The sequence below is a fragment of the Puma concolor genome, chromosome C1, assembly GCF_028749965.1.
Source record: "Puma concolor isolate L17-30 chromosome C1, mPumCon1.1.hap2, whole genome shotgun sequence".
NCBI lineage: Eukaryota > Metazoa > Chordata > Mammalia > Carnivora > Felidae > Puma > Puma concolor.
In genome coordinates, this window is record NC_141674.1 from 30,802,685 (window position 1) to 30,945,081 (window position 142,397).

Consider the following 142,397-nt stretch of genomic DNA (forward strand, 5'->3'; position numbering starts at 1 on the left):
TACTTGTATAACTAGTAAGTGGGGAGGGTTTTAACATTTTCTTAGAAGATCCAGAACTTACAGAAAAAAATTTTTTTTATTTTAATTTTTATTTATTTTGAGAGAGAGAGAGACAGCACAAGAAGGGGAGGGGCAGAAAGAGGGAAGGAGAGAGAGAATCTTAAGTAGGCTCTGCACTACCAACACAGAGCCTGATGCAGGACTTGAACTCACAAACTGAGATCATGACCTGAGCCAAAATCAAGAGTCAGGCATTTAACCGACTAAGGCACCCAGGCACCCCACAGAAAAATTTTAAAGATGAACATCCAGAAGAAAGAGACAGTGGTGTTTGGGTAAATGTTTCTTTTATTTATTTATTTTTTTAATGCTTATTTACTTATTTTTGAGAGAGAGAGAGAGAGCAGGGGAGGCGCAGAGAGAGAGAGGGAGACAGAGGATCCAAAGAGGGCTCTGTGCTGACAACAGAAAGCCTGATGTGGAGCTCGAACTCATGAACCATGAGATTGTGACCTGAGCTGAAGTCAGATGCTTAACTGACTGAGCCACCCAGGCGCACCAAGGGTAAATGTTTCTTTTAAATATCAGAAAGAAAAGTCTTCTGAATCTGAGGGAGAAATTTTTTAAACATATTAATAATTACTAGTAATATAAATGTTGAATTAAAAAGTACCCCAATTTTATTAGAAGCTAAAGGCACCCACCTTCTGTGGCCCTTGTACCATTCAGAATGGCAAGCATGTTCGGCCAAAGTTCATGGTTTGTATCAGTCAGGGTTGGAACAAATAAGCGGAAACAGTATGAATAATATAGAAAAAGGAATTCATCAAGGGATTAGAGTTTATGCAACTGTAGGGTTTCCTTAAGGTTGAGGAACCTCAACCTTAAGGTTGAGGGGGGTGGCTTCTCTCAGTTCCTCAATGTCTGGGAAAATCTGACACTGAGGGCTAACATCATCTGGAACCATCTTCACACATACATCAGGTGCTTGATCCTGGTGTCAGTGGGGACCTCAGCTGGGGCTGTTGTTGTGTAGACATGAGACTGAGATCTGGCCAACAAAATATGAGTGGAAGTGATACTATCTCTTCTAGGTCTGGCCCATACAAACTTCTCGTATGATCCTTTCTCTTTTCCATCTGTCAGCTGAATGCACAGGACTTCAAAGACCTAGAAGAAGGTAAACCCAAAGGTGAAAGAAGTCTGGGATTCTGAGGGACTGTGTAGAGCAAAGCCCTCAAAGCCCTGAACCGGACTGTGACATGAATGAGAGATTACTTCCTATTAAGCCATCTACAGTTAGGAGCTGTGTGTTACAGCAGCTAACATTCATTACCCTGACTAATAACCATCTCTGTTCATTTACTAGTTACAGACGACCAGAGGCTTTCATCTGGTGAGATCCGGTGAGCTGTAAACATCTCTAGTGGTTGAGGTCGGCGTCCCCACTATTTCAAGAGCCCTTGGCACGGTCACCGTGTCAAGGGATGGTCTCGTAACTCCTATCAGCTAACACGTGTTTGAAGGAATTTTGATGATCTCATATGCCTCTTTCGGACAATGGTCACAACTCATGAGTTTGTTTTGTTGGTGCTTTGTTAGGGAAAAGGGCAATCTCCATTGTCTTCCATCGCTAAGTTTATAAAAGAGCTGATATCTGGATCTCTTTTGCGCCCATGAACATGGAGAAGTGTTCACCTCCCATCTAAAGGCAGTCCAGGGTACAAATGTCTTCCCCCTTACCGAATCCAACAGTAATTCTATGGTGTTACCCCTCTTAATCCCCTCAATAAGGCAGTTGAACAAACTCCTCCTTGAAACACTTTCTTCATTTGCCTCCTATAACACACCTTTCCTATAACTTGCTGGCTTCACCACGGCTCCTTCTGCAGGCTCTTCAGTGGCATACTAATAGGCATCTGAAATCAAACAAGCCCAATTAGAAACTCTTGATTAACTCCTCCAGATCCAGGGCGCCCACACACATCCACATGTCAATCCATAGCACCACTCTGCACCTAGTGGTCAGGCTGGTCACCCAGGAATCATGCTTTTTGCCTCCGTCTCACACCCCCAAACTCTAATCAATCAACAAATCCTACCAACTCCAGCTTCAAAAGATATACACCAGGATCAATCGACTTCTCACCGTTTCTGCTTTTACTATTCTACTTCCAACCACCGTCATCTTTTGTCTGGAAGACAGAAAAGCCTTGGAATTGGTTTACCTCCTCCGCCCTTCTTTCCACATTGTTTATTCTCCACAAAGAAACCAGAAAGATCTTTAGAAGCAAAAACCATCCTTTCAATTCCTTAAACATACTAAATTCTTTCCTACCTCAGGGCCTTTGCACTTGTGGGTCTCTTTTCCAGGAGCATCCTTCTCATTGAATGGCTATTTCTCATGCTTCAGGTCCAAAACTGCATGTCATATCCCCAGAGAGCACTTATCACCCTGTATGAATTAAGTTCTCCCTCTTGCTGTGCTCTGTCACGGCACCCTGTTTATTTTTCAGTAGGACTCGTAACTATATTTCTGTTTACATGTTTATACTGTTGAATCGTCAACCTTCATGAGGTGATAATCTCCATAAGGGCATGTGCTACGGACTGAATTGTGTCCCCTCCCACCAAAATTCATAAGTTGCTCTAACCCCCAGTGTATTTGGAGATATATAGTCTTTAGGAGGTAATTAAGATTAAATGAAGGATGGGGTGCAAATCTAATAGGATTGATGGCGTTAGAAGGGAAAGATCTCTCTCTCTCTCAATCTCTGTCTCTCTCAGGACATCTGGATGGCTCAGTCGGCTAAACATCTGACTTCAGCTCAGGTCATGATCTCATGCCTTCTAAGTTCAAGCTCTGCATTGGGGTCTGTGCTGACAGCTTTCTCCCCGCTTCCTCCACACCAAGCATACCTACAGAGAAAAGGCCATGGAAGGACATAGTGAGAAGGTGACTGTCTACAAGCCAGGAAGAGGGCCATCGCTGGGAACTGAATCGGCTGGACCTTTAATCTTAGATTTCCAGGCTCCAGAACTGTGAGAAAATACATTTCTGTTGAAGCCACCCAGTCTGTGGTGTTTTGTTATGGCGGCCCCAGCTGAATAGGACAGGAGGGTTAAAGAACCTGTTTGTTTCCATTTTTTTTATCGCTCACACTGAGCTTAGTGACTGGTACATGGTAGGCACGGGAAAATTATTTCCTGAATAAATGAATGGACTCCACACAAGCTACTTGTACAACTGCTTCAGCTATATATACCACCCTTGTGCCGATCCTCAAACTCCCTAAATATTAGGCCCATGTTACGGGAATTTAAAGAACAGCTTTTCCTTTCCCCTGCCCCTTTACTGATTACTGGAAACATCACTGATAGCTTACTGCCCACTTCCCCCTCGTTAAGACACTCTACCCAGAACTTAACTAATCAAGACTGGCCCACAAGATGAAACCCGTGTGCCTCCCCTGGACTAACTGTAACCAGCTCTGGTGAGAAAACGAGGCCCGTCCACTTGGCCCTCGCTCAGGGCTGGGTTAATGGGTAACCGGGTTTGGGTTTTTCCGGGCTCCTTCCTGTTTTCTGTGGAAACGGTGATCTGCAGTGTGAGGACACGGCGCAGAGAACAGCCTGGAAGAGGTGTGGGTATTACCCGCCTGCCCCGGGTGGGACTGGCGTGGGGAGCTACAGCAGGCTCCAGGACATAGCCCACGGTGAGGTGCTGAGGGGAGCACACAGGCCCGAGTCCCAGGCAGAGCACTGCTGGCCTCCCTGTGTGGTCGAGGGCCAGGCGGCTCCAAGCTCTGAGCTTCTCAGCCCAAGCCCCCGAAGTCCAGAGGCAGGCGCCCAACAGCCAAATCTCTAAGAGGCACCTGTCCACTCTCTCCATTAGGTCCCCCAAGCTTTCACCTCCTCACCATCCCCCTGCTCTGCCCTTGCCCCGCAGCCCATTCTCCTTACAGCAGCCCCAGCAGCTTTGAACATGCAAGGATGAGGTCACCCTTTTGCTCAGCACCCTCTGTGACTTCCTCCCCCATGAAAGCCCACAGCCCTCCCCATGGCCACACGGCCCCACATCGTCAGCTCCCCACCCCACGCCTCACCCCAGGCCCATTGCACAGAACTCTCCCTGTCGCCGCCCTCTTGTGCTACCCTGGCCTGCATTAGTCTGATTATTTCAGAGAAACAGAACCAATAGGATGCACATTATGTATTTGGAGAGAGATTCGTTTTAAGGAATTGGCTCCGATCGCATGGGGGCAGGAAGTCTGAAATCTACAGGGCAGGCCAGCAGGATGGAAATTCAGGCAAGAGTTGATGTAGTCTAGAGTCCGAAGGCTGGAGCAGAATTTCTGTGTTACAGTGTGGGGGCAGAACGGCCTTCTCCCTCAGGAGGACCTCAGTCTTTGTTCTTAAGGCCTCTACTGATTGCATGAGGCCCACCCACATCATAGAGGGTAACCTGCTTTACTCAAAGTCCGCCGACTGAAATAGCGATCACATCCAGAAAGTGCCTTCACAGCAACAGCGAGAAGGTGTTTGACCAAAGAACTGGGCACCACGGCCTAGCCAAGTTGACACATAAAATTAACATCACGGCGACTCTGCCATTCTTTGAAGGCGGGCACCTTCCTGTCTCGGGACCTTCACCCTCACTCTTCTCTCTGCCCGAATGTTCTGCTCCAGGATATCCACCACGACTCCTGGATATCCAGAAGTTCCTCCCTCCTTTTCTATGGTTTTTGCTGGATGTCATTTAGTGACACCTCCTCTGACAGCCCAGTGCTCCCAGGCTCCTGTGCTGGCTTCCCTGTATGGAGGTCTCAGGTGAGGCTTGTCTCTAAGGCATAGCTTTCTACTAGCACAATCTCACTGTGAACAATTTTGTTGCTCTGGACTAGAAACTCCTTAATAAAAGGACCTTATCTAACTTGGACAGTGGCCAGTGCTTTGGCTGTAATCTCTCTGCTTCAAACCCCACCCCTCTTCTATACTGGGCTTTGTGAGGCTGGAGCTGGGACTCTGAGGCCCACGTTCTGCTTTGCTAGCTGGCTCCCTGTTGGGGTCTGCCAACGAGGCCACTACAGACTGCCCTAAGGGGACCTGGGGTTTGTTTAATCAGATGTGGTGGGACATGCACACACAGAAATGACTGTCATGAAGGAGGATGCTTAGTCACGGTCCCTAGAAACAGGAAGACAAGGCACACCATGCAGGGCCATGTGGGGGAAGCACCAGGGTGGGTCAGGAGGGAGAGGGAGTAAGGGGAAAATGTGGGAGGAGTATTGATTGATTGCAGTTTTCATTGGAAGGGATGGGCAAGGCAGGGTAAGTGGGTCTAGGATTGGCTAGTGTGAATAATTTCAGTGGGCTCTGGGGTATGGGGGCTGTCCTTAGTTGTCCTTCAGTTGGCCCTGAGGCAATTAGAGCAGGTGGATAGTAAATAGTGGCCCAGAGTGTGACAGCCCACTAGAGGACCTGGTTGGCGTTCAAGGCTCCAGACTCATGGTTGGTTTGCATATGAAAGGCATGGTCTAGGGCAAATTGTGTGCTATCTCTAAAGGCGGGTAAACTAGCCTGGAGAGGGGCAGTCCCTCCAGAGTCAGTAAGGCCCCAAGACACCAAAGCATCAAATAAAAGAAAATAAAAAGGCATGATTAATATAAGCATATCTCATTTTATTGTACTTCACTTTGTTGTGCTTCACAGATATTGTGGGGTTTTATTTTTGTTTTTTGTTTTTGTTTTGTTTGTTTTTTATTTTACAAATGTGGCAATTCTGCATCAACGAAATCTGCCCCATTTTTCCAACAGCATTTGCTCACTTCTCATCTCTGTGTCATATTTGGGTCATTCTCACAATATCTCAAAATTTTCATTATTATATTTGTGATGTATCTGTGATATATTATTATTATATTTGTGGTGGTGATCTGTGATCAGTGATTATGACTCCCTGAAAGGTAAATGATGGTTAGCATATTTTAGCAATGAGGTTTTTTTTTTTTCAGTTTATTTTGAGAGAGAGAAAGAGAGAGAGCATGCACACACACAAGCAGGGGAGGGGCAGAGAGAGAGGAGAGAGCGTGAGAATCCCAAGCAGGCTCCAAACTGTCAGTGCGGAGTCCGATGTGGAGCTTGAGCCCGTGAACTGTGAGATCATGACCTGAGCTGAAGTAGGACACAACCTACTGAGCAACTCCGGTGCCCCTAAACTAACTTTTATATACACTGGGAAGCCAAAAAAGTCCTTTCACTCGTTTTATTATGCTATTTGTTTTATTGCAGTGGTCTGGAACTGAGTCAGCACCGGGCCCAAGGTGTGCCTGTACAGGGAGGGAGTGTGCAAGGACAGGGGTGGAAGAAGAAACTCCCCTGCATTGTTGCCCTGTGAACTTCCCGTGGGCTCTCCTGATGGCTTCCACTCTCTGTATCACTCCAGCAACGCTTTGACTCCCTGGTAACAGCAGGGCCTCCCCGCAGCAGCAGCTGAGTCCAGTTTACAATTTCCTGTCACTTGCAGAGCCAGCCCCATTGTGCTGTCTCAGAGATACCAGCACCAGGGAGTCAGTGCCCTGTCCCCAAGAGGTCTGGGTCTCAGCCCCATGGAACCCTCTTCCGGATTCAGAGACACCAGCATCCTCCAAGTAGCGCCCAACCTTTTGAGGCCTGCGTTCCAGCTCTGCTGTGCTTTCCTCCAAACTTCCATGAGGTTCGATTACTCACACCTCTTCTCTGAGCTCCTTCAGCCCTGGGGGTGGTAGCTGCTTCCTGCAATTGCTACCTCTCGGTACCTTGATGGTTTTTTAACTGTTCCTTTAGTGACTTCATTAACAACTTTATAGTTAGCCATGATTTATATTCAGTTCTCTCTGTTCAAATAATTGGTGGGTTCTGTCTCCCGATTGGACTCCGGCTGACTGAGAAAATGTGCCAGAAGGGGATTTTTTTTTTTTTTTTGGCATTACTTTGGTTGTGTTTTTGGATAGAACTCAGTGCTAACCTTACCCACAGACAATGGCATGATAGCAATCTGTGGCATGCGAAGACTTCACAATTCAACAAACTATGACCCACAGTCAACTGACTATTGACTTTTGACTATTGACTATAGTCAAATGACTGTTGAAAATGCCAGTGGGGCACCTGGGTGGCTCCGTTGGTTAAGTGTCTGACTCCGGCTCAGGTCATGATTTCACGGTTCATGAGTTCAAGCCCAGCTTGGGCTCTGCGCTGACAGTGTGGAGCCTGCTTGGGATCCTCTCTCTGCCCCTCCCTCACCCTTTCTCTCTCTCTCAATAAACAAACAAACAAACTTTAAAAAAAGAGAAAATACCAGGGGATAAAGTGGCTGTTTCACTTGGTCATTACAGCAGTAATGACAACCACAAGGACCATGGTATAGGAAGAATATTTTTTTTTATGTTTATTCTTGAGAGAGAGAGACAGACAGATCATGAGCTGGGGAGGGGCAGAGAGAGAGAGACAGATCATGAGCTGGGGAGGGGCAGAGAGAGAGAGACAGATCATGAGCTGGGGAGGGGCAGAGAGAGAGAGAGACAGATCATGAGCTGGGGAGGGGCAGAGAGAGAGAGACAGATCATGAGCTGGGGAGGGGCAGAGAGAGAGAGAGACAGATCATGAGCTGGGGAGGGGCAGAGAGAGAGAGACAGATCATGAGCTGGGGAGGGGCAGAGAGAGAGAGACAGATCATGAGCTGGGGAGGGGCAGAGAGAGAGAGAGACAGATCATGAGCTGGGGAGGGGCAGAGAGAGAGAGACAGATCATGAGCTGGGGAGGGGCAGAGAGAGAGAGACAGATCATGAGCTGGGGAGGGGCAGAGAGAGAGAGACAGATCATGAGCTGGGGAGGGGCAGAGAGAGAGAGAGACAGATCATGAGCTGGGGAGGGGCAGAGAGAGAGAGACAGATCATGAGCTGGGGAGGGGCAGAGAGAGAGAGACAGATCATGAGCTGGGGAGGGGCAGAGAGAGAGAGACAGATCATGAGCTGGGGAGGGGCAGAGAGAGAGAGACAGATCATGAGCTGGGGAGGGGCAGAGAGAGAGAGAGACAGATCATGAGCTGGGGAGGGGCAGAGAGAGAGAGACAGATCATGAGCTGGGGAGGGGCAGAGAGAGAGGGAGAGACAGAATCTGAAGCAAGCTCCAGGCTCCAAGCTGTCAGCACAGAGCCTGACACCAGGCTCGAACTCATGAGCTGTGAGATCATGGCCCAAGCCTAAGTCAGATTCCCAACTAACTGAGTCACCCAGGCGTTGCAGAAGAATTCTTTTGAATGCACCAGAGTGCTTATAGAAAGAAGATGATGAGTTCACATGAATCTTCAGCTGGAATTATGACTGCATTTAAGGAGTAATTAACATATCTTAAAAATGGATGTGTGAATGTCTCAAAAATGGATACAACCATTACTGCAACTTTGCATCTCCTCATTTGGGGGAGAAGATTAGATGTCTCCATTTGTATGAAGGACAGTTTTATTTTGTTAGGTAGAAAGAGTTGTTTTCATTGTCTTATAGGAAGCTCAAATACATGAAGATGTGTGTGTAGGGATGCTGAATAGCCAAAGGGAGGGATGGCGCCATTCATTAAGCTGTTGTCTATTAACTCCAACTCACCCTTCCATACTCTGCCCTGCGATGCTGGGGCAGGGACCCTGCCAACCACATCTCTGCTTTGTCGAAAGCAGGCTCCCTATGGGCTTTGTCAGTAGGTGATACGAGGGATAGCAAGGTTGAAGGAAGAAGGAACTGGCTTCTTCTCCTGCGTAGCCCAACCTTTATTATCCAGCAAACTTCTTTACCACAGCCACAGCAGATCCCGTGGGGCTTGTGAATCCAGTTTTTGGTTTTCCCAACATTTGGACACTAGCCTTATTGTGTTTCACTCAGAAACCCCAACCACAGCTGACCGTACCCCTACTCAGAGATCTGAGTTTCAGCTCTGCCTGGCCTCTCCACTAAGCTTGAGTTTTAAACCTTCCCTTTGCTCTCCTGGTCCCGATGGTGGTATTGCTTCCAATAATTGCTTCCTCCCAGATACCTTCTTCTGTTCGTGCCCTGTCAGCTAAACGGTTAATAACTTCATACCTCGGTGACAGTCCTTTAGATGAAATTCTCTCTGCTCAAAGAGTGTGGTTTCTGTATCCTGATCAGACCCTTCCCAATATACATACCTTAGAATGTAGCACTGAAAAAAAATTTGTTGACTAGCAATAACACTTATTGGGTTCTTACGACCTCAGGCTTTGTTCTAAGTGCCCTACAGGCATTATCTCATTTCATCATCAAAGTAATCTTATAGATAGGAACTATTAGCGCTAATAAAAGGAAAAATCAATACTGTTACGTAGTGAGTATTAAATGTAATGTACTGCCAGGTAAAGCAGGGCCACTTGATCCAATACGGAAGTTAGGCCATGGGAGGGGCACCTGGGTGGCTCAGTTGGTGAAACGTCCAACTCTTAATTTTGGCTCAGGTCATGGTCTCACAGTTGGTAGGATCCAGCCCTGTGTTGGGCTCTGCACTGACAGTGTGGAGCCTGCTTGGGATTCTCTCTTCCCCTCTCTCTCTGCCCCTCCCCTGCTCGAGTGCACTCTCTCTCTCTCTCAAAACAAACAAACAAACAAACAAACAAACAAAAGAAGTTAGGCCATGTGAGATTGTATCTTCAGATGAAGTGTTAGCAAACAACTCAGGAAGCAGGAAAGGTTTACTTTGAGGTAGACAATGTACAAGGGCTAAACAGGCCCTGTGAAAACTGACTCCATTCAAAGGCAAAGGTGAGCTTCTAAGGGCAACAGCCCGTTTCAGAAGGAAAAGTGATTGGTTGGTTCAAGTAAGTCTTTAGCTTGTCAGCACAAGATTGTTTGGTGTGGAATGGACCTGAGCCCCCATTCCATTTGTGACTTGTTGGAACTTTACTGACCCAAAAAGTCATCGGGTTGAGTCCAAATAGGACAGTTGAGACACAGATCACACGTATGGCAGGCTCATCACCAGGCTCTTCGTTTTGCTGATTCTGATTACTTCTCCCAGAAGCAGTTGCTTTGAGCCCTGACCAACGCCTTCTTGCCTTTTACTAGCAATATAGTCTCAGAGACATGCAGCAGGTAAGCCTATCTGCAGACGCTCAAGACTTAGCAAACATTTCCTTATCATCTCATTTCTACCACGAGGAACCCGAGCTACAGAGCAGTTTAGTAGCCTCCCCTTGGTCACGCAGCTAGTCAGTGAGAGAGCCAGACATTGGTAGGTAAGTCAGTGGCTTATTTTTCACAGGAATCAATTTCCTGATGCCATTTTCCCCTGCAGGTGCTCATGTGGACCAAGCCTTCCTGGTCAGGCAGGTTGACCTCAGAATTGATACATTTAACCACTTTGTTCTACTGCTTCTAAGGAGGAGAGAGAGGGAAAGAGTGGGAGAGAGGAAGAAAGAAACCAAGAATATAGTATTGTTAAGAGCATGGACTCTAGTGCTAAATAGATCTACGTTAAAATCCCAGATTTGACTTACACCACTTACAACTTTCATGAACTAATTAAGTTACTTAGCTTTTCTAAGGCTCGGTTTTCTCATCTATAAAATGGGGAAAACAATACATACCTAAAATGGCACTCAGTTTAATCTCTTTCAGGTAATTTTTTTTAAGCATACCAATTTATGATCCATGACTGCCCCCTAGAGGTAAAATTAAAAATTTGCACTCTATAATTATGCTAAATACAATTCCTGGAAAGCTCTTTTCTTCCCAAACTGTCCAGCAAAAAAGCCAGTAGTGTCTGCAAATCAAATGGTCCAATAACCACTGGTTTGTGGTGTGTCTGATCTCCTTGAATTGCAATATCAGGCTTCTCCAAATGTAATCAGCAAGGCTTGTTGGGGCGCCTGGGGGGCTCAGTCGGTTAAGCGTCTGACTCTAGGTTTAGACTCAAGTCATGATCTTAGTTTCATGAGTTCAAACCCCGTGTCTGGCTCTGTGCTGGCAGCGTGGAGCCTGCTTGGGATTCTGTTTCTCCCTTCTCTCTGCCCCTCCCCTGCTCACGCTGCCTCTGTCTCTCTCAAAATAAATACATAAACAAAACAAAACGGAAGCAGCAAAGCTTGGCCAAGTTGGGTACTGCAGGGCACCAAGGCACCAGAGAAGTGTGACTCCCACGAAAAGTCAGTTACTCACTATCAACAGTAACAACAGCACACACAAGACATGAGGCAAACCCAGATATCTTTACAAATGAGTTTCTGACATTTCAAAGAAAAGGAAATTATCCCCACCATACACAAACTACTTCGAATAACAATAAAAGGAAGGAAGGAAAGGAGGAAAGCAGGGAGGGGCGAAGGGAAGGAGGAAGGAAGGAAAAGACACCTGGATGGCTCATTGTATTAAGTGGCAACTCTTGGTTTCGGCTCAGGTCATCATCTGGTGGTTCGTGAGTTCGAGCCCATCTCATGGTTTGTGAGTTGGGCTCCGTCCTAACAGTGCAGAGCCTGCTTGGGATTTTCTCTCTCTCTCTGCCCTTCCCACACACACTCGCTCACACTCTCTTTCAAAATAAATAAACTGAAAAAGAAAGAAAGAAAGAAAGAAAGAAAGAAAGAAAGAAAGAAAGAGAAGAAAGCTGACCAATTCATTTTATTAGGTTAAATTAAGTCCACAATCCTTTATCTTAAATTCTTTGGGGCTGGGGAGCTTAGAAAGATAGTGTAATATGTAAGTTGTGTATAACACCCCAGCAAAGTCTGAGCCAGCTCCCACAATCAAATATGTTAATATTTTTGCGGTATAACATACTAAGTGGGGTAAATAAATGCTATAAATCGGCTTGCATCAATTCAGATCCGGCTTTGCTGCCAACTGAGTTTGCTGAAAAAGTGCTCTCCCAAAAAAGACACCTATTGTTAGTTCTCAGAACTCTTTGAATTTTAGAATTGCAGGTAAAGATCATGGGCCTACTAAGGAATGAATGCCAAACAAACCTGGGATGCTAGTATGAGGAAAGAAAATTTAGCCCAAACTTGTTAATATATTTGCAAAACTCCTGAAGTAAAATGCTAGCATATAGAATCCAGCAGTGTATAAAACAAACAAACAAGCATATAGCATGAGTCTTTTCTCTCACATTCCTTGACATCTACTTTCAAAATATATCCAGAATCCCACCACTTTTCACCGCCTCCACGGCTATTCCCCCTGGTCCACGCCACCATCTCTCAACTGCATTTCTGTAACAGCCTGCTACCTGACCTCACTCGCCACAGAAGCCAGAACGGTGCCAGTGAAACATATCAGGTCTTGTCACTCCTCCAAGCAAACCGGGGGTGTCTTCCCATTTTATTCAGGATGAAAGTCAAGATTCTTACAATCACCTCCAAAGTGCCCACGTGATCTGACCTCCCGGCGGTCTTTCTGGCCTCACCTCCTGCTGCTCTCCCTCAGCTCACACCACTTGAGCCACAATGGCCTTGGAGTTCCTTGAATGGGAGGGGAGACAGGGAGATGTGAGAGCAAGCCACACGCTAAACACCACGGGCTCCCACTGCTCTTACCTGAAATTCACCAGTTTTTCACGAATAAACACTTCTCAATTTGTTATGTAGCTGAGACACAGGGGTGCAAGGCCAACTGTGCCAGGTATTAGAGACAAAGATCAAATATATATACATATATATGTGTGTGTGTGTATGTGTGTATATACATATAGTTTTTTTTTTTACATTTATTTATTTTTTGAGAGACATAGAGAGACAGAGCACAAGTTGGGGAGGGGCAGAGAGAGAAGGAGACGCAGAATCCGAAGCAGGCTCCAGGCTCTGAGCTGTCAGCACAGAGCCCGACATGGGGCTCAAACTCACAAACTGTGATATCATGACCTGAGCCGAAGTCGGATGCTCAACCGACTGAGCCACCCAGGCGCCCCTATATAGTTTTGTGGGTTTTTTTTCTAATTATACCACACCCACTTAAAGGATGCCTGGTCAGATTCTTCTTGAGAGTGACCTTGTTGGTCTGGAATAGTGACAGGTACCCGAGGAGATCCCATAATCAGATCTCACAGCCTCATTTCTACGATCACCTCCCTGGTTTGGCCTGAGACTGGTGAGGCCAATGGGCACAGGCCTTGGTGTCAAAGTGGGAGAGACAGACACACCTGACCACAGTTACAGGGTGTGGCCCAGTTGGCTTCTGGATTTGGCAGCTATGGCTTCTGTCTAAAGGGGCGGGGGCGGGTGTGAAGCTTAACAGGGACTGGTGGATGCCTCCAGATGGAGGAAAGAGAGAACCAGAAGAGCAGAGGCAGAGGCGGGGGAAAAGGGCATGTAGTAAGGGCCAGAACTGGTATGGAGGTTGGTGTTGACTTACGTCCAAGGCCCCTTGTCAAGGGCTCTAGGAGCCTTGTTAACTATCGGCAGCAGGGTTTAAGAAGGAGCTCTGGAGAGTTTAGATTTATTTTGAAGAAAGATCACCCTAGGAAAAAGCTGGAGGATGGAGTGGAGGTAAAAAGCCACCAACTCTGGGGCACCTGGGTGGTTCAATCGGTTAAGCAGTGGACTTCGGCTCAGGTCATGATCTCACCGTTAGTGAGTTCCAGCCCTGAGAGCCCCCCCCCCCCACCTGTGGACTCTGTGCTCGTGGCAGGGAGCCTTTCTCTCTCTCTCTCTCTCTCTCTCTCTCTCTCTCAATAAATAAATAAATAAATATTAAACAAAGATTTTTTAAAAATGGGTTTGTCTCGTGTCTATAGCAGGTTGTCCAAGGGCACGCAGGCGAGGGTGGCCCATCGTTTACTAGCGGTTTTTTATTCGCAGAGCCGGAGGATTCCGCCGAGCTCGGTTTGCCCCAGTACCGAACACCTACCGCGCCGGGGCGCTGCAGCTCACTCACGGCAGGGCACCTCCCACCGCCCCGGACGCCTGACTGACAGCCAGGGGCGAGGTCTGTGAGCGCCTAGAGGCGGGGGCGGGCCCGGAGGGGCGGGGCCTTGCGGAAGGGGGCGGGCTGAACTCCGGCTTCCGGTGGGTGCGCGCGGGAGCAAGATGGCCACCACCAAGCGTGTGCTGTACGTGGGTGAGCAGGCCCGGAGTTAGGTGGAATCGGGGCGAACCCGCAGGGAGTGGGTCCTGGCGTAGGGCAGGACGCGTCTACGAACGCGGAGGGCAGCGAGCAGCTGTCTAGGTGGGATCGATGGCCGTACTGCTTTGCTTCAGGGAGTTAGCCCGAGACGTAACAGTCTTTCCCGCTCTCTTCCGGGACGGCTGAGCTCTAACAGGAACCCCTTCACCCACTGGACCCGGAGGATTGGTAGAGGAATATTATGGGGCTCCAGATCCTCGCGCTCATTCATTTTATAGACACTTACTGCAGCTCTGGCTCAGTCCCGGCCCCTGCCCTAAAGGAAGGGGTTCCCTGACTAACCGGTAGCAGTGAGAATAACCTCAGTAGCAAAGTTTGATGATGAGCGCTTTGTAGCCCAAGTAGGGGCAGTTGTGTTTACCGAAAGGGAGCAGCAAGAGCAAAACCCCGAAGATGTGAAAGAGACTTATACGTGGGACAAAGGGGTCATCTTGGGAGAAACCCAGGGAATTGAGGAAGCAAAGGGAAAGTTGGCGGGGCTCAGGTTATCAAGAGCCTTTTGTGTACGCTGCTAAGGAGTTTGTATTTTATCCTGAGGACAGTGGGAAATCTTTGAAGGAGTTTAAGCAGTGAAGTAATGGGTTAAAATCTTCATGATCCCAGGATCGCTCCAGTTGGCTGTGTGGAGGAGAGGGAGGGCAGTTAAGAAGCTATTGCAGTAATCCTGGCGCTAAGATGGGCGTCTGTGAGAAGGGTAAAGAGGTGTGTTTCCTTAACGATGGATGAGGGAGCAAATGAGAAGGGTGGTACCCAAAGGACTGGATGGAACAACCCCTCTCCTTGGCTGTCGCATGCTAACTGGGCTGCAGGGACTTCTCAAGAGAATGGAAGACAGTGGTTCAGAAGGCACTTGGCTTCTTTGCAGGTGGGCTGGCAGAGGAAGTGGACGACAAAGTTCTTCATGCTGCTTTTATCCCATTTGGAGACATCACAGATATTCAGATTCCCCTGGATTATGAAACAGGTGAGTCCTTTTCATGTCTTTCATGTTCAGAATACTAAGAGGAAAAAATTCTAAATATGGTTGATATGTAGAAAAGTTCAAGAGGGTGCCTCAGTAGGGCAGCATGAGAGTGATCTTGATGGAGAAGGAATGTCCTGAGTCTTGTGGTTGTAAGCTGTAACATAACTTGCAGAGTCCCATCTGTTGAGTGTGAGATAACAAAATTTTCGATAGCCCAGTAGGAAGATAGATTTTGAGCTACAGGGCGATCAGACTTCTTTCAAACTACCTGCTGGGTACCCTACCTCCCCTGCTCCTTTCTTGGCAGCTGCACTGTTAATCAGGGCACCAGGGAAGCTCAGCCCCAACTGAGGGACTTTGGCCCCTGCTAACCTGGGGGAGTTTTCCTTCAATTGCTATCACAGGTACAGTGCAGTTTTTCTACTTTCCCTTTCTTGTCTTTTTTAAGATTGGAGTTTTATGCCTAGATCAGTCATCGACCCTGCACGATTATTAGCAAGGTCTTTAAACACTCTGGTCTGGGATCTTTATCTGTAAAAATCAATATGGGCATACTTTGGAGATATTGCAGGTTTGGTTCCAGACCACTACAGTCAAACCAGTATCGCAATAAGATGCGTCAAGTTAATTTTTTGCTTTTCCATATAAAAGTTACATTAATCTATACTATAGTTATTAAGTGTGCAATAACATGTCTAAAAAAGCAATGTACCACCTTAATTAAAACATACTTTATTGCTGAAAAATGCTAGCCATAACATGAACCTTCAGAGAGTTGTAATCACTAATCACAGATCACTATAACAAATATAATAATGATGAAAAAGCTTGAAGTACTGTGAGAATTACCAAAATGCGACACAGACACAAAATGAGCAAATACTGTTGGGAAACTGGTGCTGACAGAATTGCTTGGTGCAGGGTTCCCTTCTCAGTTTGTAAAAGATTGTATCTATGAGACACAACAAAGCAAAGTGTAATAAAACCAGGTATACCTGTAAGGTTATAGTGGTTCTCTAAAGTTAGTTGGTTTAATTAAGTTGGCACTGTTGTGCTTGGCCTTTTAAGTTAGGTCAACATTTTTCTGAGGGTAAAGAGTGAGCATGCTAATCCAGGTTTTAAGATTCATGCTTTATGCACAGCTGATGCTCAAAATGTGTATTTGGGACCAATAATTGATAAGTTAAGTAACTTAATTTTTCTACTTGCCTTGTATGCAGAGGTTAAGGCTTTAATTTGGCTTTGGTAAAAATTGAATGCCTTAAAGATTAAAAGTACAGTTCATTCTTTAGCCATGTTTTCTAAAAGACAGAGTTCAATATTACTGGAAATATTGTTCAAACCAGGAAGAATCAAAGAAGGAGATTCTTTCTTACAAAATAGTGATTGGGTAGAATTTCCAATGTTGGGATATGGCATGTGATTGACTTCCCTGTCCTTGTGACATTGCCCCCATTTCTTCCCATTGCCCCTAGTGCTAATTACTTGTTTTTGTTTTCCCTTTTTTTTTTTTTCCTTTCAGAAAAGCACCGAGGATTTGCTTTTGTTGAATTTGAGTTGGCAGAGGTGAGAAAATTCTGTGTTACTTCTGTTTATTAGTCTTTGTTTTGTGTTAATGTTGTTACTGATTACAAAGGGAACCAGTCTCCATTTGGTTAGGTGTCTAGGCCTCTTGCTGAGGCTTCCATAGAGACATGAAGTGCTGCTTAATGGAAAGCTTCCCATCCGTTAATAACATTTAGAGAGTTAACAACACAGACCTGCCCTTCTTGCTCTGCACAGCTCCTGCAGCCCTGCTCACTGAGCATTCCTGCCTGGCCACACTGGTGATCATTTCTTAGGTCTTCCTCTAGATGGCAAATTGCTGAAGTGCTCTTTGTTAGGCACACATACAACCAAGGCAGGAGGTATAAGATGTGACTTTTTCCTATTTTGTTTTAATTTTGTTTTTCTGCTGCCAAGTATGCGTTTAGACACCATAGGAAGCTAAACTTGTACCTTGTCTTTTCTCGGCAGGATGCCGCGGCAGCTATTGACAACATGGTATGGCTGAGAATCTTCATTCCTAACTGAAGTTGCTTTTTGGTGATACAGAGAGTCCTTATGCCTAGATTGGTTTGCCTAACCTCCAAAGTTATAGGGTTGCACGGGGAAGTAAAAATTGTCATCGTGTGCAAATATTCGCTGTGAACTGATCACTTGTAAGATTGGTCCTTACTCAAACGGCCTTCCCCATTTACCAGTGATATAAATTCTAATCATCCTTATTGGCCAGTCTCTCACTGACTGCCCCATGTCTAGGATAATCGCAAACACTATGTAAGTTGGTTGCACGGTGAAATCACACGTTTTGCAAAAGAGGCAGAATTTCATGAAACATCGGACCAGTGACAAGTAAGAAGAGAAGTTCAGTAAGGGTAATGGCAGGGTGTGTTACTGCTGTGGAAGATTTGAATACCCTGGAGAAGACTTTGGGAATAATGATGAATCTCTAGAGTATTTGTGGCGTCTTTGTGATTTTCATATCAGATATGATGTGCAATAATGTCATATACTGTTGACAGAATTTTGTTGGAAAACCACTGCAAACTCATCAGCACCCGTTACGTCTTTGCTCTGCAAATTAGTACATAGTTAAACCTGAAATTTATAAGAAATTTATTTCCCTTACTTTTAGTTTCACCACAACAAAGTCCTGGTCCTTTTTTTTTTTTTTTTTTTTACCCCCCTTCTCTTTTTACTCTGAATTTGTCTTCACTGCTCTAAATGGATTTATGATAAGTGACCTTTCCCAGTACTAGTTATCTTTGGATGATAAAGTTCTCCTTTACTCCTGTTCTGGTACCCACTCACAGAACATATTCCTTAGCCCTCAGAGATCATTTCTCACCATTTCAAAGCAGATCTTGACTTTTGAAGGTGAACCCAAGTACTTGGAAACTGCAATTACCCGTGTAATTCCAGAGCATTCTGGAGTTACTTTCAGGAGCACCCCCGGGGGGAGGGGGTGGAAATTGCAGCCCCTGGGCTGCTGTGTGGTAGGCACACAGCTTGTTGTTAGCGGTCAGGGATTCAGGGAGAATAAAGCATGAGCATGTCTCAGATGTATTAGAAGCAAATGCAAAGCTGTCTGATTCTCTTTTAACCTGACAAGAGTTTAAGCAGCTGGATTTTCGATCTTTTCAGAATGAATCTGAGCTCTTTGGACGGACAATTCGTGTCAATTTGGCAAAACCAATGAGGATCAAGGAAGGCTCTTCCAGACCAGGTGAGCGGGGACAACCACAGATTCCACATCACATCCTCCAGTGTGGCCTTAGTCACATTTTTATTCCTGTTTACTTGGAAGTAGGCACTGAATGCCGCTCCAGATGGATAGTAGAGGAGGGTTCACGTTGGCAAAGGGCATGCGCCGCCTTTGTGGGGAATGAAAAGAGTTTGAGCTTCTCAGAGTGATTGTCTGTATTATAAGAGAAACCCTGCCCGATCTCTTCTCTTCCCCAGTTTCTTGGCACTTCGCTCATCAAGGCTGGAACTGGCAAGGCTGTGCCTTCACCCTTGATGTCGTTTTTTTTACTTAATTCTTGATGTTTTTTTTTTTTACTTAGCCTCGTACGAGCTGGACTTCAGGGCGGACATTCCCATTGGGAACTTTCCTTACCCTTGGGAGTTCCTCAGCAGAAGTGTCTGGCTCCGAGGGCCATGGAGTATGTTCCACTTTGCCGACCAAAACAGCTAGTGAGCAGCTGGCCGTTAGCTTGAATTTCTTAGCATTTGTTCGATTCTTTCAGTGTGGTCAGATGATGACTGGTTGAAGAAGTTCTCCGGGAAGACTCTCGAAGAGAATAAAGAGGAAGAAGGGCCAGAGCCTCCCAAAGTGGAGACCCAGGAGGTGAGAGTGAAGGCGTGCGCTTCTATAGGAAACTTTTTTTTTTTTAAGTTTTTATGGAAATTTGCAGATATATACACAAAAGCAGAGAGAATGAAAAGCGGACCCTTAGTGTTGTGATGAAGGTGGTGTTGAGTGAGTGAGTGAGAGGCTCTAGTTCTTTTAGCCTTGTGCCCTGTGTCATAATGAGCTGCTCCGGTCTGCCTAGTCCCGTGTTGGGATTGTCTACTGACGAGGAGGAAGCCTGAGGTGAGGAAAGTGAATGAGTGGTCTTCTTCACCCCTCCTGCCCAGTCCCTCCTTCACTGAAGTGCTTTACAGAGGCTCACTGTCTCCCTGTCGCTGCCCTGATTCAGAGGAGGCAGGCCAGAGTGGTGCCACCTTCCCTCAGTCTGTACACAGGTTCGAGGCTCTCCCTTCCCAGGAGGAGCCTGCCAGCACTCCCTCCTGACTCTGAGCATCCCTCCCTGGCTGGCTCCCCGGGCTTCCCCTTTCTTCCTTGTGACTGTTGTTCTGTGGATTTCATTCTTGGCTCATGGTGTCTGTCTCCCTCTCTCCATCTCCCCTCCTCTCCTTGGTTGAAATTTTTTGTTTTTAATGTTTATTTTTTGAAAGAGAGAGAGAGACAGAGCACAAGCGGGGGAGGAGCAGAGAGAGGGGGAGACACAGAATCCGAAGCAGGCTCCAGGCTCTCAGCTGTCAACGCAAAGCCCAACGCAGGGCTCGAACTCATAGATCACGAGATCATGACCTGAGCTAAAGTCAGACGCTTAACTGACTGAGCCCCCCGGGCACCCCAGCAGTCACTGATTTTTTTTTTGCAGCCTCTCCCATGCTGTTACCTTTCCTGGCCTCTGTTTCTAGTGTCCAGCTTTCAGATCTTTCGGCTGCAAGTCTCACAGGCAGCTTAGAGTTGCCCAGCACGAGTGCCCTCCTCTCTCTAATCTTGCTCTCCATCTTGTCAATTTGCCACCATCCAGCCACACACACACCGACCCAAGCCAGAAATTTGGTTGCAAAGCAGAGCACACATGGCCTTCACAGTCCAAGGAGTAACCTTAGACCCCCCTCTTTAGAACGGCCAGCACATCATCAAATGCTGCCAAGTGTTCTCAGACTTTCCTGAGTCCCCCTCCTTGGTTTGTCCCATTGCCCCAGTTAGCCTCTCCTTGTGCAGATAATTGCAGAAGCTCCCTAACTAGTCTTCTGGCTGCTGACCTCTCTCTAGTCCTTCATTGAGACAGACGGAATGACCTGTTCAAAGCATAGACTGAGTCGGAATCTGTGACTCCCTCTCTGCCGCTCCCCCACTCATGCTCTGCCTCTCAAGAAACAAATAAACATTAAAAAAAAATTATAAAAAATCAATAAATAAAGCACAGACTGAGCCCCTGATTCCTGCTAAGAATTCTTCAGTGGCTCCCATTGCCTGTCCCGAGGAAGAAAGTTGGGGTGTGCTCCCCAGTTCCTGTCCTCCCACCTCACCATCTGTCTCCCTTCCACTCTCCCGCTCCGGTCCCCACTTCAAGCTCAGGAAAACCAGTCTCTGTTTCGCTGTACGTCTTTGCTTTTGTGCAGGCTACTCCGGTGTTTCTTGCCTGTCCCTTTCTAGGCAGTAATTCTGTGAGTGTAGGGGCCTTGTGTTAAGTATCTTATTAATTAAAAAGTGAGGTGGGTGAATGTGGTTAAGAGCGCGGGATCAGGGGTGGGGTGGGGTGGGATGATTTAGGCCTGAATTCCGGCTTCACCATTTAACCACTTCTCTGACCTTGGGCAAGTTACTGAACTTCATTGTACCTCAGTTTCCCCACCTCTAAAATGGGGATAAATAGCAGTACTGATTGATCTTTAGGGTGGTTGTAAAGACTTGATGAGCTAGTATATGTATCCTTCAGAGAATAGTAGCCCGTACTTGGCAAGTGCTGTGTGAACGTTTGCCGCTGTTGTTGCTAGTGGCAAATAATAGTAATAGTATCCTCAGTGCCAGCGGGCGACCTCAGTGCACTGCTTGACATTTCTCTTTGGAACACATGTGACCCCAGCAAATGTCTCCTTATCCTCTTCTTAGCCTTGTCTCCTTGGAGTGTAAATCAAGGCCCCTGCCTCCCCCATTGTCTTCTGAGCACACCAGAGGGCTGCCCTCCCGGCTTCCGTTGTAGCCAGCCTGTGGGTGCACAGGACTGAGCATAGAAGGGAGGAGGTGGCATCTTATTTAATTGGAGTGAGGTGGGTTTGAACGTGTTGAGAGCTACCTTCTGTGGGCCAAAAAAGTGTTCTGTGACCACAGGGCAGAGCTGGCGTGTCTGAGGGTAAGTGTGATAAGGTAATGAGCCTGAGGGGTGGGGCTCAGGTTAGCTGGTGCTGAGGTGTCCTGTCACTGGGTGTCCAGCCGGGGGCTGCGGCCGTGGCCTTCCCTTTCACGGCCCAGGGCCTTCCCTGCCAGCATCCTGCTGCAGTCCGCTCATGGCTGTTGGGTTCTTGGTGCATATTCAGAATACTTGCTCTCCTACTTGGGGGTTAGAGTTCTCCCCAACTTAATGATTTCTCCTGCACCCAGGGAGAGCCTGCTGCGAAAAAGGCCCGATCAAATCCTCAGGTGTACATGGACATCAAGATTGGGAACAAGCCAGCCGGTCGCATCCAGATGCTCCTACGTTCAGACGTTGTCCCCATGACGGCAGGTGAGTGGGACTTCGGGCAGGATGCCGGTGGCTGAGCAGTGGCCTTCCAAAGGTCCTCACTGCCACAGTTCTTGTGCCCTTGACACTGTCTCTGACCTGAGTTGACTTGAGGCATCTCAGATCCTGGGATCTAGGAACAAAAGAGTCGAAGCAGGCACTTTTGAAGCTTTATAGGTGCTGGTTTACTATTTTTTAACAATAATTGTTTTGTTTTGTTTTGTTTTGTTTTGTTTTTAACACAAGTAAACATGTATCCATGCTCAAAACAAAACAAAAAACAAGTACATACACACATACTGCAACAATACTGAAGGCAGTAAGTTGAAAACTTAAATCTTTTTCCCTCTCTCCACATCCAGTTTTACTCTCCAGAACGAACTACTGTTAACGAACAGTTTCTTGAGTTTCTCGTGTAAATATTGACTTCTATTTATTCTTTTTTTATATCTAGTTTCATTATGTAGGCGTCAGTTTCACAAAGTTTGTCATGAAAAACCTCACTCCCCTGGTACTGTGCCCCTGCCCTGGGCACCTCCCCCCACCCCACCCCCCCAACATCTGCTGCTCCCCAGAGGCAGCCAGTTTCAACTCTTAGCTGGTTCTTTTGGTTTTTGTATTAGTAGATGAGAGATTTTTTTTTTTTTTAATGTCTTTATTTATTTTTGAGACAGAGAAAGACAGAGCGTGAGCAGGGGAGGGGCAGAGAGAGGAGAGGGAGACACAGAATCTGAAGCAGGCTCCAGGCTCTGAGATGTCCGCACAGAGCCCGATGCGGGGCTTGAACTCACGGACTGGAGATCATGACCTGAGCCGAAGTCGGACGCTTACCCGGCTGAGCTACCCAGGTGCCCCAGTAGATGAGAGATTTGTATTGCTGCTCCTTGTTTTTTCATTTTAGACATCTGTTGGCTCTTCCACTTCAGGAGATAAGGAATCAGCTTTTTAAATCCCTTTCCCTGCCCCGTTATCTTCCTGACATATCTAGTTGCCATAAGCTTGGTTAAGTTGGAGGTTATTTTAACTATTTAACATCATACTATAGTAATTGCCATTCACACACAGCATTTTGTTTTCCTGGGATCTGTAATTGTCTTGTTTTCACGCAAGCTCAGTCTATACATTTATTCCTGATGCTCTCCCAAATTCTGCTGCCTGCGTAAATATCTCCTCATGTTCACACACACCAGATATTCTGTCGGTTTCCTCTCCTGTAGAAGTCCTCCTTAGAGCCTTCTAACTCTCTTTAGCCTGGACCATTGCTTTCCCAGCCTGCTGCACAGCTAGTGTCACGGGGTCTCCTGTGTTCTCTGCTGTCTTCTTTTTTGGTGTATTCCCTCATTTTAGTAGAAGACATGCTTCTGTAGCATCTGCAGGAAAGAGCTTGGGAGGTAAGTTTTTTGAGACTGAAATCTAAACATAAGTACCTTCTCACTTGACTGATAGGGTACAGAATTCTAGAGGAGTCTAAGGTCATTCTGATTCTTGGTCCTTTATATAAAGCCCTTTCTTTCTCTCTAGTGCTGAGCTTTCCAATACAGTAGCCACTAGGCACATGTCACTGTTTAAATTAAATAAGATTAAAATTAATTTCCTCAGTTACACTAGTCAAGTGCTTTTCTTTTTTCTTTCTTTTTTTTAATATTTGTTTTAATATTTGTTAATTTTTTTAAATATTTGTTAATATTTTTCTAATATTTGTTTATTTCTGAGAGAGAGGGAGACAGTGTCAGCTGAGGAGGTGGGCAGAGAGAGAGGGAGACACAGAATCAGAAGCAGGCTCCAGGCTGTCAGCACAGAGCCTGACGCGGGGCTTGAACCCACAAACCGTGAGATCTGAGCTGAAGTCGGACGCTTAACCAACTGAGCCACCCAGGTGCCCTCCAAGTGCTTTGTTTTTTTAATGTTTACTTGTTTTTGAGAAAGAGAGACAGAGTGTGAGCGAGGGAGGAGCAGAGAGAGCGGAGACACAGAATCCAAAGCAGGCTCCAGGTTCTGAGCTGTCAGCACAGAGCCCAACACGGGGCTCGAACTCACAAAACGAGAGATCATGACCTGAGCCAAAGTCAGATGCTTAACAGACTGAGCCACCCGAGTGCCCCTACACTAGCCAAGTGCTTAAGAGCTGTTAGATAGCCCTGGCCTAGAGGCCCTTAGGGTGTCTGTGCTGTTCTGAAACCATGTGCCTTTGGATAGATCTTACATCCATCATGCTAGATATTCAGTGGGGGACCTACGATATTAGTTTTCTATTGCTTTTGTCACTGATTACCACAAACTTAGTGGCTTTCAGCAACACAAATTTATTATCTCCCATCTGGAGGCCAGGTCACTCCCTTACTGGAAGCCCTACAGGAGTATGTTTCCAGGGGCATTCAGGTCAGCAGAATTCAGTTTCCTGCATGTGTAGGACTGAGGTATCCCATCCTTGCTGCTGTCAACTGAAAGCTATTCCCACTTCCCTTCCTCCATCTTCAGAGCCAACAGTGGTGATCCAGTCCCTCTCACATTTTGAATCTCTTAGCCAGGAAAAGTTCCCCTGTTACAAGTTCATGATTCTGTTAGGCCCCTCTGGATAATTGGGGCTGCTTTCCCCACTCGAGGTCCATCCATAACCCTAATCACATCTGCAAAGGCTCTGTTGCTATATCATGTTCTCAGGTTCCAGGGACTGGTATGGATGTCTTTAGAGAGATGTTTCTCCTGTGTACCACACCCACAGGACTGTGTTTTATCCTCTGGTTGGGGAAATTTCTTTCAATTACTTCTTCAATTTTGTCCCCTCTGATTTCTCTCTTCTCTCCTTTAGGAACCTTCCTAAGTGTCTTTTTTTTTTTTTTTTTTTTAATGGCGTTCTGTGCTTATTTCACAGAGGTGATAATTTATCTTTCTGGGGATATTACTAAAGTTTTGTCTTCCTGTGGCTTATGTTTCAAGTCCCTTTTTCCTGAGTTGTTATGTGTTGCTTTCTTTTTGGTCTGTTTGTTTTGGTCTTTGCTTTTCACGTTAGATGCCTTCCTCGTCTTTAAGAATGGGGCCCTAACAATCTGCCCGGAAACTTCCTAGGCATCAGTAAGGCTTGCTGGCTGAGGCTTTTCGCCTGTGGGATGAGTCGGTTGGGGTCTTTCTCTGTCAGACCCCGGATGTTCGTTCCCTGACTTCTGTTCTCTTTGACAGCACAGAGTCCTCTGAGAAGAGTCTAGTCTCTTGCTAGAGGCTCTTACATCCAGCTAGCTGTTTGCCATCTTGGTCGGGAGAGACGGGGGCAGTATGTAAACTTTCACTTAATCTCCATTTGTCATTACAGTACCTCTGCCCTCGGCTACATGTAGTATAGCCAGTCCAGAGACCCTCTGCCTTAACCTACCAGAGAGAGTAGACCTCCAGCCAGCTACTGGGGAGGAAGTGGTTAGCTACTTTCTTAACAGGCTTTCAGCCAGCTTTCCTGTTTTCAGAACCACCTTTACCCTGTACCTGAGCTTTTGGCATTTCTGCAACATAAAGCGAGTTGCTTCTTGGCTCTTCTGACTTAAGATCCAGCTTTCCTTTTTTTTTTTCTTTTTTTGAATGTTTCAAATTTTTATTTAAATTCTAGTTAATTAACATATAATATTAGTTTCAGGAGAACTTAGGGATTCATCGCTTAGGGTTTTCCTCACTCTTTTTTTTCCCCTTCCCCTGTGTTCATCTGTTTTGTTTATTTTTCTTTTCTTTTCTTTTCTTTTCTTTTTTTTTTTTTTTTTGAGAGAGAGAACGTGCAAGCAGGGGAGAGGGGCAGACAGAGAGAAGAGAGAGAATCTTAAGCAGGCCCCATGCTCAGCATCATGGTTTTCCCAATGCCGCCCACCAACTCCTGACCCCGCATTCCAATCCTGAGACAGGAGAAGGTGGCGCGGAGCTCCCCGGCCACCATGCCCACTGCACAGCCCATCACAGAGCACATCTTCATGTGGTCAAAGCAGCTCAGCTGGGACTGTCTATAGGGCTCTATGGCCACCTGCATTTCATTCTTGGCTTCGGTCACTCACTTCTGCATCTCACGTGGAATGCAAGGCGAGGTGTGCCCAAAGCCTGAGGAACTGCTCTAGTTTTTAACCTCAGCATCTTTTCCTTTCTCCCCACCAGAGAATTTCCGATGCCTGTGCACCCATGAGAAGGGCTTCGGCTTTAAGGGAAGTAGCTTTCACCGTATCATCCCCCAGTTCATGTGCCAGGGCGGCGATTTCACGAACCACAATGGCACTGGGGGCAAGTCCATCTACGGGAAGAAATTCGATGATGAGAACTTTATCCTCAAACACACGGGACCAGGTGGGACTCGATCGGGGCGTGGTGGCGTGTGGGGCCAGGCCAGTGGCTTTGTGGATGGAACAGCGGGCTGTGGTTCGGGCGGAGGGCTCAGGTCTGTAGGCGAACTGGTCGATGATCCAGCACCTGCATGTGGCCTGGCTGGTGTCGGGGAAGCGGCTTCCATTCACACACTGCCCATCCTCCCTGGGGCCCGCCATGTGAGCTCTCTTAGTCCCTGAGCCTGGCTGCCCTGTCTCTGTTAGGTGTTCCTCTCTCTCTTAGTGGTTGGTCCTCCAGCAACTGGAGAAAAACTACTATACTGAATGGTCATCTTGAAACTTACGACCACACTTCTTCAGGGGCCCCTGGCAGCGTTACTAGAGTCCCCTAGTTACTAATGCTCAGTCCCAGTCAGAGATGACGGTTCCTCCCTTCGCTCCCGAAACCTCCATGTCACCCTCCAAGCATGACCTCCTGCGTCTCCTGACACGGGCCCGCTCTGCCTTCCCTCAGGGCAGGGCACGAGCTGTGGTCCAGACCCCATCCTTGCTCCCCTACCTGGGAACCTGGCTCCTGTGGTTGTCCCTCTGCTGCCTTGTGTAACCCACACCCTCTGCCCCGCTGGATCAGCCCGTCTGTGTAAAAGCATATGGTATCTGTGTTTTAAAAAACTCCTTTGACTTGTGTCCCTGTTAGCTGTCTTCCATGCTTCTCAATCCCCTTGAGTAAAACTTCTTGAAAAAGTTGTGTAGACTCCCTGCCTTTTGTTCTATGCCCCTTCAGCCAGACTTCTAGCCCCACCTTTACTGAAACCACCCTTCCCACGATGCCAAGAGCATCCATCTTGCCAGGAGCCAGGGAAGAAGGAGCTCACGTGCTTGTTCTGTCTCCCCCAGGCCTGCTCTCCATGGCCAACTCCGGCCCAAACACCAACGGCTCCCAGTTCTTCCTGACGTGTGACAAGACGGATTGGCTGGATGGCAAGCACGTGGTGTTCGGGGAGGTCACAGAAGGCCTGGATGTCTTGCGGCAGATTGAGGTGGGTGGCTTCCCCGGGCCCTGGGTGCATAGCCCTGCGGGAGAGCTGGAGAGGGGCCACGGCTGCTCCCAAGGAGGGCTGCTTCTGCTCAGGCAGGGGTGGGTAGATGGGGAGGGTATCCCTAAGCCAGTCCTTACTCTCCACCCTCCCGTGTTTCTCCCCCTTTTCTGTCCCCACAAAGGCCCAGGGCAGCAAGGATGGGAAGCCAAAGCAGAAGGTAATCATTGCCGACTGTGGGGAGTACGTGTGAGTCCGCAAAGTCTCGGCACTGCCCCTGCATATCCAGGAGCTGTCAGCCTGGGAACCAGCACCTGAGGGTGTCTGTCCCCTTTGTGGCAAGCAGGGGTTTGTGTCGTGGCCCTTCTTGGACTCAGCTCGGAGCAACTCTTCTGCAGGTACGGCCTGGGCTCCCTCTGGCTCTTTCCCAGGCGTGGCCGTGGGCCTGGGAGCTGGCACAGGGGCCGCCTTCCCCACTGTGGACAGGCTGTGCGTGGTCTTTTCCGGCCTTTGCTGCCACGGCTTCTCCTTGGCCCGCCAGTGTGGCTCCTGGACGTTTCTTCTAGTAAAATAAATCCTAGTTCCTGTACTGCCGAGTCCAGCTAGTTCCTAGCAGTTGTCAGAGATTATGTCTGTGGCTAAGCTGTCCTGCTGAATTAGGCTGGCAAAGGGATGGGGCATAGCTTTTCTCTACTCCCTTGGATAGTTCCCTGAGATGCCAAGTAATAGATCTTCAAGCCAGGTTCCCTTGTCGGATCATTGTCAGGACGGTGGAAATCAAAGATAGTGGAGAAATTTGTCTTCTGCTGCCTGTGCTCCTAAACTCATGCTGGCTAGTCTTGTAGGCAGCAAGCGTAGTTACAACTCTCAGCGATTCATGTGTTTATTTCTTCATATTCACTCTACAGATATTAAGTAAGCTCTGTGCCCAGCGTAGGGCTTGAACTCACAACCCAGAGGTCAGGAGCCACATGCTGTACTGACTGAGCCAGCCAGGTGCTCCCATTCTACAGAATTTTTCACACAATATTTTATAACTCAAAATGCCTTCTCTGTGCCACGTACTATGCTTATTTGTCCGGAGACAAGATGTCACCCAGCTACCTGGGTCTAACCAACCTGCTGCCTTTTTTGTGAATAAAGTTATTGGAACACAGCCACATCCATTTGTTTACATATTCTCTATGGCTGCTTCCTTATCACAGTGACAGAGCGGAGTAGTTGGTGACAGATACTATATGGTCCCCATGTTAAAGCTCTCCAGAGAAACAACCAATAGGATGTGTGTGGACATGTGTATATATATAGAGAGAGATTTATTTTAAGGACTTGGCTCCGTGATCGTGGAGCTTGCAAGTCAGAACTCTGCCAGGCAGGCAAGCAGGCTGGGACCCAGGGAAGAGTTGATGTTGCAGGTCAAGTCTGAAGGGCTGTCTAGAGGCAGAATTCTTCCTCCCTCTGGCAAGCTCAGTCTTTTCTCTCTTAAAGGCCTTCGACTGATTGGATGAGGCCCACCCACATTTTGGAGAGTAATGTGCTCTACTTCCAGCCTGTTGTTTTAAATGTTAATCACATCTGAAAAGTACCTTCACAGCAGCATCTGGACTGGTGTTTGACCAAAAACTGGCCGTGGTGGCCCAGCCAGGTTGACACACAAAACTAACCAACACAGCCTCAAAGCCTAAAATATTTATGACATGAACCTTTGCAGAAAGTTTGCTGATGGCTTAAACAAATTGTCCCACCCCATGCTGAGCTCACAGTCTGGTCCTCCTAATGCAGCCACTGCTTGGAGCTCAAGCTTCTCTCTCTGTGCTCAGCCAGGTGGCTTTCAAGCATCCCTCACCTGCTGAAGGCCTGAGCAGAAACGAGCTCTGTGGCCACTAGGCACCTCTCTGGTTGGGTTGCTAGGACCATTCAGAATCCATGGGGCTGGGCTTTTTGATGTTAAGATCTGGACGAGCCTGGTGCCTCCTGGCCCTGGTGACCCCAGGATAGCTCCTGTGAGGGATGTTGGCTGAGCTCCTACTTGGGGTTTCTGTCTTCCTTGTGGTTAGGATGTACCACATGGTTACCCTTGACCCTACAGAGCTCCCAAAAGAGACCTTCCCTCGAAGCACAGGCCCCCACTCTGAGGGCAAACTATGGCCATCACAGGTCAGCCACCAGGAAAGGATGTGTATAAAAGGGTATAGCACAGCCACCTCCCAAGAGGGGACTGACTCCTATGATGACCTTGTTGCTTTCTCTTGTTCCTTGGTAGCACCCACTGGGTGCCAGTGCCCCTCCCAGTGTGCTACGGACCATTTGCAGGTGTTATCCCTGTATCCACAGCAGAACCCTATACAGAGGTAAACCAAGGCCTGGGTGACATGGCTACAAAGTTCCAGAACATGGTAGAGCAGGATAGGAAGCTCAGCCTGCCTCCCCCTAGTTAAGTGGGGTCCTGGGAGGTTTATTGGGCTCTAGCCTCGGCCTATGGCAGGGGGCCCAAGGCCCTCAGGGAGACACATAGTCCCTATAGTTGGCCTGGACCCTTTGGGGAGACCTAAGGAAACAGGGTTCTTCCCTGCCAGACAGGAGGTGCCCCAGAGCCTGGGGAGCAGTGGCCTGGCTACCTGATCAGCTCCTCACAGCATACTACCAAACCTGTTACTTGGGAAGGCTCTGGTCCTTCGGAAGTGTACCCAAGGGTGTCTGAGGTAGCTTCCTGGTCTGCATGTGCATTGCCTCAGCCCCAGCACCTCAAACAGGGCTGGGTTTTGCCAGTGCACGGACTCCTTCAGGTTGTGGCCCCAGGGTTGGTCCTGTGGCTGCTGGAGTTTCCTCTTTGACAGCACCTCAGCCCTCGGATGTGGCTGGCCGTGATGTCACAGTCCCAAAAGCCTGCAGCAGCACTCCAGGAAGGGATTTGGGACCTACTTTTTAGTTGTGAACACAGTCTCGTAGGCTGCGGGTGTTAAAAACCAAGAAAGCCATGTTTTCAAAAAATATTAACAGGAAAATTTCTACTACATAATAAAGTGGGAAAAGCAGATTTCAAAGCAATTTATATGATATGGTGTGATCCCAATTTTGTAAAAATACCTATCTGTAACATATAAACATCTAAACATGTGTATCCTAAGGAAAAAGCCTAGAAACAAATTCACTAAAATACTGTTTATGAATCATACAACTGTGACAATTTCAGATTTTTTTTTTCCAATTTGTCCTCCAAAACTGCATTACTTTTGTAATAAATGAAAAACCTGTTTTTTAAAAGGTGGGTTGAGTGCTTTGTACCTTTAAGCAGGCTGGTGGGATCCCCTTGCCCCTGGGAACATGGGAAAAAGGTTCACAGCCTTGGCCGTAACCAGGCACTTTCCTCAGGCCTTGAAAGCAAGTGGGAACACAAAGTCCTCCCTCCAGAGACTGCAGGGTGTAGATTTTCAGGAGAAAGCACAGCTCTGAAATAAGTACACCATCACCTGCAGAACACATTCTGGACAAGCACAGAAAGGGCTCAGCAGATCCTTTTGTAAGGTCAACAAGTACCAGTTGCTAAGTGTTTTTATGGCAGACATTGTCCTAAATGTGTATGTACATATCTGATCTTTCCAATAGCCTTGGAAGGAAAGAGCCAATATCCTACCCTACCATAGAAAAGGACGCAAGATTCACATCCATTTGGCTCCAAAATGCTGTACTCTTGCTATGCTGCCTCTGTTCCTTTGGGAATTTTCCAGGACAGGTTACCTCCCCACCTGAGAAAACCATGAACACAGATGTTGTAATAACTTGGCCTCCAGGCCAGCATTGCACTGCCAAAGCCAAGACTGCTCTGCATGTGTCCTCAGCCTTTTCCCACATGCCCTCCCTTCTGGCAACAGTCCTTGATTCCTCGTTGTCAGTAGGCCTGACCAACCACCCATATGTATCCTTCGGGTCCCGTGCAACCAGCTAAACCAGCCATGCCCTGAGCAAGAGAAAGGGAAATGGTGGCATCTGTGCTGTGTATCTGCCAGCCTGGGCCACCCCCTGCAGCTGCCGTGCTTGGCTCAGCAAACGGATAACTGGAAATCTAACACATGCGATAAATGCATGCAGTATCATGCAATAAACAGGGCATAAAATGCAGGAGCTTTGTGTCCATTCACAATGGTTTCACTGCTCAGGGCTTTCTCCATTTGATCTCATTTGCCTGAATGGCAGAAGTTGCTGGAAGTCTGACCCAGGAAGGCAGGCAGAGGCTTCCTGTTTTTCAGTTGTGCATGAAAAAGGAAGATTACAACCTCCAGTCATTCCTGCTGTGCCCAGCCGGACAGGTGAGGTATATATATCCCTGTCTATAAATCTTTGGGTGATTTGACAGACATTCCTGGTGTACCCCTAATTGTGTTGGGCTATTGGCTGGGCACAAAAGATGCGAGAGTGAAGTAAAGAATTGTCAAAATAATTGGCTAATTTTAAACTTACATTTGCCTAAAAGGTCATCTTTGATGTTAGGAAGATGGAAGTGTTAGATTAGGACTAGAATGGCAAACAGTTCTATATTATATACCAGCTCTGATCTGTGACCACCACCTGAGCCCCCAGTTCAAGGTTGTGAGGCAGCATCTGGGCTCAGCGTGAGAAAGGGTTAGCAGACAAGATTTCCAGCCGAAGGCCCTTTGGAGACCAGAAAGCCGAATGCCTTCATGTACACATGGGAAAATGAGACCCAGAGGAGGAAACCATCTACCCGGTCAGCTCTCTTAACATCTAGGCCAGAGTTTAGATCCTTAACTGATGGGGGAACTTTCCACCTTGCAGACAGTCTGGACCTGCTCTCTATCCCAGGGTCTCTTTCTCTGTATTTGCTCCACAGTCCCTTCCAGGTCCCCGTGGAGGGGCTGCTGTCCTGCAGCAGGGCCCCTGGCCTCCACACCTGCTGCCAGGCCTGATGTCTGGGGCCCCTCCTCAGGGTGCAGAGTGATGGCAGAGATGCGCGTCTTTGGGCACAGGGGTGGTTCTGCCTCGGCTGGGCTGTGCCTGTGGGTTGGGCGGGCCCAGGATCTGCTTTTAATGACAGTATTTCAGGGCTCGGGCAGCTGGACTCTGTCTGCTCCAGCAGGTAAATTACAGGCTTAGCAAGTCAGAAATCAAATAAACACTCCAACTGCCTGTGGCGGCTGCTCCGAGGAGAACAGTGGTTTCCGGGAACCTTCACCCAGGTCAGCCTAATTACTGCCTGTCACTCCCGTGGGACAGGGACCTTTTCTTTTGTCCACAGGCCTAGAGAGACAGGACAGCACTCCTGGGCACACAGGGTGATGCAGATTATGGTGACCAGCCTGATTTTGACAACTGGACATAAGCAGGTGCTGAGAAAACCCTGCCCTTGCCCCACACCTGGCCCCAGGCTGCCCAGTGTCCCAGATGCACTGCAGTGGGTGAAATGGATTGCTCCTTATGGCAGGAGATGGCAAACAGTGGAGTTCTAATACCAATCATTTTGAAATTCTATCCAGATTTGGAAGCAAAAAAAAAATCAAGATTATTGATGTTTGCCACGCCAAAGGGAAAAGGTAGTCATGTCATCTGTTCTCAGCATCGTCATCCTGAGCCACCCAATTTCTCTACCATGCTAGGCTCAATAAAAAGAGAACTTTTCCATGGAGCTGAGCTCGGCATGGTGACAGATAGATAGGTGAATGAAACCTCCCCAGTTATTTGTTTCTACAAAGGCCAAAATCCATGCACCGCAGCTCTTCCCCGGATAGCAGAGGCAGATCAACGCAGTAAGATCGGGAGAGACAAATGCCATTGGCCTGAGCCCTACATCATGTGGTTCATTCAGCTCTTGAGTTGGCACACGTGCCTACCTGTGGCTAGCAGTTTGATGATTCAGAGCCACAACTACACAGCAATGAGGGCAAGTCCACACTCTAACAAAGGTGCCCAGAAATACCTGGGAGGGGCAGGCAACCGGAGGTAGACTAGACTGTCTACACACATCCAAGCCCTGTGATGGATAGTAAAGAGCCCGAGGTAGCCATTTTGGGTTCTAGGTGCCCCTCAGTTCACCCCAAATCACCACAAGCCTGGACCAGCAATGGACACGGATAGGTCCTCAGATAGGACTTTTGTGTCAACCCCAAAATGCTGGTCAGCCTGTGCTTCTCGGGGAGGAGGCTGGGAGAGAACCTGCTCAGTGACTCAGACCACCAGGCCTGGAGGCCAAAAGATTTTCACAAACCTCAGGCAGGGAAGGGGCAGAGAGGCCTGGAGAAGATCCAGCCCTGGCAGGAAGAAAAGAAGGGCATAGATATGTTGATCTCTGGGGGCCCACCCCTCCATCCCCCCCCACCCCCCTGAGGTCGGCTGGGTCTGAGAGTTTTCTGCATCTGGAGAGGGGCCTGATCCAGGCGGGAGGCTCTGCAGCGGCGGGGCCGGGCCTCAGTGGCAGCCACAGGCCCTGACCACCATGTTGCGGTGCTTGCGCAGGATGACATTGTTGCTGCTATCATAGTAGAGCACGGAGGTGGCGCTCAGCTTCGTGGGGGCGCAGCACGCCTTGGGGACCGCATCCGGCTTCATCAGGTGCACCTGGCCAGGGGAGGGACGGCAGTCAGGTGTGAGTACCGCGGCCTTCTCCCACGACTCCCAGGTCCCACCGACCCCAGAGTCTCCAGCTGCTCACCCTCCCCGGCTCCATCCTCTGCAGCCCGTGCTGGCGCTAACCTGTAGATGTTCCCCACCCCGCCCCCCTTCACCCCTTCTCCGCACCAGCTGACTCCCTCCCTCCACATTCACTCTCCTCAGAGGCCACGACCCGCTCACTGGTCTCCAGCACATGGTGTGCCCAGTCCCTCTGCCGCACCACCCCTCTGGGGTCCCCTCCGCTCCTCCCATGTGCTCCTGTAACATCCCTGATCATATCTTGTCCCCATTAGCTGTTTGCCATCTGTCTCCCCCCCCAGCTGTGAGCCAGTGAACGATCACAGAACAGGAGAGACCTAGAATCCTAGGTCCATCCTCATGTTCAGTGCTGTTACTCCTCAAGGCACTTGCCACCCCTGATAACAACTTCTAAGGCAACTACTGTTCTGGGCCGACCAAGACGGAGGGCACGGAGACCCTGCATGGTGCCCAGAGTCGCATGGCTCTCAGGTGTGGCGGAACTTGGACGGGGTGTGCTGACCTGCTGCCCTCTGAACAGCCTTACTGCCAAGAGAGAGCCTGCCTGAGGAACGGCCCATTTTCAGCTTCCTAAAAATATTTCTCCCAAGCCCTGGCAGGACGAGCCGCAGTTTACACGGAATTCCGGGTCAGGGCCCCCCACCTGCAGGCCCGAAGGCGGCCCGAGGCTGTGGGGAGGCAGGAGAGAAGAGGACACCTGCTCCATCCCTGTGTCGTGCAGCCCAGGGCCCCCCACCCTCTCGGACGCAGCCGAGCAGGACCCGGATGAAGCTGTCTGGTGGGGGAATCTGTCTGGCCCCCACTCCCCTGTGCCCAGCTCTGAGCCAGCCTGCCGGGAGGACACCAGCTGGCTCAGGGCCCAACAGCCTCTCAGGGGCCCAGGGGGAGGCCGAGGCCGCTGTGGGGATGTCCAGCCAGACAGGACCTGGGTGCCACTGCTCCCAACTTCCCCACCTCCAAATGCGGTGGCCCGGCTTGGCCTTCATGGGCCCACGTGAAAAACTAGGCGACACTGCCTGCCTGCCCCAGCCATGGGCTCTGAATGACTGGGAACAGGGGAGGGTCTTGCCCAAGTCGGGGTGCTGGAGAGAAGTTGAGCACTGCGGGGGTACGGCCTTTCTGAGACCTCCCCCACGCCCCAGACGAGAGCTTTGTCAGATGAGTGACAGAAAGAAGGTCTTTTATTCCATCTGGCACCAAACAGGATGACTTCGGGAAGCTAATGTGCCATTCCACCCAGCTCATTTTTGAGCCACCGGGAGACCAAATCCAAGGGTCTGTCACTTACTGGCTGTGCATCTTTGGGTACAAATTGCGCATCTGTGGGCCTCGTTTTCTCCTCTGCCAAATGGGTAGAATGGTACTTTTCTCATTTCCAACACAAATGTATCTAGGACATGTGTCTTGTGCCAGCTCTGCCAGCATGGGGCACAGAAATGTCCCAGACATGGTCCCTGCTTTCACAGACTCAGTGAGGAGGGACAGGGAGATGGGGAATATTCCAGCAGACAACCAGGACCCACCGGAGCGGCACAACAAAGCAGGCCTTTAGCACTGGGAGCGTGAGCGTGGTGACGACCCCTGGCAGGGAAGGGCCACAGACATGAGGCGTGCAAGGGGAGCAGGGGGTGGCTGGGCCCAGGGCAGGGGAGGAGGCACAGCAGGTGGAGGGCACAGCAGGTGCAAAGGCAGGAAGGTGAGAAACAGCCTATGCAGGGAGATGAGGGTACTAGAACATGTGGGGACACTGGCGAGGTCGGCAGGGTGGCTCACGAGGGGTCCTGCGTCCCAGGCCAAGGGCTCAACCTTCCTCCTGGGAATGGTAGGAAGCGAGACCAAGTTTCTCAACTGAGAACGAGGTGCTAGGTTGTGCTTTAGTGGGATCCCCAGCTGCTGTGTGGAGAAGGGCTAAGAGGATGAGCCTAGAGGGAAATGCTTCCTTCTCTTGCCTTCACGACACCCCAAGTCCCCCATCACTGCCCGGCCTCCCCATGGAGGAGGCCAGTCCTCACCTCCACTCCTGCATCTGCCGTCTCCCCAGAGAAGCTCACCTGTTCTCAGGACTGGAGGGACAGCCCCATGCCACTCTGACATCCAGAGCTTCAGCCTGGCCCCTCCTCAGACCTGCAGGTCCCGCTTCCCTCCCGGGCCCACCTCTGACCTCACCTTCCCGGCCCCCCATGCCTCCCTGCAGCCCGAGCCCACCCAGCTATCCTGACTTGGGAGCTGCACACCCTTGTGGGCCAGGAGAACCATGTGTGTCTCTTCACGACCAAGCTTTTCCCAGGAAAGCAGTCCCTGAGGGCAGCAACTCCCACTTGATGTGAGAAAGGCAGTGTGACCACAAGGTCAAAGCCGCTGTTAGTGATGTTTACTCTCACTCAGGGGCATTACTTAACCTCTTACTAGATTAACATAGGGGCAGTGACACCAGGAAGTAGGCTTCTAGGTAAACGTTCGAGAAAGAAATCTCAATCCTATTATCAACAAACTTTTAAAACGCTTAGCAATAAACAGCAGCAACAAAGCTCCTCACAGAAACTATTATTCGGCATTTAAAGGTAACCCAGACAGGATCAAAAGCATTTACTTCCTGTGGGAGACACAAAGAACTAAGGGACCAGGAAAAAGACAATGGGGAGGTGAACAGAAGTGGGGGGCAAAGCCCAGCACGTCACCCAGGTCACACCTGTAACGCTCTCCTCATACACTGTGCAGCAGATGGCTGAATGCACATGCCTGTCACTCACCCCACAGGCATCTGTGCAACAGGAGGCCGAGGATGCCAGGGGACACGGTGATGTGTGTTTAGAGCACACAGGTACACAGGTGGGATGCACATGTTATGTGTGTGTTGTGGTGTGATGTGTGACCAGAAGCAAGCATGTCTTGTAAATCTGGGTGCCCACGTATGTACGTGAATGCCTTACACGTGCATGTGCAGGGCACGGATCTGGGTGTGCACAAGCAGTCAGGGTAAGTCAGGTGTGTGTGGATTCAGATGCCTAGGGGTCTACATGTGAACGTGGCCACATAGGGACCAGTTCCTGTACAGACATGGGAAGTTAACTGCGTGTGCCCACAGGGAAGGGTGGGGAGAGCTCCCTGAGACCCGAGCAGGCGCTTCCATCCACCTGGCTGCACGAGCCCTCTCCCCGTGGGTGGGGACAGGATGGACGCGGTACTGACCAGGGACTGCAGGATGGCGTGGTTGGTGGCGTTCATGCACGAGTCCAGCGGGAAGGAGCACTCCCCCTCACAGTAATAGGCCGAGTAGCCTTGGGGAGCAATGACCCAATCCTGGGGGGGGGGGAAAGAGGAGAAAGTGAGTGCCATCCAGATGCCCCCCCACACTGAGCCCCTGAATCCAGCACACGGCACAAGACGACTCAGGGCTGCCCCTTACCCACCTGCAGCCCCAGCCCCATCAGCCAAGCCTAGGGTCCCTGCAGGCAGGCTCCCCCAAGAGGCCTGTCGTCCACTGGGAGGCCCTCGGCAGGCAGGGCTGGGCACAGCTCTGTCCCCTTCACGTGCACTGGGCATCATCCTCCCCACCCGCCCCACTGCCTGCATCTTCTAGAGCTGCTGTCCCAGCAGACGTGCACACGCACTGCCCTCCCAGCCTCGGTTTCCCTGTTGCAGCCCTGACATGTTCTGGCTGAGGATTCAGACTATCCCCATTTCCATGGTTTTCACCAGAAAGCACCTTCTCACTATAAAAGAAAGACATATTCCCTTCAGAAAACACTGAAGAACCTAATGCATGAGAAAATTAAAGTCACCCATAATTCTAGCTGCCCCTGGAGATACACCTATCATCTCCGGGTGGGGACCGTCATGTAAGAAGGAGGAGAGTCAAATTACCAGCCAGCCGAGGTCCTGGAAGCTGACGTAGAGCTCGTGCCGCCGGCAAACCTGCCGGCCGTCGGTGCCGTGAACGTCATCTGCAGGGACAGAAGCCAGGTCTGTTCTGGGGTTCCTGCTCTGGGCAGCTTCCACAGGGAGCTCCCAGGGCGGGGGACACCCCACCGGGCACACTTGGTGAATAAATGAATGCAGTGAAACAGACGCATTTGATCTCATTAAGCCCATCCTGCAGCTCTGCTGGTGTCACGACCCAGCTCGAGAAACTTCGATGGCTCCAGGTGGGTCCGATAGCTACAGAGGAACCCTGCACTCACCCCAGCCTCCCCTGAGTTCCAACCTGTGGGCCCTCCCGATGCTTCAGTAAACAGCCCAGGGGACCCTGGGCCATCAGTGGCTCCTTTTCTGTAGTGACCTCATCCCACCTCTCCTGCCGCCCCCATTCCACAGGATCGAGTGGCTCACGGAGGCCAAAGGGCGGACTCCCCGTGGAGGAGAGGAGGGCAGGGCAGGCCCACTCCTGATCCTGAGGGGCTCAGTCTGCGGGGGAGACCTCCGCATAAACAGTTGTGCATCCTGCAGGGTCCCCAGGGGCTGTGCTGCCCGGAGGATGGGGCACCTGATTCTGATGGAGACTTCTGGAAAAAGCCCTGGGAGCCAGGGGAGGGCAGAGAAAGCACTTCTGGGTGGCAGGGACGGAGAGGGCAGAGGCTGGTCCACAGAACAGTGCTGGAGGGTGACCCCGGCCTGAACCTACTGAGGACCCAGAGGGTTCTGTCCCCTCCAGGTGGCTCCCGGGCCCCGCCCCAGGCCCCTCCCAGACCTCACCAAAGATCCCCGGGAGTTTGTTCGGGTGTGGCAGCTCGTTGGTTTTCTTGGGTGGCCTCCTCTTCAGGGGCCTCGCTGCCCGAGGGGCTCGGACGGGACCAGGGCTCGCCCTGAAAAAAGTGACCAGGAAAGGCTGTTTGGAGCCCGGTGCCCGTCGCCCCAGCAGGCCGGCCAGGCCAGGATCCACGCTGTGCCCTGAGACGGAGAGAGGAGAGAGGGTGATCACTCGCAGGCAGGGGCCGTGCACGTGGGACAGCGGGGACCCTCCTGCCAGGGCCTGCTTGGGCCCAGGAGCACGGAGGCAGAGGGCCTCAGTTTGCTCCTCTGGAAACAGGAGTCCCAGGTCCGAGGGAGACGGAGGGAGGGGGGCCTCGCGAACACAGGGTCATTACTCGCGATAACGGTGAACAATGCCATCTGTGAAGCACTTTATAGGTTTCGAGTTAGTTCACACACGTGACTTTATGTGTCTCCACAGTCCCCCTGGACCTCATGCTTCGCTGAGAAACGTCATAGCCACTCTGCCGGGGGCTCGCAGAACCACGGTTCCCATGTCCATCTGAGCGCTCCAAGGCCCGAGTTCTCCCTTCCACCCCATACGTTCTGGGGGTGTGGATGGATTTATGACCCAGCAGATTGCAGCAGCCACCAGCACGTAGCCAGGGCTTGCTCTGCCCAGCACTGCCAAGAGCAGGGCACTAACTGTGCCCTGACATCCACAAACAAGACCCCGGGTTCAGTGGGGCAGAGACATCTGGCCAAAGTCCTGGAGCCGCGGTTCAGTCAGATCCCAAGTTCTTACCCACTGAAGGTCTTACTCCCGGGTTTGTGGGTTAAAAAAGAGAGAAAAGGCTGTGGGCTGGACATGATGGGGACCTCCGGCTTGGAAGAGGGACACCCCTAAAAATGGGATTTGACCCCACAGCTGCTTAGAGATGAGGATGCCCTGAGAAACACACTCACGATCCCTGGAAATGTCGACTCCACCAATGAAACCAACTTCCTGTACCTCTTTGTATTTCCAAATGACCTCTTGATTTCTTAACTGTCAAAGTAACACAAGGGCAACTGTAAGGTAACCTCTGGGGAAGAAATATCACTCAGAAACCTCTGCCCACCCCAACACATCGTTTTCATCTTTCTGGAATATTTTCATGTCACCTGAACTTTTACACAATGGTCATCTTAACAAAGAAGTCTGTATGTTTTCCAACTTTTTCACATAAACATGTTCACTGCTGTTAAAATGTCTCCACTATGAACGTTTCAAATGCATAAAATTCCTTTGAGAAAATGTACCATAATATTTAGAGATTAGCTTAACTTTAGACATTTAGGTTATTTCCCGGCTTTCATTAAAAGACGAGAAAGGGGTAGATCTCTTCATTCCCATTTCCTGTGAAATTTTCCTTTTTCTTTGTTTGAATGTTTCTATTTTTCAGAGAGAGAGAGAGAGAGAGAGAGAGAGAGAGGAAACGTGAGTGGGGGAGGGGCGGAGAGAGAGGGGAACAGAGGCTCTGCAGTGGGCTCTGTGCTGGACAGCAGCGAGCCAGTCGTGAGGCTCGAACTTACAAACTGGAAACTGTGAGATCATGACCGGAGCAGGAGTCGGATGCTCAACCAACTCAGCCACCTAAGAGCCCCTCCCATGGTATTTTCTTAAACTAAACGACAGGAGGTGATTACTGACTTTTATGCTCCTTAGAACACAGTGCCAACTGCTCTACTTCCTGTACATCACCTCAGTGTTGCCACCCTGACACACATACACACACACACACACAGGCACATGTACGTACATACATATGGAACACATGTGTACTTCTCATACAGGATACAGACATACACGTACACGATGCTACGTGTCTGTTCCATTAGCGGGTGTCTGATTCACTGTGAAACCATCCCAGTCCTGCTCAGCTGGCAAAGGTCAGCCCTTAAACAGCCGGGCTCTAGACCTGGGGCCCCGGGCCAAGTTGGTTGCACTAATCAGTCCAGAGACTAAACTTTGATCTATGACATCACCTCCCACAAACAAATGCACCGGACACGTAGAGGCACCGCTCAGGAACGATCCTGCTGGGACGGGAGGGGGGTCAGCTGCAGGGGCTGACACTGGAAGGAGCCTTGGGGATACGGGGGTGGTTACTCCTCCCTCATCACTTCCCCCCACATTTCGTGGCTCGTTCCGGAGAGAAGGCTCCTCGGTGAAAGCCTTCCTGTGGGATCATCCGAGCTGCAGGAATTTAACGTAAACATCACAGTGAGGAGGGCGTCCGAGTGCCCGACGACGGAACCAGACCTAACTCAGGACTCACAGAACATGCAAGAGGAACACCAATGATCTCCTTTTGTTTTTAATTAAAGCCATGTTCCTCTTGAGAGAATAGTCTGTCTGGCGGTAGCCAAGTCTGAGACGCCAGGAGAACCGGTCAGACGAACGGACAGGCGTGATGACACCCCCTCTGGGTGAGACGCAGTGGCGAAAATGAAACACACCCTCTGACCAGTGCTTCCTTTCCCGGGTCAGGCGGCCACCTGCTGCATGGGTCTGAGGTTCGGTGACACGGCGAAGGGCTGCCCGTGCTCTGTGACGTTGTCCACGGTCAGCCCGTCCCAGAGCTCCATCAGCGTCAGGCCTTTCTTCTTGTGCACGTCGAACACGGCCTTGTCAGTGATGATCCGGTCCACACAGCGCTTCCCGGTCAGCGGCATGGTACGCTTCTCCAAGATTTTGGGTTCGTTGGCCTTGGTGCAGTGCGCCATGGTGACCACCGCTCTGGTCTTGGGACTGGACACCAAGTCCATGCCCCCCCCCCCCCCCCCATGCCTTTCACCTTCTTCCCGGGTATCATCCAGTTAGCCAGGTCACCATATTTGGAGACCTGCATGGCTCCAGCATGGTGAGGTCGAGGTGCCCGCCTGGAATCATGGTGAATGAGTCATCGCTGGAGAAGAAACAGCCCCTGGGGAAAATGCTCACCGTCTGCTTGCTCGCGTTGACGAGATCTGCATCCACCTCATCTTTGGGTGGGAACGGCCCCAAGCCCAGGATGCCATGTTCACTGTGAAGATGAACAGTCATGTCCGGGCTGATGCAGTTGCTGGCCAGGAGCGGGATTCCTATGCCCAGATTGGCATACATGCCATAGTCAAATTCAAGAGCTGCCCGCTTGACAATTCGGGCGCCGGGGTCATCTGCAGACTCGGCTTTTTCATCGTGCTCCTTCCTGAGGGCTAGATGCTCAATTCTTTTCTCGTGTTTTTCTCCCTGAATCACGCGGTCGACATAAATGTTAGGAACGTGGATGTCTTCGAGGGCAAAGGTCCCCACATCCACGATTTCTTCCACCTCCACCACAGAGGTTTCCGCAGCTTTGCACATGGGCACGTTGAAATTCCTGGCGCTTTTTCTGAAGATGACGTTCCCGGCGCGGTCGGCCTTCCACCCCTTCACCAGAGCAAAATCGGCGGTGACGGCCTACTCCAGAAGATAGTGGTGCCCGTGGAACTCCCTCACCTCTCGGGGCTGGCTCATGATGGCGATGTGGCCGTCGGGCGCGGACCTGATGGGGGCGCCTCCCTCCTGAACCAGGGTCCTGTAGGCCATTGGCGTGTAGAAGGCGGACACCCCGGCGCCCCCGGCACGGATGCGCTCGGCCAGGGTGCCCTGGGGCGTCAGCTCCAGCTCCAGCTCGCCCGCCAGGTACTGGCGCTCGCACAGCGTGTTCTCCCCTACGTAGGAGATGAGGCGGGAGATCTGCTTGGCCTCCAGTAACAGGCCCGGCCCGAAATCGTCCAACCCACGTTGCTGCTGACCACGGTCAAGCCTTGACGCACGTGCGGAGCAGCTCCTGAATCAGGTTCTCTGGAATCCCGCAGAGCACGAAGCCGCTGACCATGATCTTAGCCCTGTCCACGATGTCTTTGACGGCCTCCACAGGATCTGCATAGAATTTGACGCGGGCGCGAGCGATGGTGGCCAGGCCGCACACACCGCCCTCGGCCTCGGCCAGCGTGGGCCCCCAGCGGCTGGCGGGAACGCGGTGCCCGAGCGCCCGGCGAGCCTCTGGAGGACGGTCATCATGCGCTCCGGCTCCGGGCCCTGGTCTGAGACCGGCGGGGGACAGGCCAACGCCAGCCGCCACCACCTCGTCACAGAGCAGGGAGGGTGCGTGGGGCGGTGACGCTCACACCGGGTGGCCCCGGCGCCCCTGCCCACAACGAGTGGCCCCTCCCCCAAGGGGATTCCGGACCCTGCGTCCCCCGCTGCGGAGGCAGCGGCGTTCCTGAGGGGAAGACGCGACCCTGAGTCCTCAGGGTTGGCGGGAAGGCCGCCCATGTCCAGCCCAAAGCCCTGGGGGCAAGGGAGGTCCTTCGCAGGGCCCCTTCTGGGCGCACCTCTCCCTGTCGGACACCCCCAACTCTGGGTGGTCCCCTTCCTTCTCCGTCACCACCCCCTTCCCGGGTGACCTGCTCCAGTCCCCTGGCCCTCAGGCCACCCAGACGGCCGCGCTTCCCACACCTGCGCCGCCCACCCCCGCGCTCACCTGTCCTGGATGACCGGCCATCTGGACGTCTACCAGGGCTCCCAATGACCTCATCGCCAAAGAAAGTGCTCTGGGGTTGCTGCCTCAGACCTGCCCCCTCCTCTTCTTTCACTCAGACACAAATCTATTAAAAATGGGCCCCTGGCTCACTCCACATTTTCCGTGATTCCTCCGCTGCCCACTTTTCTCCATTTCTGCCGCTACCAACAAGTTCCTCCCCACTCCACCTGCACGCTGGGTGGCTCCTGAGCCTCTGTGACGGCGCTCTTGTCCCCCACACACCACCCTCCTTGCTCACGTCAGGGGCGGGCCGTTCTGGATACATACGGAGAAAGGTTTTATTTTATCCTAGTTGAGATTTACAGAAAAATTGCACCGACAGCCCAGAGTCCCCGGAGACCCAGAGCCGGTTTCCCCTGGGAAATGTTAACATTTACGTTAGGGCCGTGGATTTGTCACAACTGATGAACCAATATGATAAATTAACACGATATATTCGGATCTCGCCGGTCTTCCCCATGTCCTCTCTCTCTTCCAGGGTCCCTGCCCGGATCCCACATGGCCGTCAGCTGCTACAACTGCTTAGGCGCCTCTGGGCTCTCACACGAGCTCAGATTTGCTTTTTATTTTTTTTCAAAAATTTTTTTTTTCAACGTTTATTTATTTTTGGGACAGAGAAAGACAGAGCATGAACAGGGGAGGGGCAGAGAGAGAGGGAGACACAGAATCGGAAACAGGCTCCAGGCTCTGAGCCATCAGCCCAGAGCCCGACGCGGGGCTCGAACTCACGGACCGCGAGATCGTGACCTGGCTGAAGTCAGACGCTTAACCGACTGCGCCACCCAGGCGCCCCTCAGATTTGCTTTTTTTTTTTTTTTTTTTTTTAATTTTTTTTTCAACGTTTTTTATTTATTTTTGGGACAGAGAGAGACAGAGCATGAACGGGCGAGGGGCAGAGAGAGAGGGAGACACAGAATCGGAAACAGGCTCCAGGCTCTGAGCCATCAGCCCAGAGCCCGACGCGGGTCTCGAACTCATGGACCGCGAGATCGTGACCTGGCTGAAGTCGGACGCTTAAACCGACTGCGCCACCCAGGCGCCCCCAGATTTGCTTTTTAATTATGACGGTTTGCAGAAGGACCTGACGGGCACTCTGCCGTACGTCCTTCCATTTCCCTTTGTCTGGGTTTTTCTCACGGTTAGACGGGGTGTGGGTTTTGGGGGGAAGACCATGAGATGAAGGGCCCTTCCCATCCCTTCATGTCAAGGGGACACGGGAGGTACGTGACATTCACGTGAACCCTGATCACCTGCCAAGGCAGCACGCTCAGCTTTCTCCTCTGTGAACTTACTTCCCCCACCCCGTCCCGACTGTACTTTGGGAAGCAGGTCGCTAAGCGTTGTCACACTGAGGGGTGGAGTGATGTCCTCCTTGGGGGGGGCCGGGGGGGGTGTTCTCAGGGGGCTCTTTTCAGATCCTGCCATCCTCCACTGCTATGAAATACAGTGAGCTACCCCCCACGCTCCAACACCAGGCCCTGGTTTACCCACAGAGGGCCCGGAGCGCCTGGCAGGCTCAGTTGGTAAAGCATGCGACGCTTAACCTCAGCGTTGTGAGTTCAAGCCCCACGTTGGGTGCAGACATTACTTAAAAATAAAATCTTGGGGGCCCTCCCCGGCTGGTTCAGTTGGTTAAGCGTCCGACTCTGGCTCAGGTCATGATCTCTCAGTTCATGAGTCTGAGCCCCACATCAGCTCTCTGTCATCAGTGCAGAGCCTGCTTTGGATCCTCTGTCCCCCTGTGCCCCTCCCTGGCTCACGCTCTCTCTCTCAAAAATAAATAAACGTTAAAAAATAAATATAATCTTAAAAAAAAGAATGCGCCATGCCAGCTCTCAGTCTCCTCTCCCATCTGCCCTGGCCCCCCCCCGCTCCAGCCACGGCCGCCCCTTCCTGCAGCTCAGATACGCCAATCTTGTGCCCACCTTCGGCCTCTCCATCCCACCTCCTGCCATAACGGAAGCTCTTCCCCAGATACCTATGGAACGAATGAAGGTGTGATCCTCATTCTACAGATGAGGAAACGGAGGCTTAGCAGGTAAGTATCCTGCAAGGTCATCGAGTGAGAGCACTGCAGGGCTGGGATTCAAGCCCAAGCCTCTCTGATCAAGTCTGAGGGTGTAACCGCTTCCCCTCCTGCCCTGCCCAGTAGGGGACCTCCCAGCCTACACGCTTGCTCCTGGAGAGGGAAAACACAGACTCTCTCTTAGCAGCTCAAGCGTGGGTTCCGCACAAGGAGAGGAGGGAGAGCACTGGGGTAGGGGGCCCCTGCTGCGGGAACCTGGCCCCTGCACCCTGCTGACCCCCACGGCGGGGCAGGGATTGTCACCCCAGGCGCAGGGCTAAGAAAGGCCAGGCCTCCAGGGCCCAGGGAGGGGGCTGCAGCCCTCTCGGCTGCCAGCAGCGCCAGAGGAGCACCCCGGGAGAAGGTCTGCCGCCCAACCCTGGGCCTCACCATCGTCCGTTTCCACATAGAGGCGGAGCCCCAGGTCCTTGTTCCGGCTCAACAACCAGCGGTCACTGGCTGCTGTCACGTCCAACACCAGCCAGCCCTCGTCCCCAGCTCGGAGCGTCTGAAGATCCAAAAAGAACAAGTCAGACTCCCTGTGGACACGAAAGAACAATTAACCGAGGGCTGGCACAGCTGCCTCTCTGTTTCTAGGGCCCTCCTGTGGACCACGAGTGGGCGCCTGCCTGGCTCGGGCGGGTGCCTCACTCTCCTCATCTCACTGCATCTACCCCACAAAGGTGTTACTGCACCCATGCAGCGATGTGGAAACTGAGGCCCAGGAGCTCAGTGACCTGCCCAAGGTCCTGCCCCAGGACAGCGGGGCACGGACTTGCAGCAGGACTGGTTCTGGGTCACTCTCCACAGTGACACGAGGCCTGGGGTCAAGTATCTTTCTGTCTCTGGGGGTGTGCTCTCCAGGGAGCTCCCCTTCTGGCCTCTGGGACATGTCCCCTCCGGGGCTGGGCCCGATACACCTACAGAGGCTCGACCGGGAGGCGGGGCGTGGGGCGGGCACCTGTTGGACTGCTCTCTGACCACCTCGAACATGCTGACGTGCAGGGTCCCGTTGAGCAGGTGGGTGCTGGCCATCTTGTAAATCCGGAACTCAGCGGCTGTGACCATCTCCCCCTCTGGGATCTGGGTCAGGTCAAAGCGGAACTCCTTCCAGTGGGGCTCCTGGTGGCCCAGGGTACGGTCACGCTCCACTGCAAGACAGAGCGGGACCGGCGGTCACTCGTGTTCTGGGCTCGGGCTGGGCGGAGTTGGGTGGGAGCTGGTGGCCGAGGCAGCCTGGGTGGTGACGGCCCCCTCCTCTGCAAAGGGGCTTGCTCCCAGGCTCCGCCCGCTGGGTGCTGAGAAGGCTCAGTGGGGCTACATGGTGAGGCATCTGCAGAGGACCCAGCATACACCAGCTCAACGAGAGCAGCCTTCACTTCTGGCCCCTGAGCCCCAAACCCGGCCTGCCATCCCCATTCCCTGCTGGCGCTGAGACCCGAGGGTGAAGTAGAGGTCAGGTCCCTCCTCTGGGAAGACGGACATCAGAGCCAAGGCAGAAAAGGGCCACGCAAGGGTGCAGAGACATAACTGAGTGCATTTCTGAGCCAGGGGCTGCCCAGAATCTGCCGATGTACATGCATGGAAGCCTGGGGAGGGGGAGCCTTTGCAGCTGACACAGGCTGGGCCTTGAGGGGTGAGAGCGGATATGTCGAGAGAGCAGGACGCTGCACAAGAAAGGGGCCAGCCTGACCAAAGGCCTAGAGCTGAGGAACAGATTGTGCCAGCAGGGGAAACAGCAGCCATAAAACACAGCAAAGGGTGAAATGATGGCAGGCCCCGTTTGGGGACAAGGGGAAGGAAGAAGGAGTGCCGGAGGGAGACTCAGAAAGGAACAAGGAGTAGCAAGGTAGGAGTGACAGCTCCTGGAGAGACCTGGTCAGGGCCTGGGGAAGCTGGACAGTCCCATGGTGTGGTGGGATCTGAGCAGGCTTCCTGGAGGAGGGGACATCTGAACTGGCCTCGAAGGATGGGACAGAGTCTTGTCGGGTGGAGAAGGTGGCAGGGAAGGCATCCTAGGCAGAGGGGACCCCAGAGGCACCGGTGTGGGGTGCTGGGGCGTCCACAGAGCAGCAGTGTGGGGGATGGGCCCTGAGTGGCTGTGGCCTGACTGCGGAGGGCTGGAATTCTGGCCCAGGAGCGTGGGCTGTGCCTCTGGCCGCTGGGGTTCAGGGCTCTGGGCAGCAGGGGCGCAGTGTGGTTTGGGGTGGGGAGGAAGGTATGTGTGGAGGGGCAGGTGAAGTGCAGGCTGGAGGGGGAGCCAGGGCGGCCTGGTGGCGAGGCTGGACTGTCTGCGCAGGAGGCTGTGGGTGGCGAGTCAATCCCACATCTCCCCAGCTGCCCGGAAGTGCCCAGGACAGTATATTTAGTACCGTCTTACTTTAGCCTCTTGTCACTTTCAAACACCACAAATCTGTGTTTCCGGAAAGCAGGGGTGGGAGCCGCCCAGCGCCGTCCTCAAAACCCAACACTGAGATTTTAATTACATGTCTGTGAGTCTTTTAAAAACTCTCTCTCTCTGGCTACTGGGCTCAGTGACCACAAGTCACCGGGCTGGTGGTGGAGGCGGATGTGGGGAGCACTTCCCGTCCTCACGGTGAGGACCTGATCTGGTGATGGACAAACAGCTGGGCTGGGTGGGGCCCGTGGACGCACGTTTGGACAGGAGGAGACGGGCTTCTCATCCCCAGCCGAGGAGGAGAAGAAACAGAACGTCCATCCTCTGACAGTGTGCCGGACATGCGGCAAATGCCCACCCGTGGCCCAGGCTGTTGCGGAGGCAGCATGACCCAGAGCGGATGCGGGTCCTCCCACACAGGCAGAGAGCGCGGAGGGCAGGGTTCTGGACCCTCACCGAGCGATGCACGCCAAGAATATGGACACACATGTCCCCTCCCCCCTACAGACACACTCACACTCACACACATGCACAGCTTTGGTGACAATTTCCATCCACTCGAGGACTGCACAGACCACCCGTTATGTGGCCGTGTAATCCCGGTCGTGCAGGATGACGTAAGTCTAGGCTGCTGGCTGTCACAGGGTGCGGCACGGAGAGCGAAGGAGGGTGGCTCAGTCACACCCTTCACCTGTGTCCTCTCAGAGCATCATAAATGTATCTGCTCCCAAGGCCCAGTGGTGGCTGACGGGCGGGTCCTGGGGCCACTGGGAATCTCCGTGTGCAGGCCCGACGCTGATTTCATGCTGGATCTGGGGACTCGGGGCACAACCCGTGAGCCCGCCAGCTCCTCAGGAGCACCACACCCTGCGGCCTCCCTCCCGTGCTGACCTGGGGGGCCAGGTGCGCTGGGTCGAGAGAGCCTCATGTACCTGCATTGACCCCAGTTCCCAGCTTCCATTGTGGGTTTGTGAAATCGATGAGGCACCCAGTAGTTCGGCACAGGAAACTCCCCACCCTGGCTGTTCCAGGTAAGCACTAGAAGGGACATTTTTAGGAAAGTAATGCTCTTCATCAGTAATTAGTGGTATTTCCTGAAGTGTGGAACTGGGTAAAGAACACTCCTTCATCTGACAGTTGAGAGGATGCGGAGAGATAACCTATGGATTTGCCTCTTTTTCTGTGGCTGTTGCTTTGAGTCAGTAGAGAGATTTTCCAAAAGCTGGTGCTCTGGGAAAGCATTTTCGGGGACCTCTATGACCCTTTTGTTAACAGTGCAAACCAAGCCTGCTTTAGCCAAAGAGGCAGCTTAGGGCAGCACAGGGAGCTCTGTCCAGTGGTCAGGACATTCACTGCAGGCCTGACCCTGCACCAACCAGGTACGTACTTGGCCTCGTCTCCTCTGTGAACTGAGAATAAGGGTACTGCCCAGCTTTCCTCACTTTATAAACAGTCAGACAATGGACTGGGAGGGGTGGCCATTCAACAAGAGTTCTTGAGAAGCCTGACCTGCAATCTCCCTACATTGTGCTAAGATGTGGTACCCTCAGGAAGCCATGTCAGAAATTTCAAAGCTGGGGGGAGGAGAGGGAAGGAAGAAGTGGAATGATCTTTTCCCAAATAAATGTGTTAATCTGCCCATTTAATTTTCCTTAGTTTATCAAGTTCAATTTATAAACAAATTTATTAAGTTCTTACTATATGTAAGATTGTTTTGATAACCCAGTGAAGAATTGGGCAAAAGACATGAACAGACACTTCTCCAAAGAAGACATCCAGATGGCCAACCAACACATGAAAAAATGCTCAAGATCACTCATCATCAGGGAAATACAAATCAAAACTACAATGAGATACCACCTCATACCTGCCAGAATGGCTAACATTAACAACTCAGGCAACAACAGATGTTGGCAAGGATGTAGAGAAAGAGGATCTCTTTTGCATCGTTGGTGGGAATGCAAACTGGTGCAGCCACTTGGGAAAACAGTATGGAGGTTCCTCAAAAAATTAAAACTAGAACCACCCTACGACCCAGCAATTGTACTACTAGGTATTTATCCAAGGGATACAGTTGTGCTATTTCAAAGGGATACATGCACCCCAACATTTATAGCTGCACTACCAATAATAGCCAAAGTAAGGAAAGAGCCCAAATGTCCATCAATGATGAGTGGATAAAGAAGATGTGGTATAGGGGCGCCTGGGTGGCGCAGTCGGTTAAGCGGCCGACTTCAGCCAGGTCACGATCTCGCGGTCCGTGAGTTCGAGCCCCGCGTCGGGCTCTGGGCTGATGGCTCGGAGCCTGGAGCCTGTTTCCGATTCTGTGTCTCCCTCTCTCTCTGCCCCTCCCCCGTTCATGCTCTGTCTCTCTCTGTCCCAAAAATAAATAAAAACGTTGAAAAAAAAAAAAAAAGATGTGGTATATATATACAATGGAGTATTACTCGGCAATCAAAAAGAATGAAATCTTGCCATTTGCAACTACATGGATGGAACTAGAGGGTATTATGCTAAGCGAAATTAGTCAGAGAAAAACAAATATCATGACTTCACTCATGAGGACTTTAAGACACAGAACAGATGAACATAAGGGAAGGGAAGCAAAAATAATACAAAAACAGGGAGGGGGACAAGACATAAGAGACTCTTAAATATGGAGAACAAACAGAGGGTTGCTGGGGGTGTAGTATAAGGGGAGATGGGCTAAATGGGTAAGGGGCTTTAAGGAATCTACTCCTGAAATCATTGTTGCAATATATACTAACTTGGATATAAATTTAAAAATTAAAAACAAAACAAAACCAAACCAAAAACAAAAAAACAAAACAAAAAAAACCTAGAAGATGGCCTTCAGCTGGATCCTGAGCATGCTGGCACCCTGATCTCAAACTTGCAGCCTCCAGAACTGTGAGAAATAAATGTTTTTCTGTTTAAGCCATAAAAAAAAAAAAAAAAAAAAAAAGACTGTTCTGAGCACTAGGAATACAGTGAATAAGACAGGTATACTGGGTCTCCGTACTGATGGAGTTTACAATCTAAGGGGGAAGACACAATATGAACAACAAAACAAGTAAGGTAGGGGATGCTGTTTACATTGTGAGTGAAATATAGAGGGTTATAGGCTCAAAAGTAATGGCAACAGGGAGAGGGTACTTTTCATAGGGTGCTCAGTACAGCCTTTGCGAGGTAGGTGAGAGCAAACATGAATATTCTCACACGTTGCTGGTAGGAAGGCATTGGATAGAGATGCCCACCTGGGTGGCTCAGTTGGTTAAGCATCTGGCTTTTGATTTCAGCTCAGGTCATGATCTCACAGTTTGTAAGTTCAAGCCCTGCATCAGGCTCTGTGCTGGCTGCTTGGGATTCTCTCTCTGCCCCTCCCTATTGCTCGCTTTACCTCAAAAATAAATACACATTTAAAAAAAAAAAAAAAGGAATGCATTGGAGAGGAATTTGGCAATATCCTTTTGCAGGACCATGGCAAAATTACATACGAATTTACCCTTTAACAACACAACCCTTTGTCGCACTGGCAAAAACATGAAAGGCCACGCACCAAGTATTTACTGGGCATAGAGAACACACAGAGCGACACCTGGCACTTCTAAATGTTTATTTTCTACATAATTATAAAAACTGCCAAAAATGATCAAACGTTGGACCAGCTTCTGTCTGGGGAACCGCAAATGAATTTACTTTCTGATTCACCTTAATGTGGCTTCCAGAATAAGAAACAATCATGAATCACCAACATGTGTTGATAGGACTCTCAGCCTTCTCCCTCAGTCTCTGATAAACCAACCTCCAGATCCCATGTTTGGGAAAGGCCCTTTCTGTGGGGAGGTTGTGGCCTCCGCCCTCCATGACTGCCACCCACAATCTGCATCTGAGGCCCTGCACCACTCATGGGCCAGGTCTCCAGATGCCACACCCTGAGTCTACCAGTCCTACACCAACAAAAACTTTGGCTATTTTTGTGCCCTGGACAAAATTTAGAGTCATCCAGAAGACCTAAATCTGTCTTGTTTCTGACCATAAGTAAGCCACCCAGAGTGGCTGTTAAGAAAAGAAAATCTGACCGGTCTGCCCTCAAACCCTTCCCCAGCCCCACAGGGCCCCTGGGAGGAGACCAAGCTCTGGTTCCAGGACCCCCTGAGCTGACCTGGCCCAACCTCATGGGCTCCTCGGCCTTCTGGCTGCAAACACCCTCCCTGGACACCCTCCCCAAAGCGCTCTCTCCTGAGTTGCCCCCATCCCACCTGGTCCAAAGGCTACTCTCCTCTCAGTCCAGCTGTCAAGGCCCCCTCGTCCTGCTCCGACCCCACACAGATCAGCCTGCCAGCCTCTCCCTTTCCCCAGTCCCAGGGGTCCCCATCTCTGCTCCATGTGCCCTTTTGGATGGTGCACAATTGAGGGCAGGACTGTACAATGTGGGGTGGAAACGGGAAGCTCTCAGTGAACTTCCACTGAGCTCCTTGTGTTCTGGGGGCCCAGAGAGGGGATGTGTCTGCTGGTTCTTCCCAAGGTCCCCGGGACAGCAGCTCGTCATCCAGCAGCCGCTGCCCCTTGGGTTGGCCATGCTGCCGGTCTGGAGTGGCCTCCGTGTCACAGCGTGCCTCCATCAGAAGCCACTCACGTTGTCACTTTGCCTTGGGACTGGCCCCCCCTTTGCATGGCCAGGCTGCTAAGGGGGAGGGCAGGCTCCCCAGGGTCCCAGAGGCAGGTGTGTGGGTCCTGTCTGGCTGGTCCTGCTCGTGACAAGGGCGAGGGCCCCCCACCCCTTCAGACCTAAAACAAGACCCAGGTCTCCATGGCCGGTGCAGGCCCACCAAGGGGCTGCAGAATGGACCACCTACCAAGTCTGCACCTGAAGGGCTTCTTCCTCCCACCCAGAAATCTCGGTGCTTCCCAGAGGAGGCCAAGGCTCCATTTCTAAGGTATTTTTAGTCAGTTTTCATTACCGGCTTTTTTCAAGAGCTGTTTCCATAAATGGTTCTGCACTCATGATTGCTGGTCCAGGCCTCTGACGGCTTCAGACCCCAAATTAAAAGGGAACACCCGCACACTCCCCCACATCAAGTCTGTCAAGGCCAAAAATAGATCCGAGGAGATTGAGCAAGGATACGATTCCCCAGTGCAAACCCGGGGGAAGAACTGAACTGTGGGACTTTTCCGGAAAGATGCGGTCACAGTGACACATCCCTCTCTCCCGTAGGGAATGGATTTCCGTAAGGAGATGGATTGGGTGTACCTCCCTGCCCTGGGCCTCACCCCTGGAGGAGCCCCCATCAGTGGGCAGGGGTGGGCACATTCTTTGGTCAGAGCTGGAAAGGCCTCCAGGGCAACCCTGCAGACATGGGGAAACTGAGGCCCAGAGGGGCAAAGACTTGCCAGGGGTCGCACGTCAGGTGAGGGCCCTTCGTGTGGACTTTCAGACCTGCAGCTGAGGTAAAGTGAGTGGCCCTAGCTTCCCTCCAGGTGGTGGTACTGCGATGGGGGGGGTCACCTGTCAATGAGGTTCTCCTGTCAATGGGGGCCCCCCTGAGAATGCCTGCTGAAGCCACCTTCTTCCAGGCAGGGCCCTGGGGGCACTGGAGGTCCCAGGAAGCGCCCAGGGAGATGCCGAACCCGCTGTCAGCCTCCACAAAGACAGTGAGGGCGGCCCTGCTCTGCTGCACCAACCAGGCCCAGGCTCCCGCCCCTGCCCTCAGCTCCCTGCCTCCAGCTGTGATCGTCCTCCCTCAACCTTGCCAGTCTGCCCTGAGTGCCTGCCATGCAGGGGATGGGGTGCACGGGGTGGGGGTGCCCCAAAGACTCAGATCTGTCCCTGTTCTCCGGTCGTTCATGGTTTCCCAGGGAGACACGGCCTTGAATGAGACTGGCAGAAAGTGACTCAAATCCTAAGAGAAATACACACGATGGGGATGAAGGCTCTAATCATGGAGGGTGCCTTGGGGAGCAGGGGTCAGAGAACACTTTTCTAGAAAACGTATTTGAAAGTGGTGGAAGAATTTTGACAAACAGAAATGGAGGAGAGTATTTTAGGCAAAGGCACAGAGGTGGGAAATAACGTGCCACCTCCCTTTTTATTTATTTTTTTAATTTGAGAGAGAAAGAGAGAGCAAGCAAGCACGAGTGGGGGAGTGGGGCAGAGGGAGAGCAAGAGAGAATTCTGAGCAGGCTCTACTCTCAGTGTGGAGCCCCATGCAGGGCTCCATCTCACGACCCTGGGATCCTGACCTGAACCAAAATCAAGAGTTGGACACTCAGCTGACTGAGCCAGGCTTCCCTCAGCTCCCATTTTTTTAGCACTGAACTGTGTCAGGCATCATACTGGGCATGTCACACATGCCATTTCTGTTAATATATAATTGTATTAGCTATCTATTGCTATGTAACACAGTAACCCAAATGTAGCAGCTCAAAACAAGAAACATTTATTATTTCACATATTTCTGAGGGTCAAGAGTCTAGGCACTTAGCTGCGTGGGTCCCTCTCAGGGTCCCTTATGGGGTGACAGTCAAGTTGCTGGCTGGGGCTGCGGTCTCAGAAGAACTGACTGGGATGAACACATCACTTCTAAGCTCACTAATGTGGCTGCTGGTGGCAGGGTTCTGTTCCTCACCATGTGGGCCTCTCCGTGGGACTGCTCACGGCATTCCGGGCATGACTTCCCCAGACTCCGCAATCTGGCGCGCGGAGGAGTGGTGGGGTATAGGACCCAAGATGGAAGGGGCAGTCTTTTATAACCCAATCTCGGAAGTGACACATCATCACTACTGTCATATTCTATTGGTCACACAGACCAGCAATGGCAGAATGTGAAAGGGGCCTACACAAGAACATGAACACCAGGAGGCGTGATCACTGAGAACCAGACTGGAGGCCACGACAACTCAGTGAAAGAGATATTATTCACCCCATTTTATAGATGAGGACACTGATGATCAGGGAAGGTAACTGATTTGCATGAGTTCACAACCAGGAGCACCCAAGGTAGGGTGAGAGTCTAGGTCTGTCTGATTCCAAAGTCTGTATTTTCCCTTCATCCACAGCCTCACCAAGTTGGAGACATGTCAAGGGAACACTGTGTGGCTCAGCTGGGCCAGAACACTGGACACTGAGTGGCAGACTAGGGGAACCTGAATTCAATTGTGACACGAAGGAACACACAGAAGGATTCTGAGCAGGGAAAGCTAGGAGTGGATTTTCACTTAAGGAACTGGGGTTCCAAAACACCAAGAGCTTTTTCACCTCCCTGCCTCCCCTCGCACCTTCTCCTCCCACGTCTTTCTGACTAAGTTCTACCCTCCCTCAAGGTCCAGCAAAATGACACTTCCTGCCAAGCCCTCTCTGTCCCCCAGCCAGGACACCATTCTTCCTCTTTTTTGGGCCTTATTCGTCTCCCACAAAATGAAACACCGTGTCTCTCTTGTGCTGTACTGAACCTCCATGCTCCTGTTTGTTGAGTAGGTGAATGGCCATTCCTCCCATTTTGCCATAATTTATATGGACTTGTCTCTGGGCCCACCTTTCCCACTCTAATGAGCAGACCTCGGGCTGGGGCTGTACTTTGGAGGAGGCCCCAGGATAACCAAGAAAGGGAACAGCACACAGTAGGTTCATAGTAGTGTTCGTTAAGGAATGGCCAAGACTGAACAACCCAACTTTCTCCATCCCCAGGTCTCCCAGCCTTCAACTTCCCCCCAACCCTTACTGTATTCAGAGCCCAAGGCTGCTGGGAATAAATGGCTGCTTGCTCAGGGTATAGAGGCAGCAGTTAAAGGAAATAATTGGGTTTTACTTCTGGTCTTATTACCAACTAGCTGCCCTTGGGCTAAAAGCCAACAGACAAAGCTAACACTTATTGAGCATTTAACAGGTACTGTTTCAACATTTTACACAGATTACCTCATGTGATACAGCAATCCTGTGAGGCAGGAACTATTTATTATGTCTCCCATTTTGAAGATGAGGAAAACTGAGGCAAAGAGCATTAACTAACTTACACAAAAATCATATAAACAGTATCAGGCTTCTGGGCAAAAGACTGAGTCAAGACGTTCAGTGGGAGAGTGTTCTCTGTAGGGAACAGAGGGAGCAGCACCAAGCATGGCCAAACAGTGATTTGACCACACAAAGGCTCAGCCCATTCCACCTGCACTGGGAGCCCTGGGGCTGGTTGCTGGTGCCTTCCCGGAGACAAGGGACTGGACACATACGCCCCCATAAACCAGCCATTAAATGTGGGGTGCCGCCACGGAGGGTGGCTAACATCGGATAAAAAGCTCCTGGGGGCCTAGCTGATGGGTGCCTACAGAAGGACTCGGTTGCCAGCAGCCCACCCTCCAGGCAGCTGGGCAATGGGTGACTCGCTCCTGAAGAGAAGATGTGCGAAACATCACCACACCCACTACAAACTGCAAGTGGTGGAATGGGGATCCAAACCTAGGCAGCCTGAGCTGACCACTGGGCTGCAGGTCCCTAAGTAAATGGTAGGGCTGGGTTTGAGGGGGGGGCGAGGTAGGGTGCAGAGAAACATGGCAGGCCCTTCCCCCATAACGCTGGCTGTTAGTACCAAGCACTGCCAGGCACTTGCTAAGTTTTTAAGTGCTTAACCTATTTAAGTGTTGCACTATGGACACAGGTAGATGATCCCAATGTTAAAGGTGAGGAAACTGAGACGCACAGACTCTAAATAACCTGTTCAATGTCTCACAGCTCTCAAGCGGCAGAGCCAGGGTTGAAGCCCCGTGTGTCCTCCTCCAAAGTAACCCACCACTCTGGCCTCCCACCTGCAGGGCTGACCCTCCTCACTGCTGTGATCCACTCTTCACATCCGCCCCTGTGGATCTGGGTACCCAGGAACTGGGCCAGTCACTAATACTCCTTGAGACTCAATTTCCTCCTCTGTCAACTGGGGGAGGTAGTAGTCATTTACCTCAGAAGGGTAAGAAAACACTGAGGAGATGGACGTAAGGAGTCAGTTGTCAGGGATCCACAGGGGACACCAGCCTGGTGGACAGACAGGGTTTTAGAGAAAAGGGACCCACCTTCAACTCTTGGAAAGAGAAACCTTTGGAAACCATCAACAAAATGCAAAGGTGACCTGTGAAATGAAAGACAATATTTGCAAACCACATATCTGATAATGAGCTAATATCTAAAATATATAAGGATTTCATACAACTCGAGCAAAAAAAAAAATCCAATTTAAAAATGGGCAGAGAAACTGAATAGATATACTTCCAAAGAAGACATACAAATGGCCAATGGGTACTCGAAAAGGTGCTCAGCATCACTCACATCAGGGAAATGCAAATCAAACCACGAGATACCACCTCACACCTGTTAGAATGGCTGTCATCAAGAAGACAAGCGATAACAATCTCTTGTTGAGGATGTGGAGAAAAGAGAACCCTCTGGCACTGTTGCTGGGAATGTAAATTGGTGCAGCCACTATGGAAATTATCATGGAGGTTCCTCCAAAAATTGAAAATAACACTACCATATGACCCAGCAGTCATACTTCTGAGAATACATCCAAAGGAAATGAAAACAAACTTAAAGAGATATCTGCACCCCCGTGTTCGCTGCACATTATTCACAACAGCCAACATATGGAAACAACCTAAGCGCCCATCAACAGATGAGTGGACAAAAAAGATGTGGTATGTAGATGTAATGGCATATTATTCAGCCATGAAAAAGGAGATCCCGCCATTTGTGACAACACGAGCTGCACTTTGAGGGCATTATGCTAAGTGAAATAAGCCAGACAGAGAAAAACAGATACTACATGTTAGCACTTCTAAGTGAAATCTTAAAAAAAGAAGAAGAAGAAGAAGTCAAAATCACAGAAACAGATAGAAAAGTGGTTGCCAGGGGCTGGGTGGGGTGGGGCAAATAGGAAGAGATTGGTAAAAGGGTACAAACTTTCAGCTATAAGATGAATAAGGTCTGAGGACCTAATGTAAAACATAGGGACTATAGTTGATAACACAGTATTGGGAAATTGAAATCTGTAAGGTGATGGACGTGTTAATTAACTAGAGAGGAGAATCCATGAACAATGTCTATGTGTATCAAATCACCATGTAGTATACTTTTGATACCTTAGAATTTTATATATCTGGGGCGCCTGGGTGGCTCGGTCGGTTAAGCATCTGACTTCGGCTCAGGTCATGATTTCGCGGTCCGTGGGTTCGAGCCCCACGTTGGGCTCTGTGCTGACGTCTCAGAGCCTGGAGCCTGTTTCAGATTCTGTGTCTCCCTCTCTCTCTGCCCCTCCCCTGTTCATGTTCTGTCTCTCTGTGTCTCAAAAATAAATAAATGTTAAAAAAAAATTTTTTTTTAAGAATTTTATATATCAATTATATATCAGAAAAACTAGATTAGTTACTTTTTAATAAGAGATGCTACCTTTGGGCATATGGTCACATTAATAGCTTTAAAGATGGACAAAGGATTTACTGTTAAATGAAAGACAAAGTAGCAAGACTGGACATTTATGTCATACTTTGTAAAAAAAAAATAATAATAAAATGTTAGAATCTGTATTGATAAAATGTCAGGGCAGGTTGGGAACTCTACACCAAAGAATTAGAACGCTGGTTTTCTCTGAAGTGGAGAGAGGATTACTAGGGGCTTCCATATTGTATATTTTTGAACGTATGGTCTAATTTTGTATAATGAAATTCTACAATGAATTTATATGGTATGAATTTTTGCATTATTTCTATAAATCCTAAAACAAGGATTTTTAAAAATAAGATTCTCAGTTTCCAATATATATTCAATATAGTCCAATTCGGCAACACTTACTACACCTAATGGTGGGCCAGGCCCAGGTCTGGGCAGAGAGGCAGTGTCTATGTAGGAGAAGAGCAGAGGAGACAGGAAGCTGACCTGCTGGGTGGCCTTGGGAAAACCACCTAACTTCTCTGAGCCTCACTCTCCTCTTTTCAAAACAAAGATGTGACCTTAAGTGTGATGCAGATGAAGAGACAGACTCAGAGGTTCTGAGCACAGGGTCCTCACCAGGGGCCATCTTACACACTCCCCGAACAGCCTGCAGGGTGGGCTATTTTACACGAGTGTCTCCCATTTTACAGAGGACGAAACTGAGGCTCTGAGAGGTGGCCTGGAGAGCCCAGATCACACTGAGACTCGGTGGTGGCATCAAGATGCACAGGTTAGAGCCCCCCACCCAGGTCCTGTCTGACCTCCCACTGTCCATCCGCTCCTGGGCTCCAGAGACCCCCTGGGGGGGGGGGGTCACTGTCTAGACCAGTGGTCTAGACAACCATCTTTGTGGCTTAAGTATTTATTCCTTGCTCCCCACTAGGAGGCCAGCTCCGCAAGGGGAGGGACTTTGTTTCGCTCACTGTCCTATCCCAGGAACTAGAAAGAACTATGTCTGGCACAGAGCAGGTACCACATGACTATCTGTTGAGTGAATTCGTGAGAAATGAGAGAGTTCCCTAGTAAAGAACCAAAGGAAGTACCTTCAAGGTCACAGGGCTGAGCAGGACATGGGCCAGGTCCCTCATTCCCACTCAGCCCTGCCTCTCCCAAATCCAGCGCCTCAGGTCAACACCCCCTGTCCTCGGCTGCCTGAGGCACGGGAATAAATTAGTCTGGTCAGAGAAGGCTCTCGACAAAAGTGAAGATGGCTTGATGCATTTCTGGCTAGACCTCTGCCTTTAGGGCTGTTTGTGCCTCAGTTTCTCAACCTGGAACACGGCACCTACTGGCCCAGCAGCTCGAGATGGAGAAGGACCAGGACCAACGTGTGGAGTTGGTCTTTCTGGCCTCATTCCTCCCTTCCGGCGGGCTGGGCCAGCCTGAGGCGCCCAGGGAGCAGCCAGTCAGACCCACGCTCCAGCCCAGGGGACGGGGTGGTGCCATGAGGAGGTGCCTCCAACACGGAGCCACGGGATCAGGGCCGGGAGGCCCCGTGTTTTCTGACACCATCGCTGTGGACTGGATGAGAAAAGAGGCCCAGAGAGGGAAGGGAGGTGACCTGGGACAGGAAGGACTCAGTGGCGAGCCCAGGCGGTACAAGAACCTGGGTGTTGCCTCACAGCTCAGGCCTCTCCTCTCCGTGAGCACAGGGGACACCCAGGACAGGTATCGGCCCCCATTACCGTGTCCTGACCAAGGGCAGCCAAGAGCATACAGGTGGAGACTCACTGACAGGCCAGGCGGGGGCCCCAGCTCTGACCGTAGTCCTGGCCTCCCTACAGAGACACTGTCAGCCATGACATGGGCTTCCTACAGCACCTGCCTGGGCACAGAGGCCTGACCCACGGGCCAGAGGCCTGTGGGAGGCTAGAGGTCTCTGGGTTCCACAGGCTGCCATGGACGGTCAGGGGCCCAGCAGGCAGCAGGTCTGGCTTCTCAGGACCCGGATGAGGCCAACAGGAGGTAGAGCTGGAGGCAACAGGTGTGGGAGCCTGGGCGTGGGTGCTGACACCATAGCGACTCTGCTATTAGTCTCGGTGGTGGTTCAGGGGCCTGGGGCCTGGGCCTCCAAACAAGGAAAGAATCCTGGTAGGTGTCTAATCCCCCCGCCCCCACAGCCCAGGTAATTACCAGTTAAAACTACTCAAATTGAAGGAGTTGTACTAGTGCAATTAGCACATCAGAATAAAGGAGGCCCTCTGACAGCTGGCTGGGCCCGCCCACAGACCGGGCTTCCACTGAACAAAGATCTGCTTGTTAATCCCACAGCGTCAGAGGCCTTCCATCTTCGTGAAACACACAGAGATGGCGTGGGAAGAAGCTGGCATCTGGAATCCACAGCCCCTGGATGATGTCATGGATGTGCTGTGTGGCCCTGGACTGGCCATTAAACCTCTCTGAGCCCATGAAAAGGGCTTGGGGTGGCTCAGTCAGTTAAGCATCAACTCTTGATTTTGGTTCAGGTCACGATCTCATGGTTCGTGAGTTCGAGCCCCGCATCAGGCTCTGTGCTGACAGCTCAGAACCTGCTTGAGATTCTGTCTCCCTCCCTCTCTGCCCCTCCCTCTCCTCCTCCCCATCCCTCTCAAAACAAATAAATAAAGGTTAAAAAAAGAAGTGTGGGACATTCCCACACATCCAACCAAGGCTGGCCAGCAGCTGGGAGGGACCAGAGTCAGGAGCAACCAGGCCCAGGCTCACCGACCAGAGGCATGATTTTCTGTTCCTCCCATCTATCAACTGAACACACAACAACCCTGACGATGCGTTGATCTCTAGGAGCCCCACTTTGCAAGGAGGGATCTGTGGCTCCAAGAGGACAAGGGACGTGCCTAAGACCACACAGCAGAGGCACAAGAGGAATCAGATGTGTCTGAACTAAGGGTGATGCTTGATTCACAACAGCAGCTTCCACCAAGGCCGTGTGTGCCTTGACCGTGGGATGCTGGGGAAGCAGGACATTGGCCGGGCAGTGACTCACTAACAGATGGCTCCCTTGGGGACATTCTCAGGATAACTGTATCTACAGCCCCTCTTGGTTCTGAGCCCCAGGTCAGCTTGTTCTGAGGACAGGCCTCAGTTTTGCACATAGTCTCTGTTATCCCGCGTCCCCCACCCTGCCCTCTAACCAGGAAGGTGGCATTCACTGGCCCAAGTCCTGTTCCTGGCACCGGCTCTCAGCAGAGGTTAACAGCCGCTTCCTGCTGTTCCCTCACCTCAGGCACCCACCAACTCGGGGCTGGGGGGGGACAGAGGCCTCCTTGGCTGTCCTCTCTGCCTGCCCCAGTGTAGGAAGCAAATGGCTAAAGACCCCACAAGACCTGCCGCTGCTCCATCCCCTGGGTTTCTCTGCCTAAACCCCTCTGGAAGCTCTCTACACCCTGAAAGCCTGCCCTCCTGACAGGAGAAAGAAATATCAGCTCCTTGAGGAGGTGGATGTAGGGCTACCTGCTGTCCTGACTGGGCCACAGAGAGGCTGTGCTATCCTGGGCATAACATTGTCTCTCTGAGCCTCGAAGTCCTCATCGGGTAGATGGGGATGAAGATCATGTCTGGTAACAGGGCTGTCGGGAAGGTCAAGAGTGACGCTGTGGGTGAAGGGAGGCTGTTGGCCTTGGCAAAGGTCTTCTCCCATCTAAGCCTGAGCTGTAGTCCCTGTGCCCCCAGATCCAGTCTGGTGTCTGCTCCAGCCCTGACCCCACAGACAGGAAGCAAAGCGGACAGGGGACAGATAGTCAGGACTGCAGATTAAAGAGCATTTAATAATAGGAAAGACATCTTTGAAAACTAACCATAAATGGCTCCACGACTTGTACAGAGTTTCTGCAGAGAGGAAGGGCTGGGCTTTGTGTGGGAGAAGGAGGGGCGTCCGAGCTGCCCACCATGTCCTTCCACAGCCTGGACCTTCACAGCATGCCAAGCCACGTCCCAGGTGCTGCGCTCAGGGTGACAAGACCGCCGACGGCCCCACTGAGCTCAGAGTCCACTCCTTCCCCACCCGCTGCCCTGACAGCCACACCCTCACCTACAGGGGCTGGGGCTCTGGCCAGGGAACGGGCTGCTGTGGACTCATGACATCTTGGGCTCTCATCTCAGCTCTGGGCACTCTGATGATGTCACCGGGGCTTTCCACGCTGAACTTTGTCCCTTTCTCCAGTACTGCCCTTATCACTGTGGCAGCATCCCGGCCTGTTTACTCATCCGTCTCCCCAGGACCACACTGTCTTCCTGGCACTGCCCGGTCCACCCGACATGAGATGATTCCTACCCTTGGGTATTTCCAGGGGCGGGACAAACGCGCACATCGATGGGACTCACATTCGCGTCTGTCTGAGTGAGCGGGGGCCCACAGCCCTTGGACTCGGCCGCCCTGAGCTCCGCATTCCCAGCCCTCTGTGGGGGCGTGGCCGCGATCAAAGGGGCGCGCACCCGCCAAGGCGGTCCCCTGGACCCGTCCGCACCCGCGCGTCCACCCGGTGGTCTGGTCGTATGGTCACCGGGGCCCCGGACGCCCACCCCGACGGCCTCACTCACCCATGTTGACGAAGCTCATGACCAGGTCGGCGCGGCCCGGGCGCCGCTCGGGGGGGCCGCCGTCCTCGTCGTCGTCGCGGGCCATGGCGTGGTACAGGTCCAGCATGAAGAGCGGCGCCGACGCGGGCAGCCGGGCGGCGGCGGACGGCGCGCGGGGCCGGGGCCGCCCGGGCAGCCCGAGCACCGCCAGGATCTCGCGCTGCATGTCGCGGCGCTCGCGCGGGCCCAGGCGGCGGGCCGGACAGCCGGCCGGGGCGCGCGGGCCGGGGCCGCCGCCGCTCAGCGCGCACAGCGCCAGGCCCACGAGCCACAGCGGCCCGGGGCGCGCGGCCATGGCCGGGCCAAGCGGGCGCTCAGCGGGCGCGCATCCGCTCCGCGGCCGGGCGGGGACCGGGGCCGCGGCCGCCCCGACGGCGGACGGAGAACGGCGGGCGGGGCTCGGGGTCGGCCGCACCGGGCGCGCTCGCCTGCGGTTTCCCAGCACCTGCTGGGCTCGGGCGGCGTGGACGCGGCAGGGGCTCCTCCGGGAGCTGGGGGCTGGCGGCCAATCTGTCTGTGGCGGCCGAGCCGTCAGTCGGCTGCTGCCGAGGCCCGCTCAGCCGCAGGGGCGGCGGGCGAGCTCCGGTCTGCGCTCGGGACGACGCAGATCCGACGGCGCCTCTCCAGCTGGAGCTGCTGTCTGCGCCGCGCGCCCGCCTCCGCCGCCCGTGGGTCCCGCGTGCCGCCGTCGGGCCCCGCCCCCTCCGCTCCCGACCAATGGGGGCTCGGGGCGGGGCCAAGGCCGCCGGATTGAAGCCAGGGGGAAGGGGCGGTGGGGCGCGGGTGGTGCAGCAGGTGTGGTGGTGACGCCGAGATGCCGTCCGCTGTTCGGTGGCGGGCGGGTCCGGCGAGGGGTCCCCTGTCCAGCTGCCGGGTCGTCGGGGTCGTGCTGGGCTCCCCTCCCAGCCGGCACCGTCGGGCGGGCGGGGGGCCTCGGCCTGGGGACACGAGGGTAGCGGGGCAGTCGGGAGAAATGAGGGCCCTGCGCTCCCGCAGGGCGTGTCCTCCAGCACTCTCGACCGGGCGGGATCCGGGGCCTGCGTCCCACCATTGGAGTGACCCCGCAGTCCCGCCTTAGTGCGCGGAATGTCGCTCCACGCGACACGAAGAAAAGCCTCAGTAGGGTCTAGAGGTAGAGAGACCCCGAGGTGCCAGTCGTGCCCGGAGAGTGAGACGCGTTCCTTTGCCGTCAGCCGCCACCTCAGTTCCTCGCTGGCCACCCGGCTCCTTGCCCGCTGTCCCTTTGCACGCGCTATTGGAGGCTTCTTTCGCGACACCTGCTCAGTCTCTGCTCCCAGCGTGCGTGCCACCCACCTGGTTCCCGCGTGCTCCTGGCTAGCGCCCCAGGCGAGACCCCCCATCCCCCCATGTTCCGGCGACCGCACTGTCACCGCCGGCTCTCGCTGTGCGCCCTGGGGACCCCCCAGTGCTGATCCCGCCTCCCGCAGGAGGGAGCCGCGCATCCGCCTCCAACTGGGCCAAGGAGCTCTGGGGCCCTTCCAGAGCGCCCGGGAGCCGCCCTTTACACGTCTTAATTGTCTCGGCTTTCAGAGGCTTGCAAGAGAAAGAAGACTCTACACGGAAACTCGTTATTGACTCAGCCCCTTTCTGCACACTCTGCTCCTCCTGGGCTCCCTCTGGCTACATTGATTCATTTATGGCTAAGGCGGTGAGCTGGGAGGAAGTGACACCTAGACTGAGCTTGGAAGGCTGGAAGGAATCGGCCTGGGATGACAGGAAAGGGCAGAGGGAGAGCTGGAGAGCAGTTTCCAGGCAGAGGAAACAGCTGGTGTCGAGGCCACAGGACTCCAGGGAGCATAATGCAGGTAACACTTAGCACTTACCATGTGCCAGGCAAGGTCTGTGTCACTTCTTGAATGCTTGCACATATAGAGTAGATGCCGTTTCAACCCCCTCTTTTAACAGATGAGGAAACTGAGGCACATGGAAGTTAAGGGACTTCCCCTGCAGGTGAGCTGTTCAGTGGAGCCTGGAAAGCCTGGGAAACAAATGGCCAGGGTGAGGGTGAGGCTTGAGTGGCTGGCAAGATATGGACACAAAGGACCTTGCGGGGAGACTAGATGAGGGCTCCGGACAACAGATGGTTATGGTGGCCCCAGTGTGGACTCAATACGAAACTTCAAAAGAAACTAAGTCCACCGAACTTTAAAAATTCCCATCATCACTTCAAACTTTAAAAAAAATCAAGAGTTTTCTCTCACATTCTAAATCGAACCAATCATTTGTTGGTGCTTTAAGCCCATGCCTAGTCTGCCTTTTTTCCAACGGGTAAATTTCCGCACTGCTTATAAGCCCCATAAGGATGCGGCAGCTTCACCACTGAAAGTGCCCAAGGCAGAGTCCGCTGCAGAGGGGAACATGGATTGCAGGGATGAAGATTAGAGTCAGGGCCCACAGATGGAGGCAAGTACAGTAATGGGGTGGGCAATGACCATGATCCTTTCTGGTGACGGGGTAGAGGGCAGAGGAGAAGCTGTTTAGCAGGCTGCATCCCCAGGGCTTGGTGAGTGCATACTGGGGCAGGGGCAGGGTCAAGGGGGTATCCCTGTGTCAGGCTAGTTCAGGGTCTCTGAATCTCCTGTCCTCCTCCCTGTCCTTCTCTGGCCAGCCCTCTGCACTCCCCTTTGAGTTCACACCACATCCTCCAGGTCCTCAGATCTAGCCTGGAGTCCTCAGGTAGTGTATTGTGTAACACTGGGCTTCCAGCTAGACTGTAAGCAGCCCAGGGCTGGGCGGATTCTTATAACAGAAATCACTGATCTCAATTAAGGGTGAGCAGAGATAGCTGTGTTCTTTAAACAACAGGCCTCAAATTCCCATAAACCTAAACATCAGGTTTCAGTCATTCCAAATGGCGTCTCCCTGAAATTCAGTTCAGCGGCAACCGCTGTGGGCTGCTCTGTGCTCTGCCCTGAGCCAGAGATGAAGCCGACGGTTCCCTGCCTCCAAGGGCCCCCCACAACAGGGGCGACAGTCTGATGAATATACAGTCTTAATGGGAGGCAGAAGGAAGGCTGTGCTCCCACTGAGGGCCCGGTAAAGTGCCTGGATGGGCAGAGGACAAGGAGCTGGGAAGTGGGGGTGGGGATGTGAGTGGAATCCTGGAACTCCGGCCCTGGAAGGGAACTGAGTGGGGGGGGGGGGAGATTTCTTGAGAGATAGTGTCAAACAAGGGCTTTCCCAGCCGCCTGGTAACGCTGTGACCTTGGGCAGGTTACTGAACCTCTCAGGCTGTTTCTCATCCATGAATGGGGTCACGATGTTGGGTTTGTGCATAGAGCACTTAGCACAGTAGCCTATCACAAGCAGTCAATAAACATTAGCTATTATTATTAAAATATTATTACACTATTCAAAGTACTAAAACATGCCTTTTCCTGATTACTAAAATAACTTGCTTAATTGCAGAAACTTTTGAAAATATAGAAAAGTAAAAAGAAAACAAAAAATCACCCAAACTCATATTCTAGAAGTAAACACTGGCAATATTTGGTATTTCTTTTTCTTATATACATGTGTATATTTTTAGTACAAAAAAATAGGATCTTGCTTGCTTTATTGATTTCATAAATGGCCTAAATGATTTCATAAATGGCATTTCACCATGCCATTATTTATGTCACATAGAGTTTTTTACTGGTTTCATGGTATTTTTTTCATCATATGACTATCATAATGTATTTAGCCAGGCCCATGTAATTGAATAATATGTAATTTTTATTTTATTATTTTTTAATGATTTTTTTTTTTATTTTGGGAAGAGAAAGAGAGCTAAAGAGAGACAGAGAGAGGGAGAGAATGTGAGCGGGGGAGGGGTAGAGAGAGATGGGGACAGAGAATCCAAAGCGGCTCTGTGCTGACAGCAGAGAGCCCAATGTGGGGCTCGAACTCACAACTCAAACCGTGAGACCATGACCTGGGCCAAAGTCAGACACTTAACTTACTGAGCCACCCAGGTGCCCCAAATATGTTAATTTTAAAAATATTAATTAATATTTTTAATATTATATGCAATGCTTGGTAATTTCTTTTTTTTTTAATTTTTTTTAACGTTTATTTATTTTTGAGACAGAGAGAGACAGAGCATGAATGGGGGAGGGTCAGAGAGAGAGAGGGAGACACAGAATCTGAAACAAGCTCCAGGCTCTGAGCTGTCAGCCCAGAGCCCGACGCGGGGCTTGAACTCACGAACTGCGAGATCATGACCTGAGCGGAAGTTGGCCGCTTAACCGAGTGAGCCACCCAGGCGCCCCGCTTGGTAATTTCTTTAGGATTAGTTTCTGGAGGTAGAGTACCTGGATCACAGGACATACACAGTTTATAAGGTTTTTGCTACATATTATCTGTTACCCAAATAGTGTGAAGGTGCCCATTTTGTTTCACCCTTGCCAACACTAGGTATTATTGTTAAACACATGAATAAATAAATCTCTGCTGATCTGACAGGTAAAACCACCTGTCTGTTGTCATAATTTCCATGTAGAGGGATTACTGACTGCTGTCTTGAAACCCTCTCCCCTTTTGGCTCCCAGAACACCTGCTCTCCTGTTTCACTCCTTCCTCCCGGCTACTTCTTCCCGCCCATTCTTAAACATGATGTTCCCTACTTCTGTCTGCAGTCCCATTCTCCCTCTTAGACTTTGAACCTGGTGATGATGAGCTCACCCACCTGAGACGTCATTGCCTTCATACAGTCATTCCTCACGCCAAAGGTATCCCCTGCACAGACCCTCTCCTGAACACCAGAAGTTATATCTAAAGAGTGATTAGACATGGTCGAAGCCAGAAGCCAGGGAACTGATGTGTGTTCCTCCCTCCAAAGGCAGCTCAGTCTGTTGATTCCACCTTCCAATGTTTCTCGAATTCCCCATCTCTCCATGCCCTCCTCCTGTGTGGCTCATGGAGCATCTCCTCCACCCTGGATGGCTGTAACAGGCTTCCTTCCAACTGGTGTCCTTGATTCTCATTCCCCATCCCTCCCACACTCCTCATTCCCCAGAACGAATTTCTAAATGAAAATCTGATATCTGTAAATGGCTCAAAATCTTTCCATGGGCTTTCACTTCTCAAAGCAGAATTTTCCAAACTGAGGCTCGTGAGGGGGCTCCTACAAAAAGGAATTTGGTAAATACTACACGCTACATTTCCCCCTTCCCTCGGGGGAGCCCTAATGCAATCAGCTTAGATTTAACTCAATATCTTCCAAACGCATTTGGCCCCATGTCTTGGGGACCAGGAGGGCACTATGTGATCACATGAGCAAGTGCCCAGCACTCAGTTGGTCCCTGCTGCTGTCCCCTCTTTACAGTCTTCTCTAGTCACCCACGGTGTATACTTTGCTGCAGTCGCACAGGACTACCTGTTGTTCCCTCACCCGTTCTGTTGTTGACATTTCTGTTCACCTGCACATGTGGTTCCCTTTACCAAGAATGTCCAGATCCCCTTTGCCTGTCTGGTCAAGTATTACCCCTGTTTAAGATAAAGCTAAAAAAAACATCACCTCTTCCCAATGCCTTCTCCACCTTCATAGGCAGATGGTCCTCTGCTCCCCCAGCTCGCTCATTTTATCAAACTGAATGACATTTATTTGTTCCTACACTTGCTGTCCACTCCCTCCCTCTCCGCTGTGAACGTCTCGAAGCGGAGATTGTCATCCCGATTTACCTTCACATCCCAGTGTCAGGCTCATGCGTAGGGTGTCAGTAAATATTTGCTGCGCTTACTAATCTCTAAGAAAGGAGTGGCCTCCAGCCTTCACAAACCCTTCCGTGCAGAATTGTCCGTCATTGCATGGGAGGCAATGAACAGAAGCACAAAGCTGTGTTGGAGTGTGGGGGTCGGTGACCAGCAAAGCTCACTCTCTGGTTGTGTGAGGGGTTTGCTTGCACACCAGCCACAGATGCAAATCCATGAGTTTCCATTGCTAAAACCACAAGATCGAATTCATGATAGCAAGACTTACTCTATATGGAATACGAACAAGAAACAGCAATTTAAAAGAGCAGAGAGAACAGTTTTCCGTAAGAAAGATACCATAGGAATGGAGATTCTCCAATGTTCCCACTGACATATTTAACCTTTGCCTTTTGTGATCTGAGGACCTATGTAATTCTGTCACAGGATCCTATCCAGAGCTCCTGTGTCATGATTGTGTCAGACCCAGAGGCTGCCATGGGGTAGGTGCACTATCCTGCCTCATTAAATGACTGCTCAGGGGCCCACAGGGTGTCTCACTCGCCTTCGTGGCTGGCTGCATCTAGGAGGCTGGGAAAATCCAGCTCGTCATGTTCCCAAGGTATGCTTACATGCCAAGAAGAAACAAACATAATGACACAGTTCCTGTCTTCATGGGGAATCTCCAGCCAATGGGTCAGGTCACCTCCTATTAATGGACTAAATGCTCCAATTATAAGTCAGAGATTGTCAGGTGACTTAAGGAAGAAAAAAACAAAAAGCAAGAGCAAAGGACAAGCTGTCTCTAAGAGATGCGCTGTAAATATAACAATACAGGTTGAAAGTAAATGGATGGAAAAACAATATATCATGCAAATAAAAGAGAAGGTGGAGTGGCTTATTAATATCAGGAAAACTAGTCTCAAGATAAGGAATCTTGGGGCAACTGGCTGGCTCAGAGGGTGGAGCGTGTGACTCTTGATCTCAGGGTTGTGAGTTCGAGCCCCGTGTTAGGTGTAGAGATTATTTAAAGAATATTAACAGAGATGGTGATAAAACTGTGCCTTCCTCAGAATCCATTCTGCTGGAACAGGAGGACCTTATGCAGCTCAACCTGCCAGGCTCAGGCTACACTAAATACTGACACGGACAGTTCAAAAGTCGTTCAAAAGTTCTCCCATGGATTTTGGGAGTCACGGGAAATGTGTATGTTTGAAATTTCCACCTGAAATGAAATCCATTTTGTGACCCAATGGATGAAAGGAGTCAGGATGGAGGGGTGTGGGGGGAGCCTCTCGAGGTGACAAGCAGAGACACGGGCTCTTCCAGATTTCCTTTCTCCCCTGGATGGTGAGTCGGAACAGGAGGCCTGCTTAGGCGGAGGAACCCAGGGCTCTGCCTCCACGTGGCGCAGCCCCCGCCCCTCACCTTATGGGCGTCCATGAGGTTCATGACCAGGTCGAGGTCCCCGTGCACGGGCTGGTCCTCAGCCAGCTGCGGCTCCACCTTGTACAGCCAGTCGACCAAGGCCTGCAGAGCATCCATGAACTGACCCGAAAACAGCAAGGCCTCCTCCAACTTGTGCTGCCTGAGAGAAGCACACAAATCTCACTGTTTTGGGGGATCCCTTTTCTTTGACTGGCTCACAGTTCTGACTGCTGAAGGGAACACTGCTTGCATTCTACAGAGACAGGGCCCTCCATGCTGGGCTGGTTCGAAATACAGTTAAAAGTTATCGAGATCAGGGCATCTGGGGAGCACGGAGCCTGTGTGGCTTCTCTCTCTTCCTATCTCTCTGCCCCTCCCCTGCTCATGCTCTCTCTCTCAAAATAAATAAATAAAAACTTAAAAAAAAAAAAAAGCTATCGGGGCACCTGTGTGGCTCAGTCGGTTAAGAGTCCAACTTTGGCTCAGGTCATGATCTCGCAGTTTGTGGGTTCAAGCCCCATGTCGGGCTCTGTGCTGACAGCACAGAGCCTGGAGCTTGCTTCAGATTCTGTGTTTCTCTCTCTCTGCCCCTCCCCACTTGTGTTTGCTCTCTCTCTTAAAAATAAATAAATAAACATTAAGAAAGAAAAGATGTAAAGGTGGCCAATAAGCACATGAAAAGATGTTCACAGGTGCCTGGCAGGCTCAGGCAATGGAGCGTGTGACTCTTGATCTTGGGGTTATGAGTTCAAGCCCCACGTTCAGTGTAGAGCTTACTTAAAGATAAATAAATAAATAAATAAATAAATAAATAAAATGGGTCGTTGAAAAAAAAGATGTTCCATATTACTAATCATTAGGGAAATGCAAATCAACGCCATAAAGAGATACTTTACATCCATTAGGATGTTTAGTATGAAAGCAAAAACAAAACAAAACAAAAGATGGCTATTATGAAACAAACAAAACAAAACAGAAAATAATAAGCGGTGGTGAGAATGTGGAGAAATCGGAGCCCTTGTGCATTGCCCGTGGGAATGTAAACTCATGCAGCTGATATGGAACAGTATGGTGGTTCCCCAAAGAGTGAAACACAGAATTACCATAAGATCCAGCTGTTCCACCACTGGGTGTTTATCCAAAAGAACTGACAACAGGGAGTTAAATAGATATTTGTACGATGCTCATAGCCGCGTTATGCACAATAGCCAAAAGATGGAAGCAATCCAAATACCCATTAGCAGATGAATGGATAAACAAAATGTGGGATATACATACAATGGAATATTATTCAGCTCTAAAAAGGAAGGAAAGTCTGACACAGGCTACAACATGGATGGACCTTGAAGACATTCTGCTACGTCAAAGAAGCCAGACGCAAGAAGACAAATATTGTATGACTCCCCTTAAATAAGATACCTAACATAGTTAAATTCTGAGACAGAAAGTAGAAGCGTGGCTGCGAGGGGCTGGGAGAGGGGGGCCTGAAGAGTTATTTTTTAATAGGCACAGAGCTCCATTTGGGGGTGATGAGAAAGCTCTGGAGACAGACGGTGGTGATGGTTACACAACAATGCGAATGTGCTTGATGCCACTGTATGTACACCTACAAGTAATTAAAATGGTAATTTTGACGTCCTATGTATTTTACCGCTATTTAAAAAGTGACGAAAAGAAATATCTAGACATTTTTATGGATTAAGCAGAGTGCAGGAGGCAGGTACAGAGTACTTTGGCATCTTATAGTCAGAGGACTGGGCCCAGACACGCCCCAGTGACGAAAAAGCCTGTGCTGATTATACTCTCCCACAGTAGAGGGCAGTGCTTGAGGCCAAGGTAGCAGTTAAGAACACAGGCTCTGGAGTCAGACACACAAGAGTTCCTATCAAAGCTCCGCAGCAGCCGCGTGACACTCAACCTCTCTTAATCTCTGACTTCTCGTGTGCAAGATGGGATCATTAATGTACCCACCGAGAGCACGGTGGTAATGGCACGACAGCTGTCCCTCATCCACCTGAGGGCCCGCGACTCACGGGCGGTGGGACTCTCTGAGCCTCACTTCCTCTTCTGGAGAACAGGCTTCAGAGACACCTGCTTCCCTCGGTTGCCCGGCAACTTGCTATTAACAATAAAAGAGCAACAACAGTAACAGAGCCACCACTCCTGGAGAACTTCCTCTGTGCTGAGTGCTTGGCATGAATCCTCCCAACAGCCCTGGGAGGGAGGCGCTCTCCCCATTTTACAGGGACCTTAGGAATGACTTAGTGGTGATGGGTCTTGCTCAGGAAGCGGCAGCTGCGTCCTCTCTGTGCGCAGGGCAGCGTGGGCGGTGTGGGGCCACGGCGCGTGTGGAGTTCGCAGCTGGGGTCGGAGTCCAGAATCCATGCCCAGCATGTCTCCCCCCAGGTGCTGAGGGTCACCTGAGTCTAGGGCAGGGCTCAGAGCTGCTGGGAGGCTGGAGTCTTGGGCTCTGTTGCCACTTCTGCTCCTGATCACGTCTGCCTCCGGGGTCGGTCCCTATCCTTCCACGACCTCCGTTTATCCTACTGTCGAGTGAGAAATAGGGGTCGGGTCCTTTGATCCCCAGGGTCCCTGACCACAAAGAAAGGCAAAGGGAAGTTGGGGAAAGCAGGGAGCCTGTTGGCTGGATTCCTGGCTTGTCTCTGCCCCCTGGTGGACACCAGCAGCCTGGCACCCAGGGGAAAAACTGGCTTTGTGACCTCTGCCCAGGAGCCCACCTCTCCTAGCCCCGGTGCCCAGCTGTTAAACGGGGATAATAGCCCCTACCTCTTTGGACTGCTGTGAGGATGCAAAGAGATAGCACATGAGAAGTTCTTGGGCAGAGGCAAGTACAGCCTAGTCAGTCAACAGAAGCCACATCCTACAGATGAGATGGTAAGTCCTGTCATCAAGAACATGACTACAAGCTTATAACACTTGTTCATTATTGGAAACCAAAGTCGTTTACTTAATCTGTAAGTGAATTCACAGTTCCTGTGATCACTAAGCCATCTCTGGATAAATAAACTCACTGGTCTTATATACGGTATTAATTTTTTTTCAAAATACCAATTTTATTTTTCCTTCTTTTGTTTGTTTGCTTGCTTTGGTTTCTGTTTTTTTTTTTTTATTGTTTCCTTCCTTTCTGTTTTTTAGAGGTTTGTTTCATTGCTCTTTTTTCACCATCTTTAATTTTCTATTTGAGAGAGAGAGTGGGGGAGAGGGGCAGAGGCAGAGAGAGAGAGAGAGAGAGAGAGAGAGAGAATCCCAAGCAGGCTCCACCCTCAGTGTGGAGCTCGATGCTGGGCTCGATCTCATCGCCCTGGGATCATGACCTAAGCCCAAATCAAGAGTCGGAGGCTCAACCATCTGAGCCACCCAAGCACCCTCTTTTTTTCACTGTCTTAAATTGAATGCTTGCCTTGTTTATTTTTAACACTTGATTGAGGTATAATTTCCACACCATAGAATTCACCTGTTTTAAGTACACACTTGAATGATCTTGAGTATAGTTACGGAGTTGTGCAGCCATCACCACAATACAATTTTAGAATATTTCCATCACCACCAAAAGAAATAAATATACCTATTTGCAGTTTATCCCAAATTCCATTCCAGCCCTAGGCAAGCAATATCTACTTTCTTTCTTTATAGATTTGCCTTTCTTGGACACTTTGCAAAAATACAATCATATAATGTAGTGTTCGGTGTCTAGTTTTCTCACTTACTTAACATAATGTCTTTGAGACTCACCTATGCTGTAGCATGTAGCAGTGCTTTGTGGTTTTTTTTTAATGTTTGTGTGTGTGTTTGTGTTTGTTTGTTTGTTTGTTTTGAGAGAGAGTGAGGAGTGAGAGAGGCAGAGACAGAGGGAGAGTCAGAATCCCAAGCAGGCTCCGAGCTGACAGAGTGGAGTGCAGGGCTCGATCCCTTAAAAGTGACATCATGACCCGAGCTGAAACCAAGAGTCAGACACTTACCTGACTGAGCCACCCAGGCACCCCCGTTCTTTTCTTTTATTGCCAAATAATATTCCCCTGTATGGACATACCACATTTTGTTTATCCATTCACATGTTGATGAGCATTTGTGTAGCCTCCATCTGGGGGCTATTTTAAACAGTTGTTGCTACCAACATTTGCTTACAAGTGTTTGTGTGGATGTATGTTTTCAGCTTTCTTGGGGGCTTGTTTAATTTTATATGTGTACTGTTTCCTAATAAATGTGTTTAAAGATATAAATTTACTTCTAATGATGATTTAGCTTTGTCTCACAAGCTTTGCCATGTGGTTTTGCCATTATTATTCAGCGCTAAATATTTCTCACATTTCTTTATGATTTCCTTTTCTACCAAAAGCTGTCAATACGATAGTTTCCAAACCTATAATCCTATTATAATTTGTCATTTCACTGAATCATGGTTGATACTAACCGTGGTTGATACATGTATGATACTAATCCTTTAGAATTTGTTGTGACTTCCTTTATGACCTTAAATTACATACTCTATTTTTTTGTAAATGCTCCATTTGTGCTCCATGGTAACTGCTTGAAACAAATAGTTTCTGTAAGAGATTCTAATATCAACACAATGTAAAATCTGTTCTTCTATACACTCCCCACACAGGTGCCACCAGGACTCTCTGAGTAGTTCCCACCTGCAGAGAAAGGGACAGGATCATGGTCCATGACTCTGTTCTCCCTGGCTTCTCGTTCCTTATCTCCTCATCACCAATGACCTCCTTCTTCACTTCACTGCACCCCTGATGTCTGTGACAACCCTGTGTGCCCTTCCAAAGCCAATGTCACTGTAGGTCCACCAACTCATGTCTTTCCAACTTGCTTCCTCCACTCGTCAAGCCCCTCCTCTTCTTGGACCTCCTCAAGACCTCCAGTCCACAGAACCCTCCTATTTCTCCCTATCCACCAACTCTTGTCTGTCTTCATTTTACTCTTCAACCAACTTCAATGTCATGTTCCATCATTTCGATGACTTCCTTGCAAACATCCTGAACTCCACTGCCTTCCACTACCCCTCAACGCTTACCTATCAAAACCCCAAATTCTGGATTAGCCTGACTATGCACCTTCTTTATGTTTGCATCCAGGCAGCAAGCATCACTGAAGAGCATAAACTATGGGGTATAAGTAATTCCCGGTCACCCACTGCAATGCTGCTAAACATTTCTATGCTTGGTTGTTTAGATACACTGTTCCCAGACTTCTGTCTTCCCTTTTAGCCCCTCACTCTCAACAAATGATCTTATGTTCTCCCTGACAGAGAGAAAAGAAACTATCACACAGCTGCCTTATCGTCCTGTCTTCCCCTCCTACCCAAGGACACTCCTGTGCTCCGAATTCTACCCCTGTTGGTTTCCCAGGAGCTTCCACTATTCACTACAGGGAAGTAAGACAGGGTGGAGGGAGAAAAATCAGAAGGCAGTTGCAGAGGTGTTTGTTTTAAAATGCAAATCTGCGGGGCACCTGGCTGGCTCAGGGGGTGGAACATGCAACTGTAGATCTCAAGGTTGTACGTTTGAACCCCACGGTGGGTGTAGAGATTACTTAAAAATAAAATCTTTAAAATAAATTTAAATAAATAAAAGTACAGATTTAAGTTACACTGAGCTAAATTTTCTCACCTATCAAAAGAGCAAATAATAAAAAAGTGTGACAACACAGACTGATGGTGAGGCTGTGTGAGGAAACAGGTGCTCATAAATTCCTGATGGGAGCGCAAACATAGTACAGTCTCTATGGAGGGCAATTTGGCAATATCTACCCAAATTTCAAATGCATTTGCACTCTGATCCAGCAATCCCTCTTCTGAGAATTTGTATATATTTTTTAATGTTTATATATTTCTTTTGAGGAGTGGGGCAGAGACAGAGGGAGAGAGAATCCCAAGCAGAGCCTGACTTGGGGTTCGATCCCACAAACCGGGAGATCATCACCTGAGCCAAAGTCAAGAGTCAGATGCTTAACTGACTGAGAGACCCAGGCACCCCCTGAGAACTTATTGTATTGATATATCTCTGTACTAAGAAATGACATATGTCCAAAAGTGATATTCAAAATACCTAACAAGTGGGGCACCTGGGTGGCTCAGTTGATTGAGCGTCTGACTTTGGCTCAGGTCATGATCTCGTGGTTCATGAGTTGGAGCCCTCCATCAGGCTCTCTGCTGTCAGTGTGGAGCTTGCTTTGGATACTCTGTCTCCCTCTCTCTCTGCCCCTCCCCTACATATTCTCTCTCTCTCTCTCTCTCGAAAATAAACATTAAAAATAAATATATCAAAATACTTAACAAGTAGTATGATCGTTAAAATGTATAGTTATGCATATCAATAATTTTAAATATTCCATTTTATTTTCTAATTTATCTAAGCTATATCTTCCGTGACTGTCTAATAAGTGATGGAAATTGTAGGTGCTAATTTACTCACCAAGTTATTCTAATGATTTCCAAATCTTATGTTGGTTTTTAGAAATTGTTGGCATATCATTTGTATAGTGCAGTCATCGTTAGCAAAATGTTAACCTTGTCTGAGCCATGATTTGACACTAAACTCTTCCAATTCCATGTCCATTAAATCGATTATCCATGTATTACTTGTGCTCTCAATAGAAAAATTTTTATTTTTTTTGTCTGCTTTATTCTTTTCTTAAAAATTTTTCTCTCTTTTTTTAATGTTTATTTTTCAGAGAGAGACAGATAGAGCACAAGCAGGGGAGGGTCAGAGAGAGAAGGAGACACAGAATCTGAAGCAGGCTCCAGGCTCTGAGCCATCAGCACAGAGCCCAATGCAGGGCTTGAACTCACAGACCACGAGATCATGACCTGAGCCAAAGTCAGATGCTTAACCCACTGAGACACCCAGGCATCCCAGTTGTCTGCTTTATTCTATCCATTACTGAGAAGTATGTCAAAATTTTCCACTGTAATTTTAAATTTGTCTATTTCTTGTTCATGTTCTGTCGGTTTTTGCTATAAATATTTTGAAGTTATGTTATAAGAGAATATAAATTTAGAATTATCTTTCTGATGAATTGAACTTTTTATTATGGAATGTCCCTCTTTATTACTGCTTTTTGCCTTAAATTCTTTTTCTGATATTAATTAGCCATAACAGCTTTCTTTGATTGATATTTGAGTGATAGATCTTTCTTCAACCTTTCATTTTTTTGATATTTATTTATTTATTTATTTATTTTGAGAAAGAGAGAGAGAGCACAAGCCGGGAGATGAAGAGAGAGAGAAAGAGAGAGAGAATCCCAAGCAGGCTCCATGCTGTTAGCACAGGCTCCACGCCTGACGTGGGGCTCAATCTCACAAACCAAAAGATCATGACCCGAGCCGAAATCAAGAGTCAGATGCTCAACCAACTGAGCCACCTAGGCAGCCCTCATTTAAAAAAAAAATTAATGTTTATTTATTTTTGAGAGAGAGATACAGAACCTGAGCAGGGAGGGGCAGAGAGAGAGGGAGACACAGAATCAGAAGCAGGCTCCAGGCTATGAGCTGTCAGCACATAGCCCAACATAGAGCTCGAACCCACAAACTATGAGATCATGACCTGAGCAGAAGTCGGACACTCAACCACTTGAGCCACCCAGGCACCCATCATTTTGTTTTGTATAAACATTTTAGTCTGAAATAATTTCAAAGTCGCAGGAAAGTTGTGAAACTGGGTAATACTTTTCACCCAGATTACCCATTTGCCTTATCATTCCCAGTCTCTCTCTCTCTGGAAGATACATATATATATCTTTTGTTTTTTTGGTTTGTCTTCTTATATATTTATCAGATGGAAGATCAAGGACGTAGGAAGGACTAGGTAGATGGATAATCAAGATTTTGTCTTTAGTTTTCATCTGCTTTACCCTGATGTCCATAAGTATGCCTTTCCTTTTCTTTTTATAGTGTTTGAAATTTGTTATGGAATGAATTGTATCCTTCCAACAAATCCTTATGTTAAAGCCCTAACCCCCAATGTGACTCTATTTGAAGATAGGGCCTTTAAGGAGGCAATTAAGTTTAAATGAGGTCATAAGGGTGGGGCTCCCATCCAATATGACTGATGACTTTATAAGAGGAGAGTCACCAGGGATGCTCAGACGCGGACAGAAAAGGCGATGCGAGCTCATGGCGAGAAGGTGCCCAAGACGAGAGCTCTCAGGAGAAACGAAGCCTGCTAACACCTTGGTCTTGGATTTTCAGCCTCCAGAACTGTGAGAAAATAAATTTCTGTTGTCTAAGTCACCCAGTCTGTGATATTGTTATTATGGCAGCAAATACAGAGTTTGTAAGGCTTCTTGAACGTGGCTTGATGTTTAACTGCGTCCTGATAGTTTTTAGCAGTTTTGGAAAATGATCGACTGTTCTCTCCAAAATATTGCATCTGTCCCATTCCTGCTCTCCACCCCAGGGGGATACAAGCATGTGTGGGCTACACCTTCTCATAGAATCTCTCTCTGTTGGAAAGGCAGTCTGCCATGGGCCCTCAGCATCTGGATGTCCTTGCCAATGGTATCAAACTTCAAGGTTCAGTATTTCCTGACATTGAGCAGTTACTGTAGCTAGTCCTGTAGATGAGTTATGGTGCAACTGCTGGCCCTATAGCTTCTAGAGGGGCCCGCTGTGTCACCTCAAGGGACACATGTTTGTGGGGATGGGGAGGGTGGGCCATGGAATTTCCATTAGAGATGGGGGATGCTTTCTGGCTTACTATCGTCCTCGGTAATTATTGACAATCATACTGCCCCTTGGGTCATGTTTTTCTTGTTGGGTCCCCAGGTAGAGAGGGTAGTCCAGCCTGGAGCATACACTCACTCCTGGTTCCGTATAGCCTCATAAGTCTTGGTATCTTGCCAACAGAGACTATGCTCCAGACACAAAAATCAGAAACCTTTTACTTTAGCTACCACAGCCAAAGAGGTGGTACAAGTCCCAGATTAGCAGGCCAGCCTAAACTCTCTTGTGTGGTTGTAACAGATAAGGGCCTGACTTTACACTCCATCCTGAACAAACAGGGAAGAGCATGTGAGAGCGTGTCAACACCTCCTGTTATATTTGGACTAATACCAGAGTTCAAGCATAGGAGTCCATCCACACGACAAGAAAGGAAGCTGAAAGGTTATCTGAAATAATACCTGCTAGTGCCCCCTTGGGCCTCATTCACTTGGCTGAGTCAGAGACCAAGGGGCAAGAATGAAGTCAACACTGCCTCAGGCTGCTGCTGGGATTCCATTCATAACAGCCTAATCAAGTGTTACAGGAAGCAAACTGCATGGGGTATGTTCCCCTGGCCCAGTCAGTGTGTCCAATCTGGGTTTCTGATAGGATGGCACGTTCATGAGAAAATTTGAATGCATTTAAAAACATGTAGGACGCAGGCGGATGGTTGGCATGGCAAGCTGCCATGGGCCCTGAGAGCCCGCTATATCCTCGCTGAGCTAAACTGAACTACCTGATGTTGAACAGTCTCTGTGGCTTATCAACAAAGGTGGCTAAGGAGACCGCAGGTGACAGCATGCACCTGTCCACTCTCTAGGTGAGGGGCCTGGTTTGCCGCTTCCTACAAAAAGCGCTAGGCCCTTGGCTCTGGGTTCCTCAGCTGTGGTTGGGGCACAGCCTGTTTCGTGTGCTGCTTCCATCGAGTCACACCCATGGGACTCGGAGGCAAGGGGACAGACACCACCGTGCTGATATTCCTGCCATTGGCTGTGCTGTGAGTAATAACCCATCTTGCTCGCGTCTACCAGGCTCTGTTGTCTGTGTTCAGCATCTATGGAGTTGCGAAGGTTGACGGCCTGCCATCTCCTATGAGGTTAGAGTTCTTCCCTGACCTCTGTTTTGTGTTCTCCATCCGTTTGTCTCTCCGGGCTTCAGTCTGGGTACTTTTTTCCAGCCAATCTTCTAGATCACTGACTCTTATCCACTGAGTCATTGCTTCCGGTTATTGTATCTTTCAACTCCGTGCTCTCTGGATTCATTTCTCAGGGCTGCAGGCCCAGGGTGTCACAAAGTGGGTGGCTTAAAACAACAAAAATGTACTCACAGTTCTGGAGGCTCGAATCCGAAATCAAGTTGTCAGCAAGGCTGGCTCCTTCTGGAGGCTCTGAGAGAGACCCTTGCTTCTGGTTGTTGTGGGCAAACCTTCGTGTGCCTTGTCTTGTGGATGCATCCCCCCATCTCTGCCTCTGTCATCACATGGCATTCGTTTCACATCATCTTTTTTTTTTTTTTTGAAAAATTTTTAGTTTATGTATTTTGAGAGACAATGCATGTGCCCAAGAGAGAGTGGGGAAGGGGCAGAGAGAGAGGGAGAGAGAGAGAATCTTAAGCAAGCTCCACACTGCCAGCACAGAGCCTGATGCGGGGCTCAATCTCACAAACCGTGAGATCATGACCTGAGCCAAAACCGAGAGTCAGACGTTTAACTGAATGAGCCACCCAGTGTCCCTCACATCATCTTTTTTAAGGATGCCAGTCACGCTGGATTAGGGGCACACGCTACTCCGATATGACCTCACCTGAACTTAACTAATTATATCTACAATGACCCTATTTCCAAATAAGGTCTCATTCTGGGGTACTGGGGGCTTAGGGCTTCAACATATCTTTTTGGAGGACACAACTCGACCCATACCACTTTCCTTTTGATTCGTTTTAGAGTTTTCAGTTCTCCGCTGAAGTTCAAGCTTGCCTTATATATATATTTTTAATGTTATTTATTTTTGAGAGAGAGAGACAGTGACAGAGACAGAGCGCAAGTGGGGGAACGGCAGAGAGAGAGGGAGACCCAGAATCTGAAGCAGGTTCCAGGCTCTGAGTTGTCAGCACAGAGCCCGACATGGGGCTCAAACTCACGAACTGCGAGATCATGACCTGGGCCGAAGTCAGACTCTTAATCAACTGAGCCACCCAGGCACCCCTTCTTTTATATTTTTTAATGTAGAAAGTTATTTAAAGGTCTGTGTCTATAACTCCAGTATCTAAAGCCTCTGAAGGTCCATTTTTCTTGTCTCTTGATTCTCTTGGTTTTGTTCATGTTAACTCTTCATGTGCTTGTTTCATGAATGTGCTGGGCACTGTATTTGCAAAATTCCTTGTAGGAACAATTTCAGGCTGAGAGTGGTATTATCTTCCTCCAGAAAGTAAGTCCAGAGTAGGATCACTTTAGCCTCTGCCCAGCACCCGAGGGATTTGGAGTCTGGGACCTCCTTAATACAATTACAAGAATTGTACTGGTACAGAGCTGAGGAGCATTCTTTGTGAAGGTCTATCTACTCCCCATTCATCCTTACTTGCTCCTACAGTTTAGCCTCTCAGGGTCCTAACTCAAAACCAAGAGAGTTCACAAGGAACCCTCCTTGATGGTCCTTCACTCTAAATACTGTCCCACTTGTGCCACAAATGTGTGGAAGTACTACTGAGCCTCTCAGCTGCCCGCTCTCACCCCAAACGTAAGGCTCACCTCCCTGAGCCTTTGCACTCCCAAGGGTCTTGGCCCACTTGGTAATTCTTCGCCAACTTGTGAGCACTCCACTGCCTTTATGTTAGTTATCTATTGCTGAATAACAAATACTACAACCATTCATTATCTTACACAGTTTCTGAGAGTCAGGATTCAGGAGTGGTTTCGCTGGGTAGTTCTGGCTCAGAGTTTCTCACAAGGTTGCAGTAAAGCTGTCAGCTGGAACTGCATTCATCTGAAAGCCTGAATGGGGCTGGAGGACCCACTTCCAAGATGGTGCACTCATACCTGGCAAGATAGCGCTGCTTGTTGGCAGAAGCCCTCAGCTTCTTCACCTTGTTGACATGTCCATATGGATGCTTGAGTGTCCTCATGATGTGACAGTTGGCTTCTCCCAGGGTGAGTAATCCAGGAGAGAGAGAGCAAGGGTGGAAACCATGATCTCTTTAATGATCCAGCCGCTCCCTGTCATTTTCACCTTGTTCTATTCATCAGAAACGAGTCATGAGGTCCAATCCACACGCAAGGGAATAGGAATTGGGCTCTACCTCTTGAAAAGGAGTATTGACAGGCACGTGGGTGGCTCAGTTGGTTAAGCATCTGACTACGCTCAGGTCATGATTTCATAGTTCATGAATTCCAGCCCCCTTCAGGTGAGTTTGAGCCCCACATCAGGCTCCACACAGACAGTGAGGGATTGGGTCTCTCCCTCTTTCTCTGCCCCTTGTGGGATTTTCTCTCTCTCCTTCTCTCTCCTTCTCTCTCTGCCTCTTGCTCACTCATGCTCTCTCTCTCTCTCATAAATAAATAAATAAATAAATAAAGTATTGATGAATAAATGGACACATTCAAAACCTGTCAAAGCTGTTAAATAGGATTTTTAAATGATTTTGTTCTGGTTTCCTAGTTATCCTTGGGAATATGGTTAATTAAAATTACCCAGTTCAGGGTGCCTTTGTGCCTCAGTTGGTTGAGCATCCGACTCTTGATTTCGGCTCAGATCATGATGTCAGGGTCATGGGATTGAGCCCCATGTCAGTGTGGAGCCTGCTTAAGATTCTCTCTCTCTCCCTCTGTCCTCCTCCCCAGCTTGCACACTCTCTGTCTCTCTCTCTCTCTCTCTCTAAAAAAAAGGAGTCATTATTTAAAAAAATTTAAAATAAAATGAAATTACCCAGTTTATCATAACCTGAAGTACAAGTCTATAAATTTGCTTTTTATTCTAGAAATATGAATTATTTGTCTAATTTTTACTCATTCTTGCATGCTAGTAAATATTCTACTGTCTTCAGGCTTTCATTCAGTAATAAAAGAATATTCAAGGCTGTGATTATTATTGTTGTTTTTTCTTTCTTCTTCCTCCAGAAAAGGAAGATTCATGTTTAAGATAGTTAAAAGAGGGGCACCTGGGTGGCTCCGTCAGTTGAGCATCCGACTTCAGCTCAGGTCATGATCTCACAGTCTGTGAGTTTGAGCCCTGAGTCGGGCTCTGTGCTGACAGCTCAGAGCCTGGAGCCTGCTTCGGATCTGTGTCTCCCTCTCTCTCTGCCCCTCCCCTGCTTGTGGTCTGTCTCTGTCTCAAAAATAAATAAAAATGTTTTTCAAAAAATTTTAAATGATAGTTAAAAGAAACCTTAAGAACATCCAAAATGTTCTCATCTCTGTTTGTTTCTAATATTTTACTATAAATCTGAAATTTTCAAATAGGAAAGCACTGCATTTATCCTACTTAACAAGAATGAAAATGAGCCAATAAACAGCCCAGTGGAAACTAAAATATTTATGGCCAGCAGTAATTAGATAAGTAGAGGACAATGATAAACCAGTGATTCTTCTAAGATACAGAGTGTTCTGTAAAGAATGCTCAGTATGGTCACATGGTCATATGGCTCATCTAGCTTAGGCTGAAGTCCCAGCTGCCCTCATGTTTCTAACAGTCCAGATGTGTGTAGGTATGGCAGGAGGCCCACTGAACAAGTCCTGATATCCCAAAGCTACAGCTTGACTCAAAAGTTTATAGTAGAACTCATATCATTAATTAAGTTTATTGATTGTTACAGTTGTAATTGTACTATTTCAATATTTTGACCACTGATACAGCCATTGGCCTTGATACTCTTGTCTAATCGTTGGCTCGGAGAAGGCAAGATTATTCATTACATACTGCTGGTGATAGCAAAAGTCTGGCAACAACCCAAGTGCTCCTTAACCAGGAAGGAACTGGCTAAATAAGTAAACGATGATACGTCCCCACTATGGAATACTACACAGCTGGGGAAAAAAGGAACGAGGAAGCTCTCGATGGATTGATTAAGCTGCAGAACACATTGTTAAGTAAAAGGTAAGATGCGAAACCCTGCACGCCCTCCTTTGAGTAAAAAGGGGGTGTGAATGAGTAAGAATGCATATCCATATTTGGTTATATTTATTCACATGAAAAGAGTAAGAAACTAATAAAATTGAATACTTATCATTCCACATATGGTTCCTTGCATGTTGTGACTATATTACTTAGCCAAAATATTAAATAGAATAGAAATGTGTCAGGGCACCTGGGTGGCTCAGTCAGTTAAGCATTCAACTCTTGATCTCATCTCAGGGCTTGATCTCAGGGTAGTGAGTTCAGGCCCCAGGTTGGGCTCCACGCTGGGCATGAAGGCTACTTTAAAACAAGAAGGAAAAAAAAAAATGTATTGAATTCTTGAATGCTCAGTAGAACCCTCAGGAATTAATTTTCCCTAATCCCAATCTCAGTTTCCCCAAGTGGCCTGGAGGACTGCTGAGGACCTGCCCCCATGGGCACCCTGGCTTTCCATACAGACTCCTGGACCCTGGTCCACCACTCCCGCTCCAGCTCTGACAGCCGGATCTGCCTCATCTCAGGTGCCTCCCTCCTCTTTCTCAGTCCCAATGCTGCTGGCTGGAGCCACCGAGCCAGAGGGCCTGTTCTGCACCTGGTCCCTGCAGCGGGCTGGGGGAAAGCAGGGTCGAGCCGAGGGGCCACCCAAGCTCTACTCTACCCAGAGGTCTGCGCTCACGGCTCAGCCTGTGCCCCTATGGGATCTTGGAAGTGTGGTGGGACCTTGGAGTGCCTCCCCTCCAAACAGATGTGACTGCCTGGCACTGGTGACAGAAGCCTCCTTCCCTAATGTAGATACCTGACTTCCGCCCAGTGGCTACTGCGGGCCACATCCTTTGCTATTTTCTCTCTTTCATCCTCATAACAGTCCGATTTGGAGATAAGGAAGCTGAGACCTAGAAAGGGCTTGGGGCTGCAGCAGAGGTGGGGGACGGGGAAGCAAAGACAGCTGAAATAACCTTTCAGGGAACTCACCTGGGAGGCAGGACCTCTGGGCATGAGCAGAGGGACGCCAGGAGCTGGGTGGTCACAATACGGGGAGTAGAAAGGCACAGGGTGATTGGGGCTGCACAGGAGGCTGGGATCTCTGAGGGCTTGTCTGAGGGTCTTGGACAGCTGTCATAGATGGGGCAGGCACAGGTCTGGCATTGAGGCGGGGGCCGACATGGTACTGGAGGCCCGGAGGGTGGGTGAGGAGGAATCTAGGAGAGAGATGGTGAGGCCTGGTCTGGGGGTGACAGGGAGCAGGAGAGGCAAGAATCAGCAAGTCCTGGTGACTGATTGCACGAGGAAGTAGAGCAGGAGGGAGAAGATAATGATTACATGTATTGGGCACATTCTGGGTATGCAGCTCAGTAGTGAGTGTTTCATACTTGCTGTTACACTTAACCATTACAACATCCTGATGATGTAGGTGCTATTATTATCCCCGTTTAACAGCTGGGCACCGGGGCTAGGAGAGGTGGGCTCCTGGGCAGAGGTCACAAAGCCAGTTTTTCCCCTGGGTGCCAGGCTGCTGGTGTCCACCAGGGGGCAGAGACAAGCCAGGAATCCAGCCAACAGGCTCCCTGCTTTCCCCAACTTCCCTTTGCCTTTCTTTGTGGTCAGGGACCCTGGGGATCAAAGGACCCGACCCCTATTTCTCACTCGACAGTAGGATAAACGGAGGCCGTGGAAGGATAGGGACCGACCCCGGAGGCAGACGTGATCAGGAGCAGAAGTGGCAACAGAGCCCAAGACTCCAGCCTCCCAGCAGCTCTGAGCCCTGCCCTAGACTCAGGTGACCCTCAGCACCTGGGGGGAGACATGCTGGGCATGGATTCTGGACTCCGACCCCAGCTGCGAACTCCACACGCGCCGTGGCCCCACACCGCCCACGCTGCCCTGCGCACAGAGAGGACGCAGCTGCCGCTTCCTGAGCAAGACCCATCACCACTAAGTCATTCCTAAGGTCCCTGTAAAATGGGGAGAGCGCCTCCCTCCCAGGGCTGTTGGGAGGATTCATGCCAAGCACTCAGCACAGAGGAAGTTCTCCAGGAGTGGTGGCTCTGTTACTGTTGTTGCTCTTTTATTGTTAATAGCAAGTTGCCGGGCAACCGAGGGAAGCAGGTGTCTCTGAAGCCTGTTCTCCAGAAGAGGAAGTGAGGCTCAGAGAGTCCCACGGCCCGTGAGTGGTGAAGCTGGGGATCCTGGGCCTCCAGGCCTGGCGCCCACACTTGCCTCAGGAGGGCCTCTTCCTTTGGACTATTCTTTTACTTAGTCATCTATTTGTGTAGGATGCACTCTGAGCCTGGTCCTGTAGTGGGCCCGGGGTGCCATGCCCTGGGCTCCCCGGGTCTGGGCACTGAGTGTGGGCCCTGGGGACAGAAAGCCAGGCTCAGAGTGCATCCAGAATCGCACACTGGGGGTCAGATCATGAGCTGGACAACATTCAGGGCTATACCCACGGCTCCCTCATCCGGGGACCACTCCCAGGCTAGAGGCTGTGCCTGGGAGGACAGCTCCTGCCGATGGTTGTTGAGAGCTGCTTCTAGGAAACCCCTCCTGAGTCCTTGCCATGTTGTCTAAAGTTGGTTTGTGCCAGTGAAGAGAAGCCACCTCTGGAATGACCTCCTGTTGTCCAGCCCAAGGAAGATCCAGGCCAGGGGGATAGGATTTAGCCCGGGAATCAGGGGCCCAGGGTCATGGTTTGGGGATTATCCTAAAAGGCACTGCCCCTGCATATGACAGCACAGGTTGGGTCTACACCAGCTCATAGTGTTGCCAGGCAAGTGGGGCTGAAGTCCAGCTCCAATTAGCACTGCTGGGGGCCCTGGAGGAGGGTGGTGTCCACCTACAGGAAACAGCCTCTTTTTCTGAAACATCATAGGGCACCATATGAGCCGGCAGTGGCCCTGATGACAGCAGTCACGAAAGGCTAGGCTTCAGGGGAGGTTTAAAGCTGGCCTGGGGCTCCCGGGCCTGTCCCTCTTTGAACAAAAGAGCTGAAGTGAGGTGGTCTCTTGTCCAGAGCCACACCCCTCTGGTCTTGCCCACGAGAAGCGGGGAAGGAAGAAGACGGAGCTGGTCATAGGCTGGCCACCCCTTTGAGAGGCTGGCCCTCGACTCTGAGGGGCTTCTAGTGCTTTGCTCAAGAGGTGTCAACAGAGCTGGGGAGGAGGGCGCCAGCTGGTTCTGTCGGTAGAGCATGGGACTCTCAATCTCAGGGTTGTGAGTCTGAGCCCTAAGTCGGGTGTAGAGTTTACCTAAGAAAAAAAAGAGGGGCGCCTGGGTGGCTCAGGGTGTTGATCATCCGACTCTTGGTTTTGGCTCAGGTCATGATCTTGCAGATCGTGGGCTCGAACCCCACATAGGGCTCCTTGCTGATAGCGCAGAGCCTTCTTGGGATTCTCTTTCTCCTTCTCTCCCTTTGCCCCTCCCCCCACTCATGCTCTGTCTCCCTCTCACACTCTCTCTCAAAATAAATAAATAAACATTAAAAAAAAAAAAGTATCCAGGGAGAACCACACCACTACCCTCTGGGGTCTCCGTTTTCACTTTTCATTCTCCCAGACCTCTCCCAGGTCCAGATTTATCCCCCCAGATGCCCGCTGTCGATTATGCCCAAATTCCCTCTCAGGGCCATTGGTTCACCAGACACACATCTGCCGGTCCGCACCTGGCAAGCCATTGCTGAGACTGACCTCTGGCTGGCGGCGGGGGGAGGTGGGGGGTGGGGGGGTGATTCCAGGCCCTAGTGCTGTGAAGTCACCTGCCCTGGACACCAAGGGGGAAGGCGGCAGGAAGGAGAAGTTCAGGCAGCCCAGCAGAGCCCCTGGGTGGATATCAGACTGGAACCTTCTGGGACGCCCACTTCCCAACGCCGGGGCAGCCAGGGTTGGGCACTGAGGCCTCTCCACAGCCACCTGAGGCCGTGTAAGGACCTGACCTGGCCTGGCCTGGCGAAGGTCAGATTCCTCGCTGAGGAGCTGCAGGCGCAAGGAGAGGCGGCCAGTCGCGGCGGGAGGACTCCTTTGTTCCAGGCATTTTCTCAACGGTGGGGCTGGGCTGCCTGCCAGGTGCCAGGGCGCGGCTCTGGCCTCCCGCCCCGCCGGCAGATTTGCCGCCAAGCCCTGTACCTGGCTCAGAGGCTCCTTCCCGCGCTTCCTCTGCCAGGCCCGGCAACTGAGAGGCCTCGCGGCCCACCCAGCCTCGCTGCAGGAGAAGGGACTGGCCCAGGCCTCCTCGTGTGCTTGGAATTTAGAACTACGTTCTTCCAGGACAACAGGTTCAAAACATAAAGATACAAACTTTCGCTCAACAGAATAAGACAAAACTGCACGGCTGCACATAGGCCCTGTCTGGGTTTGAATCCCAGAGCCCCGTCACTCACTAGCTCTGTGAACTAAGTTGCTGAACCTCTCTGTGCCTGTTTCTTCATCCGAAAACTAAGGACGATGGTTGTACCTACCTCATAGGAATGTTATGAGGATTTAACAAGTGATTACACGTTAGGCTCTCAGAATAGAGTCCGGGCCATTGTAAGCACTGTTCACGTACGTGCTGTGATCGCGGCAGTGACATCGATGAGCATAATGTTAGTCAAGGCTCTTGGCTGCACAGAACAGAAACCACTCAGGCAAGCTTAAGCAAGAAAAGAGTTGAATACGAGTCTTCAGAGGCATCACCTGGAACCAAACAGTAGGGGGCAACCAGGCCTCAACGGCAAGGAGAACCAAGGATCTTAAAAGTCATTGAGCAGCCAGAAGCTTCTCTGCCTCTCTTAGCCTCACCATGGCCCACTTCTCCGAACACATGGCCAAACATGGCTAGGAGTCAGTCTCCAGGTCAGGTGATCAGCAGCAAGGGACTGGCATCTCTGATCCCATTGCTCTCTTTGGGTCATGTACCAAGAGTCCATCAGCTATGGCTGAGGGCAATGTCAGGGACCCAGTCCTATGGGCATTCCAGTGCCCAGAGACAGCAGCATGGGCCAGACAGAGCATCTGTCTACTCCAAAGGCGCTCTGGAGTGGGGGTGAGAGTCACAACACGTGTGCACCAGGCCTGCCGTTGCCTCAGAAAATCATGTACATCTCTGTACCTTTTCTCTCTTCTGTTCACCGAGCGCTTCCTACAGGCCTGCATCACAGCACTGAGGATGTGTTATGATTATTTGTTTATGAATCTGTCTCCTTTTACTAGATTATGATTTTCATTCATTCTTTCGGTGTAATAGATATCTACCAAGCACCAGCCACGTGTTAGGGACACAGAGACAAATCCAACAATGTTTGCTGCCCTCCCAGAGGCTCGTCTATGCCCCAGAGACCTATAGTTCCACGAAACAGGTCAGCCTCATTGTCCATTTCCTCCCAAGTTCAGGTTCTGGGGACTTTCTTTCCTACACTATTGATACCCAGTGTCAAGATCCTACCCTTCAGGGCGCCCGGCTGGCTCAGTGGGTAGACTTTGCAACTCTAGATCTTGCAGTTGTGAGTTTGAGGCTCACATTGGACCTAGAGCTTTCTTGAAAGAGAGAGAGAGAGAGAGAGAGAGAGAGATTCTGCTTTTCATTGTACGAGGCTTGCAAGGTTCCTGAGCTCTTATGAAAAGCAGGTGTCCCCAGGAAAAGGCTCATTTAGAACGTGGCACGGGTGGGCACCATTTCTGCTGGGTGATTCAGGGGCGACAACAGGCAGCTGACACAGAAAGGACCTCACCAGCAAGTGAGGAGCGGAACAGTGACTGTGGCCCCTCAGCACAGGTGATGGCTGTGCTGACGCGGGGGGGCCATGGATGGACACCATGCTGGCTTGGCTGCCACAACGCCACCCAGCTCTGCTGTTGGGCAGTCTGTTGATGCTGACTCTGCTCCTCTTTGGTCTCCAAGTTCAACTCCTGTCTCCGCTCCCTCCGTGGGCAACCCCTAACCAGCCTTCCCATGAGCTGGATGGGCCAGACACCCCTCTTCACTCTTTTAGTCCACTGCCAAGGCATGCATTTTACACCTGCTCCCTTTAGGACCACCTCTTCGGGCTTCTCAAACTCGCTTCTCTCCATCAAGCCCAATGCTCGGCTTTCACAACTATTCATGTGCGGGGCACCTGGGTGGCTCAGTCAGTGAAGCATAGGGCTCTTGATTTCAGCTCAGGTCATGATCTCACGGTTCGTGAGTTTGAGCCCCTCACTGGGCTCTTCACTGAGAGCAAGGAGCCTGCTTGGGATCTTGTCTCCCTCTCTCTCTCTCTCTGCCCCTCCTCCACTCATTCTCTCTCTCTCAAAAATAAATAAATAAATATTTTTTAAAAATACATAAAAAAACTACTCGTGTGGGTATCCACATTGAAGCCTACTTTGGAAGTTGAAAAATGAAACATAGTCTTTTCCTTTCTCCTTGCATTCATGTTATAAGGACTCATCCTCTTTTTTTTTATGTTTATTTATTTACTTTTGAAAGGGAGGGAAGCAGAGAGAGAGGGAGACAAAGAACCCCAAGCAGGCTCCGCACTGTCAGCGCAGAGCCCGATGTGGGGCTCGAACTCACGCACCATGAGATCATGACCTGAGCTGAAATCGAGTCAGCTGCTTAACTGACTGAGCCACCAGGTGCCCCTATAAGGACTAATACTTAAGGCGATGTGAATGCCTCTGCCTGACTAGGGGGAGGGTCACATACAAGGGAGTGCGGAAAAGAAAAACATAAATATTAGTATTTCAGGATGTTTCCTTCTACACACATCATGAAATGATTGTAAATATGTGATAGGGCCTCTTGTTCAGGTCACAGAGTTCCCAGAATCCCAGCATGAGGTGGGAGGAGACAGCAGGGAGGCCTGTGCACAGGAGGTGATACTGAGGTGAACCTTGAAGAGATGAGGAAGAAGTTCCAGGGAAACAGTGTTGTGGGGAGAGTGTTCCACACAGCGTCGATAGGACTGAGAACGTAGAATGGTGGAGGACTCGCTTTGTGCCAAGCACTGTTCTAATAAGTACTTTATTTATCTATTTTTAAACATTTTGTCTTTAACCAATCTCTACACCCAACATGGGGCTCGAACTCATGACCCCAAGATCAAGAGTCGCATGCTCTACTGACTGAACCAGTCAGGTGCTCTCTAGTAAGTACTTTAAGTACTTTAATTAATTTAATCAATGCGATCATCACAACAATCTTTGAGGGCCAAAGTTTTGTTTTTTTTTTTAATGTTTTTATTTAATGTTTTATTTTTGAGAGAGAAGGGAGGGGGAGCGGCGGAGAGAAGGGGACAGAGGATCCGGGCTCTGTGCTGACAGTAGACAGCCTGATGCAGGGCTCCAACTCACGAACCATGAGATCATGACCTGAGCTGAAGTCGGACGCTTAACTGATTGAGTCCCCCAGGTGCCCCTTTGAGGGCCAAAGTTTCAAAAAAGATAAAACTGAGGCACGGAACGGTTAAGTTACTGGCCCAAGAATCCATATTTGGCAACGGGTAGGGCTGGGATTCAAGGCTGAGAAGTATGACTTCAGAAGGTCGATAACTCACATCGTTCTGTCTTGAGAAATTCACAGTTGCTTTGTCATGGCTCGTGGGAGATTTGGCTGAAAGCATGGGCAGAAGAAAGACCACAGAAGACCTTGTATCCATCTCAGGAGCTGAGACTTTATCCTGAGAGTAACAGGGGAGTCTGTAGAAACTTTTAACCAGGAAGGGACAAAGAAGATGCAGTTAGAAGCATAATGGATTGGAAGGGGGCAGGACCAGAGGCAGAGAACCCACTGCCCCCAATCTGGGTCATGCACCAAGAGCAAATCAACTCAGAGGTCATTTTAACAGCCCCCTTGGCTGAGAGACAAAGTGATCTGAACAGCGGCAATGAGAACAGTTGGGTCCCAGGAATGTTGGGTGCTTAGGATGGTGTGTAAGACATCCACACGCTAATGACTGGAGTCTGTGAATGTCACCTTATTTGGACGATCTTGGGTTATCTGGGCGGGCCCTATGTAGATCACAAGGGTCCTTTTTAGAGGAGGGTAGATCAAGGTCACAGGAGGAAAGCAAGGTGAGAGGAAAGCGTTGTGCACTGAAATGGTGCAGCTATGCACCGAGGAATGAGATCGGCCTCTGGAGGCTGAGACGGGACAGATTTTCCCTTAGAACTTCCAGAAGGAACCAGCCCTGCTGACATCTTGATTTTAGCCTCACAAAACTCAGGGTGCCCGGGTTGTTCAGTCTACATTAAGCGTTTGACTCTTGGTTTCGGTCAGATCATGATCTCAGGGTTTTGAGTTTGAGCCCTGTGTTGGGTTCTGCCCTGATGGCACAGAGCCTGCTTGGGATTTTCTCTTTCCCTCCCCCTCTTTCCCCCTCCCTCTCAAAATAAATAAATAAACTTTAAAGAAAAAAACTCATTTCAAACTTCCGACCTCCACAATTGTCAGATAGTAAATGTGTGTTGTTTTAAGCCACTAAATGTGTAGTTATTTATTATATCAGCAGTAGGAAATAAATACAGATGATAAAACCTGGTGACCAGGTGATTACTGTGGGGTGTCCCAATCGGATGGGGAGGCCACCAAATGTGGGGCGCCCTGATCGGGTGGAGGCCAGGGCCTACATGCTTTAAGAATTCGCCCAAGGCAAGGGGGCCTTGGGTAACACAGTCAGTTAAGTGTCTGACTTCAGCTCAGGTCATGATGTCAGGGCTCGTGAGTTCGAGCCCTGCATAGGGCTCTGTGCCGACAGCTCCGAGCCCAGAGCTTGCTTCGGATTCTGTGTCTCCCTCTCTCTCTGCCCCTCCTCTGCTTGTGCTTTCTCTCTCTCTTGAAAATAAATACACATTAAAAAAAAAAAAAAAAAAAGAATTCACCCAAGGCAGAACAAAAGAGATAAAAGTTTAGTGAATACACCACAAGGAAGCAGCGGGCAGGACAGCAAAGGAGAGACGGTCTACAATGAGGTGGTGTTGAAGGGCCACAGTTATAGGGCCAAGTGAAGCACTATGGGATTTTTCTCTTTTTCCAGTAATCTTAGGAACTGTGCCTGGTTATAACTGGTTAGTTAGGGCCTATGGCTATTTCTAGTCGGATCACTTAATGAGACTCTTTGCATTCAGCCTAGTAGCTGTGGGCCCTTTTGCCTGGCTCTACAGTTTGAAAAGAAGGAAAGGGAAAGGTCACAGAAAGGGTGGAGGATGTTGGCCAGGATCTTGGCTTGGGGAATGGGGCTGGTGGCGAGACCGTTACAATCAGCACCGAGAACAGAGAGGGAAGGGCAGTTTGGGGAGTGGCGGGAGAAGGAAGAAGGAAGAAGGCTAGTTCAGCCTCGCACGTGCTGAGTTTTAAAGTGCCCGTGGGACACCCTGGTGCGATGTGCAGGGGGAAGGCCCAGAGCCTCGGACAGAGCGGAGAGCCATCTGTGTACACACGCTCTGGTCTGAGACGTGGGCTTATTTTCCCAGTTCATTGTCTGTGGGGGAGGGGGGAGGGGGGGATGAAAGTCCTTCCTGCTCCTGTCCTCACATCCTCCTCACACCCCAATTTGGACTGGGTGGCAGACTTACTCCAGATAGGAGAAGTCAAATCGACTCTTCCAGGGAGTGCCTGACGTGCCCTGAGTTGCTTCTGGGTGAGTTCTGTTGGCTCCTGATGGGCCCCCCACCCCCATTTGAAGATGCAGTGTAGTGTCTCAGCCAGTTTCACTCGAGGTACACCTGTGGACAGCACCAATGTGTTTCTGACAGTGACAGAAATATCTCAGTGGCGTTTCCCATGGGTCAAACTAAACATGCAAACCCTGAGCACAAAGTACACGGGGTGGAAATCACATATCTGTTAAAAAAAAAAAAAAAGCCTGTTCATCCTGCAGAACAGGCGTGAGCTAAGGCCTCTGAGAAGGTGAGATCATTCAGGGAGGGCTTGTGGCCTGAGAGAGGAGGGCCAGGGGCACCAACTTCCAGAGAATGCACTGGAGCAGGGCAGGGGGAACCCTGACGTACTTACCTTCTATGCCCCCAGAGCGGCAACTCAGAGGATGCTTGATGAATGGGTTACTGTGGGTTTTATCCTCTACAGGCTATACAAAAGGAAAGAAAGAACGCGGGAAAATGTGTATACCAAAACAAACAGCCAGATACATGTTTAGTATCTGAATAACTGAGTTAAGTGGAAAACTAGAGTCCAGTCAGAAGCATATATTGTAAACAATGTATGAAGTTATCTCAGGAAAATGTTGGATCTTACCAGTGAGTAAAATAAAAGCAAATTCAGTTACCTTAAGATAACATTATAGGCCCAAAACACTAGAAAAAACAGAAGCAGGCAAAAAAAAAAAAAAAAAAAAAAGCCCTGAGCTGGTGAGGCAGTGAGACGCAAGGGTGCCCCAAGTCACAAATAGAGTAAAAAACGGGCAGGAGTTTTATCATCGCACTCACCCTGGAACGGAGGGTCCTTGAGTTGCCCGTAAAAGAAATCCACGCAAGCAAAAATAAAACCCCTGCGTTATGAAGGCGAGGGAGATCCCCAGGAACCCCAGCAGGCACCTTAGGCCTTGGGAGGATCAGAAAACCAGGAACCAAGCCAGGAACCCGCAAGTCAGCAGGAACATTCTTTCTCTTTCTCCGGCTGGGTTTTCCTCCTGCACCTGCACCTTTTCTGCTTCTCGTGCACATCTTCCTGGTCATGCACCCAATCATACGACAAATATTTATTTTGTGGACGTGCCCAAACATTACATTTTTGTGTTCAAGGGTACCCAGCAAAGACTTGAGTTGCTGTTTGCAATTCTCAGGAGGAGTCCGATTGGCCCAGCCTCGGGTCCCCCCACTGGGCTCTTTCTTACCACGAAGGGTGTTGGGATCTCTGATCTTTTTTTTTCCCACAAGAGGATCCTTCATCTCCATGTAGATTAGCGAATGTGATTAGGTAAACTGGGGAAGGGATGCCCCTGTGTAGAGAGACAGCTCGCATTAACCATTAACCTACCCCAAACTTCTGAGCTCCGGGCCTTGCTTCCAGCCAGAACATCCGTTTAAACTTTTTCCTGCTTCCTCATTCCACTTCCTTATCACCTTACAGTCTATTCTCTGCATAACAGCCATACTTTTCTTTTAGCATGTAGATCCCACTATATTCTTACCCTGCTAAAAACAGGCACACACACACACACACAACACAAAGCCTAAAACACCACCACTACCACCACCACAAAACCCTCTTCAATTCCTTCCAGTTGCAATTAGAATAAAATCCCAATTCCTTGGGGCACCCGGGTGGCTCAGTCGGTTGAGCATCGGACTTTGGCTCAGGTTATGATCTCACGGCTTGTGAGTTCGAGCCCCGAGTCGGGCTCTGGGCTGACAGCTTGGAGCCTGGAGCCTGCCAGATTCTGGGTCTCCCTCTCTCTGCCCCTCCCCTGTTCACACTCTGCTTCTGTGTCTCTCAAAAATAAATAAACATTAAAAAAAAATTTTTTTTTAACTCCCAATTCCTTATTCTGGCCTACCAGGCCTTACCTGATCTAACCCCTGGCTAATTCTCTATCTTTTACACATGTCTCCCTCGTTCACTCTGCTATAGCTACAATGGCCTTCTTGCTAGTCTTCCAATATGCCAAATTCGCTCCCACCTCAGGACCTTTGCACTTGTTGTTCCCTCTGTCCCATATTTTTCCAAAGCTAACTCCACAACATTCTAGACTCAGGTGATGTCATCTCTTTAGAGAGTCTTCCCCAATCGTCCCACCTAGAGTAGCAACGCCTACATCAACACACACATAACTAGTGACTCCCTACCTTCTTTTCTGTTTTTGCTTCGTAGGACTTCACACTTGTGGAAACTCTCTTAGTTGTTTGCTTACTGGCACATTTTCTTCTCTCTGTAGTAGAACGTAAGCTCTGCATGAGCAGGGCTCTACTCTGTCTTGCTCTTTGATATTTTCCCAGCAGCAGAACTGGCCCTGGCACTCAAGAGATGCCCAAAAAAAAGTGAATCATTTGGTTTCAACGTTCTGCCTCAGAGGCCTGCGGCTCAGCATTTCAGAGCAAAGGCCTTGAAGCCGGACCACCTGGGTTCACCAGCTCCCTCACCTCCTACCTGCATAAACTTGCACAAGTGGTTGAACTTACTTGTGCACCAGTGTCCCTGTGTGCAAATGGGGAGGATCACAGCACCCACGGTATTGAGGAGTAGATGAGCTCACACGTGTAAAGGGCTTACAGAATGCTTGCCACAGAATAAGCACCCGACGCGTTTTCATTTATTTTATTCATTATTAATCGTTAGTTTGAATTCTTAAAACTCATCTTTCATTGCTCCCCCCTCCGTATCTCCTCTTCTATTTTCATAGCTTTCTCAATTTCCCCTGTGCTCTGGGAGATCATCTGAAGTCTGTTTTCTGTATTTAGTAAACCCACTGTGTTCATCCTGACATTCAGTTTTTAGTTCAAGAGACACACTTTTTTTATGTCTATTTATTTATTTTGAGAGAGAGAGAGAGAGAGAGAGAGAGAGAGGGAGAGGGGAAAGAGAGAAAGCACATACTGTGGAGGGGCAGGGAGAGAGGGAGAGAGAGAATCCCAACTGGCTCCTTGCTGTCAGCACAGAGCTCAATGCGGGACTCATTCCTATGACCTTGAGATCAGGACCTGGGCTGAAATCACAAGTCCGACGCTTAACCCACCGAGCCATCCAGGCGCCTGGAGCCACACTTTCAATCTCTCCCTCATCCTTCCTTATCTCAGATTACTCCATTTGCAGGTTCGCTGTTTCGAAGTTAATGATGTACTCTCTCTTTGAAGCTTACTGAAATATCCATCAGGTATGCCTACGTTTTCTTCTGTTCCTTGAGTAGGTCTTTTTCTAAGGTAGGTAGCTCCTCTAAATCTTCAGAGAAATGATAGATCACACTCTCTGCAACTGCAGAATATTTCTGATTTGTCCTTATGGAGCATCCTGGTTTGCCCAGAGTGAGGGGTTTCCCAGGACACGGGCTTTCGGTGGTAACACCACAAAAGTCCCAAACAAACTGGCCGAGTGGGTCACCCTACCTCCAGCTGTGGAAAGCATCACGAAGGCTGCTCTGTTGTATTGGTACAGACATTCCTTCAACTCTTTCTTTTTTATTTATTTTCATATCTTATCTTTGTAAGTAACCTCTAGACCCAACATGGGGCTCAAACTCATGACCTCGAGATCAAGTCTCATGCTCTACCAACTGAGCCAGTCAGGCACCCCGCCTCCAAATCTTTCACAAAGGGAGGAAACCATTTTCTAGTATTTGCAACTGCTAATCCCTTCCAAGTAGCATTTACGTCTGGGAAAGTCTGTCAGCAATAAAGGAAAAGAACCTCATTCAACCCAAAACTTCCTCCAGCAGCCACCCCGTCTCCTTCCTTCCGTTCATTACTTGAGGAGAACACCCTCACGATGTCCGCTCTTCTCTTACTCCTCAAACCACTTAGATATGGCTTCCATTTCCCAACCATCAGCTGAGCCCTCTCTTACCAACATTAACACGATGACATCCTCATCACTAAAATCCACCGAATGCTTCTCATTCCTTATCAGACATGGCTTCTCTACACATTCTTCCCTACTGACTCCTCCCCTCTCAAAGCTCTTTCCACGGCCTCCGTGATCCCAGCCCCCTGGTTTCTCCCTGCTCTCTCACTATGCCTCCGTTTCTGACACAAGCTCTCTTCCACGGTGGTCGATGTTCCACAAACTCCGTTCTAGACTTTTCTCTTCTCCCTACACACCCGGTGACTTCATCTTCCACAGCTTCAAATACCATCAATGCTGATGACTTAGAGATCTTTATCTCCAGCCCAGAATTCTCACTGGGCTCAACCTGAATATCCAGTTCCTTACTACTTTCCATTAGGCTTCTCTGCAGACACTTCAATCTCAACAAGTCCCAAAGTGAACTCATCCTCTGCCCCGAGGCCCAATCCTGCCCTGCCTCCGGTGCCCTCCATCTTGGCCAAAGGAACCACCATCAATCAACTGCTTGGATGAGAAACCCAAGCAGGCCTTATTCCTGACCCCTAACCTCTCCCTCACCACCAATATTTAACCAATCATCAAGTCCCATAAATTCTACCTGCTATACTTTACCATCTGTCTGCCTCTTGGCTGTCTCCAGCCAATTCAGTCTCTGAATGGCCCCAGACTCACCTCTCCAGTAAACACATCTGATGTTGTTATCTCAGGGTTAAGGGTTTACAGGGCCCTCTATGACCTGGTTCCTACAGAACTCTCCAGCTTTTTTCCCCTAACACTCCCCTACCTGGCTCACTCCCATTACTTTTTCTGCTGTTTTCTTAGATGCCATTTCCCCAGAAAGCCTTCCTAGGCCTCTGAATGGGGTCAGGTACAATCACGTGTGTTTCCTGAACATTGCTCTAATAGTATTCGTCACACCCATGGAAATGGCATGGAAGACTAGAACTCTCTGAAGACAGGAACTGTCTTGTTTGCTGATACATCTCTAGCACCTAGAATGGTGAACAGCAAGCAATCATTGTCTGTCGAATAAATCAACAAACAGATGTTCCTGACTCTGAAGCTCTTATTTATTAGATGAGGCTCCCAATGACCCTTACTTGCCTTCCTGTTAGTTCAGCTCGTCCGCCTGAAGAAAGTATTGTGCACCTACTGTGAAGAAAAACACAACTACTTGGTTGGAGTGCTCCTTCAAAACAGCCAGAAGCGGCCTGATTCGAGAAAGGGTACGACCCCTAAGCCAGAGACCGGGGTTCCAGTCAGCTCTGCTACTGTTGGTGCTCCTGTGGGTGCCCCGCTTAACTCCCTGGGCCTTGATTTCCCCATCTGCGAAATCAAATGGCTAATCTAGATCAGTGGTTTTCAAAAGTGTGTTCTACAGAGGAAAAGACTTGAGTCAGAGGGTCCAGAGGTCTCTGTGACCCGCCAAGACCCCAAGCCACTCTGCTTTGATCTATGTTAGGTATTAGGAGATTGGGTAAGGTTGCTACTTGGTTGGGGGGATGGGGGGAGGATCCCTGGCCAAAGCAAGGTTGAAAACAATAGAACCAGATGATCCCTGAATTCCATGCACCCTTTACATGCTGACATTTAAAACAACAGAAAGCCAGGAGTGTTATTATCAAGAAGGTAGTTCATATGAAGATTCCGTGAAAGTTTGGGGAGGGTGGGCTGGCCTTTCCACCTGCTGTCAGGAGACCACTGGTTTTCATGCAGCTCTACCTCATTAGACACATCGAGTAGGACACAGAGGCATCTACGAAGCCACCAATAACAGTTATACAAAGGTCTTTATCCCTCAATCTCCAAACATTAACCAGGAAGCTCAGGCAGAAGGCATAGGGCCTAAATGATTTCCTTTAAATCTCGCTTCAGATGGCTCATCACCCCACGTCTGGTGACTCAGGGGCTGGTCCAGCCGCACACCCGAGAATGCACTGTCCCCGGGCCTTGCAGAGACTGGGCCTTCCTTTTGTGTGGCAAGTACTCAGCCATCAGCATGTGCCACTGAGGGCTATACTAGATTCAGGGTGTCCCCTAATATGCCACTTGTTGGCTCTGGGTCGCAGTGATGGACACCTGTTGTTGGGTCCACTCGGCATCAATCTCCCACCCCCCCTTCTTAAAAACTGTCTTTCCTGCAGCCCCATTCTTTCTACTCACATAGTTTTTTCTGTTTTTGTTTTTTTTTTAAGAATTTATTTCATTTTTTTAAGTTTGTTTATGTATTTTGAGAGAGAGAGGATCCAGGCAAGTCTCCACACTGCCAGCACAGAGCCCGATGCAGGGCTCGAACTCATGAAACTGTGAGATCATGACCTGAGCCGAAACCAAGAGTCAGATGCTTACTTGAGCCCCCCAGGCGCCCCGAGATTTTAAGTGATCTCTACACCCAACATGGGGCTCAAAGTTACAACCCTGAGATCAAGAGTCACATGCTCTGCAGACTGAACCAGCCAGGCGCCACACTAGTCATAGCGTTCTGCAGGGAGTTGCCACGTTCTTAGGTGACCGGCTCTCCTGCTGAAATCTGGGGGAACAGCAGAATTCAGTTCTGCTGGGAGTCTTCCCTTGGGATTTTTTTTTAATGTTTATTTCTTTATTTTATTTTATCTTTTTTTTTTTTTTTAATTTTTTTTTTCAACGTTTATTTATTTTTGGGACAGAGAGAGACAGAGCATGAACGGGGGAGGGGCAGAGAGAGGGAGACACAGAATCTGAAACAGGCTCCAGGCTCTGAGCCATCAGCCCAGAGCCCGACGCGGGGCTCGAACTCACGGAGTGCGAGATCGTGACCTGGCTGAAGTCGGACGCTTAACCGACTGCGCCACCCAGGCGACCCTATTTTATCTTTTTTTAATGTTTATTTATTTTTGACAGAGAGAGACAGACAGACAGACAGACAGAGCATGAGCTGGGGAGAGACAGAGAGAGGGAGACACAGAATCCGAAGCGGGCTCCAGGCTCCCGAGCTGTCAGCGCAGAGCCTGACGCGGGGCTCGAACTCATGGACAGCGAGATCATGACCTGAGCCGAAGTCGGACGCTCAACCGACTAAGCCACCCAGGCGCCCCTAATGTTTATTTCTTTTTGAGAGAGAGAGAGAGTGGGGGCAGGGCAGAGAGAGAGGGAGACACAGAATCCGAAGCAGGCTGTGAGATCATGACCTGAGCTGAAATCGGACCGAGCCACCCAGGTGCCCTCTCCCTAGGAATTTTAAGCTTGAGAGTCAGCTCCACTTCTTTGCTGGGGGGAAAAGCTTTAAGGTGCGACATGTGGCAGCTTCCAGTGACCATCTGAAGAAAACTTGTTTGCATGGAGAAAAAAATGAAGTCAACACGCAGAGAAGAGAAAGGGGTAGAGTCAGGGCTGACGGTGTGGGGTCCCTGACGGCAGCGGCTCCTGATGCCCGGCTGTATCTGAGGTGCACTTCAAAGGGGGCTCCTTGTTCGACTTGTCCTTCCATGCGCCGATAAATCTTCCTTTGTATCTAAATTAATTCAAATTGGCTTTTAGTCCCTTATGACTGAACTGACCCCGATTCTACATTAAGTCACTTAAATAGCATGAGTCTGTTACCTCCTTGCAGAACCTACTTCAAAGATTTTTAGCAAGGACTAAGGAGGTACGTAACTTTGTTAAAACTTGGGGCGCCTGGGTGGCTCAGTCGGCTGAGCGTCTGACTTCGGCTCAGGCCATGATCTCACTGCTCGCGAGTTCGAGCCCCATGTGGGGCTCTGTGCTGACAGCTTGGAACCTGGAACCTGCTTCGGATTCTGTCTTCGTCTCTCTGCCCCTCCCCTGCTCGCGCTCTGTCTCTGTCTCTCTCTCTCAAATATTAAAAAAAAAAAAAAACATACATAACACCGTACTGAGCTATAAATCTGTAAGAAGTGACTAGGACATGTCTGATGATAATCACCCTTGCTGCTAGGAAAAATGTGTCTGCCTGACTAGACTAGAAGGCAATAACTCAGTAGTGGATACTCACTGCTTGTCTCTCTAGTTGCACTCCCCTCCCACCCCACACACCCTGCTTCTTGGAATCACTCCACCACCACTCCATCCATTCGGTTTCCATGGGAACTGCCCTATTCTTTCAAAACTGCATCCCTAGCCTAGTTGATGGACCTCAGGATAAGCACCAGACCCAATCTAGGCTAATGAATCCCTTTCCTGGGACTCTTTTAAAAAAAAAAAAAAAAAAAAAAAAGACATTTATTTGGGGTGCTTGAGTGTCTTAGTTCGCTAGGCATCTGACTCTTGATTTTGGCTCAGGTCATGATCTCATGGTTCATGGGTTCAAGCCCTGCATTGGGCTCTATGCTGACAGCAGGGAGCCTGCTTAGGATTCTCTCTTTCTCTCTGACCCTCCCCCTCTTGGGCTCTCCCTGTCAAAATAAATATCTTTAAAAATGGGTATTTATTGATTTAAGTAATCTCCACAGCCAACATGGGGCTCAAACTCACAACCCCAAGATCAAGAGTTGCACGCTCAGTTCCGACTGAGGCACCCTTCTTTTTTTTAATTGTGGTAACATAAAATCTATGATCTTAAACCATTTTCTTCTTCTTTTTTTTTTTTTAATGTTTACTTATTCTCGAAAGAGAGAGTGTGAGCAGGGAAGGGACAGAAAGAGACAGAGAATCCGAAGCAGGCTCTGTGTTGTCAGTGCAGAGCCTGATGAGGGGCTCAAACTCACAAACTGTGAGATCATGACCTAAGCTGAAGCCGGACACTTAACTGACTGAGCCACCCAGGCGCCCTTGATCGTAAGCCATTTTCCAACATTTAGTTCAGCAGTGCTGAACATGTCACACTCTTGCACAACCAATTTCTAGAACTTTCCCATCTTACAAACTTGCAACCCTGTACCCATTAAACAACTCCACATTTTCTCCTCTCTCCAGGCCCTGACAACCACCATTCTCCTCTCTACTTCTGTGAATTTGACTACTTTAGATACCTCAGATAAGTGGAATCATATACTGTTTGTTCCTTTTTTGGGGCACCTGGGTGGCTCAGCTGGTTGATCAACTCTTGATTTCGGCTCAGGTCCTGATCTCACAGTTCGTGAGATCGAGTCCTGGGTTGGGTTCTCTGCTGAACAGGGAGGAGTCTGCTTAGGATTCTCTCTCTCTCTCTCTGCCCCACCCCCCCCACCCCCCCCCCCCAAATAAAAAAATGAATGAATAAATTAGAAGCCATCCTAATGGGTGTAAGATGTCCTGGCACTTTTGAACTTAGAGAAAGAGTGGGCACAATCTCTGATGTAAAAGCCCTAAGCGGTAAAGCTCAGGTGCTCCTGGCAACCTTGATTTCTCTCCCGCCATGTAGAGAAGGCCTGTGTGCAGGGAGACAGGAGTCTCCACAGCATCAGATTAGGTAGCACTGGTAACGCCTGGGGCTTTTCTGTCTTCGAATCTGAGAAGACACCTAAGTAAATTTATCACCTTTTTTGCTTCAGTTAGAGTCTGGCTGATTTCATTTGTGACCATGAGTCTTAACTAAAATAAGCAGCTTAGCAGAAGAGTTGCTTCTGCAGGAATCCTGTCTGCTTTTTCTTTTCTTGATTCCTTCTTAGAACTAGTTGGGATATAAATAATTTGTGCATTTAGAAAGCCCTAGGGATGCCTGGCTGGCTCAGTCAGGGGAGCATGTGACTCTTGATCTCGGGGTTGTGAGTTCAAGCCCCACGTTGGGTGTAGAGATTATTTAAAAAATAATAATAAAATCTTAACATAAATAGCCCTAAAGGAATGCCCTTAGAGAAGGAGCGCAGTGGTTAGAGCACGGGTTTGGAGTCAGCCCAAACTGGCTTCAAATCCTGGCCTAACAAATGTTGCCAGCAGCAGGCCCTCTTGTAAATGCCAGGGATAAGGCAGTGAACAATGGACAAAACCCCTGCCTTCACAGAGCTTTCTTTCTAGAACTCAGCAGATAACCGTGTGTCCACTATGTGCCAGCCACCAGTGAGCACAATTAATATATATGCCTGTTTATAAAATGGGGATAATTACCTTGTCCATCTTTAATTGTATTTAAAAAAATGTTTTCTTAATGTTTATTATTTATTTATTGAGAGAGAGAGAGAGAGAGTGTGTGTGAGAGGGCACATGCAGGGGAAGGGCAGAGGGAGAGAGAGAGAGAGACAGAGAATCCCAAGCAGGTTCTGCACTGTCAGCACAGTGCCTGACGTGGGACTCGATCCCACGAATCGTGAGATCATGACCTGAGCCAAAGTCAAGTGTCGGGAGCTCAGCTGACTGAGCCACCCAGGTGCCCTGCTTGTCCATTTGTTTTAAGGACTCACGATAAGGTATGCGTGTGCTTAACACACAATGCCTGACACACAGCAAGAGCTCAATGAAAAGCAGCCATGTTTATGATTGGACACGAAGTCATGCCTTGCAGGAACTAGCCTCAATATCCACCGGGAACCCAATGTATGTCCCACATCTGTCTCAAAATAGGACTGACATCTTGCCAGAATTGACTCTCCAATCGGAGCCAGAGATGGAATGTGCTGTGGCAGAGTAAGGTGGTGAAAGAATGTGGTGGGTATAGAGGCGCCTGGGTGGCCTCCGGTGAAGCATCCGACCCTTGATTTAGGCCCAGGCCTTCATCTCACAGTTCATGGGTTCCAGCCCCACATCAGCTCCACACTATTAGCGTGGAGCCTGCTTGGGATTCTCTCTCTCCCCTCTCCCCCGACCCCTCCCCCACTCATTCTCTCTCTCTCTCTCTCTCAAAAATAAACTTAAAAAATAAAAATAAATTTAAAAAAGACTATGGTGGGTAAGAATACAGACTTTGGAGCCACCCACCTAGTTTCAAACCCCAGCTGGCCCTCAGGAAAATCACTTAACTCTTTCATTCAGCTTCCTCAATTGCAAAATAGGGCTAATAACAACAGTGACCCTATTCCGTCACAGAGCTGCTGTGAGGGCTAAATGAGTTCTCTGTAAAGTACTTAAAGCCTGTCTGGCCCTTGGGGTCATGAGTTTGAGGCCTACATTGGCCAGAGATTACAGAAAGAAAGAAAGAAGAAAGAAAGAAAGAAAGAAAGAAAGAAAGAAAGAAAGAAAGGAGAGAGAGAAAGAAGAAAGAAAGAAAGAAAGAAAGAAAGAAAGAAAGAAAGAAGAGAGAGAGAAAGAAAAAGAAAGAAAGAAAGAAAGAAAGAAAGAAGAAAGAAAGAAAGAAGAGAGAGAAAGAAGAAAGAAAGAAAGAAAGAAGAGAGAGAGAGAAAGAAAAAGAAAGAAAGAAAGAAAGAAAGAAAGAAGAAAGAAAGAAAGAAAGAAAGAAAGAAAGAAAGAAAAACCTGCTATGAAAACCCAGAAGAAGGAAAAACTAAGCCTCCTGAGAGTTGCCAGTGAATCTTTGTCTAAGGAGAGGATATCGTATTTGGGTCTTCAAAGATGTATAGGAGCTCATTTTCCCAAGATCACAGAGACAATATGTCAGATAGGAAAGTGTTCAGCTGCAAGTAAAAAGCAGCAGAAAAGAGCATTTCAGATGAAGAACACAGTTCAAGTAAATGAGCTAACCCATGAAGAAATCATATGCGTTAAAAAACAACAGGGGCACCTGGCTGGCTCAGTCCACACAGCGTTTGACTCTTGATCTCGAGGTCGTGAGATTGAGCCCCACATTGGCTGTAGAGTTTACTTAAAACAATTTTTTTTTTTTTTTAATTAAGAAAACAGGCAAACAACAACAACTAATCGCTGGTTGGGTGACAGATAATGCCTGAGGCACTGTTTTTGTCCATTAGCATTATGGGCCACTAAATTAATCAGTTTTAAGTCAGAGCTTGACCTGACAACTTCCGGGAACCAACACTTGAGTAGCATTCACAATTTTTCCACAGTGAAGCAAATAAATCCAATTTATACCTACCATTTACTGGACACTGTATTGCCCAGTAAATGGCAACAACTATGCTGTTTTCAAAAGGACTTCATTTAAACCTCACGATGTCTTCTGGAATGGAGCTAATAACTCCATTTTATATATGAGGAAACCCAGGCTGCTTGAGCCATTTTCCAAAGGTCACAGAGACAATATATTAGATAGCAAAGAGCTCAGCTGCAGGTACAAATAGCAGTTTCTTTTTTTCCACATAAAAAGAAGTCTAGAAGTAGCGACAGCCCGTAGTTGACTTATTTCACAATGCCGCCCAAACCCTATCATTCCTCCCCACCATCTTTAGTGTTGGCCATTGGCCCTCCACGACTCAGTCTCTTTCCTTACACTTTTTTTCAACCTGTCTTTAAAAATCTCACCAGCCAAGATTTTTGTCAAGCTTTACTTTTTTTGAAATAGTTCAGCAGTCAGCTCATACAGCTCATTGATCTCACAGATGGGGAAATAGAGAGATTTGCCCCCAGCAAGATATCAGAGCTAATTAGTTACACCAGCCTGGAGTCCGGTGCTCTTTCCACGATAACAAGTATGTGTTTAGTGGAGACTGCAACTTGCCCACCCAAATCTGCTCTCCCATTTTTTTCTTGGCACACGGCTTGACTACGTCTCAGCGGCCTTTGCAGGTAGTGTAGACGGCCATATGACTAAGTTCTTGCCAGCGAAAAGTGTGAAGCCTGCGTGCCACTGCAGGGTGTAGGCCTTAGGGTTTCGGGTGTCTCCTCTACGCTCTTTTTCCCCTTCTCACTGCCTGCAACCAGTGATGACCCAGTTTCAATCACGCAGGTGATGACAATGGCCCCCCTGAGGATGGAAAAGCAACACGATATAAGGAACCCGTGTCCTTGAATGACTGCTGGGAGCACGGCTGCCCCACTGACCTGGATGGTGCACTTCAGAAATGTTACGCGAGAGTTGTTCATGTGAAAAAGAAACAAACTTCTCTGTTCTTTAAGCCGCCGCATTGTTGAGTCTCTTTGTTAGAGCAGCTTAGCCTTTTATTCTAACCAGTACAATCATGCAGCTTCCTTTGTACGTATTCACGGTAGTTTTACAAGTGACCAGTTAGCCATCTTTTTAGAAAAGAGCCCTAACTGCCCAAGCAGGTGATAATCAAATGATGAAAATTCTTTCCTGCGGCTACCAACTCAAGTTTTCTTCATCCTGGTTAAAGGCTATTTAATGATTAAAGCAGATCATTTATGTAGAGAACCACTTAGCTTTTATCCGTTCATGCACTTAAGTCAACCGATACTTGACGTTTTAGATGTTGGGAATATATAGACAGGTTACTACATTCATAAAAGCTTGCCTTCTAGTGTTTTTTGTTTTGTTTCTAATGTTGTACTGTGTTTTAAGCGGAAAAATCCTCCTTGTGGGAACTGAGGCTAAGAATACAAAGAGTTACTGAGGGTTACAAAGGATCAAACCGTGTAGACGGAACTGGTTCCTTGCTTAGTCCTGAAAACCGAGCAAAATCTTTTAAATCTTTTTTAATGTTTATTTTTGAGAGACAGACAGAGTGTGAGTGAGGGAGGGGCAGAGAGAGAGGGAGACACAGAATCCGAAGCAGGCCCTGGGCTCTGAGCTGTCAGCACAGAGCCCGACGTGGGGCTTGAACTCACGAACCACAAGATCATGATCTGAGCGGAAGTCAGACGCTTAATGGGCCGAGCCACCCAGGCGCCCCATCAAGCAAAATATTGTAAAGACTAAGAATCCAGCTCCCTTTTCAGAGTATTTCCTGCCGCTTCAAAGCAGCATTGCCTAAACTACAAGAAGTGTGAATCCTTGCCAAGATTTTTATGCGTCAATTTTATCTCAATAAAACCAGGGAAAAACTTTTTACCAACAGAGGTAGATGGACCTAATAGCTTGCTGAGTGTTGGAATTAATTATCAAAGCCATTTACATAGCACTGCTGTGCACTGGGGACTCTTGAGCACCTGAACTAAATGGCTCTGCTTGTCTGGGGATCAGCTGAGGCCAGATGGTACAAAATGGCATTCCTCATCCTCCCTCCAGGCTGAACAAATAGCCCAGGGCTAGTCTCCACGGTTCCTTCCAGCTCTCAAATGAGATCTGGAATGAGACTTGGTAGTAGTGAGAGAGGAGAGGGAAGCTGAAGTTTGTCCTGCTGTGACAATGGAACATCCATGTTTGGGGTCTCAGTTTCCCCATGTGCACAAGAAGGTGCCAAGGATCCTTTCATCTGTACACTTAGGACAATCACTAGGAGGAACTACTTTCCTTCCCTACACCCAACAGCAAAGTCATTCAGAAGGTGGCAGGCGGAGAAGGGGAAATCTACCGGAGTGCAGTGCCTCAGACCAGGGCACCAGGCTGATTTCCCGGCAGTGTTCCTCTTCCCTAAGCTCTCTCCTGATGGGGAAGGAGTTCCGTCCGGCTGAATTTATAGTTTCTAAGAATAGGGACAGTTGGCACAACCTCAGCGCCTTAAACGTCGTAGGTACTTCATAAATATTAGGCACTTGGATGTTTTCTTTCAAGAAATTCCTTATTTCCGATTGCCATAGAGATAGCCATGAGTTCCTCCAGGTACTTCATTCAGATGAAAGGATTAAAGGCTTTTTGAGGTAGGATTATGAAAACTAGTTTTTCCTGCTTCTCCACTGAAACTTTTTTAAAGCGTTAAAATATATTTAGCGACTTGAGTGAAGTGCATTTCAGTGACTAAGGCTCCTCCTAAAAACAGCTAGCTTAACAGTGCTGAAAAGGCCTCACCTGGATTCCAGCTCCGGGGCTGGCTAGCTGTGCTCCTGTGCTGAGCCCCTTCCCCCACGGGTAATGGGAAGAGAAATAGCATCCCCCACCCCACCCCACCCCAGGGCTGTGTGAGAAGAGAAAGTATATAAAGCTTGGTCTTGCTTGACCCACAGTCAAGTATTCATCACCACTTTCAGTGGGGTACATGTGGCTTCCTGCCTTGTTAGCTCCTGAAGTAGCTAATAAAAAACTGATTGGGAAAATTATACTATGTTAATTTAATGTAAAGAACAACATGGGGTGGGGCGCCGGGGTGGCTCAGGTCATGATCTTGCAGTCTGTGAGTTCGAGCCCCACGTCGGGCTCTGTGCTGACATCCTGGAGCCTCTTCGGATTCTGTGTCTCCCTCTCTCTCTGCCCCTCCCCCCCCTTACGCTCTGTCTCTCCCAAAACCATTTTTAAAAATTCAAAAACAAAAACAAAAACAAAAACAAAAACCATGGGGTGGATACAAAGATAATTTCTTTGACTATAAAAAACTATTGAAATTCAAAGCGGTTAAAAATGGGTAAAGCTCAATAAAACTCAAGGGGCCCAAGGATATCCCACAGAATGGGCAAGGAGGGAGAAGAGAAGCTGCCCAAGTCACGTGGAGAAGCCCAGCTTTTCCAGGTCACGTGCTACCATATCTGCAGGCCTGGGCTGACTCCTGCTCTAGTGTCCTGCTGTGCCACACCACGTGCCTCAGCACATGCCTTCCCCCAACACACTCCCCCGCACCAAGGCAGGGGCCGGCAGGGAGGTCCTCAGATTAGATTACTTGCTCTTCAGCAAGTGTCCTTTCTGTACACCCGCTGTAATTCTGTAATTATTTAATCAGTGTGGACCTGGATCACCCCTGTACCTTCTGAGTCTAGCAAAGCACCAAGCACATAGTAAGTCCCAGGGAACCTGCTGGCTGAAGGAATGGGCTGGCCATACCTCAAGAATTCCTCAGAGGCTGGTCTGGGCCTAAACACTGGCATCTGAATGAAGTTCAGTATACAAGGTAGGTGAACCCTGCTGGGGGTTAACTGGGGAACTCTAGGGTAGGTGGTTACGGCCCCAAACAAGAGACCTGCCGGCAGCAGGAGAAATCCACGCACACCCAGATATTGCCAACAGGTAAGGTGACACATGAAGACAGTATGTGCTAAATGCTATCTTTTTGGGTAAGGGGAGGAAGAAAAGAATATATATTTGTATTTATTTATTTTTGCATTAAAAAAACTCGAGAGCTATAAGAAACTAATAAAGTAATTATGGATTGGGGGAGAAGGGGATAGAGACGGGAGTGAGATTTCTCAATGAATGTTTTTTTATACCATTTTAATTTTGGAACTACGTAAACAAATTTAGTAAAAAAGTTAAAATTAAAAAAAATTTTTTTTTTCAACGTTTATTTATTTTTGGGACAGAGAGAGACAGAGCATGAACGGGGGAGGGTCAGAGAGAGAGGGAGACACAGAATCGGAAACAGGCTCCAGGCTCCGAGCCATCAGCCCAGAGCCCGACGCGGGGCTCGAACTCACGGACCGCGAGATCGTGACCTGGCTGAAGTCGGACGCTCAACCGACTGCGCCACCCAGGCGCCCCAAAAAGTTAAAATTTTAAAAATTGTTAGAAGGGGGGGAAAAAGGTAGGTGAGGCTATGGAGTTCGGCCCTGTTTAAAAAAGTCAATCAAGTTCAATAGTTCTTTACCTTCTCCTCCTGTGCATGGCTAACCAAGAATTGCTTTTTTTTTTTTTTTTTAAGTTTATTTATGTTGGGGGGGGGGGCGGTGGGGGAGAGAGGGAAGGGCAGAGAGAGGGAGAGAGAGAATCCCAAGCAGGCTCCACACTGTCAGTGCAGAGCCAGACACGGGGCTCAAAACTCATGAACTATGAGATCATGACCTGAGCTGAGATCAAGAGTTGGACACTTCACCGACTGAGCCACACAGCTACCCCAAGAACTGCTTTTAAGGTCCAGCAGAAATGCTCCTTCTTACACCACCCGTTCCCCCCCTAAGTGCAATTCTACACACCTCTTATGGCCTTTAGATATTCTCTTCCCTAGACTGGCTGTCTGTACAGTATGAACAAAGCTCCCTGAAAGCAAGAATGACGTCTCATTTTATCTCTGTATTCCCTCTAGCCTCACATATGGTAGATTCTTAACAAATAAAATATTACTTGAGTGGAGTTACTGCTTAATGGATACACCTTGTTTGGGGTGATGAAAAAGTTTTAGAAACAGAGGTGACTGTTTTATAGCATTGTGAACATAATGTTGCTGAACTGTAAACACAAAAATACTTAATTTTATACTAAATACATACATATAATCAACGTTGCTGGAAATCACAAATCTTCAATAAAAGACCCTCTCCAGAGGTCTTCCAGGAATATACTAAGTGCTCAATAAACATTTGCTAAATAATGAACAGACAGCACGAACATATGAAGAATGTCAACACTGAGAAAAGGCTATCATGTTGATAACACAGCCTACTGTGTATAAACTAGACATGGAATATACATTTTTTAAGCACTAAAGAGACTCTTGGGAACTTTTTCTTTATTTAACTTTCAAAAAATATATAGACTCCTAAGCCAATAGAAAGATAGTAGTGACAGTAATTATCACACAGGAAGAGTGCAACAAATGTTGAAGTCTTTAGTTTTCAAGCACCACATCACGACCACCTCCTTCTCTCCTTCTCTGTGGAATTCCAAGAACTGGTCGAGTTCACTTAATCTTCTCACTGGGGCTGGTCCTTTCCTGCCATTCACTCAAATCCAGAACTCCTGATCTGTGGCTCACAAGACTTCTGTCATCTATAAAAGTATCTGGAAAGGAGATATTTTTAGCCAGAGTCAGGGACATAAAAACTTCTTTCTAAAGGGATATAGGGAATTCAGTGTTCATTACCAGAAAGATCCTCAAGTATAAAAAAGTACAATCTGCACCTCTTTTAAAAATAGAACCTTTAAGGTTAAAAGGGGAAAAAAAATCCCTTCCCAAAATCATCATTACCAGACACACCAGCCAAACAAGAAGCTAACAAGACCTGCTGTTTCCATGACAGAGAACGTGAGACTTTAAAACTCCACCACAGGGGCGCCTGGGTGGCTCAGTCGGTTGAGCGAACGACTTCGGCTCAGGTCACGATCTCTCGGTCTGTGAGTTTGAGCCCTGCGTCGGGTTCTGTGCTGACAGTTCAGAGCCTGGAGCCTGTTTCAGATTCTGTGTCTCCCTCTCTCTGACCCTCCCCCGTTCATGCTCTGTCTCTCTCTGTCTCAAAAATAAATAAATGTTAAAAAAATAAAAAATAAAAAAACAAAAACAAAAACTACACCACAGAAGAAAAAAAATGGTGGGGGCTTTCTGCATAGCACTCCTCAGCCCAGACGGGGACACAGACATAACCCTCCCTCCCGAACTGGATCCCTACCTGTGCAAAGGCTCCGGGACATGTCTCTTAAACACGGGATTTCAGCTCTTTCTCATTCTGCTCTGGGGATCCTTTCTCTTTAAGCTCTTTGTCACAGTCTGGAGAAATACTCTGATTTTCTATTGCAGTGACAGCATCTGAGTCCAATCTTCTTCTTTTCTTCAGCTGGTGCAAGTGGGATTTGGATTTTATATGTGCTGAGAGAAAACAATAACAACAACAAAAAAACAATTCATTACAACTTTCTAAATTTTTTTTTAAGGTTTATTTATTTTTGGGAGACAGAGCAGGCATGGGGTAGGGGCAGAGAGCGAGGGAGACAACAGAATCTGAAGCAGGCTCCAGGCTCTGAGCTGTCAGCACAGAGCCCAATATGGGGCTTGAACTTGTGAACCCCAAGATCATGACCTCATGACCGGAGCCGAAGTTGGATGGTTAACCAACTGAGCCACCCAGGTGCCCCTCCTTAGAACTTTCTAGAATCCATCCTAGAAGCATAAGAATTAACTATACAATCCTTTTCTTTAACAATAACAGGATCAACACATGTGCTGGTATAGCTGCTTAGCATTTTTAAGGGAAGCATCAAGCATACCCTGCTGGGTGCTTTATTTACATCACTAATCCTCACAGCAATCTTGCAGGACGGTATTATTCAGCTCATTTGATACAGGACGAAACTGAAGTTCACAGAGGACTTACACTTTGTCCAAGGACACATAGCAGGTAAGTTCTTCGGCTCATCTATAGCTCAAAAAGAGCCCCAATTTTCCAGAATCGGGGCTGTAGATGCACTTTTCCAGCATGGGGCTTCCTGTTACAGATACATTACCTTTCCACTCACTCAGCTAAAAATGCCAAATCCAGGTCCTTGTCTGCATCAGCCCCCGAGCACCCAGAGCTGTCCTTTCCACTTCTTCCCCGCTCACACACGTTGCCCTCCTGGTCTGACATCCCCATGCCTGGGTCAGATAAGCCATTCGAATGACTAACTCACAAGCCTCACATTCTCCAAGCACACAATGCTCCAGAGAGAGACCGGGAAGCATTCTTCTCTGACGATCCCTTTGGAGAGTCCACAGAAGCAGTAACGCTGAAAGGCCACTGCTTCCTGGTATCAATTTCTGACCTCTCACCCCAGAGACTGTTCCCACCCTCTAACTAACTCATACAACCCTTTTATTTTTTCTTTTTCAAGGAAATCTTATTTGGAAGCATTTGAAAAGAAGATGACTAGATTAAATGCTCTTTGATATATATTAAAAACATCATTTTAAAGGTTTTGGAGCAAAAAAAAAAAAGTAAAGGAGAGGTTAGAAGTCAAAGAAAAGTTTATGTGGGGGAAAAAGTCAGCTTTATTCTCCAGCTAGAGCCTAAGGCAAAAAAAAGTGGGGGGAGGCGGGCTTCTGGCCTGGCTCTCCACGGCAGCAGGGGATGGGAGCAAGGACTTGACAGATGGCACTATAGAAGGGCTCACACAAGCTAAGCTCACAAAAGGCTCACAAATGTTGCTTCTTTAAGGCTATCCCTGAAGGACATTCGACAAATCGAACCACTAAGTTTCCTTTAGAAAAAACAATCAGACACTCTCTTTCTCTTCCCCTTTCATCATTATAAACCAACGACAATCGAGGCTTCTTCTGCTGCTTGAGCAAATCACAGCCATCCCCAGTCTCTGACAATGGCGTTCATTTTGCCAGCGTTACCAGTTAATAGAAGTAATCATTCTATTGGTTGGAATGAGGAGAAAACCCCATTTCTATGAGAATCCCATGCAAGGCAGTACTCGGAACAGAAGGATTCCAGCCACCGGGTATAGTACAAGCCCTACTGTGCTCAAAAGGAGTGAGCTTTAAACCAGTTTCCAAATACAGTGTGAGCTGAAGGCTTGGAGGCCCCGGGCCTTTGTGGGCTCTGACCAGAGGACCAGAGGAATCGGACAGGGGAGTGCGGGTGTGAATCTGTGGCAGAGGTGGATCCAGGCTCCAAGAAGGAAAGAGAGCTTTAGGGCAGGGCCGCTGCTGGGTGGTCATGAGTGCCTTGAAAGAAGACAGCACCCTTTGATCACCGATCACCATCTTTATCCATGTGGGACAGTCAGCTGCCACCGCTCCTCTCAACACTCTCCATCACAGTCTCAGCATCACCACAACTTCAACACAATACCCTAACAGTTACCAAAGAGACACTGCTTGCAAAGGGTGTACTCAGGAGGAGCACGTCCTCCCGCCTCCCCACAGCTGGCTCTGCGTCTGGGTCTCCTGAGTGAGTTGGCTGGCTTCCATTATACTCCTACCTCACCCGCACTGAGGTCTAAATATGAAGGGCCCAGAAACTCCTAGGAGGTAGGATCAGGAAAGTCAAAGGAGCTCTGGAAAGTTAACTGTGGTCCTCTCAGTATAAAATATCTACTCTAGCTGAAGTAGCATACGACCTTCCTTTAAAATTCAGAATACACAGATAACTCTCCCACAGATATGGGAAAGTGTCCATGAAATTTGAGTACTTAGGCTCTTAGAGAAATCTGCCCATCCCTTTATTAATAAGCAGACCCCAGCATTTAATCTACCAAAGACCTTAAATTGCATGAAGTCACTGTGAACCACCCTTAACAGATGTCTCCATGCCCTTCCCCAGACTCTACCTGCCCATTCACGGTCCCCAATGATGATTCGATCACAGAGGTCACACATGTGATAACTTCTCTTGTTCTCCATTTCATTGCATGGCATCTTTACTGGAGCAGCTACAGGCTTGTGGCCCTGAAAGAACGGGGTTGGGGGAGTGGGGGAGATGGGGGGGAAAAGCAACTGAATCAAAGAGATTTGGATGTTATTCTCTGATATTAAGGGGAGTGGGATTTTCCCAAGATTCCTTTTTCTCATTCCAGAGAGCAGGTAGATATGATGGACAGATTTTTAGCAACAACCTTTCTAAATGTGAAAGCAGAAACACAGCCTCCAGGGATCTAAAAGCAGCTAGCGCTTCTGCTCTATTCCATGGAAAAGAAAACTTGGTTCCCTGACATACCAACAAAGGTGCCAGCTGAGGAAAGCCCTCTGAAAGCCAGACAAAAGGCAGTACTGTGATTAATAATCACCTGGATGAAACTCTGCACGATTTCAAGAGCAGGTTCAAGAACAGATTCCTCCCACTTCGAGACATCAGATACTTCTAAGCCATAGACTGGGGGGACACTGGGACCAGGTCCTAATAATGACAAAGAGAAGACGTGACAGGTCAGCCTCTGACACCCAATCCATTCTGCGCCCAGGACTCCAGAATCCTCAAGAGAAATATATGGAGCCAAAGGAATAAACATGCTGACCATGCCATTCATTCTAACCAGAAATATGAACAAACAACTACATGCAATTCAAAAATGACCTAGAAGGCTCACTGATCTGTAGTCAACAAGTCTAGCTGTATAATCCAGACTTCCAGAGACAGGACCTTCCAGATCAGTCAGAAAAACAGAATGGAGTAATAGCTCTAGTGATATAAAGACAACACATCACAGGAGTAAATAAACTAACAGCTTGAAGTAAATGCCTATTCTAAGTTCCCTATCATCTTACAGTGATGTTGCTCTTGTGGCAAGAGAGTTCAAAGCTTTCTTGAGGAACAGGCACTAGTCTCGGGTTTGTATATATTCCCTCAGCAGTACGGCATTCATGAAACTCATTGACACCATACCGATAATCGGGGACTGGGAACAGAAGAATTATCAGCCAATGAGCCACTAAATCTGAGAACTAGAAAGCCTTGAAATTGAACTAGTTGAGCCCCTTTCTTTTAGGAAACAGATCTACAGGAGTATTCAAGAAAACACCCTTTGGTAAACACTTCTGAATGGAGAGGAGACTGGAGACCGCCTAGGGTACAGCTACAGGCGTTTCATCCACTGGAGCCAACCACGTTAGGTCTCCGCTGGTAGCCTCCCCCATCTATAGACACACTACATTGCCTTCCACTGCTAGGTTAAGTCAGTTTGCCTAAAGGCAAAGAGCATCTCCCCATGGACAAAAACATCAAAGTCCTTAGGATGCCAACGGCTGGCAGGTGCTGCCCTTTTGATTGTGCCAACCACAAATAAGATTCTTCATAAAATGGCCTGGGCTGCACCTGCCACCACACGGAAAGGTGAGACCAGGAGGGTGCAGGCAGCATCCACAGCACACCTGGCCTTGGCTAAGCTCTGCACCTGTTTTCAGGCCACTCTATATTTTCCTTTCCCCTCTGAGTCCTTTGTTGGGCTTCTGTGCCCTGTCTAAGCACCTTTCAACAAGTTCTCGGCTCCCAGCTGCTATTTCTGGCTTGGGTCCAAGGCCAAGTTGGGGCGGGGAAGTCCCTCTGGCTTCTTGCCAGAACCATATCCCCGCAGACTAGCCCCGGCCAATCACACTCAGCTCCTGGTTTACAAGGCAGCTGCGCCTTTCACTCTAGCACCAGGACTGTGCCGACATACACATGAATGAGGAATGGGCAGATGATGCTCTGGGCCATCAATCCCTCCGGACTCAGAGATGGGGGAGTTACTGTGGCTTTACCACAGGAGGAAGTTTCAAATCATTACAAAAAAACATCTTTTGTTACAGATTAATTGTTAGCCCTGGGGAGAAGAGAAGCTGCATTAGAAATCTGTAGTAGTGAGTTTCCGTTGACGCAATTCAATTTCAATTTTAGCGGAAGCAAAGAATTCACCTATCTAAAAGGACATGCAGAGAAAACAGGGTAAGGAGAAGGAAGTATATAGAGCTTGATGGTGCCAGAACTATGCTAGAGAGGTCTGGCAGAGAGCAAGAGCAGGAGAAAGAACTGTAGCGATCGGTGGTCAACAACATGGACCAAGGTGCTTGTGTTCAGAGACACTAAAGAGCAGAGCGGAGGCCTCAGCTGTTCTTATCTATAACTGAAAGCAGAAGTCTAATGGCAAAAGGTAAACGGGATGATTTGGAAGCATATTTAAAAAGTGCCTATAAGATAGAGTTGGTGTTTCACTGGTATTCAATCTCTTTTAAATCAATCTCCATTTGGCTCATAACCACACCATTTCTTACCTGAGGCCCAATACCAATGCTGTCTAGCTAAAGTTATAGCTACAGGAAACAAGAAGAGTGCTATGAAGTACAGTGGGGGGGGGGGGGGGGGCAGGGGGGGGTCAGGCCTGCATTCAATACAGCTTATTCAGCTGGCAGGTTTTTGGCAAGATATTTAACTTCTCGAAGCCTCCATTTCCTTATCTGCAAAAATAAAAGAATAACACCTATCCTGCAGGGTCAGGAATATATGTATAGCACCAAATTTAGCATCAAGGACACAGAATAGGGTCAAATAAACAAGAATTTCCTTCCCTGTTCCTTAAAAGTGCTGTTCAACTGAAGCTAAGGCTGCAGCATTCTAAAGCACCACGTACCTGAAAATGAAGGCGATGAAGGGAGAGCTGGTGACGGTCTGACTCTACACTGCTCGTCTGGCCTAAGAACCATTTTTCTTTTTCTTTTTTTTAAAGTTTATTTATTTCTTGTAATCTCTACACCCAACATGGGGCCCAAACTCACGACCCCGAGATCAAGAGTCACATGCTCTTCTGAGCCAGCTGGGTGCCCCAGAGCCATTTTAATTAGGAGAGTGTTCCTATAGAAAGCTGACTGCACTTCAGGTACAAAATGTGAAGCTAAAATCAACCCTGAGCACTGACTCTGCTAAGATGTTGCTATTATGCTCTTGCCTGTTTTGCAGTCAACACCCATGTGTTCAGGTGTAAGGCGGAACACATGGGAAGCACATCTTTCCTCACTGGAAAGATTTAATTTGTTCTCTGAGACATTACAAAAAAAGTATCCCTAGACAGTCATTTATGCAGTGGACCTTCCCCCAGATCAGGTCCCCAAGTCTTAGAACAGGTCCAGAAACTAAAGTTCCTTTTCCGGGCGAGGTGAGGACATCTATTGGAAACAGACCCAGGGGATAAGGAAAAACATGAGACTTACTATTCAAAAAGCGGTTTTTAACCCATCGGTTTTGCTTCCGGGCATATCTCTTGGTCACCTGTTTCAGAGACTCAATACCTGAAAGGCAAAGTAGATCTAAGAACCTGTAAGTTCTCACCCAGATGAAAGGCAAGCCCTCCCAGCCCAGAAGAAGAGAAAATTAACCATAGCGGCACACTGGAAGACACCTGGTAGACAAGAATCTCAATTCTGAGCTGAAGGCCATTTGGGACTCTTCTGGCCTCAGCTCTTTCTCAGACCATACCAGCAGGATACTGTGGCACCCAAGGATGTCCAAGGCTAGGTTTAATGGAGGAATTCACACCTTTCTTTAGGAGCTGGTTACTGGTCTCTGGTGTGCATTTTCCCTCAGTGACCAGGTACTCATGAAATTCCTTGAAGCCAATGGATTGGAAGATACCATGTTGATAGTCCTGGCTGGGAATAGGAGAGCATCAGCAGATGAGCCATTGCATCTGAGAGCTAGCAGGGGCCTTGGAGAGGATCTAGCCATTTCATCTCATAGATGAGAAACCGAGATCCTGCCTCTCTAACCACCTTCCTCCACCCCACCCCGACCCGCACCAGCTCCCTGGTTAATTCCCTTGAAAATTAACTCCCGAGAATGTCTGACAGATTAGAAAGTGCAACTGTTAACAAGTACACCAAACCTCCTTCCAACAAACCTTGCCAATGCCAAGGACAAAGGCTAATAATAAACAAGTAGATCCAAAGCCAGTACATTTATGGTCTTTTGACCATAAGCAAGGGATGGAGAGTAGGTCAAAGTAATAGCCAAATCCTCACCTATCTTCTGCAACTTTCTTCTGATTATAGCGCCTGTGAAAGTCTCTTAGTTCATCCAAGAGCCCAGCAGCAAGCATGTCATCCACTCTCTTATCCAAGCGCTCATCTAGAACTTCAATCAAATTAGCCCATCAACCAGCAAGTCTGTCACAGGTGCCCACTAGACACTTACACGATGAATGGACGGGCTGCCACGAAGAAGAACATTTGATCAAGTGGAAGAAAGGGTTCACACTCCAAAGATTATAGAATAATTCATATTATTTTTATCATACTTAAGACTCTGCACTTCAATAAAACAGCCAGAATGAAGCACGTGTCTTATTATATTTTTTTTTTAATTTTTTTTCAACGTTTATTTATTTTTGGGACAGAGAGAGACAGAGCATGAACGGGGGAGGGGCGGAGAGAGAGGGAGACACAGAATCGGAAACAGGCTCCAGGCTCTGAGCCATCAGCCCAGAGCCTGACGCGGGGCTCGAACTCACGGACCGCGAGATCGTGACCTGGCCAAAGTCGGACGCTTAACCGACTGCGCCACCCAGGCGCCCCACGTGTCTTATTATATAAAGAGAAGCATACAATTATAGCTATTAGGAAGGACAAATATTTTATTATGGAATGTGTATTCATTGTTTATTTTAGAGGCAGCTGTGAGACCACTGGTTTACTCTTCTTACTTTTTTCCATTATATTTGTTACTCTAACTTGGTGTTATTTCACATTTAAGAACTTTCAGATAACACCTTGGATAGGAACAAAAACTTTAATCTAAGCCCATCTGAGGTACACTGTGAACTACTGAGTAGTAGAACTACTACAAAGGAGCAAAGGGTAAGGGGTCATAATCATTCAGATGTGGAGGTCAAAGACAGCTTCACTATGAGTCAGACTCCATTATTTTATGCTGAACTACAATACATGTTTTACTTTTAAAAAATCCATTAAATATTATCTTTTTCTATAAACTTGCACCTGAGATTAATTTAACCCAAATTTTCATCATTTCCATCATGCTCTACATTATCTGCCGTTGCTACTTCTCAGCCTGCAGTAACAGTAACCTTTTTTCCTATCTTCCTAAAAAGTTTGCATTTATTAAGGACTTATCGCATGTTAAGCACATTCTGAGCACTTTGTGTGTATTATTTCATCTAATCTTCAGTGAAGATGTATGTATTACTACTATTATTTTATTATCATTATTTCTACTTTACAGAATAGAAAACTGAGGCACAGGAAGGTACACTAACTTGCCTTAAAATTCACATAGCCAGAAGATGGTGGAGCAGGGATCTGAATCCAGTCTGGCTCAGAGACTGTGTTTTTAATCGCTACACTATACTGTTCACATATACTAGACCTAGCTCATAGGTTACCTTTAAAAATGGGTCCCTGGATGCCCCCAGAAGAGTGCTCATCATCCCTTGTCTGTGGCCTCACAGCACTTTCTAGCCCAGCATTTATCACAATGTAGGATCTATCTTGTTTGCACCCCGCTGGACTGGGAGCTCCTAAAAAACAGGCACTGTCTCATATTCATCTCTGAAATCCAAGTACTCTGCAGTGTACTTGACATTTCATTGAAAGCTTACTGAATGCTAGCTGGATGAAGCTAGTACTATCACAGGGCATGATCATCTTTAGCAAAAGAAAAGAAAACAAAAGAAACCCCATAATCAGGCTAGCTAACTGACTATCATACCCATTTCTCAGGCCTGCTGCTTCTAGAATAATCAGTGATACAACCTCTATCCAGACAATCCAGGGAGTCAGACCTCCTACTACAGAGCCTTCCTTCTCTTTCTCTTCAGACCTTCCCTGGATGGCAGTCTCATGCTCACGCCACCATCTCATCTTATCCAGCCTCGCTATCTTAGCCTACTGCCAGCGCTATCCTTCTTTCCATTCCAGACAGACACCCAGGGGAAGGGAACAAAGTACCTCATTAAGTCAATGAATAATGGTAATTAAATTAATAGCTAACACTTGTTTAGTGCTTATTACGAGCCACTCATGGTTCTAAGTATTTTATACATAGTAATATAATAAGCTCTATCTCAGATGGACTCTAAGGCATCAAAGGGCTTTTACCTGTCTGGTCAGCATGAAGCCAGAGGATGCAAAGGTTAGGGAACTTCAGAGGGCCTCCAAGGGGACCACCACCTTCCTCTGAGTGTTGACGATGAAGAAATTCACTATGAGAGATTCCCGTTTCTTCAAACACTTGCAAGCTCCTAAGTCATTTAAAAGGGGGGAGGGCACACCCATAAAAACCATTAGAAAATACTGATTCTCAAGTGAAACAAGGAAAGAGGCTATTTATTATAGAACACTTTCATTGCATAAGCTCCCAAAGCCATGCAGGAATCCTGGGACTCCTGGGTGGCTCAGTCGGTTAAGCGTCCAACTTCGGCTCAGGTCATGATCTTGAGGTTGATGAGTCTGAGCCCCGAGTCTGGCTCTGTGCTGACAGCTCAGAGCCTGGAGCCTGCTTCAGATTCTGTGTCTCCCTCTTTCTGCCCCTCCCCCCGCTCATGCTCTGTCTCTCTCTCTCAAAAATAAATAAACATTAAAAATATTTAAAAAAAAGAAACAATGCTAAAGAAAACTTAGGATAAAGTAAGAATAATACTATTCTTCTAAACATACTAAATTAACTTTTCTGAAATCAGTTAGGTTCAGAAACAACAGGCTTCTTCTACACAGATAGAATGGGACTCACTCACCCTCAGGTAAGCAGTAAAAGAGCTTATTTGGGAGACTGTTACAAGCCAACAAGCCCAGTCTCGCTGGGATGCCTTTCCCACAGTTACAAAAGTATGTTGTATATCCAGCTCATCAACTTTCTTTTTAAATATGTCTAAAGTTAATGAAGAACACGTCTAACTAATTTAGTACTCTACTGGCACAAAGATCATTGAAGAAAGAACTCACATGCTTATTCTTAAGCTACCATCCAGCCTGTCCGTACCTATTATGTTATGCAGCACTAAGTAATTTAACTCTCAAATTTATACTCTACCACTCTGGGTGATTGCAACATATTAGCTTGAAAGTGATCCTTCCCTTCCTGACCCAATTCTACTTGTGTGAAATTGTAACACAAGAGTAGAGACCCCTTGCCTTTCCATACCATGGTCACTCAAAGAGGACTTATGAGGGAAAATATGTAGTAACAGATAATCTCACTTAGCTGGAGGTTAGAATATAGTCTCAAACTAAAAGATGAAAAGTCTTCCAGTCCTCTCTAAAGAAGAGACTCTAGAGCTCTTGATTAGAACCTATTGACTCCTACTAAGACACAATTCTCAACTCATTACTAGTTTAGAAGTAGCAAAATGAGGAGACGTGTTAAGAAAACTGATTAATAAAAGGAGAGGATAATAAAAACCAACCTCTAGGATTATGTCATAAAATAATATAAAAATGAATGTTCATCATAATATTTCCGTTTTCCAAAAATGTTTGAAAGATTTCTATTAAAATGCTTTAAAATAAAATGTTTGGATACCGAAAGTATAAACTTCATTTATCTAGAATGTGCATTACCAAGGGAGCAAAAAACCGTAGATATTACAATGATGTGTGACATTTCAAGGGGTACCATACCTGAAGAAATATTATTCTTTAGTATTGAATTTCATGGAGGGCAGGGAGGCACAATTAGAAAAAAATTTCTAAAAAAGCTCTGGATGTGTTGGGAGTGGTGGGAGATAATGAAAAAAGGATTAACACTGATCTAGGGGTGCCTGGGTGGCTCAGCCGGTCAAGCATCTGACTCTTGATTTCGGCTCAGGTAAAGACCTCAGTTTGTGAGATCAAGCCCCATGTTGGGCTCTATGCTGACAGTGCAAAGCCTGCTTGGGATTCTTTCTCTCCCTCTCCCTCTCTCTCTGCCGCTCCCCTGCTTGCGCGTGCACACGTGTGCAGGCACGCTCTCTCAAATTAAATTAAAAAACATTTTTGGGGCACCTGGGTGGCTCAGTCAGTTAAGCGTCCGACTTCGGCTCAGGTCATGATCTCACGGTTTGTGAGTTCGAGTCCTGCATCGGGCTCTGTGCTGACAGCTCAGAGCCTGGAGCCTGCTTCAGATTCTGTGTCTCCCTCTCTCTCTGCCCCTTCCCACTCACGCTCTATCTCTGTCTCTTAGAAATAAATAAATGTAAAAAAAAAATTTTTTTTAATTAAAAAACATTTTTAAAAAATCCCTATCAATACCATATGTTGTTATATTTAATCTGTATAACCAATCATCCATATAGTAGGTCCTTCGTTAGATCCTCTACCCTGTCAGATGTGGTATCATTTCCAACACTGCAAAAAAAATAAACCTAACACATGAAGCTGCAATTTCAAAACAACCTAAGAAAACATGACCTTATGATTTCATTCACCACCTCTCTCTTTCCTTCAAGAAAGCCTCCATATGTAAAGGTGAGCTGGTCCAGGAGATGGTTTATAAAATCCACCTCCCACTGGGAAAGCTGCTGGGGCAAAACTCAGCATTGCACAATTAATTATGAAACTCAAATCACAATGTAAACCAATTGCATGCCAGAAAAAATTTACATGAAAACTGCTATACAAGGGGAGATCAAATAGAAAATGAAGCACGATTACATAGGCCCTAGGGAAAACTCTATTGTACTATACATTTTAAATTAACAACAAAGTTGGGTGCAATTATTTACTGAGGGAGGGGAACTGAGGCAGTAACTGAGGGCCTCACAAACTGTGAGCTGGAACACACCAATCTCCACTAACTGCTGTTGCCAAAGCCATCTCATTACCCAGGCACAAGGAACGACTCACTGCCCAACTCCAGAGGGACTCAAAGTCAGTGGGCCCAGGCTTTCTTACCGGGCCACTTTGCGCTTGTCATGTGGGTGCAGCTTGGCAGCCATTTCTGGGTCCACCTGGCTTAAGCGTTTGTGGAGTGCATGGCCATCCTCCTTTTCAAGCTCTACTTTCCGGTCAGTCACTTTCTCAGTGTCCACCTCCTGGGGCTATTAAAAGAAGATCTACAAGTAAATTTAATTTAACAGTTCAACAAGCACTGAGACAGTGTGTGTGTCAGGCACCTTGCTGGGAGTTGAGAATACAGAATAGAGAGAAATCAGGAGGTCCTGGCATATAGTGAGACAAAGACCATATAACAGAAAATTGCAATACACTGTGGTAGTGTTGTGAGGCTACAGCAAACAAAAGAGGACTTACTGCCTAGGGAAGTATTCAGGTACCTGCTTCCTCGTCAGAAGTATAAACAGGAACCAGGGCTAACGCTTCTGTATTAACATATCCATGAGTCTAGTCTTCTCAGCAAATGACCAGAGTGGACCAGAATTGCCCGCACATTACAGTTTGCAAAGTCCCACCCTATGCAATAGCATCTCCATTAGAAAGGTTAGTGTTGGACATCTCTCTGACATATAGATTGTTACAGCCAAGAAATGCTGAGTCAGACTGATGTACTGTTAACTTACATGGAGATGCTAATTAATCCACAGAGAAGCATTTTTCCCACACACAGCCCTTACCCTCAGGCCACACCCCGGAGGAGCACACTTCACATATGGAGGTTGCACTTGCTTCAGAATATTAAGTAAGAAAATTAAGTTGCTGAGTATAAGAAATAAGCAAAAGTCAACCTTCCTCCCACTAAAATTAGCTGGCAAGAAAGAGGAACCCATTTCCTCAGTGACTTACAAGTGAACTAAACATACCTTAGTACTGACAAGAACTTTCCAGAGCAGAGCCTCAATGTAATAATTCGTTCCTCCCACGACAATAGGAATTTTGTCTCGGGCAAATATATCTTCAATGTGAACGTTAAGAAAGATTATCACAATATTTAATATCAAGAAGAGCATCCTGACTCACCTGAGAAGGAGGGTATTAGCAAGAAACCACACTCATTTATTCGTCCGGAGAACAGAAGGGAAAGGGTGGAAACCAAGATGAATGGATATCAGTCTTCACTGTTTCCCATGAGTTCTCAGAAGCATTTCCTATTAGTTCTGGAGGGTCTTGCATAAACCAGAGACAAATGCATGATGGTAATTCCTTCCAGTGCTAAAAATGTTTAGGCCCTGCTGCTAAAATTCAAAGCTTGCTTGGTATTCCAAATCAGTTTAATGAACACAAGCCCAAGGGCTCTCAGAGAACCAAGTGTCAGCTGCTCAGGAAGCCACCAAGGTGACGCCCATGGTGTGACTTTACCTTCTAAGGCAAAATACAAGCTGGTTTCTCTAAGCCATGGTTCTTGGACTCAGTCCCCACCATTATGTGGTAGTAATGCACATTTTGGCCACTTGAGATTCCACCAGATAAACTGAAAAGCATGGGTTCCAAAGATAAATAGATTTCAATGACCAGCTCCACCTCTCTGGCAAGTTACTCAGTTTTCTCACCTGTAAAATTCTCCAGAATTCTTCAGAGCATTAAATGTGACAAGGCATATAAATCGCCTACCACAATGCCTGAAATATTTGCTTTCAATTGAGTAAGTACTGAATTTACTTGAGCCTCTATTGTTTTTATATCCCTGCTTTGAATTCTTCTTTAGAATCTCTGTTGAGCAGATAATTATCTGCTTTATGAAGGGCTTTGCTTCTAAGGATAATTGATAAAGAGACTTTCAACCTAGACAAAGACTCATTTACATGCTTCTTCCCCCTGCCAGCCTGTCTGTGGGCACAGAGATAGATGACCTCTTTTCTATCAGAGGCCCACTAACCCCGAAGAGGCTGGGGTGGGGTGGGAAGAAAGCTGTTACCGATCAAGGATCATAAAGAAGAAACACTGTCTATTTGTTTTTTAAAAGAGAAATTCTATATTCCCCCTTTAAGCATAGGGAGCACACAATTACATGGTAACTGTAATAAAAATTCAAATATATAACATGATTAACAAAGGGAAAGGGAGCAAGGAAAGTAAAAAGAGAAGGGTAAAATGGTGAGATGTCAAAAAAAGAGTGGAAAAGAGGGAGGGACATGGGATAGGTGACATTTGGTGGGAAAAGGTTTGACTTGTTTGCCCAAGCCATGAAACAATTGTGATTCTGGGCAAAACCCTTCTCCTCTCTGGGCCTCAGTATCTAGTATCTTCACCTGCCCAATCAAGAAAGCTAACTAAGGGGGCACCTGGGTGGCTCAGTACGTTGGGCATCCGACTTCAGCTCAGGTACTGATCTCATGGTTTGTGGGTTCGAGCCCTGTGTCTGGCTTTGGGCCGACAGGTCAGAGTCTGGAGCCTGCTTCAGATTCTGTGTCTCCCTCTCTCTCTGCCCCTCACCCCTCCACTTATGCTCAGTCTCTCTCTCTCTCTCTCTCAAAAATAAATAAATAAAAACATTAAAAAAAAAAAAAGCTAAGAATACTTTTTAAAGTACTTTCAGTTCTGACATTCTGTTTCTAAGTTCTTACCTCAACTCAGAAATCTCCATTCCCGTAAGTGATGTGATTAAGTCATCCCATGCTGCCCTATGAAAACTCCATTTTCTATCAGTTCTTTCTGAACAACCAAACTGTCTTAAAGCAACAATGGACATTTGGTGATATGTTTTAATTTGCCAAGGGCTTTCATATACATTATCTCATCTGATACAATTGCCTTGTAAAGCAGGTAGAGCAAGAATTATTATCTGCATTTTAATCTCTGCCTATTTGATAGACAAAAAAATATGATTTCATTATTTTGATTTGCATGGCCTTAACAGCAAGGGTAAGCCCTTTTTCATGGTTACCATTATTTATGTTTCTTCCTTTGTGAATTACTACTAAGGCCCTTTAAGTATTTTTCGTATTGATCCATAGGCGTTCTTTATAGGGGCGTCTGGGTGGCTCAGTCAGTCGAGCGTCCAACTCTTGGTTTCTTGGCTCAGGTCATGATCTCATGCGTCGGGCTCTGTGCTGACAATGCAGAACCTGCTGGGGATCCTCTCTCCCTCTCTCTGCTTGGGATTCTGTCTCTCTCAAAAAATAAAAAAAAAAAATGGCTAAGTGGTAAGTTTTGTGTGTACTTTAACACAACAAGGGAAAAAATTAAGTTAAAAAGTCCATTAGGGGCACCTGGGTGGCTCAGTTGGTTAAGCAGCCAACTTCGGCTTGGGTCATGATCTCACAGTTTTGAGCCCTGCAACAGGCTCTGCACCATCAGTACCTGCTTGGGATTGTCTCTTTCTCCTTCTTCCCAACTTGTACTCTCTCTCTCTCTCAAAATAAATAAACTTTTTAAAAAACCCATTAAAAAAATGTTTTTTAAAGACTAGATATCTACAAAGTCCTTCCCTACTGTGTGTAGTTAAAATCACATAAGTAATCAATTATATATTATCCCATTTGTTTTAAAGTTTCATTAAGAATACACATATTTAACTCTGAAATCCATCTGCAATTTATGTCATATATAATGAGGCTGTGATTTTATTTTTTTCCAAAATAATTAGCTGTCCTAGAAATAATTATTTTTTTGATGTTTATTTTTGAGAGAGAGAGAGAGTGCATGTGCACAAGCAGGGGAAGGGCAGAGAGAGAGGGGGACAGAGGATCTGAACAGCAGAGAGCCAGATGCGGGGCTCCAACTCAAGAACTGCGAGATTGTGACCTAAGCCAAAGTCAGACGCTTAACCAACTAGGTCACCTAGGCACCCCAAGTCCTGGGAATAATTATTAACTGCTGCTTTATTTTTCCACTGTTCTAAAATACCACCTTGATCATAAGCTAAGTATGTACATTGATTTGAATTTGTATTCTGAGTTTTCTCTATTCTGTGCCATAAGTCTGTCTAGTGTAAGTTCCATGCTATTATAATTATTATGAATTTTCATTACGTTTTAATATCTAGCAGTCCAAATATATTTTTTAAAGTAATCTCTATGCCCAGCATAGGGCTTGATTGAACTTGTGACCCCCGAGATCAAGAGTCTCATGCTCTACCAGCTGAGCCTGCCAGGAGCCCCATCTGGCAGTCCAAATATTAAAGGCAGTCTGAACAGTTAAAATACAAGGGCAGTTCCCTTATACTAGTCTTTTCAAAAATGTATTGGTGTTAAAACTAATGTAACACTGTTACTAATGTTAACTAATGTTAACTATATTGGAATTAAAATTTAAAAAGTAAAAGATCACTGATCACAGAAAAAAAAATATTTTTAGAAAAAAAAACTTTATTGGTGTTTTGCAGTCCTCCCTCACCCAACAATCCCTATTAAATTCTAACTGTAACTCCATTATATTTATAAACTGATTTTGTAACCTCATTTAAAGGGTGGGAAACTGAAGCTCCGTGGGGTAAATGCTCTCTACCCAATAAAATCCACTTGGTCCAAAGAGGTAGTTCTGGGACTAGAACACAGATTTTCTGGTTCCTAAATCAGTGTTCTTGCCACTAAAACAGCTTCTCAAATTTTAACATGCCTATGAATCATCTGGGATTCTTGTTAAATGCAGATTCTGATTCAACAGGTCTGGAGTGAAGACCAAATTCAGCATTTCTAATAAGTGCCCAAGGGATGCTAAATGTTGCAGTCTGAAGACAAGGTTCTGAGTAGCAAGGGCATTGTATCTTTCAATCCATATAGTTCAGATGGGGATGCTACCTATGGGTTGTTAGGTCTTGGGTGCCCCTGCTTAGAAGAAACTGTCACTGAAAAGAAAACTTTCTGGCTTGGGCTGCCTTGCACCCACAAGCCTAGCTGCTGTCTTTCCTAAGGATATCAGAGCAGTTGCCTTGTTCCTGAAGTCCACAACTGTGTAATTTGTCACAAGAGGATCCACAAAGCTGATCATGTGGTGCTGGCACATTCTCTGCTCTTGGGCAGAAACCTTGTTGGTGATGATGTCTAAGCCTTCATAAACCTAGGGGAAAGAAAATTAGCATGAGATAGTCACCTGCTTCCATAAAAGGCACATTTGAGGTAGGAATGGTGATCCGTACCTCCCTCCAGCCAAACATGTGACTGATGCAAAGCACCGGAATAGATGTGCTCTAAGCATTTGTGTTCAGGGCATAGGGGACCCACCCAAGAAACCCAGGACAAAGGTAGCAGGAGAAAACAAAACACGGGCTTTCTTATCAAATAGTGGCAATTAGTTTAAACTTAAAGATAAAAAGTGTATGTAAATCAGTGCTCAAGTGAGAACTAATTCTGCAAGATTAACTGGAAGTTCTTTAGGCCTGAACTTTAAGCATTTAAAAATGGGCAGGTTGTTTTATTTATTTTACTTATCATAAGTCTCCAGAAAGGTAACATTTTGCATTGCTCATAGTTCTACTTCAAATGCTTAGATATTTCTTGGATTAAAATGCTCTGAAACATAATTTTTAGGATTTGTATAGCATTGGCTCCATTTGTGAAGAAGTGGCCTATTTACAAAGATACATATAAAACACACACATACACACTTTGAAGTCAGAACCCCTAATACTGCTACACTCTGGTGGAAACATTGTGATCTAACCAAATTACTGCTTCAGGGGGCCAGCATATACAGTCTAAATACTCAAAGGCAATATCCTGCCTGTAAGCTCTTGATCTGCCAATTCAACTAAAAAGTTCAAATGTACTTTTTCTAAATGCAAGGTCTCGGAGAGCAGATCTGAAAATACTAGTTTGAAAATAGGGATGAATGCTTTGAGATTAAATGTTCTCTCTGTAATCACTGATTCTACAGGGAGCATTGAATGAACAAATAATAAGTTCCATAGAGCCCACAAAGATGTTAAAAGCATTTTTTATCTCACATTTCCCTTTACTTACATGGGTGTCGATTAAGTACAGCACAGTATAATGGTTAGGAGGAAGGACGCTGGCGCCAGGCTGCCTCAGATCAATTCCTAGCTCTGCCACTTACCAGCTATTTGTACCAGTGGAGTAGTCAGTTACTAACTTCTCTGTGCCTCAATCCCTCATCAATAAAATGAGGATAATAATGTCTATCTCGTGGGGTTGTTGCATGGATTAAGTGAGTTAATACATGCAAAGCACTTAGTTTTTGCCTAACACTGCAGATGCTATGAAGGGTTATTATATTACTACCCGTATTACAACAACTACTATCACAACAGAAGGATAATGGGAAATAAATTTAGTGTTATTATTTATCACTCTGAAGCCTCTTTGCTGGTAGCTACTGAGGTTTTTTACCCAACAGGGACAGAAGCTATCTTCAGGTAAAATAAAATTGTTAATTAGTAAAATAGTGCACATAAGACATATAAAGAGCCACCAGGAAAGAATCAGCTCTGCCTTTAACTCACTTAATCTGTGCCCGACAACAAACTTGCATTCTTACACCTGAGTACTGGTGGAATCTTAGATCACAGGGTGTTCTCTCTGTGTATCTTGAGCAAGACTTCCTTCTGATGTTACAAAGTGCTATAGGATATACCCTACACCGCAGTCTTCTGCACAAATTAAGAAGACTACAGGAGAAAAGGAGTTAACAATTGCGTGTTCCTCTCCCTCTTTTCCCACAAACTTTAGCTGGCTCTGTTGCATTCCAAATGACCCAATCAACGTGAAAGAACTCAAACAGCAACAACTTGATTTTGCCAGTGGAAGATTTCTGAACCCTGTAAGTGGATTCTCGTTTTTAACATTGAGATTAATGTTAAGGAAATTATCGCTGCAAATGCAAAATTACCATCCCCAGCTTACAAAAAAACCAAAATGTAAATATCCCTACCAGCATGTTCTATCCGACATATAGATAAATTTGTAGATAAATTTTCATCCCCCCCCCCCACTTTTCTTTAAATTTTAAAGAGAAACCGAGCACAAGAGGGGAGAGGGGCAGAGGGAGAGAGAATCTTTAAGCAGGCTCCACGCTCAGCGCAGAGCCTGACATGGGGCTCAATCCCACAACCCTGGGATCGTGACCTGAGACAAAATCAAGAGGCAGCCACTCAACTGACTGAGCCACCTAGATACCCGGTAAATTGTCATTTTGAGTCTCGTCTTTAAGTGTATCTTCTAGAACTCCTTAAAATAGTAAGCTTAAACAAATAAACACATCAACATAAATCAAACAGAAGGTAACCCCAGAATGAGGCTCACCTTATTTTAAAGGAAGTAGACTACTACACTATTTATGGTATATGCAAATGCCAACAAATATCAGAAAGAAGTACTCATGGTTTAAGGAAAGACTTCTTGCTCACAGAGTTAACAAACTAAAAACTGTAATTCATACAAAAGTACTACATCTTGGTTACCAATGTGAATTGTCATCTTTGAGCGATTTGTCAACTTTTGTTTCCCATACCATCAGACTAAAAGAAACTGGGCATAAAGATATGGTGGTACTAAGCAGGTATCTGATAATAAAAGGATTGTTAATGTTTAGGTATCATATGGCTTTATGGTTTTGTGTTTTGTTTTGTTAAAAAGGAGAAAATAAAAAAGGAGTCACTGGGGCGCCTGGGTGGCTCAGTTGGTTAAGTGTCCGACTCTCAGTTTTGGCTCATATCATAATCTCGCAGTTTGTGGGTTTGAGCCCACATCAGGAAAGAACAGAGCTGGTTTGGGATTCTCTACCTCTCCTGTCTCTCGGCCCCTCCCCAGCTTACTCCCTCTCTCAAAAAAAAAAAAAGTAAATAAACTTAAAAAAAAAAAAGGAGTCTTTAACTTTGAGGTATACAGTATACTGAAGTACTTATGAATGGAAGTATATATGTTTTTCAAAGACATGAGAGCTGATCCAAGGTTATATCTATAATGATGTTGCTTCACTCTTCCATTCTAATATGACTTCTTTTGACAGTTAGCGATGTGCTGTTAAAGTTGAGCTTACAAATGACTGTGCAACTTGTGATCACAGCTACTGTGTATTTTTTTCATTTACCCCTGAATAAATTTTTAATAAGCAAGAAGGCAAGGGTAGATGAAGGGCATATGTAAAGTACATCTACAGCTGCACTGCGCGAGAGCAAGAATGACGCAGAAAAGACATTTGTTAATAATGACACAAGAATTACGATCACTGGGGTGCCTGGCTCGCTCAGTCATTAGGGCATCTGATTCTTGATCTCGGGGTTGTGAGTTCGAGCCCCACATTGGGTAGAGATTACTTTAGAAAAGAATTATGATCACTAAATGAAAGGGAAAACAATGATGCAAGTAAAATTTGCAGTAACATTCATAACATTAAAATTTTATCTTTATTTTCTGTTTTTAACCATAGGACAAAAAAAAGTATATGACAACGGGGATCTACATTCCAATAATGGTGGAAGAGGGATAGACTAAATGAAACAAGATTGGCCAAGTGTTCCTAACTTACTGAAGCTAGGTGACAGACACACAGAAGTTCAACTGGAACTCATTCTATTTTTTTTATATGTTGGAAAACTTCCATAACAAAAAGTTCCTATAAAAAAATCTGGATGCACTTCGTACACAGAGATAGCTATTATCAAAAAACAAAAAATAACAAATGTTGGTGAAGATGTAGAGATATTAGAACCCCTCTGTACTGTTGGTGGGAATGTAAAATGGCACAGCTATGGATGGAAAACAGTACGGTGATTCATCAAAACATAAAAAATAGAGGGACACTGGCTGACTCAGTCTGTAGAGCATGTGACACTTGATCTCAAGGTTGTGAGTTCAAGCCCCACAGTGAGTGTAGATTACTTAAAAATAAAATCTTAAAAACAACACATAAAAAAATAGAATTACCATATTATCTAGCAACTCCACTTCTGGGTATGTACCCCAAAGAATTGAAAGCAGGGAGCTGAACAGGTATTTATACACCCATGTCTATAATAGCAGCATCACTCACTGAGGCCAAAAGGTAGAAGCAACCCAACAGTCCACCATGAATGAATGGATCAATAAAATGTGTTATTCCATTATTATTCAGCCCTAAAAGGGAAGGAAATTCTGACACATACTATAACATGGATGAACCTTAAAGATATTATGATAAGTAAAAAAACTCAGTAACAAAAAGCCAAATATTGTATGATTCTACTTACGTGATGTAACTAAACTAGTAAAAATTCAGAGGCAAAAAGTAGAATGGTGGTTGCCAGGTGCTGGGGCAGAGAAGAATGAAGAGTCCATATAAAACGGGTACAGGGGCACCTGGGTGGCTCAGTCAATTGAGTGTCTCAGGGTTCACGGGTTCGAGCCTCGCATCGGGCTCTGTGCTGACAGCTCAGAGCCTGAAGCTTGTTTCCGATTCTGTGTCTCTCTCTCTCTCTCTGTCCCTCCCCCACTCATGCTCGCTCGCTCTCTCTCTCTCTCTCTCTCTCTCTCTCAAAAATAAATGTTTTTAAAAAAATTTTTTTACTTAAAAAAAATGGGTACAGAATTTCAGTTGAGAAGATGAAAAAGATCTGGAGATATAGTGTGAAGGTTGCAGAACAATGTGAATGTGCTTAATGCATGGTAAAATGGTACATTTTATGTCATGTATACTTTACCACAATAACAACGAAAGACTTGGATGACAGATTTTCAGCACAATGAGAAAACAGTGAATTATCTGCAATGAAATGAAATTTTCAAACATTTGCTGAATTTTTCAATTCTTTTAAATATACACCCAGAAATGGAATTGCTGGATCAAATCACAATTTTCAAAACTACTGAGAGGACTGGTAACGTTCTACTTCTTGAACTGAGTTGTGGTTACACAGGTATTTTCACTTTTTAAATTTTTTAATGTTTCATTTTTTTGAGAGAGAGAGAGAGAAAGAGAGAGCAAGCTGGGGCAAGAGGGAGCAAGGCAGCAAACTCACGAACTGTGAGATCGTGACCTGAGCTGAAACCAAGAGTCGACGCTTAACTGACTGAGCCACCCAAGCACCCCTACACAGGTATTTTCACTTTTTGTACACCTACGAATTATGCATTTAAGATTTTACTTTTAAGTAATCTCTACACCCAACAGGGGGCTTGAACACATAATCCTGAGATAAAGAGTCACATGCTCCACCAACTGAGCCAGCCAGGTGCCTCATGAATGATGCATTTTAGGGCATACATTGCTTATCAATTAAAATCATACCACCCAGCCAAAAAGCAAAAACACAGCAACATTTTACACATATGCACTAAGGATAAATATCTAAACAAATTTAGAAACCAATCAATTTTGTAAAGGTCACATTTGGTCCATACAGATATTTATATTGCAAATGCCCCAACTGGGCTTATTACCTGCCCACAAAACAACATTCTACCAGGGTAAGTCAGGTTTGTAGCTGATTGCTTTACATTCCACCTATTTTCCAGCTTCAATTATAGTTTCAGTGTGACTTCGCCTATAGAACAGGCAGCCCTGGGTGCTAAGAAGAGCTTAAAGGGTTTGTGTTATCTTTTAAAGGCAGTATGCCACTCGGTTCCATCTCCTACTCTCCCAGAAGACACCTGTGATCTGTGTACACAGAAATGAGTGGATAAAATGCTTCTCTCTGCACAAATCAGATTCTGTCAATACTAAGGAGGCTCTGGCCTCTTTGTGAGGTCTGATAGCTGAAATATTCTGAAAAATCCCAGGTTTAACCTACTTAGCCAATTATCAACATAACTGACTTATCTCTGCAAACATTTACTGAGTCTATTATGTGCCAGGTAATCTGCAAGATGTTAGGCATGCAAAGAAGATTAAGAAAGGGTCCCTGTCCTCAAGGAGTCCAGGCTAGCAGAAACAGAGATACAAATAACTGTACTATAAAGACATACGTGATTTAAAGTTTCTAAGAGACATTAGAGTGTGACTGTACCATCTTCTTTAAATATCATAACCACCAAACATTTAATGTTCTAGGTATTTAACTGGATACTACAAGGAAACAAGAGCTCACACAGCAAAAAATTATCCCAACCCAAAATGTCAACAGTCCTGAAGTTGAGAAACCCTGGTCCAAAGAAATTTCACCATGGAGAAACTCCCCAAAATCCCTGGGTGGTTTTGGTTTAGGTCAGGATATCACAGTTTCATGGGTTTGAGCCCCTCATCAGGCTCTGTGCTGACAGCGTGGAGTCTGCTTGGGATTCTCTCTCTCCGTCTCTCTCTCTGCCCCTCCCACCCTTGTGTTATCTTTGTCTCTCTCAAAATAAATAATAAACATAAAAAAAAAAATCTGAAGCACAGAGAGGTTGCATAGCTAGTAAGTAGTGGGGCTAGGACTTAAAATCCAGGCAACGTGGCTCCAACCCTTTAGGGTTTTTATGCTGTAGGGTGGCCCTAATAAGTGTGTTAATCAGCAAGATCCTGGACACTGGGCAGATCGTGGAGCTCTGTCTGAGTTCAGGTTGGCTATGATGCCCCAACATAGCTGTTTATAAGCAAAATGAAAAGCTGCCCTCCTTGTTTGGTTTCTTCCTCATAAGTTATCTTCCCCCTTTTAACTTCATTTCCTTCCCAATCCAAATTAGATCCTGAAATCCTTCAATCGCTTTCCTGCCTCTATCACCAAAAGTTGATTTTCCTTTTTGATTAAAAGAATTTGAATTTGGGGCACCTGGGTGGCTCAGTCGGTTGAGCATCCGACTTCGGCTTAGGTCATGATCTCGCGGTTCGTGAGTTCCAGCCCTGTGTTGGGCTCTGTGCTGACCGCTCAGAGCCTGGAGCCTGCTTCAGATTCTGTGTCTCGCTCTCTCTCTGCCCCTCCCCTGCTCACGCTGTCTCTTTCTGTCTCAAAAATAAAGAAAACACTAAAAAAAAATTTTTTTTTAAGATTTTGAATTTGATTATTCAAATGAAGAGATGTGGAAAAGTAGAGAAAAGGTCAAATCTCTTGCCTAACTTCCTTCCCTCCCTCCCTCTCTCTTTCTCTCTTTCTTAGTAGGCTTCACACCCAGCACGGAGCCCAATGTAGGGCTTGAACTCACAACCCTGAGATCAAGACCTGAGCTGAAATCAAAAGTCAGACGCTTAACCACCGACTGAGCCACCCAGGCACCCTATTTAACTTTTCTTTCTTAATAAAAGGATAACTTCTTAAAAAATGTACACTTTATTAAGAAAGAATGAATTAGCTGCAGGAACAGGGCAGGCAACTACTCCTTTTAGCTTTGCTTGGCAGAAGTTCAACTGCAGACATGCTGACTAAATCAGACAGATTAAGATGCTCAGAAAGTGGGAGAACCTGTACCTGATGTGTTCAGTCTAGTGAGAGGAGTGGTTTGGAATTTGCAGTGCAGATAGAGACTTTTGGTCCTCCAATGGCTATCTCTATTTAAGGGAAAAGGAACTACAATCATAATACAAGGCCATGCTTCTCAAACTGAGAGGTGCATACATAATAAGTACACTATGCATTCTTCTTAAGCACCGGATCTTCCTAATTGGTAAAAAGAACATAAAACATGAATTTTTACATCTAAATAAATGTACACAGGGGCACCTGGGTGGCTCAGTAGATTGAGCATCCCAGTCTTGATTTCTTTGCCTCAGGTCATGATTTCGTGGTTCCTGACTTCAAGCCCCACATCGGGCTCCGTGCTGACAGTGCGGAGCCTGCATGGGATTTTCTCTCTCTCTCTCTCTCTCTCTCTGCCCTTCTCCACTCGTCCCTCTCAATAAATAAATAAACGTTTAAATAAGTAAATAGATAAATAAATGTAGACAGATCAGGGTAGAGAATGCAAAACCGGCATACTTTAAAGTTAACATACTTTTAACATACTTTAAAGTTGAAGTATGAGAAACTCTGCAACGGAGAGCCTCTGCAGTGGCTGCTTAGACGTCCACCTGCAAGCCCTGGCAAAGCATGGATGTAAGGAAATTCCGAGATCATCTACCCGGTCCGATCACCTGAAATTTTATACTTGAGAATACAGAGGCTCAGGGAGCTCCCCTGCATATATAATTGGCTGGCAATAGAGACACGACTAAAGCCTAGATGCCCTGCCCATAACACAAGCGGTTTCTGCTGCCTCTCATGAGGAGTTTTTATTCCCATTTGACTCTAGTCTGTTTGCTTGACTGAAGTAATGAATTCCTACTAAGGTGAAATTAAATTCCAGAAACTGAGAAGACAGCTTCCATACACTGAACCCCTTCAAGGTTTTGAAGAGTAAATATGATAGAAAGCTGAAAATATAAACAAAGACGATGCCATGTGACCATAATGCTGGGACAGAAACAAAAGGGCTCTTTTGAGAAAATAAAATCAATAATAAAGCTCTTCTTGTGGCCAATTTTACAGCCTCCAGATTGGCCCACTTTTGACGGTTTCAGTGAGATTTTATTTTAAGATACCTGAGATAGAGCATATATTATTTGGAGGTCTGTATCTAAGTTAGGGAAAGCCAACAGTGTATGATGGAGCCAGAAGCATGGGTTCAAATTCTGACTCCATTACCCAACTTCATTTTGCAGGATATTGAAGTATCTTAGTTTTCCTTGCCTCAAGTATCCTAATCTATAAAATGGGAATAATAATAATAATAATAGTACCTACACTCCTCACTATGTTATTCTGGAGATTAGAGTTAATATAGATGAAATACTTAGAATAATGGCAGGCAAATGGTAATAAGCACTATAGAAGTGCTTGGCATTATCTATATTTAATTGGTGGTTATTAAACAAGATTTTTCTTGGTGTTTCGAGGTGAGACCCCTGGCTAGGGTTTGAAACAAGAGAACCACAAAATACCAGAGCTAAAAGGAGCTTTAGACACCATGACAGACAGGAGAGCCTGTGTGGCTCAGCTGGTTAAGTGTCTATTTCAGCTCAGGTCATGATCTTGGGATTCATGGGGATCAAGCCTGGCTTCAGGGTCTGTGCTGACAGTGCGAAGCCTGCTTGGGATTCTCTCCCTCCCTCCCTCTCCCTCTCCCTCTCCCTCTCTCTCTCTCTCTCTCTCTGCCCCTCCCACACACAAGCATGCCCACTCTTTCTCTCAAAACAAATAAAAAATAAATAAAATAGACACTGACACTGTATGACCCACAAAGCCTAAAATATTTACTAACTGGACCTTAACAGAAAAAGTCTGCCCAACCCTGATCTGATCTAATCAGTCCTCCCTCACTAATATAGCCAAAGAGGAAACTAAAGCCCAGAGAGGGCAGTATCTTGTCCCAGGTTATAAGTACAGCGAGTTAGTGGCAAAGCTGAGACTAAAACCCAGTTTTCTCAGTAAATAAAACTGCCTGCTAGGCTAAACAAGCTAAATGAAGACCTCAGAGTAAAGACAGACTATAAATTAGGAAACATTTGCCTATTAGGCAAATCATCTAAATCTAATTCTAATCAATACACACTTTCTGAATACTATAAGCCTGAGCATCAATGTTTTTTAATGCTACCCAGGTGATTACAATGTGCACCTGGGAGTGAGAACCACCGTTACAAGTTATGATGCTAGGCACTAGCAAGATGTAAACCAAAAAAAAAAAAAAAAGGAAAGTAAGGAAACTGGGTAGTGGGGTAGCTAACCAAAAGTACCCACCTGGACAACACAGAATCCCATATTCCATCTGTAATTATGCATGTAGGGGACTGCAAGCAAAGAGCAACAGGCATGCTGAAGGCAAGGAGGCCTGAGTATACCTTCATTTACACAAGAGCATCAACAATACTTTTTGTTCACATCTGTAAGTTCCAACAGTTCAATACATTATAAATCTATTATAACATTCTCATTTTTTTTTTAAAGTAGACTCGGGGCACCTGGGTGGCTCAATCAGTTAAGCGTCTGACTTCAGCTCAGGTCATGGTCTCAATGTTCATGAGTTGGAGCCCCGTACTGGGCTCTGTGCTGACAGCTCAGAGTCCGGAGCCTGCTTCGGATTCGGTGTCTCCCTCTCTCTCTCTCTGCCCCTCCCTGGCTCACGCTCTGCCTCTCTCTCTCTCTCTCTCAAAAATAAATAAACATTTTAAAAAGTTTTTAAATCTTTAAGAAAAAATAATAAAGTAGGCTCTATGCGCAACATGGGACTTGAACTCATGACCCAGAGAGCAAGAGTCCATGTTCTACTGACTGAGCTAGCCGGGTGCCCCCCCCCCCCCCCATAACATTCTCTTTCTAAAAGAATGTTAAAAGTAACATGTACTCACAAAAAGTATGAGAACATACAAACCTAAAACATTTATTATGACCCCAAAAAAATCATACAAGTCAAAAGACAAATGACCAACTGAAAAAAATACTTCCAATACATGAGACTGCGTAAAGGATTCAAACTTACAATACACAAAAAACTCTTACAAAGCAATAAACACATAAATGAAAACCATTATATAGAAGTGGGCATAACAGGTATGAGCAAGGAATTAAAACAAGCAATACACAAATGACCAATGCACCCTTGAAAAGACAATTAACCAAAGAAATGAAATCAAAATGAAATTCACTTGTTTGCCAAACTATAATAATGAAAAGATAGGTAATACACAGAATTGCAAGGGTGAACAAAAATACACATACCACTGATACAAACTTTCTTCAAACCAAAAGTCTGGCAATATGTATCAAAATGTAATGTGTGCCAACCAGCAACAAAAAGACAACCAACCCAATTTAAAAATGAACACAAGGGGCACGTGGGTGGCTCAGTCAGCTGAGTGTCCTACTTGAGCTCAGCTCACGATCTCACGGTTCGTGGGTTCAAGCCCCACATCCGGCTCTGTGCTGACAGCTCAGAGCCTAGAGCCTGCTTGGGATTCTGTGTCTCCCTCTCTCTCTGCCCCTCCCCCACTCATACTCTGTCTCTCTCATCTCAAAAATAAACATTAAAAAAATTTAAAAAATGAACACAAGACCTAAATAGATATTTTTTCCAAAGAAGATATTACACAAATGGCCACTAAGAAAATGTAAATCTGGGGCGCCTGGGTGGCGCAGTCGGTTGAGCGTCCGACTTCAGCCAGGTCACGATCTCGCGGTCCGTGAGTTCGAGCCCCGCGTCAGGCTCTGGGCTGATGGCTCGGAGCCTGGAGCCTGTTTCCGATTCTGTGTCTCCCTCTCTCTCTGCCCCTCCCCTGTTCATGCTCTGTCTCTCTCTGTCCCAAAAATAAATAAAAACGTTGAAAAAAAAAATTTAAAAAAAAAAAAAAGAAAATGTAAATCAAAACTCTTAAAGTGATACCACTTTCACACCCACTAGGATGCTATAATTTTTTTTTTTTTTTAAGGAAAATTTTATTAAAAAGGAAAAGGGTGCCTGGATGGCTCAATCGTTTGAGCGTCCAACTCCTGATTTTGGCTAGGTCATGATTTCACCGTTATGAGACTAAGCCCCATGTTGAGCTCAGCATGGAGTGCAAAGCCTGCTTAGCATTCTCTCTCTGCCTCTCCCCGGCTTGTGCCCTCTGTCTTAAAATAAACAAAACTAAAAAAATAATAAAAGTTAAACATAATTTTTTAAAAGGAAAAATAACAAGTATTGGAGACAAGGTAGAGAAATTGATACCCTTACACATTGCTGGTGGGAATGTAAAATAATATAGCCATTGTGTAAAACAGTTTGGCAATTCCTCAAAAAGGTAGACATAGAATTACCATGACCCAGCAATTCTACTCCTAGGTATTACCCAAAAATAACTAAGAACAGATAATCAAACAAATACATGTACATACACATACAAGTTCACAGTGGCACTATTCATAATAGCCTAAGGTACTAATGCCCATCAATAGATGGGACAAATTGTGATCTATACATACAAAGGAAAATTATTCAACCATAAAAAGGAATAAATTACCAATACATGCTAACAGATTATATGATTGCATTTATATCAAATATCCGGAATAGGTAAAATCTATAGGGACAGAAAGCAGACAAGTATTTGCCAGGAGCTGGGAGGGAAGGGGAAATGGGCAAGTAACTGCTTAATGGGTATGGGGTTTTCTTTTGGGGTGGTGGAAATATTTTGGAACTAGACAGAGGGTATGGTTGTACACCACTGTGAATATACCAAATGACACTGAATCGTTCACTTTAAAGATATGATTTTTTTTAATTTTTTTTTCAACGTTTTTTATTTATTTTTGGGACAGAGAGAGACAGAGCATGAACGGGGGAGGGGCAGAGAGAGAGGGAGACACAGAATCCGAAACAGGCTCCAGGCTCTGAGCCATCAGCCCAGGGCCCGACGCGGGGCTCAAACTCACGGACCGCGAGATCGTGACCTGGCTGAAGTCGGACGCTTAACCGACTGCGCCACCCAGGCGCCCCTAAAGATATGATTTTTTAAGTAATCTATACACCCAACATGGGGCTCGAACTCACAACCCTGAGATCAAGAGTCACATGCTCTACTGACTGAGCCAGCCAGATGCCCCAGAATCATTCACTTTAAAATGGCTGATGCTGGGCACCTGTGTGGTTCAGATGTTTAAACGTCTGACTCTTGATTTTGGCCCAGGTCATGATTTCACGGTTCATGAGATCGAGCCCCACATCCGGCTCTGCACTGACAGAGCAGAGCCTACTTGAGATTCTCTTTCTCCCACTCTCTCTGCCCCTCTCCCATGTGTGTGCTCTCTCCCGCAAAATAAATAAACTTTAAAAAACAAAAAACAATTTAAAATGGCTGACATCATATGAATTTTACCTCAATGAGAAAAATAATATAACCTCTAATAACCTCAGAAAATTGGGAGGAAAAAAGAGGTAATGTTTACATCTTACCCAGTATTCCCATTCTAGGAATTATCCTGAAAAAGGAATCACACAGTCCAAAAAGATGTATGTGTGAAGATGTTCATCTCAGCATCATTTATTATAGCAAAAAACAACCCTTTAAATGTCCTTCAGTAGAAACCTCATTAATTATGATACATCTATAAAACAGACTTACACAGATGGGGTGCCTGGGTGGCTCAGTTACTTAAGCACCTGACTCTTGATTTCGGTTCAGGTCATGATCTCATGGTTTATGGGATCGAGCCCCGCATTGGGCTCCGTGCTGAAAGCGTGACGCCTGCTTGAGATTCCCTCTCTCTCTCTCTCTCCCTCTCTCTCTCTCTCTCTCTGCCCCTCCTGTGCTTGTGCTCTCTCTCAAAATAAAAAAAATAAATTAATTAAAAAAAAAATAGACTACCCGGAGATTAAAAACAACCAAGTAGAAAGTTGGAAGGCTTACGCTATCCAATTTCAAGACTTATTATAAAGCCACTGTAATCAAGACAATGCAATATTGGCAAAAGAAGAGACACATAGATGAATGGAACAGAACACAGCCCAGAAATAGACCCGCACAAATATAAACTGGCTTTTGACAGAAGTACAAAGGCAATTTAATGGAGAAAGGCTAGCCTTTCAAAATCAGTGCTGGCACAACTGGATGTCCATAATATCATACCTTATACAAAAATTTATTCAGAACAGCTCACAAACCTACATGTAAAATGCAAAACTATACAATTTTTCTTTAAATAATACTTCTCTTAATAAATGGTGAGGGGCGCCTGGGTGGCTCAGTTGGTAAAGCTTCTGACTTTGGCTCAGGCCATGATCTCGCGGTTCATGAGTTCAAGTCCTGCGTCCGGCTCTGTGCTGACAGCTCAGAGCCTGGAGTCTGCTTCAGATTCTATGTATCCCTCTCTCTCTGCCCCTTCCCCACGCTCTTTCACTAGCTCTCGCTCTCTCAAAAATAAATAAAACATTTAAAACTTTTTTAAAAAATGGCAAGAAAATCTGCATGACCTTGGGGTTGCCAATGAGTTTTTAGGGTAGGAAACCAAAGACACAATCCATAAAAGAAAAAAAAATTGGACTTTGTGAAAATTTAAAACTTTTGTTTTGTCAAAGACACTGTGAAGAAAATGAAAAACAAATAAGCCACAGAGCAGGAGAAAATACTGGCAAATAACAAATCTAATAAAGAATTTGTACCCAGGATATATAAAGAACTCTTAAAAGTCAAGAATAAGACAAACACATCCACCAAAAAATCTGACAAACACTTCAAAGACACACAGATGGCAAATAAGCATATGAAAAGATGCTCAACATCATTAGCCTTTAGGGAAATGTAAATTGACCACCCTGAGATACTAGTACATACCTATTAGAATTGCTAAAATTAAAAAAAAAAAAAAAAAAAAAAAAAAAAAAAAGACAATACCAAATCCTGGGGAGGATACAGAGGAACAGAAATTCTCATTCACTGCTGGTAGGAATGCAAAATGGCACAGCCATTTTGGAAAATCCTATAAGGGTTTCCTATAAAGTTAAACCATCGGCACATGAATGTTTATAACAGCTTTCTTTATAAGTGCTAAAAACTGGAAATTCACATGTCCTCTCTTAGGTGAATGGGCATACGATGGTACATCCATACAATGGAATGACACTTAGCAATAAAGAGTAATGGACTTGGGAGATTTAAAAGGTACTTTTTGCTAGGTGAAAAAGCCAGACCCCAAAGGCTGCATATTGTATGATTCCATGTACATTACATTCCAGAAAAGGCAAAAAACAAGGGGATGGAAAACAGATCAGTGGTTGTTGAAAGGTGGGGTAGGTAGAAGAGCTGACTACAAAGAGGCCATACAAGAAAATTTTTAGAGTGATGGAACTGTTTAGTACGGTACTGTGATGGTAGAAACCTGACTCTGCATTTGTCAAAACCCATA

General features: G+C 47.6%; 4 protein-coding genes and 1 long non-coding RNA gene across 14 annotated transcripts in view; 2 read left to right on the forward strand and 3 right to left on the reverse strand.

Moving 5' to 3' along the window:
- Positions 1-14,023: 14,023 nt before the first annotated feature.
- PPIE (peptidylprolyl isomerase E) lies at positions 14,024-28,171 on the forward strand. The gene is made up of 10 exons (XM_086716571.1): positions 14,024-14,093; positions 15,025-15,123; positions 16,646-16,689; positions 17,140-17,166; positions 18,310-18,391; positions 18,915-19,015; positions 21,569-21,692; positions 25,815-26,000; positions 26,876-27,018; positions 27,200-28,171. Exons 1-10 carry the CDS (start codon positions 14,063-14,065, stop codon positions 27,266-27,268), a joined length of 906 nt encoding a protein of 301 aa, XP_086572697.1. The 5' UTR covers positions 14,024-14,062; the 3' UTR covers positions 27,269-28,171.
- A 5,193-nt stretch (positions 28,172-33,364) lies between these two features.
- LOC147577939 (uncharacterized) lies at positions 33,365-39,743 on the forward strand. 2 transcript variants are annotated; one of them, XR_015254622.1, is made up of 2 exons: positions 33,365-33,611; positions 38,849-39,743. It is a non-coding gene; the product is annotated as an uncharacterized LOC147577939 (long non-coding RNA). The 2 variants fall into 2 exon arrangements; XR_015254623.1 differs by lacking the exon at positions 38,849-39,743 and adding an exon at positions 33,960-37,471.
- Positions 33,365-63,135, reverse strand: LOC147577938 (bone morphogenetic protein 8B). 2 transcript variants are annotated; one of them, XM_086716573.1, is made up of 7 exons: positions 62,448-63,135; positions 46,007-46,196; positions 45,436-45,584; positions 38,371-38,565; positions 37,543-37,622; positions 36,868-36,978; positions 33,365-33,585 (listed from the first exon to the last, which is right to left on the reverse strand). In XM_086716573.1, the coding sequence occupies exons 1-7, from the start codon at positions 62,779-62,781 to the stop codon at positions 33,436-33,438; spliced, it is 1,209 nt and encodes a 402-aa protein (XP_086572699.1). In that variant the 5' UTR covers positions 62,782-63,135; the 3' UTR covers positions 33,365-33,435. The 2 variants fall into 2 exon arrangements, with proteins under 2 accessions (XP_086572699.1, XP_086572698.1); XM_086716572.1 differs by lacking the exon at positions 33,365-33,585 and having other exon boundaries at positions 36,208-36,978.
- Positions 40,766-42,974, reverse strand: OXCT2 (3-oxoacid CoA-transferase 2). Its single transcript, XM_025935266.2, is given in 7 exon segments — positions 40,766-41,187; positions 41,190-41,269; positions 41,272-42,171; positions 42,174-42,200; positions 42,203-42,480; positions 42,565-42,659; positions 42,921-42,974. Coding segments are annotated over 7 exon segments (1,725 nt in total). The 3' UTR covers positions 40,766-40,896.
- A 30,963-nt stretch (positions 63,136-94,098) lies between the features above and the next one.
- Positions 94,099-142,397, reverse strand: part of TRIT1 (tRNA isopentenyltransferase 1) — a 58,801-nt gene continuing 10,502 nt past the window's right edge. Inside the window, exons 2-14 of one of the 8 annotated variants that reach the window (XR_015254624.1) lie at positions 127,557-127,699; positions 123,565-123,661; positions 122,702-122,847; positions 119,933-120,075; positions 119,218-119,352; positions 117,839-117,950; positions 117,357-117,469; positions 117,032-117,109; positions 114,139-114,248; positions 113,683-113,800; positions 111,039-111,235; positions 95,201-95,283; positions 94,099-94,353 (exon numbers count right to left, since the gene is read on the reverse strand). Coding sequence is in view for 6 of the 8 variants with exons in the window: in XM_086716578.1 (XP_086572704.1) it covers positions 111,066-111,235; positions 113,683-113,800; positions 114,139-114,248; positions 117,032-117,109; positions 117,357-117,469; positions 117,839-117,950; positions 119,218-119,352; positions 119,933-120,075; positions 122,702-122,847; positions 123,565-123,661; positions 127,557-127,699 (1,365 nt within the window). In the remaining 2 variants the exon portion in view is untranslated. Of the gene's footprint in view, positions 94,354-95,200; positions 95,284-110,144; positions 110,434-111,038; positions 111,236-113,682; positions 113,801-114,138; positions 114,249-116,172; positions 116,282-117,031; positions 117,110-117,356; positions 117,470-117,838; positions 117,951-119,217; positions 119,353-119,932; positions 120,076-122,701; positions 122,848-123,564; positions 123,662-127,556; positions 127,700-129,101; positions 129,548-142,397 lie in introns of those variants that run through there. The other 7 variants (XM_086716574.1, XM_086716578.1, XM_086716579.1 and 4 more) reach the window with 7 other exon arrangements.

Coding starts and splice junctions, on each gene's coding strand:
- LOC147577938 (XM_086716572.1), bottom strand. CDS start 62,781: ATGGCCGCGCGCCCCGGGCCGCTGTGGCTCGTGGGCCTGGCGCTGTGC. Junction 46,197..62,447: donor CATGAGCTTCGTCAACATGG/GTGAGTGAGGCC, acceptor TCTGTCTTGCAG/TGGAGCGTGACCGTACCCTG. Junction 45,585..46,006: donor GTCAGAGAGCAGTCCAACAG/GTGCCCGCCCCA, acceptor TCGTGTCCACAG/GGAGTCTGACTTGTTCTTTT.
- PPIE (XM_086716571.1), top strand. CDS start 14,063: ATGGCCACCACCAAGCGTGTGCTGTACGTGG. Junction 15,124..16,645: donor TCCCCTGGATTATGAAACAG/GTGAGTCCTTTT, acceptor TTTTCCTTTCAG/AAAAGCACCGAGGATTTGCT. Junction 19,016..21,568: donor CCAAAGTGGAGACCCAGGAG/GTGAGAGTGAAG, acceptor TCCTGCACCCAG/GGAGAGCCTGCTGCGAAAAA.